Source organism: Thunnus albacares, chromosome 3 (genome assembly GCF_914725855.1).
Source record: "Thunnus albacares chromosome 3, fThuAlb1.1, whole genome shotgun sequence".
NCBI classification, from domain to species: Eukaryota; Metazoa; Chordata; class Actinopteri; order Scombriformes; family Scombridae; genus Thunnus; species Thunnus albacares.
In genome coordinates, this window is record NC_058108.1 from 1,720,787 (window position 1) to 1,823,737 (window position 102,951).

General features: G+C 39.7%; 4 protein-coding genes across 8 annotated transcripts; 3 read left to right on the forward strand and 1 right to left on the reverse strand.

Annotated features, from left to right (window-relative positions):
• Nucleotides 1–11,944: 11,944 nt before the first annotated feature.
• Nucleotides 11,945–21,264, forward strand: LOC122974062. Its single transcript, XM_044341910.1, has 5 exons — nucleotides 11,945–12,090; nucleotides 15,097–15,122; nucleotides 15,337–17,765; nucleotides 18,846–18,919; nucleotides 20,139–21,264. The coding sequence occupies exons 3-5, from the start codon at nucleotides 15,407–15,409 to the stop codon at nucleotides 20,226–20,228; spliced, it is 2,523 nt and encodes an 840-aa protein (XP_044197845.1). The 5' UTR covers nucleotides 11,945–12,090; nucleotides 15,097–15,122; nucleotides 15,337–15,406; the 3' UTR covers nucleotides 20,229–21,264.
• Nucleotides 21,265–29,167: 7,903 nt separating this feature from the next.
• LOC122972582 lies at nucleotides 29,168–35,716 on the reverse strand. Its single transcript, XM_044339796.1, has 11 exons — nucleotides 35,600–35,716; nucleotides 35,090–35,238; nucleotides 34,836–34,998; nucleotides 33,964–34,350; nucleotides 33,123–33,404; nucleotides 33,005–33,028; nucleotides 32,725–32,826; nucleotides 32,564–32,594; nucleotides 32,084–32,133; nucleotides 31,903–31,931; nucleotides 29,168–29,519 (listed from the first exon to the last, which is right to left on the reverse strand). Exons 1-11 carry the CDS (start codon nucleotides 35,712–35,714, stop codon nucleotides 29,421–29,423), a joined length of 1,431 nt encoding a protein of 476 aa, XP_044195731.1. The 5' UTR covers nucleotides 35,715–35,716; the 3' UTR covers nucleotides 29,168–29,420.
• A 5,563-nt stretch (nucleotides 35,717–41,279) lies between these two features.
• Nucleotides 41,280–92,855, forward strand: rab11fip4b (RAB11 family interacting protein 4 (class II) b). 3 transcript variants are annotated; one of them, XM_044345934.1, is made up of 16 exons: nucleotides 41,280–41,570; nucleotides 45,178–45,265; nucleotides 47,023–47,102; nucleotides 78,042–78,292; nucleotides 78,759–78,935; nucleotides 80,902–81,036; nucleotides 83,624–83,659; nucleotides 84,905–85,004; nucleotides 85,472–85,575; nucleotides 85,692–85,832; nucleotides 86,151–86,232; nucleotides 86,647–86,784; nucleotides 86,977–87,135; nucleotides 88,976–89,056; nucleotides 89,515–89,658; nucleotides 90,184–92,855. In XM_044345934.1, exons 1-16 carry the CDS (start codon nucleotides 41,418–41,420, stop codon nucleotides 90,298–90,300), a joined length of 1,986 nt encoding a protein of 661 aa, XP_044201869.1. In that variant the 5' UTR covers nucleotides 41,280–41,417; the 3' UTR covers nucleotides 90,301–92,855. The 3 variants fall into 3 exon arrangements, with proteins under 3 accessions (XP_044201869.1, XP_044201870.1, XP_044201871.1); XM_044345935.1 differs by lacking the exon at nucleotides 88,976–89,056 and having other exon boundaries at nucleotides 41,281–41,570; XM_044345936.1 differs by lacking the exons at nucleotides 41,280–41,570; nucleotides 45,178–45,265; nucleotides 47,023–47,102 and adding an exon at nucleotides 67,219–67,664.
• A 903-nt stretch (nucleotides 92,856–93,758) lies between these two features.
• On the forward strand, nucleotides 93,759–98,101 carry LOC122979752. Of its 3 annotated transcripts, none has more exons than XM_044347460.1 (4): nucleotides 93,759–93,846; nucleotides 95,449–95,932; nucleotides 96,852–96,988; nucleotides 97,220–98,101. In XM_044347460.1, exons 2-4 carry the CDS (start codon nucleotides 95,457–95,459, stop codon nucleotides 97,390–97,392), a joined length of 786 nt encoding a protein of 261 aa, XP_044203395.1. In that variant the 5' UTR covers nucleotides 93,759–93,846; nucleotides 95,449–95,456; the 3' UTR covers nucleotides 97,393–98,101. The 3 variants fall into 3 exon arrangements, with proteins under 3 accessions (XP_044203395.1, XP_044203396.1, XP_044203397.1); XM_044347461.1 differs by lacking the exon at nucleotides 93,759–93,846 and adding an exon at nucleotides 93,911–94,187; XM_044347462.1 differs by lacking the exon at nucleotides 93,759–93,846 and adding an exon at nucleotides 93,911–94,161.
• Nucleotides 98,102–102,951: the final 4,850 nt, after the last annotated feature.

Sequence of the window (102,951 nt, forward strand, 5' to 3'; positions counted from 1 at the left end):
TCCATTTCTTAATCTTTGATCTAAAATATAGCAACTTACATGAACCACATTGTTGAATTTCACATTTTCTAAGCATCTTTCTAGAAGGTAAATATCTGTAAATCAATTTCAGTTGTAATATTCTAATGGAGACATCAAAAGTTGTTTTGTAAATACATGAAAAAACTTTTCCCCCATAGGACACAATAATCTAACAAATCCTCCCATTGTGATTTAATAGTTACTGGTGCAGCTGATATTTTATTGAAGTACATATATGTATAACCAGTACATGTTTTTTGCTCATCCAAGTCTGTTGTATTGCTGCACAGAGCTGATTATATGTATCAAGATCACAAATATCACAACATACTACTTACTCCGTTACTTATACTTAGGTCGTCATAAGACGTGATTTCTCTCGTACTATTCAAAAGATCAAAGATTCCTTATCAAACATTGGTTTAATCAACAAGGGCTGTAATATTTTAAATGTATATTTTGAGTGTAGCATTCAGCCACTATGTTAATGAGTCTTAGGCTGGAGATATATTTGCTTTTTAACCGGGTGCCTCGTGAACAGAATTGTTCACACATTTGCATATGTACTGCGTGTGACTGAAGGATTCCATGAGAAGGCACAACAGGGAACTAAAGATAGAAATATAACTTCTGGATTTGCACGATGTAAACAATAAACATGACGACACTCGAGGAGGTTGTTTTTTATTCATTTATTTATTAAATGTGCATTTAATAAATAAATGATATTTAAATTGCATAATAAACATCAATCAAGCGGCGAGCTCCAGGCTCTGAAAAGTGACATTATGGTGGCTGTGTCCATTATTTTTTACAGTCTATGACATCAATAGACACATATGGTTAAAGGTTAAAGGGTAAATGAATTATATGATGAAAGGGAAAGAAAGAAAATATATATTTTTTAAAAGGTTCAGCAGTTGAGATAATTATACACTTTACACATATAAAGACTTTTTAAGGCTTTGGGGTTTGTAGAGTGCTGAATAGTTTATATGTCTTGTTGCATTTCTTTTTTTTTTTTAAATCCAAAAACTGAATAAATCCATTTTCATTAAAAGTTCATAATAATAATATAAATCCAGAACCAATCTAATATTGTTTGCAATGTGCCTGTTTGACATAAAGCATCAATTATAGAGGCTAAGGCTTTCTTAATTATATTGGCAAGAATAAGAGCCAGTACTTTCTAGTCATTATTTAGCAAAGAGGGGCACCTGTTGTCTATCAAATGCAAATATTTTTGGGGCTTTGGACTGAGGGTGATAAAGCCCTGCCTTACTCCAAGTTTAATACTTTCAAAAAGGAGCCTGAAAAGAAAGGAGGCCAGTTCATCAGAACATTTCTTATAAAAGTCTGTAGTGAGTCCGTCATTTGTTTTTAAGGTTCAGACCATCATCATGAGTTATTTTGCCGTCACAAAGTGCTTTACAATCTTCTGAAATTACTTTGCAAAAGTTTAGAGTTGAGATGTTTTCTCTTCTGAGAAAGAGGTTAAAACCTAGTATATATGGCTGGAACGTGTATGAAATGCTAGAAGGCTTTTAGTTTGTATGTCGCCTGGTTACTATCAGACATGGACATTGCAGCATTATTAAGATTTTATTTTTTTTAATTAAGACTTTTCATACAGTAGTTGTAACTCAAGGTGCTGTACACATAAGAAAAAACATTAAAAAATACCTAATACATTGCACCAGATTTTGGGTGTAATTATGAGAAGTTATCTACTAACTGCTATTCAAATTACCTCTTTTTCATCAAAATATGCAGTTTATTAAACTACTGGTATTCCATTACAAATACTATCACATACAAAATTTCAATCCAGGAGAAGTTAAGAGAACAAAAGTGCGGTTTCACTGCACTTTATCAAAAAAAGCGTGACTCACAGGGAGCTCACAACATTAACACAGACAAGTAAAACTCCACTGTAAATAATCAAGTCACAAACCTTATGTAACATATTTAATTTCCCAATCCTGGTATCTACAGGTGAAAAATGGACTCTGCTCTCCGGTATTTTCTGTATTGTGAAACTGGACACTTCTGAATCAGTTAAAACCTTCACCAGCCACATTTCCAGTTGAACACAACAGGCACTTAATACAACTATCCCAACAACTGCCTGCATACAGTACAATATGATGTTTGTTGTGTGTGCCATCACTCTCATCTGCTTGATGTCTCTGAGCCAGTCAGCTCCTCTGGTCTGTGAAGAATCGGTCCGGCCTTTGGATCAACTGGATCCTCATCATCTGGAAGGAAAATGGGCTTTAGTTGCTGGCAGTCTGAGCTATCTACCATACCTGGAGCGATTCAGACAAAGAGACAGTGCCACTGTCAACTTCTCCAACAACACAAGTGAAACCAACATTTTCTATACTCGCAGCATCCGTTTGGATAGCAAGTGCCAGTACAGTTCCTACAATATCTCCCTGGAAGGCAGCAGCTTCACCTATGATGGGACAGATAAAAGCAACCTCACCGGGAACTTCGTCCATACGTCCTGCCATGACTGCCTGCTGATGCGCATGATTGTGGAGTCTGGGAAGCGGCAGCATTTTTACTTGTTCAGCAGGAGGAGGGAGCTGGAGCAGAAGGAGATGGAGGAGTTCAGAGCTCAGGTGCAGTGTCTGAACATGCCTCCACCAGCTGTGATGGATCCCACCAAGGAGCTTTGTCCAGAAGAGACGGCTAATGATCCAACAGCTCAAACTGAAGAGAAAACAGAAGGAGGGGAAAAAAGACTGAGAGACACTGAAAAGACACTCAGTCACATAGTGTTGATAAACTGTTAGTCAGAATGAGTGGATGTTAAATTGCCTTTTTTCTTTTGTACTTTCCTAAATCTTCAAGCACAACAGTATAAAAATAACAGAAAATCACAAAAAGCATCATCATCATCATCATCATCATCATGGATATTGTAATACATAATTTAATAGAAAGATACATTTTCCTTTTTTTATGGACCTTGGTACAGAATAAATTAAATTAATTGATTACTTGATCGATGGACTGATTTAAAAGATATAAATTATGCATCAAAAATTTGCTAAATTTGACAGGTTTAGATTTATCTCTTTGTATGTTGGCAATACATGTAACGTCTGCTCTACACTTCCACAAAACTGTACATGAAAGTTGACAATCAAATGCACATTCAGTATGTTGAGAGGAGATTGAATTTTAATAGTCTTTTTTTGGTTTTAGGTGACAATAACAATAAATTCAATGAGTGTGCAACTTTATTATATATTAATGAATACTACATTTTTAGACAGGATTATACACGCGAGGGGGACATCCTTTAATCACAGGGTTGGCGCCAGTTGGAGTCCCAGCTCTTCCTGTCCAAGTGTCCCTGGTGAGACAGTGAGCTTCAGCTCCAGCACCTTGCACAGTAGCTGGCAGCCATCGGTGTGAGCGTGTTTATTAAACCTCTAACATGTCAGTACATACATTCAGTACATTCAGTACTGAATTTAAATCCAGGAAAAGTAAAAAACACCAGAATATTTTGCTTTATTGCATTCGATTACCACAGTGAAACGATAAACTTTATCACTGGTATGAGAGAGCCAACAAGTACACCTCCAGTGCAAACAATCAAAAGTCACAGAGCTGAAAACATTCCTTCATTTCACAATCACAGAATCCACAAATGTAAAAGGGACTCTGCTCTCTGGTATTTTCAGTATTGTGATATTGAAGGTTTCTGAAACAACTATAAAACCAGAAATCTAACCTACTGAGGTAGACACTTACGTGCAACTGGGACTTCATGTAATTATCTCAACAACTGCTTGCAAACAAGACAGAAGATTTTGATTTTAACATCCAGAGACATGTTTGCTGTGTGTGCCATTGTTCTTCTTTGTTTGATGTCTGTGAGCCATTTGGCTCCTCTGGACTGTGAGAACTTGGTCCGGCCCTTGGATCAAGTGGATCCTCATCATTTGGAGGGCAGATGGGCTATGGTTGCAGGCAGTCTCAGTCATCTACCGTTCATGGAGCGATTAAAACGTAGAGACAGTGCCACCGTTACCTTCTCCAGCAACACCAGTGAAACCAGCATCTTCCTCGGTCGCAGCATGCGTTTAGATAACAAGTGCCACTATATGTCTTACAACATCTCACTGGAAGGCAGCAGCTTTACCCTTGAAAATGGCAACATCACCACAACCTTCATCCACACATCCTGTCATGACTGCGTACTGTTGAGCTTTGATGTAGAGTCAGGAAAGCGGCAACATGTTTACCTGTTCAGCAGGAGGAGGGAGCTGGAGCAGAAGGAGATTGAGGAGTTCAGAGCTCAGGTGCAGTGTCTGAACATGCCTCCACCAGCTGTGATGGATCCCACCAAGGAGCTTTGTCCAGAAGAGACGGCCACTGATCCAGCAGCTCCAACTGAAGAGAAAACTGAGGGGAAAAAGGACTGAAAGTCATTGAGAAGATAATAGGTCACACGGTTTCAATAAATTGTAACTAATAACTAAGAACAGTAGGTCTGGTCATTACTGCAGCCCAGGGGCCGTTGGGACTTTGAACATCACCAACCGTCTCCAAACTTCCCGATCCCGATCTCCCGGCCTTCCTGGACCTCTTCTTCCATCAACTGCACCATGCATGATGATAATAAAAATAATAGGGGGGATAAATATATCTGTAAGATGCAATCTTTTGAGAAGAGTTTGTTTTTCAACTTATTTGAACATTTGCTAATTTTGTCTTTCATCTGATGCATTATGTTAATCACTGAGCTTTTTTAATCCTCATTCACCCCAGTAAGAGAAACTGAGACAATTTACATAGATAATAGCATATACATATATATGGTCTATATACTGTATATATATATTTCCCTGATAATCTGTGATGTCTGTGTGATGTGTTCTGACTAAAAGAAAATAAAGTGTGACTACTGTTAACAGTCCTCAGATATTTTTAATTAATACTTATTACCTAACAATCCAGACACCTGCCTGCTAGAAACAAGTGAGGTGGACAAAGCACTGAGTGTCTGTGACAGTCACAGTACTCAAAACATATCATTTCACAACCCTCAGGTGGAAAAAGGGACTCCGGTCTCTGGAATTGGTGTTATTGTGAAACTAGAGGTTTCTAAAACAACTATAAACCAGCTGGGTCTCTTTACCAGCCTCATCTTCAGTCAGACACTGCAGTGCAAATGAGAGTTGATATAAATATCCCAACACTGCCTGCATACAATACAATAGACAGTATATTTCATAATGCAAAGGCATGTTTGCTGTGTATATCTTTGCTCTGTTCTGCCTGTCATCTGTGAGCCAGTCAGCTCCTCTGGCCTGTGAAGACTTCATTCAGCCTTTGGATCAACTGGATCCTCATCATCTGGAGGGCAGATGGGTTTTAGTTGCAGGGAGTCTGAGTGATCCAGCACACCTGGAAGACTTCAAACGTAGAGACAGTGCCAGCATTAAGTTTGGCAATGCCAATAAAACCTCCAACATTTCCTTCACACGCATCTTCGGCTTTAATGGCAGCTGTCAATATCGGCAACATCTCACTAGAAGCTTCACCTTCAGTCAGTTCAACCTCACTGTGACCTTCCTCTATACGTCCTGTCCTGACTGTGTGGTGATGCGCTTTGACACAGACTCAAATAAACTGTTACATCGTTACCTGTTCAGCAGGAGGAGATGGAGGAGTTCAGGGCTCAGGTGGAGTGTCTGAACACGCCTGCACCTTTTGTGATGGATCCTACCAAGGAGCTTTGTCCAGAAGAGACCTTCATTGAACCAGCAGGTCAAACTGAAGAGAAGACAAAAGCACAGAAGGCTTAAGAGACTCAGTAGGTGCTTTGTTAAAATGCTAAATTGTGCTGTACCTTAGTGTTTTTGCAAAGACTGTGTCTTAAGTTAGTTAGATATTGTTATTCAAGCAGACATATATAGTAATATCCTTGCAAACCAGCATGTTTGTATACTTTTCATTGACTAGAAATATGTGTGTAATTTCACTGCATCTTTTTGATAACATTGTCATATTTTTCAACTCATTTGGAGCAACCTTGATCATTTTTATGAACTACTAAATGTGTCAATCTCTGAGCTTATTTATGGTTTAACATAGTGTCAGAAATGCTGTACCTCGCCTCAGAAATAATGTTAATAACATCTTTCATGTTAAATGTATACAAAGATTGATTTTGTAGGTTTAACTTTGAAATAAATGCAAATGCTTATTTTTTTTTGTCTATAAATGAAAAATAAACGAATGAATTCTTACATTTGATTTTTTAAAAGGTCCTTTATTTTACTTTTTGTGACATTATCCTGTGTATTCCTGTTATATTTCTTCTCGACTTTGTTTATACAGTTACATTAAAATGCAGCTGTTTGCAAACACAGTGAAAACATGCAGCAGGCTGTCTCAGGGGCGGGGGCGAAAAAATATAAAGGGAACCTGATACATTCAATGGACCCCCGTCAGCAGTGAACAATGATGCAGGTTTGGTTAATTAAAAAAAAAAAGTTACACCCTCATTTAAAATGAACATTTTATAGAGTGATTCAGAATAGAAGGAAAAGAACACCTCAGTTTTAAAAAGGATTTACTCTTTAAACATTTATTTTAAAAAGTCAGAATTGGCAAACATCCTTGACAGATTGGGCAGCTGTCTTGCTCGTGTCGTTCCAGTTACTTGAGGTGGTAAGGCACAAATTGTTCACTCCTCTCTGTTTGTTTGTCCATTATGTTACTCATAGGGTTCTCTCTCTTCCAGATTTCATAACAGTTTAATTTTTAAAACTTTTTAACATGCCTAGGCAGAGGTTTAAATTCTACTGGGCATCCCTCTAATTGTTAATGGCTAATGCTAATGTACCTTTATCTTCCTCATCTCCTCCCTCGCTGCCTCTAGCTGCATTTTGCAGATCCCTTTATATTGTCTTCAATTTTATGCCTTTTCTTGGCATTCTGTAATCATAGGATAACCCAGCGCTAATCTCCCTCTCTACAAGTGCAAATTAATCCAAGCTAAAGGGTTGTGAACACATTTTGAGAAAATAACACTCTAGTACTGATTTCCTTAAAGATTTTACACCACAAGGATGATTTCCAGTTTGTACCAAATATTTACGATAGAGATGAATATTCATCTGGCATACTGACGAAGTCTAGAGTTATTCTTATGACACATTCCAGCCTTGATAGAATAACATTCGATATTATTGGTTTTGTTTTACTGTGTGTATATTATCAAGAATTTATCAATACCAGTCTGCTGTTCATCAAATTATTCCAACACAAACCTCAGATTTTTGGTTGTTTACTTCATACATGTTCACAGTGTGACTGCTGTGATCGTGTAAATAAAGAGTCACAGTTCTTACTCATTTGTTATTTCACAACCACAGATACCACAGGTGGACTCTGCTCTCTGGTATTTTCAGTATTGTGAAATTGAATTTTAGTTATAAAACCAGCCTCTTCAGCAGCATCATATTCAGTTACAAAGTGCAGTGTGTGACTGATTCTAGATGTTCAATAATATGATTTCAACATACAGAGAAATGTTTGCTGTGTGTGCCATCGCTCTTCTCTGCTTGATGTCAGTGAGCCATTCAGCTCCCCTGGTGTGCGAAGACTTGGTCAAAGCTTTAGATCAGCTGGATCCTCGTCATCTGGATGGCAGATGGGCTTTAGTCTCAGGCGGTTTGACTGATCCAGAACACCTGGAGTTCTTTAAATGTAGAGACAGCTCCAGCATTAATTTCTCTTTTGCTCGTGGGACTTCCAATATTTCCTACACACCCAGCGTCCACACTGGTGGAAGGTGCCACTATCACTCCTACAATGTCACACTGGATGGCAGCATCCTCACCTTTGATGAACAGGATGAGGTCAACCTCACAGTGACCTTCCTTCATACGTCCTGTCCTGACTGTGTGGTGATGCGCTTTGACTCAAAGTCAAAGGAAGTGCTGCGTTTGTTCCTGTTCAGCAGGAGGAGAAAGGTGGAGCAGGAGGAGATGGAGGAGTTCAGGGCTCAGGTGGAGTGTCTGAAGATGCCTGCACCTGTCGTGATGGATCCTACCAAGGAGCTTTGTCCAGAACAGAGTGTTGAGACTGAGGAGAAACAAGAAGCTTGAACTACTTTACTTCATGATGGTTCATGGTCACATTGTGTAAACAAATAAAAGCACAGTATTTCAGGTGGGAAATGGCCTTTTTCCCAACTCACAATGACAACATTTTTAACATTTTTTAATCTAAATTGCAATGTTTTAATTCAAGAAATTATTGTGTGCAGTTCAAATAAAATTGATCCTTGTATACTTCTTCACTCTTGCTGTATTTGTATGTTGTTCTGTGTTATACCAGGTCATTAAAGGGACACTCCTGCAATTTATAATTGCATTTCCATAAAGTTGGGGGACAAAAAGAACAGCATCAACAGTCAAAATCGATGGTTAATACCCACATTTTTCAAACTCAACATGCCCAGTTTGTAAGCAGGCTCTCTTGTTGTCTCCATGTCCAAAGAGGAGATTACTCATGATGTCATTTGAATAATTCTCTCAAACTTGACAAAGCTTCCTCTATAAACTTGTTGAGAGATGCATCGTCCTCGTGACTTTGACATGTAAAGTGAGCGGACTGTCCCTTTAGTGTAGTGTTGTACACACACTTCTCTAATAAATGGCTACAACCGCTACCCAGACTAATAATTGTTTTTTAGTATATCAATTATTAATGATGTTTTTTTTTAAATAAGAAAATCCACAGATCTAAAATTCACCCCACAGTCTTTATCTCAGTTCATCCAAACATTTCTTCTACTTTGGGAAGAAGAGAAAGTCCAGAGTTTACTGGCTGAAAAGACACTTATAAACTATTAACACAGTTAACAGTTAGGTGATTAATTGATTACTTGATATCTCAATTACTCACACAGAAAAATAATCAACAATTAATCTCAATCAATTATTTAATAGTAAAGTCATTTTTCAAGCACAAATGTTCTTTTAAAAAAAGCTTTTAAAATGTAAACAGTTTCAGGTTTTCATGTTTTTCTATAATAATAAATTGAAAATCTTTTGGATTTTGGTCTATTGGTCAGACAATCAAACAATTTGAATATGTCAGCCTGGATAAGTTAATACTGTGTATGAAAAACTACAACCCTTATTAGTAGTACTGTTTATACAGTAAACATGTATGCCATGGTTGCAAATTGGAGGAGTATTTTCTCTTTTTCTTTACGTTTTTTCAGATGTTTCATCACTGTAGTGTCTACACATCCACATAATTTGTATTTTTTTTTATTAAAGCACTTCAAATAAGACTGTGTACATATCTATAATAAACCCTTTATCTCAGCTCATCCCATATTTTCTACAACACAGGGAAGAACAGAGAGGCGTTGAATGTTATCAGCAGAATCACTGAGTTTGTTGGCTGAAGTGATATTCCTGCGCTGTTTTTATCTTTTGATTCAACAAATTGGAAAAATGACTCTTATCTTGATTGTGAGCTTGATTAAGCGCTACATGCATTGTTTCTGTCTGTGTGTAATTTTTGTAAGCAAAGGCAAAGTTTGAGCTGGGCGCTAATACTACATATAAAGAAATATTCTTTTATGTTTTAGTCCAGAAAAAAAGGAAAATACCAAAACAGAGTAACTAAATAACCCACAACAACATCTCAGGTGGGAGACAATGACAAAATAACACAAATAGTAATCAGACTTTCTGTCATTGCGCAATAATGGAAACTAAGAGGATAAGAGATAATGAACCTGGACTGTGTTGCAAAACTGGACTTTCCTCATGCAATCTTTACTATAAAACTGAACAAGCCTCCAAATCCAGCTCCATTCACTGTGAAAAGTATCAACTGTCACCAAGAATTTCGTGGAGGTGTGGATTTCAACATAGAATCAATATCATTTCCAGATACAGAGACATGTTTGCTGTGTTTGCCATCGCTCTCCTCTGCTCATTGTCTGTGAGCCATTCAGCTCTGGTCTGTGAAAAACTGGTCCATCCTTTGGCTCAACTGGATCCGAGTCATTTAGAGGGCAGATGGGCTTTAGTTGCAGGCAGTCTCAACCACACGACATCCATGGATGCCCTGAGACTTAGAGACAGCATCACCATGTACTACTCCAACTCCACTGAAGCTTCTACTATCTCCTACACCCAAGTCAATCGCTTTGGTGATCAATGCCAGCACCTGCCCTACAACATCTCAGTAGAAGGCAGCACCTTCTCTTTTGATGTGGGGGATCGCTTCGAGCTTACCGGGTCTTTTGTCTACACATCCTGTCCGGACTGTGCAGTGATGCGGTGGATTGTAAAGTCAAGAAGGAGGGTGTCTTCAGATTTGTACCTGCTAAGCAGGAGGAGACAGGTGGAGCAGAGAGAAATGGAGGAGTTCATGGCTCAGCTGAAGTGTTTGCAGCTGCCTGCACCCGTTGTGATGGATCCTACCAAGGAGCTTTGTGCAGAACAGCCTGAGAACCAACCAACAGCAGCAGCTCAGACTGAGGAGGAAACAGTGGACCAGAGGGCATGAAAGACTTTGGCACATTTGTTCATGATGTAACTGGGTGCTTTGTGCAGATTAGATGTTTCCACACTCCTTATATTCCTCTAAACAGCTTGAGTAATGGCATAATACTGTACACAATGAAAGTTTTTCAGCATGGAGAGATGTCCCCCGTAAATCACCCCTTGGATGCTGCCAATAGAGCATGGCATGATGGGATTTATTTTGTTTGAGTTTCTTTTGCTGTTATATATTTTGTGTTGTCATTTAGCAGACACATCCCTGATGTACAGGAATGCAGCAATGTTTCTTTCTCCAGTATGTGGACACCTGCATAATTGTATTTGTTGCCCATTAACTCTCAGTGAATATGAAATTGTTATTTTTAGCAATCTTGTTAGGAGTTTCACATTCAGTTTTTGCATTTGGAAGTCAAAGGATAGCAGGTCTTGTATGTTGTACAGATTGTAAAGCCCTTTGATTCAAATTTATGAATTGTGATTTTCGGTTACACCAATAAAATTGACATGGTTTGATTTGACCACCTTAGAAATGAATACAGTACTGTGATTGTATCTGCACACTAAAAATCACTGGGTTCAAATTTTACCCAGTTTGGGTCAATATAACACCGACACAATACTGGTTTAATGCCTCCCATAAAGTCGCTGAAGACAAGGGGTTGTTTTCATACAGCTTTAGTGTTTCATTTTACTGTCGGGTTATTTACCCAAACTAAAACTAGAATCTACTTTACTCTTTTTAAACGTACTTGTCACTCTTTGTTATTGACTGTTAATAACTTGTGTGTCTTTTGAACGTCATATGCACATAATTTTGTACAAGAAACAATACAGCTAAAGCTTAAGCTTGTTGTGTGTACCACTGGGTGAAAATAAAAGATTGCTACTGGCTAAAGTTAACTCAATGTTGTATTGGTGCTATATTGACCTAAACTGGACAAATTTAAACTCAGTGACTTTTAGTGTGGTCAAAAAATCATCAAGTACCTAGCGTATGTAATTCCTACCAATATGTAATTTAAAATAAAATGTAATGTAATCTCAGTGACAAACACACAGTTTTGACCCAGATATAAGTGGACAAAAAGCGTGTGGTGATATAATCACCACCTCATCCCTCTGGTTCTTTCATTCACTCGCCTGGTGTGATAATTAACGTGTGTTGCTCACTAATTGGATTAGTACTATACGTTTTCTAATCCACAACAATGGGGTAAGCCTCTAGGACACGTGTGTGCATGTGCACATGCTCATTCTTGTGTATGTGTTTGTGAATGTTTGCTAGTGAGCTTAATATGCAAATGTGGGCGTGCACAGTCGTATGCTGAGGGTGTTAGTGGGTACGGGGGGGGGGGGGGGGAGATGCAGGCAGCGAGGCAATAGAGCTGTGAGCAAAGAGTTTCCTCTGTGTTGATTTATAATCAGTGACCTGAAACAAGAAAAGAGTGTATTCTCAGAAATGTGTATCTGTTATTTGGAGGGCATCACAGCATTTTTTTAACAGGTACGTGCAACTGTATATTCTTGTATTCTGTGACTTGCTCTGTGTTTGTTGAACTTATACAAATGTTGTGCACTCGTATAAATTAAATATCTAGTCCGGTAAATTCTTACTACAAGAGAAAACAACTGTGTTACAGAAATTATTCTAAACAGTCTTGCCTGTAGAGACTGCTTTTTCTGATACAACTTTTTTGCCACAGTGACTAAAGCATATCAAAGTAAGTGACTGTAAAATGTGCAAAGAACTATGTCAGCATCCATTATATAGCAGCAGAACTCATTCTAATTAGAGATGAAGTTGGCTGCATTTATTTAAATTCATTTGCATTTTTGTCAAATGCCCTCAGATCTCAAACTACCTTAGGACAGTGCCCACCCCAAAAAGGAGGGCAAATTTATTTGTAAGGCCCGTCGCAGATATATTTTTAATGATGATCATGATTTGGCTGTTCTTTTGATAAAGTGAGCCCCTTTGTAGATAATGAGCAAAACACGAGCGTGTTATGTAATGCAGTTTTAACCCGCAATCTCTTGCAACATTACTCACCCAACCAGAGAGTTGGAGAAACTTTGGTTAAATTCTGCCAGCTTTCTCTGAGCATGTTCGAAAATAAAAACATAATGGCCTGTCATATTAGATATATAATGCCATTAGTTTGTTGAGGCAAACTAATGGCATTAGGCCATGCCAGAGTTTACGATCAGAGTAGCCAGATTACATTACCACACTGCAATATAAATTAGGGTTTTGTTTCACTGTAGTGCTGTCGGATCATTGTACTAATTGATTTAAGCTTGTTTGTTTTCAGTAGGATTTCAACAGACTCAGCAGGTGTGGGTGAATAAAACTGTTTAAGCAGAGATTTGCAATAGATTTCTTGCCAGAGTTTAAACTGTTACAACAATCGCCTTCTCACTGTGACAAAATGCTGCTTTTCATGCCCTATTTCACACTGAAACTTCATGTTGAGAACTTGGTCAATGAGTGACATATTATTGCTATCATTATGAACTGCATGAGTTTGACTGAGTCTGTCAAGATGTGGTCAGGTTTGACCTACTGTGCAGCAGGGCTGACGGCAGTTTAACCCTCTCCAGATGGGTTTTTTTTGCGTGCCTGGAATATATAAAGGTGCAGTATTAACAAACTCAAGTCAATGAGCCGAGCTTCATTTCAGTTTCATTCTGACACAGCGATGACATTCCCTCTCTCGCTCATTCCCTGTGAGAAAATGGCCAATCTGACAGCAGCCGCAGTACATTTCATAACGGGCACTGAATGGAGTCAGTGGCAATTTCTGAGTTCACTCTGAAAAAGCTGTTTGCTGAACGGCTAAATGACAGAACATACAGTAAATACGTTCATCGTGTAGACATACAGCAGGACACAAGCTGTTTTATTTGAATATATATTTATGTTTTTAGAGAAGAAAACAACCTTGAAACACAGTAATGGGTATTTACTGCCACAGCAGCAGGTGGAGTGCACAATTTTACCAATGACAGCCCAAATACAGTGATGGTATGCAGCCGATGAGTGGTTCCCCAAACCAGCTGTTGTTGATTGTAAACAGTGTCTGACATATCTCCCATGTTCCCTCACTGTTCTCATCCTCATTTACCCGCATTACACCACGTTGTTTTGCCATGGTGCCAACATGCTCCACCATTATTATTACCACAGTGTCCCCCCATTCTTCATGCCATGTCATACTGTCACTCCTCATTATATCTACATGGCAACTATCTATTTATCTATTTATCTTTTTTGACTGTCCATAATTCCATCCATCCCAATTCATCAGAGAACGGTCATCCCCGGTGCTGTGATCTACATCCCCCCTTAATGATCAGTTACAGTGTTGGAGTCCAGCCTAGTCAGAGCGGCTTGGCAAGAATCACAGTGGATGGGAATGCGAGTTTGTCAGGGTGCAGGCTGAACACGAAGCTCAGAGAGGTTTGTGAGTATGTGTGTGTGTGTGTGTGTGTGTGTCAGAGAGATGGAGAGGGCAACAATATTGATACCAGGCAAGTTTGAAATAGAGAAGTGTGTGTGTATTAAACAAAAAGAGATATTGATGGAGCCGGACTCTCCTTTTAGTCGGTATACCCTGCAGACAATCCTATTGTTATTTCAGATTATGTGTGCATGTGTGTGTGTGTGTGTGTGTGTGTTTGTAATACTGAGCTATTCCCCAGCCTGTAAGCTGATTAAAGAAAGGTGCATTCAGCAGAAAACTTTATATGTTGCTCGGTGGAATAGAGTGGTGCCGGACAGTATGTGTGGCTACTAGCAAGCACAACCTTATAAACAGCCTGCCTGTCATACAATAAGAAGGGAACTCACTATCTGGCTTTAAAAAGAGGACACAAATGCAGTGGTAATCATCACAGGCAACAACTGCATCTTTACTACTCCAAGCCAGCTACTGTACACAGTTATTTGCATAAATACACAGGTGGGTGATAAATTAAAGTAAAACCCAACATTAAGCGTCTCCGTAAGGTGTTGGGCCACCACAAGCCAGAACAGTTTAAACACCCCTTGGCACATATTCTCCATGTCTCCACTAGAGGGATGAACAGCATGTTTCCAAAAGATATTCTATCATTTGTTGTTTTGATGATAGTAGAGGAGATCAATATCCACCACGTTGCTGCAAAATCACCCTCAGGCGCTCAGTCTCGTTTGATATCTGGTGAAGGCGAGAGCATATGAGTCACATACATATCAATCCATAAATCGAGCCCTTTTCTACACTCATTTGTTCAGATTTTTTCTTCAGTTTTTGGGGCAAATTCTAACAAGGCTTGTGTCCTTGCTGCAAAATATTTGCACATTAAAGGAAACTAAAGTTGACATTATAATTCTAAAAAGAAGTGCAATGCAGTTGAGGACTGATGCACATGGCTGATGCCAGATGTCTGGACCAGACTGAATACAAATTATTTACTTTGTCTTTTTAAAGTGTGTTTTTTAAAACATGTTTTTTCTTTCTACTTGTAGTGGAATTGCAACACCGGCTGAAGGAGGTATGAAAACACAAACCAGAACATGTCAACAAAGCACACATTTCAAAACTATCGCACAGTAAATGTCACAATAAATACAGTATGTTGATTCACTCCCTCGGTGATGCTATAACTCATAATTTAATCTGTGCTGAAATAATGATGTTTGTTGTTGTACTCTGTTAATCACTCTGTTATTCCTCACTCCCCTCTGTGTCCCTCTGATTTCACTCAGACTGACTGACTGGCTGGAGGCCGAACATCCTGACTGCTCCGAACAGTTTTACATCAGCAGACTTGTCACCATGGCAACAAAGCCTGTGGCCTGGCAGGAACAGGGTCCTGCCAGCTCTCTAAACGAGTGGGTCAGTGAGTCCAGGATGCAGGGTGAAGTGGGTGCAAGCCTTAATTCCCCTCTGCAAAATAAAAAGGCTCCCAGAGCAGAACCTGAAGAGGACATAGACATCCTGGAGCCTGGAGCTCAGGACAAAACTCAAGAAATGGTAACAGAATTAGCTCCCCAACTATCAGAAACAACACAGGCTCATGAGGAATCTGAAAAGTGCATGAATCTAATAGGTGAAGATGCTTTGCCATCTCCACCTCATCTTGGTGCCTTATCAACAGAGGAATGCTTTGAGAAAGAGAGCTTTCTCAGCCTAGAGGGGGAGGTTGCTGAGTGGATCAGTGATGTCGAGATAATATCAAACCCAGTAGAAGACTGTATGTTTCCACAGACATCTCAGCTCACTGAGCCGGTTGATAGAGAGGTAATTTCAACATCTGAGGAGATGACAGGAGATGAAATGACAACAGAGGAGAATCTTGCACAGCTAAAGTTATCACTAGATGTTTTCAGCAATAGTGAACCTGAAAATCATACATCAGGTGCTGCTGCTGCTGATGGAACAAATTCAACTGTTCACCATTTTCCCCCTGACAGGAACAAGTCAGATGATGTATATACAGCTGGTTCTCCTCCTTTTGCTGATGAAAGTGAAGAGGAAGAGGAAATGAGCATGGATGTTACATCTTGCCAGCAGCAGCAGGGTGCAATAGATATCAGAAGCAAGCCTTTCCAATCTTCAATTGTCCCAACTTCAGCCCTGACTGCAGTAACCTCAACCGAACAGCAGGAGGAACTGTTGTCCCAAGGCCAATGTGAGCCTGCCCCCAAGGGAACAAACCAGGAAGCTGCACAACAGGTGTTCAGTCAGAGCTCTGCACCTTTGTCAACCGTTGCCATGGAGTCATCCAACCAGGGCGGGGCAGCTTCTCAAGGCTCTGGTTGTGTTGTCACTGTGAGAGAAAGGCACAGCGGGGCGGGGGAAAGGACAGAGGGAGATAGCGAAACAGGTGGAGAGGAAGGGCAGAAAGAGAGTGGACTTGAAAGGAACAAGACGGTTGAGCAACAACATGTTGGAGGACTGTTAAGATCTTCAAAAACAGACCAAATACAAGAGCAGAAGACAGAAAAATACAGCTGTGGTGTGTCTTCGAAACACGTCAGTCACACCAGGATGGAGAGTGACTCGTGTGACGATAGCCAGAGTGACAGTGGAGTATCAGCGGACTTCTCCCCATGCAGCACTCTGGAGAGCAGCACCACCATCCCTACAGGCTCTCCTGCAACTGTACCCAAAGAGACCCCCATCGAGAGGGAGATCAGACGGGCCATAGCACGTGAACAAAGCCTGAGAAGGTCGAGAGGGCTTCCAAATCCACCCACTTCCCCAGAGTATGTAGATGTGCCTTTAAGGAAAACCGTTCTCAGCCAGCCGCTACCTGCCAAGTCTGAGAAGTGTCAAGGCAAAGACAGAGAGTTCGCAGGCAAAAAGATGCAGCATGAGATCCACAAGGAGGCCCGGAGGGAGCAGGATCTGGTCGAGCTTGGGAAAGTTCCAGGTTTCTATGACAAAGGCACAGTTCGCCAACTAAAAGAGAGGCAACAGCTTTTTGAGGCCTTTCAGAAACCCAGTGACTCAACCTTGACTATCTCAAGCAGGAGTAAGCCCACATCCTGGTCCTCGGCCAGTGACATTTCAACCCTGGAGAACCAGGAAGATATCTCATCACAGGCATCCACAGTAGGAGGCTCAGATGTGGAGAGAAGACGAAGTTTAGATCTTCTGAGTCCCTCACAGAGCCCCATCTCTGCCAATAGCAGAGGTTCCACTTCTTCGACTCCCCGAGGACCAGGCTTCTCTGAGGGGACGAGCTGCCAGGTCGTCATCTTAGAGAATAACCTGAGTGTCCCAGCACAGAGGCTCTACCATGCCAAACAAGAGGCAGAGGCGGTCACAGCTGTCGACTCCGGAGCTCCTTATGTCTCACCTGGTGGGATTATAGAGAGAGAACAGGAGAAGGAGGAGGAGATGGCACCCAAAGAGAACCCCTTTTTCAAGCTGCGCTCCTCCACGAATTTAGTGGAATTGGATATCCGGGAGGCTCAAGAGAGAGAGAAGGAGCTTCGGAAGCAGAGGATCAGCCTGTACGGGGGCACAGAGGGTGCAAAAGAAGGGGTGGGAGAAGCAGGAGGTAGTGGGAGGTCATCAAGCATGGAGGGAAAGAGTCCCAAGTTGTCTTCTTCTTCACTGAATGGACTGGCTGTTCCTGACTTACCTGGCTCATCATCCAGGGGGGGCGGAACTGGATCCCCAGCAGGTTAGTGTAGCGCTGGTGTTCGACCATGCTAAAAGTGTGTGCGTGTGTGGGTTGTAATTGATTCTGCTTGTGCCTATAAGCTCAAACAATGTGTTTTGTGTGTATGGACGCTTGTGGGAGTGTTTGCAATTTTTATATCAGCAGTCAGATGATGAAAACCCCCTGAAACAGCAAGAGCATTATTTCATTTTTTCTCATGGTCAGGAAAACCTCAAAACAGCTATCGAAACCAGTGTTAGCTGTTGGGGGCAATAATTTTGCACCGGAGACCACAAGCTGGCCAATAAGAAATTTCTGTAACTCCATAATAAATGTAGCATCCGGTCTGTGCTATTAATTGCAAAACCCAAGGTGAGGGAGAGTCCTATCCCGACGCTTTATTGTGTCAGCAAGAAAAGAGAACGATGGAGTCCAATTCTGAGATGAAATCCTAATCCGGCATTCAAAAACTGCATACAACTTGTTTTCAGTTTTATGATGATAAAGTGTTGGCCTGGAGACTCTTGACAACAAAAAATTAATTGTGGCATCCAGTGCTGCCTTTACAGCCTGCTGAGAGAAAGAGTTATTAAAGTGAATCTCTGTGTGATTTCAAGTATGCTTGAGTACTAGTTTGTGTTTTGTTGGCAGAGAGAGTTCTCCAGGTGTTTTTTCTGTGTGTACAAAGAAATTAAAGTGTCACCAGTCATTGTAGGCTTAACAGCTTGATAATAAACTGACCAGGGTGTGCCACTGCAGGACTCGAATGACTGTGAATGACTCATTGTCTTATAGACAATGAGTTGCATAATCTTTTTCATATGCCTTCTTTTTTGCTTCTACTTCACCATGTTCGTTTCCAATCAAACATATTTCTTGCCTTTAATTCCCTTTTCATTCCTCTCTGTCTCCTCTCATTTCACCCTGCTGCTTCACTACGTTCACTCTTAATTTGATTCAAGAGGTTTTATTGCTCGCAGTGTGGAGCACAAACAAAATCAGAGGAACAACTTCAATACGTCTTGCTCACTGCACTCATCCAATTTTATTCTCTCTCTCTCTCTCTCTCTCTCTCTCTCTCTTTCTCTCTCTCTATTCCAGCACGTCAATCCATTGGCAAGTTCAGCGTGTGGCCCCCAGCCCAGGCTGAGGAAGAAAAGATTCACCGGCCAGAGGTCAGTCACTGGTGATGTGTCAACATGACAGTTTGTTTTGCACTGTGTGCCACTTGCCACAAATTCTTGAATGTTTAACCATGAGGAGAAATACTAAACTTCACAATAACAATCTATTACGAATATTTCGCTCTATAAATGATCAAACCAACCCTACCTATTACGTACACTTGATATAGGACATGGAAATGTAAGCAAATCATCTCCATGAGTCTCCCTCAATTGCACTTAAGAAGATATCAGGTTCCACCATCATCAAGAGTTTATATAAACTCCACTGTAGCTGGGAGGGGAGGGGAGGGGGGGTTCAATCAGTCTCACAGTGGCATGAATATGAATGCATGTTTAAAATTGCTCTGGATTGTAAAAGGTCCAATGAAGAAAGGCTCTTGGGAGGATGTTAGCATCTCTTTTGCTCCAAATATGGGCCACAAACATCTGATAACATACTGAACACACAGTAAGGAGCTTATCTTTATAGATAAGAGAAGGAGGCAAACAGCCCTGAGAGAGAGTGTGTGTGTGTGTGTGTGTGTGTGTGCGTGTGTGTGCATATATGTGTGTGTGAGAGAGAGAGAGAGAGAGAGAGAGAAAGAAAGAGAGAGAGAGAGAGAAAGTCAATTGACAGTCCCACTGATTTCCGTTACCTGCGTCGCATCTCTTTGAAACTGTGGTATCTCTGATTACAGTTGAGTGCTGCACTCTGGCTTACGCTCTGTAATTCAGTTTGACATTGATATGCCGGGTTTTAGCTGAACAGCTCAGTTTGATGTTAGCATTAGCAACGTTTTAACCCCACCCCCCCCTCTCTCTCTCTCTCTCAGCTGGTTGGTTATCTGCTTTCTGCACACAACCTGGTTCCTGATTACAGTTCAGGAATAAATGAAGGATTGCAGGAGAAACTGGCCTCAGTTGTTGACTTAGTCATACTTAACATGGCCTTGGATCACAGTCGCATTAACCTCTCTCTGACTTACAGAGCTAATGATGCTCATCTAAAGAGAAGTCCTCTGGAGGAAATAAATTCATCCTTCTCTTTTTATCTTTCGGCTTCTTCTTCCTGTGTTGGCTTATTGGTCCTGTCTCCTGCTCCCACACATCTGATGTTTCCACTCTTTTATTCTCTTTCTTTCCTTCTCTCCCTTGACATGCCTCCCTCCTCGTTCACTTTGCTACAATATCACCACTCACTCCTGCTGTCCCCTTATCCTTCCTCCAGAGTCCCCGGACCCCCAGACAGAAGACTCCTCTTGTGCAACGCTGGGAGTCAGGCCTAGTCAACAGACACAATGAGGAGGATGACGACTGACAGAGCTAAACTAAGGAAACTAAGGAAGGGAGGAAGGTTTACGAAGACCATAGTTGGAGGGCTGAAAGACTGTGACATAAAAAAGAGGGAGCACTGATGAAGAGGAGGAATGTGAAGTGAGAAAGAGGTCAGGGATTGAGGCTAGAAAAGGGGCCAGGTGGATTGGGAGGAAAAGGAAAAAGGATTGGTGGTGGACTGAAAACCCTGAAGAGTCCTTCAGTGAGGAAGAAAGAAACAGGAGGAAGGGGGGCCACCTATTAGTGGATAAGCACTTGGCCTGCTTCTGGTGCTGTTGGACAACACAGGAAAACTCTGAGCCTAATGAATGTAAAAAGGCAAATATAATAATAATAATGCATTGCACTGGTGAAGAGAGAAATGCAAATTTAGTCGGATTGGGATTTTCAGACCCAAAAGAACTTCTCTACCATTGGATTTTTTTTTTTTTTTTTGAGATAATAATGAGTTATTATTTGTTGATGAGAATAGTTTCAGTTACATATATTTATAATGTATCTCATAATGAAAAAAAAATAGTCACCACCAGTTGTATGTTTTTAAGGGTGTGTTAAACGGATATACTAGTTTATTACACCTTTACAATCTAATGCCATCCAATACAATAGCTATGCAATAAATCCTATCTTATTGTGGTCATACTATTCAGTTTTTATTGTGTCAGAGAGAATTTTAGAGGCTGCAGCTGGTGGTGGAGTTGTATATGACTGCATCATAAACAACACATGACATTAACACTCACTACAGCCCTGAAAAGAGAATTTACTGCAGGCTTATTGTTTCGGATCACATTGTTGAGGTTTTCCTAATGAACTGGTAATTCAGTGTATGTAGGCCACTGAATTATAGCACCTGTCTTAATCCATGAATAGCTAGTTCCATTTGGTTTGTTCATTCATCACTACTAAAAGGTGGATTATAGTGCAATAAAGCACCTTCTTTAAATCTGGATTTCAGAACTGAATGATGGTTCATAATACACACCTAATACTTCAATAAAAGAAGACTTGTAATGTAAGACTTGTAATATTATTAATTGACGCAGCAGATGTCGTACTTTGGAATGAAACTTGATATGCATATTATCTCAATTATCCAGCTGAATCAGACATAACATTAATATATTCAGTGTTGGGCTCATGTCCATATTGTCTTTATAATCTTAACCCACAGTGTTGTGTTGACATTGGCTTTATTTCATCAGTGTTTGGGGTCCCGCAGACCAAAAAACAAATAAATAAATACAAATTATTAGAGTAATAGAAAAATCAACAAAATTCTTCCTTCTAATGTGTTTTCTTCTCTTTTTTGTAATGAAGTTGTAATCATTTCCTTTGTCACAACTTGAGCATGTGCATATTTTCATTATAATATATATACACATACATATATACATATATAAAATATTATAATTATGGGAAAGCATTGTTATTACTCAAATAAGGACATATTTCATGTTCTATACATATATTGTATATGTGCTTAGATTGATTTGACTATTTTTGGTCATGGGCTTCATATACTTTCTGTAATAAAACATCTAAAAGCAAAAATCTTATCAGATGGGAGTCTGTGGTCTAATCTGTGTCAGTTTAGGGGTCGTTGACGTGAAAAAGATCGAGAACCACTGTTATATGCAAGTCCATTTTATGTAACCTGAACAATAGTAATGCATAATTTTCTGTCATCAACGTAAAATCATGTTTATAAGCAATTCTATATAAGAGTCATGTGATGCAATGTTAAGTTTCTTTTTTTGAGTTGTTCAAGAGGGCCGAGGGGTCTCCAGGACCGTCTCCTTCACAGACTGACCTGTTAGCACTGAAACTATTTATGTTACATTATAAACTGTTGTATGTGCTGTCTCTCGCACTTTCAGTGGTCAAAGAGAAATGTGTCACCATGGATACAGCTTCGGAAGATGCTCTTTGCTAGAATTGAGCAGCATAAATGCTCTGATGGACCTTTATGTGTGTGTGTGTGTGTGTGTGTGTGTGTGTGTGTGTGTGTGTGTATGTATGTGTGTGTATGTGTGTGTGTGTGTGTGTGTGTGTGTAGGTGAGATCAGCAGACCACGCTTTAGTGACCTCCCAATCTCCTGTGAATAATTTATCACCTCATTCTGACTGGACGCAGCCCAGTGACATCGCCAGTACAATATCATGGTGGAGCCCCGGCAATTTAGGTCCTCAAAATTATTAATAAGCTTTATTCTTCACCAGGCAACTTTCCTTGTATTGCCACGTTGCCATGTGTGATGGCACATCACCAAAGGCCTCAATATAGAGCAAGTGATGCATCAGTTGTCACCATATTTGAAATTAACTACTGTACACTACATACTAACTACACTAAAGCTTGGCACTGATGAACTTTGTAGCCTTTGTTTTGTTACCCAGGAATAATGTCAAAGATTATTTTTTCATGCTCACACTATCAAACATGGCAGCACGTCCCGGCTAACCAACCAAACCAATTTATCTCTCACTCTGATATCTAATCTGGCTGCTTTTCAGATCTGGTGACCCAAACATACGCCTGTGCACCTGTCTATCACCTGCTCAGCTCCAGACTCATTTCCATGATATTTCATTATCACGGTCTTCTAAAGTCCAGCTGGCACGAAGTCATCGAAGCAGCATTGTGTGAGACAGTCAATGTGTTACCCGCTGCTCTTGTAATGCCTCTTTGTCAAGAGGACGGAAGTATAAGAGGATGTCTATGGGATGTAATTGTGTAGTTTTTAGATTTACTGTAATGTGTGTGTGTGATATGTGAGTGTGTTTGTGTGTGTATAAATGAACTCTTCCTGACTACAGCAGGTACATTCACTCTCAAGTACTGTATATAAGCACAATATAATTTGAAGGTGCTTCTGTATACTTGAGTTCTGCCATTTTATGCTACTTCAGCTTTTCATGGATAAATATCAGTTCAGCTTTATCTTACAGGCCTTTAATTTTTATATATTTAATAATACATTTTCCTGTAAAGAAATAATCAATTCTGTACTAATTAAGAGGAGGAAAATGAATTTCCTTCAAAGAAATCTCAAATTAGAATTATTATTATTATTAATTCATTCATTCATAATGCATTTATTATTGATAACTTTTCATGTATTTTGAATCGTATGCTTGTCCTGCATGCATTTACTAAAAGACTCTCTAAGTTTCACTGGGAATAATTGAAACTGATTAATTGTAAGTGTCTCAATTGAACACTGTCTCTGTTTTGCATACAATTAGTATTGAATTACACTGAAACTTTTCAGCAAATTACAGACCCTGTAAAATAAAACTGTACCAAAATATTTTACTTTTTATGTTGCAGAAACATTTACAAAAGCTTTTACAAAGAGAGATTTAAAAGAAGCTAATGAGTGTGTCAGAGTTCAGCAGGCAGAGTTTGATAGAGTGGGAGCTCTAATAGCAAATGCCTGATCACCCGTAGTAACCAACCATAACCCAGGAGTAACCAGCAGGGCTCCATCCACAGATCTTAATGGCCGAGAGGGCACATACCAGGTCAATAAGTCAGGGATGTATTTAGGTGCCAGGCTGTTTAAAAGTGTTTACACGGGGGTAATGTGATCATGCCTCTTTGTTCCAGTAATAAGTTGAGCAGCAGCGTTTTGTACCAGTTGGAGACGGTGGACGGCGTCCTGGCTGATACTCAAGTAAAGTGTGTTGCAATGATCAAGCCAAGAATAGATAAAAGCACAACTTTTTGTAAATCAGCAACTGATTACCTAATTACCTAATTTTATAGAGTGTCTTGAGCTGACATGACTTAACAACATTTTTCACCTGAACAGGTGAAACAGAGGTTAGCATCAAATATTACCCCTAGATTACCTGCAGTCTGCTTAATGTTATATGACAGAACATAAGCAGCAAAAAGGCTGATGAAATTAGAATGACCTCAGACTTATCATCATTAAATTATTAAAGTTTTGTGACATCCATCCATCCATTAATATCAAAGAGGCAAGTTCTATGATTTGCTGCAAAGATCTGTGGGTTTTAACGGCAGATATAACAGTGTCATCAGCGTAAAAATGGTGAAGCTCATCATGCCCGTGAAGAACTTGGCCGAGAGGCAGCATGTATATAGAGAACAGAAGGGGGCCGAGAACAGAAACTTGAGGGACACCACAACCCAAATGAGTCATCGAGGAAGTAGAGCTACAGAAAAAGCTCTGCTGGAGAGGTATGAATGTAACCCATGTAAGAGGATACCATGATTGACTGTATCAAACGCAGCACTTAAATCTAAAAGAACTCAAATCGAGCAGTCATCTCTGTCAACAGTCAAAAGTAGGTCAGTAACCTTAACGAGAACTGTCTCTGTACTATGACGTGTTCTAAAACCAGACTGGAAACAGTTAAAAACACTATTATTATTCTACCCCACCCAAAACTGTCTGGAGTTGAGATTGGCCCTGCCTCATAAAACTAACATAATAAAACCAGGACTTCTGCTTGTACTGTTGTATTTTCTATTCTATTGCTACACATCAGTAAAAGATTTGGATACTTATCCCACTGCACTCATGTTACTGAGGATGTTGTTGATAATAAGAATAAGGAAACAGCTGATTGTTTAAGTCCTTTTGTAGAAAGTCATGGAAAGTATACTCTTATAAGTATGTACCAGTGGGCCAATTTCACATCTTGCTACACTGTAGTATATGTTTGATGCTATTCACACAGACCTCTATATGTGTCTGTAATGTCAGCAGACAATAAAAGATTTTTTCTTTTGATTTTCTCATATATGGGCCTTTTGCATATCATAATACTTGTGTGGGTGTGTGTTCTGTGGCTTTGATGTTCAAGAGAAGGGGGGAATAAAATGATGGCAGAGCTGAGTCACAGAGAATCAACATAAACCCATGACAGCAAATTTTATGCCATCTGTTATTTATTGTATGGAAGAGGAAATATTTAACAGGTCTTGTACTGCAAGCACTCATCTCCATCTTAACATGAAATTGTGTCTATTAATGAGTCATTCTGTCAATATGAGTCCTAAAATGGTATTTTGGAAAAGATGCGATGAAGACTGTACGGGGAGAATTTCTAATCTTTTCCAAATCAGCTCACTTCAAGACTCCTGGAGATGAGTGTCAGTATATTTAAATACGACCATATTATACCTAAAATGAAAAGAAAAAATATGCTCAATTCCAAAAAAATCATTGAATAAACCTATTTGTAAAGGAAAGTAGTGAAACCACTTGGCATTTTTTTGAATTGTCAAAATAATATCGTTGGACTCACTATCTGATGACATGATTATATCTACTATCTATAAAATAGAGCTTGTAGAATCTGTTATTGCTTCTGTTTAAAACATCAAGCAGTCAAACTGTCACTGGTTACAGTAGGAGATGCTCTCCATACTGTTCTGTTTAAATTAAACGAGCCATCAGTTTATTAGACAATTTTAAAAAGTTGCTCTGAAAATACTTGATATACATGCAGCTGCTTTCCTGACGCTGACTACGAGCTGACCCCTGTAACGTCGCCCTTGTTTTGTGTTGCTGTCAGACTGTTTTTCCATATACAGTACGTTAGTGCTGCACTTAGTGCAGAGTGAAAAAAAAAACTTAGAAGTATTTTCAAAAAGTGTTCTCACATTTCATATCTTGATTATGTCACTGAAAATTATTACACTCAATAATTTACACTTGCTCTTGCCCTTGTAATATGAATTATTCTGCGAGGCTGTCTGATTTATATTACTGCGAGTTCCTGTGAAGCCACTGACAAAGAGGGCTGAACTGTCAGCAGACAAAGAGCCTTGAGCTATAATGTCTGAAGTGGTCAGGAAAATGGACACAGTGACAGGATTTTTCTTTGTCATAAGCGACTGAAGAGAATCACCTGAGATGTATTGCTACCAGCCTAAATCCTCGCTTTAGTCATGCCACAGTGACTTTAATGAACTTACTAAATTCATAATGTGCATTGCATCAGATTAAATTAAATTGTGAACCCAAACCAGCTGCCAAAACTTCCAGTAGGGTGTAGATGAAATGCCAACACCTCCCACAGTCATAGATTCTAGCACACACCTTCATGCTCGGTCTCTGCGTACACTCCTTTAGCTAATACACAGGGCACACGGCATGAGGTGGCATTAAAAGAGCAATTATCACCGATATCGAGATTGCAAATGTCATTTAATATCAACCTGACTCATAATTCAGTGTGTCACAAATGCAACGCAAAGATATACACAGGGTGAGGCTGCCACGATCCAGTGTGGCGTGGGTGCACGTCGGACTCACATTGCTCAGGCCTCTTATCATTATTCTCTTACTCAAACAGATCTGCCTAATGTCATTATCTACCGCTAAATATTATCAGTGTGTGCGTATGTTCTTGCGTGTAACTACACACAAAGAGATGACTCAGACATGAATATGAGCAAAACAAATCAAGCACTTTAGCAACACTTATCTAAGTTTCCCTTCCCTCAAATATCTGTTTTTTTTTGCTGTGTGTATGAAAGAGAAACGCATAAATACTGTTCATGTCTGCCACTGCACTGCTATGGAGGACTGTAAAATGTAATAAAAGTTCAGTAATTATATAGAGTTGGCTTTCTATTGCTTCCTGAAGTACAACGATGCCTATTATTGTCCACCATAAAAACCATATAAACACAAGAGAGGTGAATCTCCTTTTACTTTCTTACTTTCACACTTTCAGTACTGGAGTCTAAGCACACTCATCAGGGCTCACATGTAATTTCCTTATAGGTGACGCTCGTCCCATCATCACATGGTAAAAAAAATAAGCTACAGTACTTTTCAGTTGCTTTTGTATTATTGTGGACACACCAGGATCGCTTGGCTTCATGCGCGTCACAGCGGCATTGTTAAACTGAACACAAAACCTGTTTTGTCATTATAAAGGAATTCAGCATAATAATGAAACTCTTTCTGTCGTCCTGTACTGTGGGTGTTTTTGACATTCAAATAATATATAAACGGTGCCCTCTGCAGAATATTTAGCAAAACTGCAGCAGACCAATTTCAATATATGTTGTGCTTTTTCTTTTTCTGTCACTATGCGCAGTATTATACGTGTGTACCAGCATAGAATGCTAAAATTTGTGAGACACGTCATTATGTCCTTGCCTGGCCCCAGATTATATCTGTGAATTACTCTTATCAGCCTGCACATTGTCCACAGTCCTCAGGTGAGAGCCTAACATCTGGAGAGAGGACCAAGCTAATAAATTCAGATTTGTAAAATCACTACCCTCTTTTAATTCACCTCTGAAAATATATTTTTTAACAAAGGTTTTATAATTTTATTCAATCTGGGAAATTTGTGTGCATGTGCACATTCATGTACGTATGCAGGTTGCTATATTTACAGTATGTATTTAATAAATGCAGGTTTGGACACACCTACTCACTCAAGGGTTTTACTTTATTTTGACTATTTTCTATGTTGTAGAACAATATTGAAGACATAAAAACTATGAAATAACACACATGGAATTATGTGGTAAGTGTCAACAAAGGAAAAATATCTTTCATATTTTAGATTCCTTAAAGTAGCTACTGTTTTCCTTGATGCACACTATTAGCAATATCTCAGCCAGTTTCATGGAGTAGTCACCTGGAATGGTTTTCATTAACAGGTGTGCCTTATCAAAAGTTAATTGGTGGAATTTCTTGCCTTCTTTGAGACAGTCAGTTCTGTTGTGCTGAGGTAGTGTTGGTACACAGCAAACATCCCTCTTTTACTGCGGTAGAAATCCATATTATGGCAAGAACTGCTCAACCAGGCAAAGAGAAACAACAGTCCGTCATTACTTTAAGGCATGAAGGTCAGTCAATCTGGAAAATTTCAAGAAGTTAAAGTGCAGTCGAAAAAGCCATCAAACACTATAATGAAACTGGTTCTCATGAGGACCGCCCCAGGAAAGGGAGGCTGAGATTTAATGATTAACGGCGCCTCAGATTAGAGCCCACGTCTTCGCCTCTCAGAGTTCAAATAGCAGACACATCTCGACATCAACTGTTCGACAGAAACTGGGTGAATCAGGCCTTCACAGTCGAACTGCTGCAAAGAAACCACTACTGAAGGAGACCAGTAAGAAAAAAAATTCTTGGGCCAAGAAACACGAGGAATGGACGTTAGACGAGTGGAAATCTGTACTCTGGTCTGATGAGTCCAAATTTGAGGGTTTTGGTTTCGACTGCTGTGACTTTGAGAGACGCAGAGAAGGTGACTGGATGGTATCTGCGTGTGTGGTGAAGCGTGGAGGGGAAGTATGATGTTCAAGAGAAGGGAACAGAGAATCAACATAAACACAAAATGTTATGCCGTCTGTGTTTTATTGTCAATTTATTATTCCTAAAATGGTATTTTGGAAAACATGTGGTGAAGACTTTGCTTTAAGCCTTCTGGAAATGAGTGTCAGTATATTTAGCTTTGCTGGTGACACTGTTAGCAACTTAACCAGCATGGCTACCACAATATTCTGCAGAGAAACACCATCCCATCTGGTTTGTGCTGACCCAAAGCACACCTCTAGTCTATGAAAGGACTGTTTGACCAAGAAGGAGAGTGATGGAGTGCTGTATCAGATGACCTAAACCCTTTTATTTAAAAGATTTCTCTCTTTTTTTAGCATTTTTCCCTTCTCTTAACAGTGGGCAGCAAAGAAGCAGGCAGAGAGAGAGAGAGAGAGATGGTATGACATGCAACAAGTGTCCTTGGCTGGAATCAAACCGGGGACGTTGCAGTTATGTGGCTGTCGCTGATGCTCCAGAGCAGCTTCTCAAAGCATCCTGAGGTGAGATTGTTTTGTCAGCTGCTGTTTTTAAGGTCAAGAATAAACTTAAAAGCTCAAGGTAAGTTATTCAAAAAATACATCTCCCACAAGAAAACTTCATTAAAAAAAACAATCTGTATTTAGATTTAGTGGCTCAGCAACATGTAAGATCAAACAAACATCATATCCTGACATATTGTACAACCGCACTGCTACACATGAAATAGGAACTGAGGAAATAGCCTTTCCTGTCCTGCTGCGTAGCTCCGATCAATGCTACATCGCTACGCAAGAATAAAGTATGAACACACACTTACACACACTTAAACACACACGCACACAAACAGAGAGAGAGAGAGATAAACATTTCTAATGGACGGGATGGATCGGGGTTGTGAATGTGGAGAGAGAGTTCCATAAAGGGGATCTGGAGGTTGTCTCTGTAGTTGAGTCCCCACAGGCCCATTCCTACACACACACAAACACACACAAACACAAGTACAAGCTGTTAAAGCTCTCAGCATGATATAATTTCCTGCGGCATGATTCATACTGTATCACCGCTTTCAAGTATAATGCTGCCGATTTTCTAGCCTCTATTTGTCTTACTGTTAACATACCTCATATGCAGAGCCAAACCAACAATGAACTCATCCTACTTACAAGTATTGTGCGTGTATCTAAAGCCTGATATATCTTATTCCCCTGTGCACTGGAGCTCCATTGTTGTCCAAAAAAAACGATTAAAAACACATCAGTGAAGCACACAGCAGCACTGGGTGACATGTTCCTTCAGCACGAAGATTAGAAACAGCTCCAAAGACTAATAACAGCGATCACCCACTGCAACAGCAGTGGCTCATTGGCATGTTTTTAATCGTTTTTTGGACAACAATGGAAATCTACAGCACAGAGGGATTTGGATAAACATACACAATACTCACAAGCGGGATCAGTTCATTGTTGCTTTGGCTCTGCACATGAGATTAATTGAAAATAAGAAAAATAAAGAGAATCGCCAGCTTATCCTTAACCTGTTAGATAAGTTTGTCTGTGTCAGGGTACCTAAAATCACATTTTCTGACATTCCCACACACAACCTGCAGAATGCTTATTTGTAGATGAGAATATGCTTCCAGTCTCTGTAGCGATGAAGAATTATTTTGTTGGCAGATTATTTACAATCACCAAATTAAAAATGGAGAGAAAACAGCGTGTCTCTCATCGCCGCCGTGCAGCTGAAGTACGGTGTGTACTTTGCAAAAAACAAATTAAAAGTGTAAATGATTTAAATCACTGCTCTTTAAGTAGAAGATGAGGACACTCCAGATCGCTGCTGAGATGGAGACACACATCTAATATTAAATGCACATCTGTTCTGAAGGCTCTCAGTTCCTGTCACGGCTGTTTTTCACGAGAGCTGGCTGGTCTTTGCATCAGCTGGTGACGGCAGCCTCTCCCAGACTGTTGCCTGGAGAGAGCCTTCAGTCTAATGAGAGCCCTTCATGAAGGTAATTAATGAAAGTGATTACAGCTGATGAGAGGCGGGCCCTGTACGACGGCACTAATGAGGAATATGTGTGGGCTCGAGTTTGACAGCGTGTTTGTGATAGAGGCTGTTTGTTTGGTTGATTGGCAGTTTGTACGTATGCGCGTGCGTGTGCGGTATGTATGTGTGTGTGTTTGTTTACAGCGAAGGGGATCAAGGAAGTTTACAAATATTTGTCATAGAGAGCCTACCGAAGAAACCCAGAGGCCGCAGAAATACCAGAAATACCAAAAGAAAGAGGGAAACTGACGTCAGACAGTTGCTCACTATTAGTCCCGTTTCTGTCAACTCACATTGAGGTTTGCTGTTGCTAAGGTGAAGATGCTAAAGTATAAGTCTGAGGATATTCTATGTTTTTCTTGTTGTCAACAAACACCTTGAAAAGAGCAAACTGATCTTATTATTCTTAAGTATTTTCGGTGTAGTCTGATCCCTCGGTGACATGGACCTTCATTGTTGTCCAAACACTATAAATAATAAAAGTGCATCAAGGAGAAGCCACACTGTTGCACTGGCTGACATTTTCCTTCATAATGATGAAGAAGGGCGCTGCTGCTGCTGTAAATACTAACCGGAATCATAGAGTTGTAACTAGTCCCCGACATAATGAATTATTTACTCCTGTTTGAGTAATGTTTGCTTACTCGCTGTCCTCCAGCGTCCAGCTGTTTTAAAAAATTATTTAGGCTTTTTTTTTTTTTTTTTTTAAATATAACTCTGTATTTGTGAAGATTTATGTCTTCAGTAGGAACCGATTGGCTTGGGGCTGACTGACGCAGACATTCTGGGGAAGTATTGAGAAAGGGACCAATTCATTGTTGGTTTTGATGTTTTTGTGGGAGGTGTCGACAATATCAAAAAACCCAAGATAAAGGTAAAAGGAAGCTTAATCTTAGTTGATAAATCACTTGAGAATTGAAATTATACATATTTATATTAGATTCAAATACAACATGTGCAATAACATGTATACATATCATGCATTACTGTTAAATATATATTTAAGCAGGGTGTATATTCTGTATATTAGCACCTAGTGTAAAGTAATAAAGTAAGAAAGTAAAGAAATAAAGTAAGTAAGTAATAAAGTATTTCACACACCTTTGCACTACTTGTATCCTGTTTACAACTTACAAAAACAGCTCTACCTGTATATAGACATTGTATGTGGTTGTCTGTTTGTTATATGTTTTTTCACCTACGTGATTGTACATAATGTTTAATGTTTAATTATCTTTGTTCTGGCTGTATGTCCTTGTGATTCTGATATACAGAGGAATACAGATGATGTTTAATAATTACCTGAGAGGCGAAGTTTGAGAGCGGAAGGTCTGAAAAAAACAACAACAAGCAAACACATTTGTATGAGTATAAATCATTACATAGAATATTCCATTTAAAATTGCCTGGAAGAAATTTGAGAAATCTGAGTGAAAAGAGAATGAAGTCACTATAAATCCAGAGGAGAAAAAGAAAAACTCACCAACAACATGGTCCTTAGCGTGAACTTGAGTCCAGAACTGTTCATCCTGCCTGAAACAGTTCAACAAGATTTAACACCAGATACTGATGCTGCAATACATTTTATATATCAGATTATCTGGAAATTAACCTGATGATATTGTGAGACTATGGATCAATAAACTGCTCGTACTTCTCTCTACAGGCAATTATACATTTTAAAACCTCTACATATCATATTGGAGCAAATTTGCAAACCCAACCATATGTTTTAATGACATATGTTTTAAACAGTTTATTATGCTGCCAACTTAAAGAAAACTACTTTGCAGTTAAAACTGCCTCTAAACGCTGCTCATGTATATTAGTCCCAGTGCTGCCCAGTAAATCACACTTACTGTATGATCATTTTAGGAGGACAAAATTATTCTAGATTAAAAAAAAACACATTGATTATCTGCTGGTCTAAACTATGACCAATGAGCAAGAAAAAGAACAATACCTTTTCTTTTTTTCTTCGGCTGCTGCTTTTACTTCAAAGATAAGTGAAAAGAGAAGAGATAGAGAGGAAATGACCCAGGTGGTTTCACAAAGAAAGACAATCATGAAAACATAAACATTATCTGTGAAAAAGCAGAAATTCACGGTGCATTTGTGAAATACCTTTCCTGCGTGCCACCATAACCACAAGAGCTACTGAGCAGAGGAATAAGACCACAGCGGAGAAGCAGCCCAGTACAAGAGGCCAGTCCACACCTAAGAAATCTGCAGACATCACACCGGTGTTATTATCAGATAGAAAAGAGACTGTGAGTAATATTAGCTGCAGCTCAGACAGCCGTGTTACATTTTAATTCAGCAGAAAATCATCTTTTTGTGTTTTATTTCATGTGTCTCAAGATTCACAATAGATAAAATCACATATTACATAACGGCATGCTACCTGTTGATGATGTGGGGGAAACTCCTGAAAGATGAAAAAAAGAAGCAAACAATCACATTTTGGCTAAAATGACAATCTGAGTAAACCATATCCATACAGTTCAGACATATTTCTCTACCTCCGGTTATAGCCAGCGGGAGGCTGAGTTCAGAGTGGCTCCATTTCCCTCCCAGGAGGACGCTGTACTGGCATCGGTACCAAGACACTGAACTGTCCTGGACAGGCATTGGGAACGCAACCTCATGGTGGATCACTTTAGCGTGGAGAGTGGCAACAGGGACGTCATGATCCGCCAGGTAGAGAGAAAACACAGCGCCCGGGTACGAAGGAGACCCCATACAGAGCAAACGCCAAACTGCTGTCTGCTGCTGGAGGACGAGGGTGGGCACCGGCAGCACATCTGACCACAGATAAAATCAGATTGAAAACTGCTGACATCTATAACTTCTTATATAAAAACATGTTTCTAGCAAAGGATCACTGGTTCTAGTCTAATGTTTTTCTTCGTCTTCTTGGTATTCAGATAATAAACTGAGTTGGATTGCTGGATTGGACAAAACAAGCCATTTAAATATGTCAACTTGGGCTTTAGGAAATTGTGATAATTGGACATTTTTCTAAAATGTAATTAATGAAAATAATTGTTAGTTGTAGCTCTAGTTGCAACAAATGTTTAACCACTGTAACACTTGCCTTGAAAAACTGTTGAGAAATTATCTAAATATAGTAATACTAAGCTTTGATTTAAAAAAAAAAAAAAAAAAGTTAAAAGGTGCTTCACAGGAAATAAACAAACATCCTAGAGCTAAAAAATAACAGTAATTATATGAACAATACAAAGAAACAGCGGTTTTGAACACCTTATTCAAATGAGTTGATAAAAATGACTTTTTAATAAAGATTTAAAAGAAGTCAACCAGGTAATAAGATGTAACGTTGGAGCACCTGACAGGCCTCACCTGTGATGGTGACTTGAACGACGTTACTGACAGTTGAATTGACCAATCGCCTTCTTCTGGTGGTCTGGTAGAGGCAGGTATACTCTCCGTCCTCTCCTCCCCTCACCGGTCCGACACTGAAGACCCCCGACTGCGGTTCAGGGTTTGATACCTTGCTGCCTTGAGGCTGTTGGATAACGGTCGTCTCTCCTGTTCCCTCAGCGGTCCTCAGCAAAAGGAAGGACACTTGTTTCTGCTTAGAGGTGGACTGGGATTGAGACTGAGGCAAGAGAGCAGGGACGGAGCAGCTGAAGGTCAGCATGTCTCCATGTTTTACCACACCAGCAGAGGGCTCCACAGACAGGACCGGAGGAGGGGCAGAGGGTATGGAGCGAGGAGGGGCAGTAGCTGGAAAAGCACAGAGAGGGAGAGGAAATCATTATCTCTGTATGTTTGTGGCCTCATTGCTTTTACAGATATCATTCAGTCAAACCTCTCGCTGTACACCTTGGTTCGCCACAGTTGCTTACCAAACCTCCTTTTGTAACTGTCGACATCTCAGGGCAGCACACATTGTGTTTGATGTTTAGTGTGTCTGGGTGTGTGGTTTCTGTATGAAGCAGGATGTAACTACCACCACGCACACACACACACACACCCACCCACAGAGCAGAAGACAATAACAGACCACAGAGAGCAGCTGCACGCATGCAGCGGATGGACGTGTTTATTATTTTATCGTTTTTTTGGGGGCGGGGGGTTTCAGGACAGTAATAAAGTATGTGTCATAGTGTGAAACAAAAGTAGAGTCAAATCAGATCACTAATCAGATTTTAACTTTGTAACAGGCAAAATTCCCATCGAAAAATGCAATTTTAAAAAGACAGACTAACCTTCTAGTTGGTCTATCTGCAAATAGGGACTGAATGCACTGTAGAGGTTTTGCTGGTTCCTGTACAGACAGCAGAAAAGTTTGTGTTGGGCTGAGTCCCCCTCCTCTATCCTGACAGTGAAGAGAGCCTGCTCAGCACCGGACTGCAGCTCCTGGGAGTCCACCTCAACGAACGAAGAGAAACACAGAAAAACTAGAATCAAAGGAGTCCGGTAGCAGCACAAGATTCTCCAGAAAACATACACACGTTCTCACCCTCTCCCTCAATCGGTACAACATGAACACAACCCCGGTGTATCCCTTTGGGACCCCACAGATCAGGACCACTGAGTCCCTTGACCTCGAATGGATGTCAAGTTGAGGTGGCGGAAGATTGGGAGAGGAAGTGGAAGCTGAAAGTCTTCCTAGGAAGGAGAGAGAAAGGTAGGTAATCAGTCGACTTTCACAGATGACTTTTTTTGGATGGAGCAACAGTGCAGCTGTTCAACAGTCGTGTATAAAAACACTGCTGTGATTGCTACATGTGACGCTCACTTTGTACCAATCTGCTGATTGCAGCTGATGTGAAACTTGAAAAGTCTGTAACTTCTTTTTACATTTACAGCAGACAGAATTGATTGTGTTCATTATTATACAACTCATAGCAATTTCACTAATGTTTACTTTGTCTTTATCCCCCCAAAAAAAATCAGTGAATGGGCTGAAAATATTGTGTACAAACAATGTGAATATTCAGAAGAGCCTACATTAAAGTATGATGCTTACCCCAAAGTTGTAGAGAAGTAAACAGCAGAGTGTATATCCAAAGTGATCGCTCACCACTAACAACCTGCATCTTTGACTCAAGAAGAAGTCTGACTGGAGAAGCACCTCCAAGCATCGTCTGCTCCCCCCCTCCTCCTCCTCCTCCTCCTCTCTCTCTCTCTCTCTCTCTCTCCCTCTTCCTCTCTCTGTTTTCTTAATACATATGACATCCTCTTGAAGACTGAACGATAAGGGAAGTGGAACCTGTAAACACACTTCCTTTTTTGGTATGTGTAAATAGCAAGTCTCACTAATCTACATGTAAAAATATTTGTATGTAGTGCATTACTGGAGAAATAGCAAAAGTCTTTAAATTCTCTTCAAACATGCTATCATCTACTAACTATCATCTTTACTAATTAAAATCTCCCAGCGAGTCAGATGTTAATCTTTCACATCTGTGTATGAATTTCTTTGTGTGGGAAAAAAAAAATCTGAAGTGCTGTGATATAAGCAGGCCCTCAAGACACAGATGTTCAGTATATCAACATCTGTGTCTTGTGTATAATAGAAATATTGTCACGATTAACTATTTTTTCATTACCTTTTGGTGTTTCTTTCGTTTCATTGTCCATAAAATATGAGAAAATCGTTTAGAAAATGCGTATCACAACTTCCCAGAGGTTGAGGTCATGTCATCAACTATCTTGTTTTGTCAAACCAACAATCCAAAATCCAAAGATCTTTGGTTTCTGATAATATAAACCAGAGAAAAGCAGCAAATTCTCACATTGGAGAAGCTGGAAATCTCAAATGTTTGGTGTTGTGTTAAAGATTAGTCAACTATCAAAATAGTCTCTGATTAATTTTCTGTCAATCGGCTTATTTGATTCAGCTATTGATTCTTTTATAGTTACATCTGAAAATAAAGTTACAATTAATACAGCAGATTATCAAAGCAGAGTGCAACAACGCATTTTGGGAGATGGCCTGCATCTCCTCAAAACACAAAGTATGAACACTTAAAAATTTGAAAGTGGCCTGAAAACGACTTTGTTAGAGTCTAAAAGCAAAAGCTCATTTTTTTTGTTATACAGAAAGACAAAACATGTGGGAAAGGTTTATAAAAACCACATCTGCAGTCAGATGATGGAAGTCAAGAGAAATTTGATAACAGTGACTAAGAGTTAGCTCATTGTCAAATAGAAAATGTTTAGAAAGTGCATCAACAACTCGAGTGTTTGTTAAGTAGAGCTAGTTAAGTTTACGTAATAGATGGGAATAGAACTAGAAGTAGAGTGCACAGAACAAAGTGGTGTCAAAGTATCTGAGAGGTACATGATATACTGTAGGTACAAGTTCAAATCACATTATCCCTGCTAACTTCTACTGGTGCAAAATGAAGAGTCATGTTTCATCATCAATTCATCCAAAGGAAGATTAGCCGCATGAGTATTTCATTGACAGTGAGGCCAGTTAAGAAGTAGCAGTAAATATACTCACAGGCGCCTGAACAATGGTGCCAGTGGAGCCAATACATCCCTGTGAGGTATCATTGCTACCCCACTTATTGTCTTTTTAAAATCATACAGTCCCTGTAATCAGGTGATTACAGCTTTTATCAATGATAACTTTTTTTTCAGCTACTGACAAAAACAAGCTAAGTTCCAAATGTCTGAATAAACAAACAGTCAAATGTTCTGCAGTGGAGAGTCGCTTACGTAGACTTCTGCAAAATACTCTGCTTAAGTTCCAGTTTCAGTCAGACTTTGGATGGAATTATCTTTAAATGTGATGACCCATCACTCCGTGTAATGATCGTTGTGCTTTTATTAGGTTTAGGGTTATGATTATTCACTCATTTTCTCATAGATGTGTTCACTCTAAGAGGAAGTCAGGTCTAGTCCTCAACTGAAATGACTCTTTTAACTCTCGAGGAGCAAAAATCACCCTCTGAGTTGAGCATTAAAATAGTCCTTGATTTGAGATAATGCAGGTTAAAATAATCTGCTTTTGAAGTTATGATTATTCATTCCTGTATAATATTACAGCTACATCATCTAGTGGTGCTAACAGCTCCCACTAGAACCTGTGTGTGAGGCCGTTTCATTCATCCAAACTGTTTGTACTTTGTTGCAACTGTTCGACTTTAAAGACGCCTTGTGAGTATTGAGAAAAGCAACCCTCAGGTTTAACATTGTTGAATCAGGTTTAATTATACAAATATTTCATTTATATACATAGTTTGTCCTTGTTTAACCTTGACGATGGCCTAGTAGCCTGCAACCTGCTAACATTTTAGGCTACATAATATTTTTATGAATATAATTTCAAATATGAAACAGCTGTTCTTCTAATAATCATTTCCTGTCCTCATCTAATTATAATTATTGTTCTTGATGCGTTCCTGCTTTTCATATCACCCTCAATCTAACTCATCTAGACTAGTGCAGGTGGCTGAGGTTAGCTAGTATCGAAATGCAGGAAATGTGTTTTCTGAGGGAGGACCCCCAGAGCCCCCCCAAATTATGTATCTGTCAAAGTTTGCTCCCCCATTTTAATACATAACCAGGCGCCTCTGAATCTACTCGTGAAAAATATTCTCATGTATATGTATATATATATATATATATATATCCCTGAGAGTGACTTTTCTTTTGAGAGTCTGCTTTTTATAGAGTTGCCACAGTGACTCACCATGACGCTGTTACCTGATATAATCCTAAAAATGTGGCGTGTCAACACAATATCGGCATGAAAGAGTTCATACTTAAGAAGAAAATTATTTTTACGAGAGACTTTTATCTTTTTTTTCTTAATATCTCTTAAAGTGTGTCATTCCCACCCAGTATACAAACAAATATGTAAAGGGAAGCAAACACTGGCAAGCAGCTGTTGTATTTTTGAGGAAGAAGTTGAGTCGTTACCTCTGAATCATTTTCTAACTAAAACCTAAAAATTTCCCCATTTGAACCATGTGTGTGTTTGTGGGTTTGGTGTCAGAGATGAGTTTCCCTCCGTTACGAAATAAAATAACAGACTAAACTCTGCCTCATCAATCTATAATAAACACGTTTCAAATGCAACTCTGGGATCCGTGCCATGAAATCACGACAACAATCGCACAGATATCAATCACTGCTTTTCAAATCAGGACAGGAAATCAGGGTTAAAACTCGAAAAACTACAATTGTTTATCTACAAAACAGAATAACATATCCTATTTTCAGCGTATATTACAAAAGAGGGAGAATTGTGGTTTTTTTTGCCAGCAGTCGCACAACATCTCCTTATAAATCAATGGTTTTACATCTGGTCCTTGGTTTGTGCTCCGCCAGCTGATTAACAGTGTTTACTCTTCATCCTGGGAGGCTAGATGCATCCCTGATTAGATGCTGGGATGAAAGGATCTGAGTCACAAGGATCTAGATTGAAAAATAATGTTATTTATGCTCAGATAGCAAAAGTATACACAAAGAGGAGGAGGGACTTTAACCTTCAGCTCTGTAAAATGAATGCATGTGAAATGTTAACTGGTGTTCACACATGAAAACCAGTCACATGCAGCTGCTGTTTTACTTTCCTGACATCTCAACTTGATTCTCGGTTTGTTGACGTTTCAAATGTTGTGGCGCTGTGACAGCAGAGGTGTGAAGATATTTTAAAGATAAAGAGGTTTTAATCAGTCTGGAACCCGTCACATGCCTCTAGAGTTCAACATCGGACAAACTAAAGAGGCGGCAGTGAGTTCATGTAAGGACAAGGTTGACTTCCTCGTCTCCAACTAGAATCAGGTTTACTGCCAAGTAGGTTTGTCACAGCCAAAAAATATACCAAAATTAAGCAGTCCTAAATAATATATAAGAAAGGAAGAAAGAAATAATTTACAAATACAAAAAAATATGTAAAATACATTCTAAGTGAGAAGAGCTGCTACAGGTTTAAATTCTAAATTGAGGAGTATGAGATGAGATGGGTGCTTGTCAACGGGGGTCTTGATGATGACGCATGCTGCAGACGGGAAGAAACTGTTTTTGTGGCGTGAGGTTTTAGTCTTGACAGACCGCAGCCTCTTGGCAGAGGAGAGTGTTTGAAAAACTTTATGTCTAAGGTGGGAGGGGCAGCCATGATCTTTCCCGCTCGCCTCAGTGTCCTGGAGGGACAGCAGGTTGCAGCCAATCACCTTCTCAGCACAGCGGATGACACGCTGCAGTCTGCACTGGTCCTCGGCGGTTGCAGCAGTGTACCAGATGGTGATGGAGGAGGTGTAGAAGTGCACCATCAGTGACTCTGGCAGCTTGAACTTCAGCTGCCGCAGGAAGTACATCCTCCGCTGAGCTTTCTTGGTGAAGCTGCTGATGTTCTGCAATTTGAAACAGGGGTTCTTTATCAAGAGTTTTTATTGACACATCATTTTCTACAGTTATGTAAATCTGTTTCCTGACCTGTTCGATTTGTTTACTCTGTCAACGGTTGCATTTGTATATTATGGTAGCCATGTAAACAAGATAGTGTCGGTCCAATTCTTGACTTCTGTCTATCCTGAGTTCACTGAAGAAAGTTTTTGGAAACATTAGTTTTGGCTGCAATGCAGTGGTGGAAAGTAACTAAGTACATTTATTCAAGTATTGTACTTGAGTACAATTTTGAGGTACTTGTACTTACTTGAGTAAATATTGAAATATTGTACTTTCTACTCCACTACATTTATTTGACAGCTTTAGTTACTTTTCAGATGAAGATTTGACATAATGGATAATATAACAAGCTTTTAAAATACAACACATTGTTAAAGATGAAACCAGTGGTTTCCAACCTTTTTGTCTTTTGACGTCTTACAAAAAGCAGTGTGTAGTCGGGGTCACATTTCACATGTCTATGAGTTGTTAACAGCTCCACCAAATAGTGATTTTTCCCTCTAAACTTCTCACATGCTTTCATTTCAATAAATGTTCAAATGATCCAATATTTCAGCAAAAATCAAAGAATAGTGATTAATCATCATTAATCCCATTAATCATCTCACGACCCCTCAGATTAATCTGCTGACCCTTTGGAGGGGCCCGACCCCTAGGTTGGGAACCACTGGACTAAACTAGCTAACTGTATATAAAGTAGTGTAAACTAGCTCCACCTCCAGCAGCTACAACAGTAACATGCTGCTCTAACACTGATGCTTCACTATTAATAATCTAATGATGTCATATATAATAATATATCAGTCAGAGGGACCAAACCACTACTTTTACTGTAATACTTTAACTACATCAAGCTCATAATACTTATGTACTTTCACTGCAATACTTTAACTACATCAAGCTCATAATACTTATGTACTTTTACTGCAATACTTTAACTACATCAAGCTCATAATACTTATGTACTTTCACTGCAATACTTTAACTACATCAAGCTCATAATACTTATGTACTTTTACTTGAGTAGGATTTGCAGGCATTTTACTTGTAATGGAGTATTTTTACATTGCTGTATTAGTACTTTTACTTGAGTAAAATATCTGAATACTTCTTCCACTACTGCTATGAGGGCAATTAGCCATGATTGTGTTAGTTAACACTTCACTGTGAGCACAAACTGAGTGGGAGATGAAGGAAAAGTGAACTCCTATGAAAGCACTACTTTTCCGCCCCTCGCTGTCGTGTTGGGATTTCTCCTCTGTCCATCAGCATCACTCCTCCTCCTCCTCCTCCTCCTGTCGCGCGCAGCAGGAGCTGCATCCACGAGCTCTTGTGACGCACGCGCGTAAAGCCCGAGTGGTTTCCAAACAACATGTCGGGGTAAAAACATCCCGAAAGAAAATTAATAAAGCAATAAAGAGATGGACGAAGAGTCTCTGCCTGAGGCGGGAAATCTGCTGATATTTCTGAGGAAACTCAAAGAGGTGTTTGACGTGTGTGACGAGGACTCAGACGGCTTTATCCGCCCTGAACACTTGCTGCAGTTGGGTTCTCAGTTTGGACAAACAGAGCAGGTGAGAACATGTGTCCTGGACCTTTAAGTTGACTTCATTGTATGTTCCTGTTAATATGCTTCGTCTGTGTGAATGAAGTAGGCAACCGAACAACGCGCCCTCATTATTTTCTCAGGATTAGCCTAACAGGCTTCTGCATCTTGCCTAATGAAATATATAATTACGGCCTTTCTCGTTGCTATGAAGTTCCACTGTTATTTTTTGACACATGAGAGGCTAATTGGGTAGATCCCAGCTGGACCTGGGGTGCATACTGTTGCAATGGAAGTTCCTAATTAAAGTTTTCCAGACTGGAACCAAGCAGAATGAAATTTCTGTCCCTTAGCAATGTGGAGACAGAGGGAATAGCTGCTGTACGACAGTCCAGCAAAACAGCCTGAAGCTCCTTTTCTTCTCTGACCTGAAAGCTGTGTGTCGAATGAGAGAGTTAATTTCTACTGGAGCAGTGCATGAAAGTAACTTTAATGGTCACTGGGAACACTGTGTGGTTGATTAAAAGACACTTTAAGTAAATGAACCGACATAAACACCAGGGGGAAAAAGATTTTTGAGTATTGAATAAATTGAGAAATTGGCCCAACAGAGGGCCAGTATCAAGCACAAGCCTACTATAAGGAGAATTAGACCAGAGGTGATATATTTATTGCTGATATTAGCTTGTTGTAGCTATATTGCCAAAGAGTAACAAGAAATTGCAATATGTAAACGCAAAATATGTTTTTAAACTTTAAAATATTGCTATCAATATTGGCCTAAAAAATCCAGTAGTGATTGAGCTATAAAGAAAATATCCAGCATTATGCATATGTGGTGTATTTAAGCCTAGACTGGTAACCTGTCCGAGGTCAGCGTACCATGCCAATAAGACAGCTCTAGCCTTCTGCAACTCTGAACAAGTTAAGAAACTTAGAAAATGGTGAGTGGATGGATGGACGGATATACGGGACAGATTCTGGTCTTTGTCAGTAACTGCTGCTGAGAGACTCTTTAGCAAGCTGCTGAAAATCAAGCAATCCAAATTACCATAGAGGCAAAACTGTGGGTGCATCGGGCCTTTAATATTTGGAACTAATTGAGTCTGAAGCTTAGAAATGCAGAGAACAGCTACAACCTGCATGTCATTATCGGGTTATGTAAGCTTAAAACCCCTTAAATTCACTTTAGTTTTTCTGATAAGCCTTGATTAAGATGCTCTTTCATTTGAGGATATATTCAAATCATAGTTCATTTAGAAAAACATAATTTAAAAAAAAACAAGAAGAAACTATGGCATCGAACTTCAAAGAGCTTAGTTTGAGTTAAATAATCAGTGTCAGCGGCTGCATTATAGATGTTTTTCACCAGCGCATGTGTCGCAGTGGACATCCCTCATGCCTCTGTGTCTCACTGCATGTCAAGCTAATTGAAGATTGTCGTTGATTGGCTCCCCAGTGTTGTGTTCCTCATCAGCGGGAACATTGTGGAGGCACTGATTAGCTCCAAGGGGACGCTTGTCACTGACCTGGGAGCTGGGTTCATACAATAGGATGACGTGTGTGTGTAATGTAAAACTCAAAGACCTGCATGTTGGTAGATGCTAGTACTGTATAGTGTAATGCACAATTCCAGTTATATTCATTTTAATCTGTATTTAACATACTTGTGATGCACGTATAATACTGAGACTCTTGCATACAGAAAAAACAAACACATACACTTTACATCCACTCTGTTGAGTTTGAGCTGGTGTTCCTTTAATAACTGATGTTCTGTGTTGAGCTGCTTCCTTGTTCCACCGCATGTGTTGACCTCTCATGTCATTGTCCTATATGAGCAAATCCCACTTAGAGAGAAGCTGACCTACTATTGTGCACACTGGGGTAGGTGACTCTCTCTCAGTTGTACAGTCACGTGCACATGTGCTCTCACTCACATTATCCTCTAGTTTCTCCCCTGCTCCGACATCTTTTTTTACCCTTCGCTCTGACCTTTAAAAATCTGAGGATGAATCAGAAACAGCTACCTTGGCTGTCTTGAACAGGACCAGTCGACAGAATCTGATTTAAACAGATCTTCAATCTAAGTTGTCTTTAACACACTTTAAAATACTTACACTGTGCTGTACAGTGTTGACTTTGTGATCCAGTTTCCAGGGTGGTAACATAACATTTTCCTATTTCTCATGTAAACTCTTAGCTCTATGTGGCACTTTGCTCTACCTCTCTTAAGCAGAAGCATCAGAATCTGTCCTACGTTTTTTTTTTATTTTTATTTAACCCGTTTCCGTTTCGGCCACAAACCTTTGCTAAAATTAGCATTGTTAAATTTGAAATGGCTGTGGGTAGCTTGCAAAGAGAATGATGCCTTATTCAGCTGCAGTGCAGAGCGCTCAAAGGAAGCAGCCCTCTTCAGTGATGTTAATGTGGGAGGATCGTGAGTGAGAGTACGCCTGCACTTCAGGTACTTTACAGCACATAGGTGTGATAATGTAAATAAGGTTATTTTAGTAAATAATCCCACTCTGTTGGTTTGTAAGCAGGTCTAGATGTAGAATATATATCTAAAGATACCGGCCAAATGTTCATGTAAATTGTTATTTCTTATCATGGTTCTAAGAGAATATTTCCTTGTAATATTTGTGACCTCTTGAACTTTCATCTAGTGCCATTATTACAACAAAATTTCTACTCGTACTCAACAAAATATTGAAATGTAATTAGCACATTGCCTTTTACTGTGCACATTCACTCTCCCCAAAGGCTAATTCTTATCCGTTTTGGATATTTTTTGGATCTGTGCACCATCCTCAGGCCAAAATATCATCTTTGTACACTTGATATAACCCAAATCTAATAGGCAGATCACCATGAACTGTCTGGGCTTGAACGCCCAGAGTGATAAACCGTGTTGATTTTAATGACTCCATGGCCTTTCCACCACTGTAAGAATACAAAAATCATATCATTACTGGTATGTTGTGGATTTTCAAACCAACACTTTAGCATTGTGCTCACACGTACATTAATATTAACATTACAGTGGACACCGGTTAGCCTATATTTTGTTATAATAGATGCAGCGTGAAGAAATACAGTCAAACCACTGTTAAACTTCTGAAGGTATGAAAGCCCTGACATCACTTCACAAGAGCCTTGGTGTAATATTGAAAGTGAAGATGAGTAATATACTTATTCGATACCTCTCTGTCTGGGAAACTACGTGGTGCCAGAGCTGCACTGATACACAAACACGTGCAAATACATGTTGAAGAGGCTATTCAATGGTTTGAAACCAGTAAGATACCAGAGTTTGTGCACTGATAACAGACACAGTTTGAGTTCTCATAGCAAGACAAACACAGTGCCATTAAGTGCCATCATTGATGTTATTAATCACACTTGTGCTTTTCCTGCTATGAAATGTCAAAATGTGAAAAAACAAAACCTTTTTTTCTCAACAAAATAATCCAAATCTCTTAAATGCATGTATATAGCAGCTGTAACATAACCCCCCCCCCCCCCACGAACCCAACACAGAATATGTTTTTGTAACTTGACTGTGCAGTAACTTGTGAATTTGTCCTGTGTACTCTGAGAGATCTTCATGTTCTCTCTGTTCTTTCCCGCAGGTGAGGAAGTTGGCCAAATGTTTGGATCTCGACTCTCGTGGGAGGATTGACTTCAAAGACTTCTGCCGTGGCGTTCTCACCATGAAAGGTTAGAATGAGCATGAATATGGCACCTCATGGCATTCATTTTTTTTGTGTATGTGTGTGTGTGTTTATTGATGCCTTTTCTGGTTGTGTGTGTTTGGTTTGTACATGCTATGTGTGCATATTTATTTAACATGTCACCATTACTAGCAGGTTATATCAGAAACTAATCAACAGGGAGGAATCCAGCTGCAGTGTAGCAACTTAGCTACACTGTGGTTTTGTGGCCAGATACCACAAGGTGGTGAGAAAGCATCTAAATGGGTTGAACCAACCTTTAAATACGGTATCTGATAGCTGCCTGTTTGCAATTCTGGAGCACACTAACTGAACTGAAGTTTATGTATATAGGTTAGTACTTTTTTATGTTTTTAGCTACAACAATCCGATTACTGCAGCATAACTGTCGCTGTAATATGATGAGTGCACACTGTATATTTTTTGTATGTGTGGCTGCAGTGAAGCCCTAAGGCTAGCATGCTTAACCACGTGGAATAAAGTAGTGTTTATGCCGACTCATCATATTTCCTGTGGCAGTCCTGTTCTCTTTGTATTCTGCCCAGACTGTGAGTCTCTGTAAAACCAGGTCAGCTTGCCCACTACAGTGGACCCAGGCCAACCAGAACACAGGAGGGGACTGAGCCTGTTATTAACCCTGAGTGGGACAAATCAGGTTTCTGGTTCTGCATTGTAGAGTGACATGGACTTGACCTGGCAGTAATAAGATGCTTATTTCAAATTTTTAGTGGCAGTTAATGATCTGTTTCTAAATATGTGGATGATGCAGCATGTGATTTCCATTCGCTTTGAAACTTATTGGAAGGTAAGCAAGAAATAAGTGGCAACATCATGTACACTGCAGAGTTATGGTTTTCAAGGCGGTTTGGACAGAAAAACTATTTTGACATCCAAATTACACAGGAGTAGCTGTGGATTTCGAGACGTTTTCAGTACGGTAAATGGACTGCAGTTATATAGCGCTTTTATCCAAAGTACTTTACAATGTGCCTCTCATGCATGTATTCAAAACACACACTCAGAGACCGATGGCAGCAGCGAGTTACCATGCAAGTGTGCTGTTCACTGTCCTGCTCAAGGACACTTTGACATTTTTACCAATAGCATTCATTTACAGTAATGTGTGGCATGTAAGCATATAACAGACCATATTACTTTTGAAACAGTTTAATAATATATGTGACTGTATAGGACCAAGCTTAACTGGTTATTGAATAAAAGTTGCATGCAAGCACTCACCAGGCACTTCAAAAACAGACAGAATATAAAATATGAGCATATTATGGAACATTGGTTAATGTTTACTGTAATAATTATCCTGTATTAGAATATTATGCAAATTATTATATCATAAGTGTAAGTATAATTTATGATCTGCTCACCTGTAGCCAGTAAGTTTTTCTGAAGTCTCACATGTCATCATGCATTAGATTTTTTCTTTTTATTTTGTCATTTAGGCGAATTGAAGGTGAATTCAAATAATAAAATCCAGTTAAATAACCTAAAATGCATTCACATAATAAAAAATAACTTCATCATCACCATGAAAACAAGCATGCTAGTGTATTCCCCCTAACCAACACACAATATACAAGTATTTACATTTTTATCTCCAATAGCAGCTGTGCTGTATGCTGCTTTTTTGGAGCACATGCAGTTGTTTCATCATGGATAGGAAATGATTTCTCTGCAGAACCTGAAACAGACAAAGATGAGTCATGCATGCTTTTTTTTTCTCTGCAGGTTATGTAGGGATTCTTAAAAAGACAAGTGGAGCACAGTTTTTCTCAGGGCCATATGAGTCAGCAAAACGTTGCTCTCAGGTAAGTTTTTAATGTGCGTAGTGGGTGTGTGTGTGAGTGTCTGTGTGTGTGTGTGTGTGTGTGTGTCTGTGTGAGTGTCTGTCTGTGTGTGTGTGAGTGTCTGTGTGTGTGTGTGTGTGTGTGTGTATCCTTCATTAAGTGTCCCCAACTTTGCTGGCTCACTGATATGTATTGCTAACCATTTATTTTTCTCCACATCAGTCTTTGACACTCACATTATCTCCCCCTTTTCCTAAATTACAATGATAATCTGGATTAATTGTACTTATCACTGCCAATGCTGGATAAATCTATATTCATATCAGCACTGCAGCACATGAGGTGAGTTCCAGATTAATTATGGGGTTCATCCAGTAACCACTGAACATACTTGGACGCCGACTTTTTCCAGATTCATTTTACAGTCCAGTTGTGCACACTGAGCAGTGGTAAAATAAATAACGGTTCGACATCAATCTAAAGTCCTACTGTACCAGAATTACAATTATATTTATTTTTTAGACATAAGTATGCTACACATTTCAGTAAACAAAGTGGAAATTGTGCTATATGTTAAGTGTGGCACTCAATATAAGCCTAGTTACATTGTCTTCAGACAGTTTTAATATTTTACAAAAATGTTACAGCTATATTTAAAGTCCTGACTTGTTAAACTACAAGACAGCAGCAAAAAATGCTGCAGTAAGGTTGCAGCTTGCACTAACAGATACTATCCACCTGGTGGCAGTGTTTATCTGCAGAAGTTCTCTCAGGCAGACACATGCAGCAACTTAGCAATGTCAACAAGGACAACATATTTCAAGAGCACTAATGTTATCTGGAGACTTCTAGGATTAGGTACTTTAAACTGTTAGATTAGTGCTTCTAGATATATGATTTTGGCTTTGAATGCCTCCTGGTTAAATAAGAAAACAGCTCAACTTAAATGTTTTCCTAATTTTATTGTCTACTGTGAAACTTCAATAAGAGTTCAATCATTTTTTTAATGTTTATCTGTCAGTATTTTCAGATGGAAAGTTTTTCTAGATGTAATTTGTTCTTATTGACACACAGTATTGCCCAACATCTCCTGTTTGACGCAGTCTCCAACTGACGTCAAGGTACGCTGAGATAACTGGTTCATTACATCATAGTCTAAGGAGAGAGACACATGTGACACATATTTCATAAATTCCTGTAGTTATCTCTTGGGAAATTTGAAACTTTGTATAATACCACTCCCTCTAGCGTAACCTTGTCCTCTTGCATTAATAAGATGGGTACTTTGCATAGCAACAGAGTCAGAGAAATGGCAACTCAGCTTCATAGTTAGGGAATAATTGTCGCAGAGTATCCTGTGTAAGAGTTGGCATCAATATTTTTTGAGTCCTGAATGTTAAGAGGAATATAAGGGGTTTCTGTTGTTTATTTCATTTCTACCTTTGCAGTGTTGGTCTTTTAACTTGACAGGTAAAGGGAAGTCTTTTCACTACCATTGGTACAGTATAACATTTCAGTGTACCAATGGAGAAGTGCTCTTGAAATATTCACACTGGGTGAAATGTAACACTAGTCCCTCCCTACTGCGCCTTTGATGGGCAACACGAAACACTTCTCTTTTTTGGAAATGCTGTCTCATTTGCACGCTTTCCTGTGAAACATGGCTTATGAATGATTTCCTGCTAGCAGTTACTCATCTTACATTCCTGAGAGAAGAGTTTGCCTTCATCTAACATTACTTTTGACTTTTATTATTTTCTCCACATAGTGAAAGGTAAGTGTGATTTGCAGTTGCAGGTATTGGTCAGTTGTGTGTTTGAAGTAAAATGCATTTTTGTGTTTTGAACTTGAGATTGTCAAATCAACCAGTTGAATCATTGTGCAGGACAGAAATATGTCTGCTGCTACAGTGAAGGGACAAAACTAAAAGCTGTTAAATAGATGTTTGTTCTAATAGGTTACAATCACACTGATGGTGGAATGTAACTTGTAGTAACTGATGTGATGAAGATGACCAGGATGATGCTGTTGCTTGTGATTGTGCTAAATGTAATGACTTACACTGAGCATCAAGTCATTGTTTCAGGAGAAGAAACGCTCGACACTCGACACTTAACCTTGTTTCAGTGCTGTGATGGCAGCTCTGCTTACAGCTGTTGATATGAGTAGAACTTGCTCCATCTGTATACATAATTGATCTGTTAGGTGGTCTATAGAGGCTCATTTACACAGAGATGTAGTGAAAAGAGCAGTGATACAGCTATTGAAAGATTAAAAAATCTCTTCATGTTTCCATATTTGATTGAATGTTTCCCATGGGGGAAATAATCTAAATCTCTAAACTGCTGCACTGGAAAGCAGCCACTGCATTTGGACTTACTGGAAGTCGCAGCCATTCGATGTGTTTTGTTTTCCAGCACAGAAACAGATAGTGTGATCTGCAGAGAGGTACATCTTCCTTATGTAGTGGATAGAGATAACTTCTCATTGATAGCAACCACTTTATTAACATCTCCTCAGTCTACAGCGGGTCTCCTTATCTCATTTTCACTTTCTCTCTTTTGTTGGATGAAGATATGTTGCATATTTTACAAATTATGTTTATGATCCATAGAAGCCCAGTTATTCTTGGCCTGGGTGTCCAATTGTGGGAAAAGTGTTAAGTAGTAAAGTTCTGTTGCCATAGCAAGAGGAGGGAAGAATCCCAGAGCTCCCCAGGGTAGATCAGCAGAGGTATGCGTGCATGTGTGTGTGTGTGTGTGTGTGTGTGTGTGTGTGTGTGTGTGTGTGTGTGTGTGTATGTGTGTGTGTGTGAGAGAGAGAGAGAGAGAGGAAAGTGAGAAGGAGTGAAAGAAGAGAGGGAGGGAAAAGTGAGAAGTGTCTCATTATTGCAGGGGGTGTCGTAGGAGAGGATTTATTAGCTTGCTAACTCCTGCTGCTTGGGTTCATACACTCGGACATGTACACACACACACACACAAACACACACACACACACAAGCACACACACACACACACACACACACACACACTTACACACTCACACACTCACACAAATATTGAGTACCAGGGATAGACTCAGCATGGCCAAGGCAGGTGCTAAAATTAATTTTGGCATGTAGCAAAGGCAAATTAAACAGGTGCACCTGAGAGGATATGTGTGTGTGTGGGAATGTTTTGGTCTAGCTCAGCTACAAAGTAACAAAGAGAGAGGAAGCACATTTAACTCATTATTTAAAAAACCTATTGATTAGTGCAGCTTTAAGTAGCTCAGCCTGTTTAATATCATGTTGTTACTCATAATGATCTGATCTGGAACTAAACGCTTGCCAGAAAGTTGTCACCATTTAAAAAGGAATTACACACTTGATCATAGCGATAGTGTCAGTACTTAACCTGCTAATACTCATTTCTCTTCCATATTCAGGTCAATTAAACTTAATTAATTATGTTAGAAACCGTTAACAGGTAAACTCCCACAGAGAAAGAATCCTAGCATGAAATTGAAATGATATAAACAGCAACATTCGAGATTATACTAATCGCTTTCTAAAATGCTGATCGTAACAGCATGGTGCAACATTTTGGAAAATATATCTTTCCCGTTTTTGTCTAATATCCCCTCACATTTACCGAGAGGTTAATTATAAGCCACACCAGTCCTCTTAACCGACAGGAAACCTCACAGAACCTGACCCTGGAAATGTGTGGAAACTCTGTGGTGGCCCAGATTTGCTTCAACCACTGCAGAAAAATAATCAATAATTTACACCTCATTTGTCCTCGCGTGGAGAGATGTTAATTTTTCTTTTTCTCCTCAGGGTTTCTAGCAGGTCAGAGGAATCATCTGAGCTCTCAACCTCTAATCTGCTTTCCTGTCAAAGCTTGTCTGTGTGTTTTCTTCATCTCCTGCTTGTTTCGTTTGATCTCTGTGCTCTCAGTCATCACACATCCTCCCTGGATTATCATCAGAGACTATTTTGTTTGTGTGTGTGTGTGTTACGGCTGCAGAATTGGAGAGTTTGCAGGTCAGACACAAGCACAAAAATTTGTTGACACTTCATCTTGTCACCTCGTTTCTATCTCTGTTCTATGCTCCCCCTCTATTTTTAGCCCCCATCCTCCGTTTGATACATGCTGTTGTTTTGAGCCTGTCTCCTGCTTTTATTTATTATCCATCACTCCCCAACTCTCTTCTGCGAACCTCCCTTTCTGTTTTGCTCTGACATTGTTCTCATCTCATCTTCCTCTAGAATTCTCTTTCACCCGTTTCTTCGTTTCACTCGCCGCTATCCACTCATTTCCTCTCCCTCTCTCGCCCATGGCTCGTCTTCTCCTCTCCGTTCCTTTGATTTCTACCATCTCTTCCCACTTCCATCATCCCTTTTCTCCTCTCCTCCCTCCTTCCCCGCATTAGCACTTCAGATGAACAGCGAGGAGGAGATTGCTCTGCCAGTCTCTGCAGTCATTTCATGGTCTGATTAAACAACTGAGATGGGGGGGGGGGGGTGAAGCAGTGAGGCGGGAATCGAGACAAACATCAGGAGAGAGTAATACAGGAGAAAGCTGAAACAAAGAAAAACAAAAAGAGTATTTAAAAAAAAATCAGAATGAAACAGAGAGAGAGAGAGTAAAGGGGTTGTTTGCTGTTTACCATTGTTTGTGCAGGAGCACGATGCAAAAATTAGTGAGCCGAGCTGCATTGCAGACTGTGTAGCAGAACCAAGCTCCCTCTCACTGTCTGCAGCATGAACACGTCCCCACGATAGTTATCAACGGAGCTTCATCAGTGCTGCATGTTTGGTGTTTGTTTGACTGTTTGTTTAGTCAGAGTTAGCAGAAGTTTATTTAAAGGTCAACATCAGTTTGTTTGCATCATGTTTCAGTTCATGCAGCGTGCATTGTTCTTTACAATCAGCAGTGCAATGATGCAAATGGCTCATGCTTCACTTCATACAGTTATTTGATGCAAGAATAATCTATCCCATAAAACACAATGAATAAAACCAACTGCATATCTTAGGACTGATGAACTGAATACAGGATCACTTCATGCAACATCAGACCAGGTTTCTACTTTAACCAAAAAAACAACAGTGATAGTCATTATTTCAAACACCTCTGTTTGTGTTTACTTGACAGGGACTTCCTGTGTGCAAATTATGAGTGTTGTTTATCAGAAACAAAGGCGGATGTAACACGATGGTGTTATAGCACCTCAGAACCTCCCAGGAAGGAGGTCACGCTTGGTGTTTGACAACAGAGATGGCTTTTTACATCTTGCTTGCTACCATCAGTCCAACTTTGTTTTCTTTTAACCACGACCATTCCCCAACCTTAACCCTAATCAAACCTTAGTGGATGCAAAGCGGGAAACAGATGAACCATATTAGTAACTGTGGAGGACACTGACAATGTTGTCCTGGTGATACTTTATCATTAGGTTTGGAGGACTTTATATCAGTGGTAATATGTATTAGATAGATAAAAGGCATGTGGTTTGTATTTTGAAGGGTTTTCTAGCAGAAAGGGGGCAGATGTAGAACACCCTGGTGGGATTCAGTCTTCCTTCAGGTCTGGGAAATCTTGGGCTTCTGGAGGACGTTGCTGCTCTGCTCATCTGCTGAACAGGAGAAGCAGCTCAAGATGGAAGCAGATGGATTGAAAATTACATCAGGGCTTATAAATCAACTTGTCGTACTGTGTATGCTACTGTTTCAAAGTTTTCCTACTAATACTATTTAGTAAATCAATGAAATGTTTGAGACTTTACTGGACCGAGAGTCCAGTTATGACAGATCTTTATTGCAGATAATAACGACAGAGACCGCCCATATCTTTTGTGGACGTTAACATGTTTGAGTTGTGCGTGTTTTGTGTATGTTTTATGTATCTGACACACGTGTGGAGCAGCGTTCATGTGAGTGCCTTGCATCTGTGAATGCCTGCAGGCATGTGAGCCGTCGGACAATCCAAAACCAACACGGAAAAACTTTCTGACCACATTAAAAGCCTCTCAGTTGACTCATAACTCCGCTGACATCCATGGAAACCTTACGTGATGTGATGCCACATTGTGAACCATCTGGTGTGATGTGATGTGATGGCACTTTATAATAAGCTGTCTTTTAGATTTGCCATTTTTCTTGTGATCAGAGGATATTGTTGGCAGTGTGGGCCTTTTTTTATGCTTGCTAATGACCCAGACCTTTCTCAACTGCCATGGTTGAATTCATTTTGAAATTTAATTTAAGACAGCTGTCATCATCTGCCAGATAGAAGAATGGAGGGTAAAGTCAGTGTTACATCCTCTGTAGACTTTACTACATCTTAAATTACACTTCATTTGCAAAATGCACAGTGTAATAGTCCAGCTTCCAAATATTTCTGGTGATTTAGAGAAAAGTGCCCACTTACAGAATCACAAATATGTGAGAGTTTAATTTCCCATAATGTCATTAATTCCATCTCTCACCTCTGAATAATATGATGGTTGCAACAAAACACGCCGTGTCAAAAGTAAATCTGTCATGAAATGTTTGCAACCCAGATAATGAGGTTTTTGTATGTTTCAGTTAACTTAACCTTCAGCCAAACTTTGCAGTACTTTGGTGTCAAACTGTTCACATATTTGTGATTAATGTATAAAACTGAATTGGATCATACAAACTTTAAAGGAACAGTATATTATGCAATTTGATTACAATATGTATTTTATGGTACCAGTGAGTTGCTGCACTGCACTTCCTTTACTGGTGACCGGACTGATTTCAACTTCACTTATCTGCTAGGTGGTTTTTTCACATTTTCATTGTGACATGTACAGTAATATTATCCAGATGAAACTGGTTAGTATTTATCTGTAATATTATTCTGTGTGGGGACCCAGAACAGTATGGTATATATAGCGTAGTGATACATAACATATCCCAAATATCTACTCATAGTAATCTGCATAGTGTTCATAATGCTGTATACTTTATTACAGTCATATTATTACTGTAGCATGTGGATGGTGTACTGTAGGAGGAGCAAGGCATGTGGATGAACTAGCTGTAGCAGACATAGCCACAAGCAACAATCAATTGGTATTCATTGCATTTTGTTTGCTATATTGATAGAATATTGACTTTGAGCACTTCAAAAGGAGGTTATTGAAAGCGGGCGTGCATGTGAATACTAACTGTGTACGCTTGTCTGCCTCTGAGTGAGTGAGGAGAAAATGACGGAGTTACGGTGACAGCAGAAAGACAAAGAATGACACAGGAAGAAATTTAGCGAGAGAAAGACGAGGCCGTTAGAGGAGAGGAAATATATCCATGAAAAGAAAGAAAGAGAGATGGGATGTGGTTTGTCGAGTGTTGAGTGTGAATTGATGGATGGAGGGGGAACGAGAGTTTGGAAAGAGATAAGAGCAGCAGATGGAATGCAGTCAGTCTGAAACGTGGAACAAAATGAGGGGGAAAAAAGAGAGAGAACAAAGAAAAGATAAGAGGTGGACAAAGAGAAAGAACAGAAGAAGGACAGAGTCAGATAAACTAAACAGCACCTTTATCTAATTTTATTAATGGATGAGCCATTTGGCCTGTGGTTGTGAGTGACAGAGCTCATTAGTACAGATGACACTCATGAAGTCTCACTTCCAAATCAGTCAACGACCTTTCTGTGTCCAGAAAAAGGAAAGGATGACATGGTCATCAAAACAACCGACGATGACGAGGCGTCTGTACCGTGACTGCTGTACCGTCCTGAAAAAGTCTTGAATGCAGTCAAGTATTATATTTGAATTGTTTGTTTTATATTTACTTAAAAAGATTTAGTTTAAGTTGGCATAAGTTTTATTTGTCACATACACCTAATACAAGAAAATAGCAGGGAAACATTTCCTCACTGAGCAAAGTATACAAAAGAAAAAAAAACAGATTATCTATCAATGTATAACTTATGTTACCTATAAAAGATATAAACAGCACAAAAAAATGAAGCAACACAAGTGAAAAAACATAAACCAAAAGATACAAAAAATCAGAAATAAAAGAACTATCGTGCAAACAATCAACAGGAGTCAGTTACTGACTGGTAGAAACCTGACAGACATAGTTGTTGTTCGTCCCTGCAGTATTTTGCCATAAATGTTTTTTGGGTGATTCTACAACATTTTCACAGTAATTTCATAAACTGGCTGTTATTACGTTCCACCTGATACTGAAACAGTGTGAAGTTTTAAATATTACTTTATGAAACAAGCAGACAGCCTGTTCGCTAAAGAACTGAAAACTCTTAGTGAGTGATGATACAGTCCAGTTCTGGATTACTTAAATCTATCTGACGGAGATATAATCTGTGTTTCGCTACGCTGAATTGACTAGCAAAACAGATAATCCCTCTGCACTTTCAGGATTTGGAAAAACTTTAGAAAAAATGATGCAGCTGTGTGGAAAATACAGGATGCTCAATTTTTCACCCATCGATTATAGTGCTGCACAAGTTTGGAAGATATCCTTGAGAAAAATCAGCCAGTCAACCCGATATCGTGGAGTTGCAGAATCATTCTAACTCAGTTCAAGCAGAGAGCGATCAATGGATAGTATCAATAAGGAATGCAGCACAGCATCCTTGTGAAAATGGGACAAGGGGGTATGTGTCTGCATCTGTTCAAGGACCAGATGCAGCTACATACTGCACACTGCATCTGTTCAAGGATCGCTGTTATGTTTCCTCCCTTTTCTATCCTCCTATTTCTTTGTGCGTCATGATGTCAGATATTAAAAAAGGTAAAATGCCGGTAAGAAAATATTAACTGCAGAATTTGGCATTCACTGCTGTTACTATTGTCTCAGTTATACATCAAATTCTCACAGGACTGGAAATGCTTACACTGTAGGCTGACTGGAAAAGAAGGGGATTGTATTTTATTGATTTGGAAGAGCTAACACAATGCGGCCTCACAGTTTCTGGCATCAGTGTGTGTGGCTTAGTCAGTTAATTAAAGTTTTGAAAGACTCTCATATGCATACAAACACACACACACACACACACACACACACACACACACACACACACACACACACACACACAGTCTGGAATAGAGACAAGGCCCAGCAGTCCCACCAATGATAATCAAGGACACAGCCACCACCAAGCAGACATGATTATCCTGTTACTATCCGGCTATAAGGAAGGACTGCTAATGAACAGAAACATCACTCGTTCACCCCGAGACCCTCCCTCTCTCTCTCCTTCTCTGACTCTCTCCTGTACACACATGCACATACACAATTAGCTTTCTCCCATGATTTCACTGGCTAGAAAAGGCTATAAATATAACACATTATCACTCCCAACTTGTCACATGTAGAGGCTTGGTCAGGGCCCTTTGGCATCACTTTAACACACACGTTGTACCCCTTTAGAGTTTTATGGTGTGACAACACTGTGGTTAAGGTCTGGTTAGGTTTAGGCACAAAAACCACTTGGATAGGATTATGAAACATGGTGTTACTACCACCTTTTGCACACATGCCACCTCCTCCTAATATGAATACTTGTCACCTTAAACATCATTGGTCTCACGGCATCAATTTCAGACATTGTGGGAGTTCCATAGAGGTCTATCGAACTACCCTACACGTTGAAAAATTAAGCTAAAGGGGTGTCCAGTGTGTTAAAAAGTGTTAAAAAGGGTGACTAAGGCTGACCAAGCGTCAGTATGTGACGAGTTGAGGGTGAGAACGAGTGGCTCTCACTCATTCCTCTTGTGCCGACTTATTCCCCAGTTTAATGTTTATGCATAGACGGTACATACTGTACATGTGCATTTACATATTCCTCATCAACCTTGTTTTTTTTGCATGAATACTCATATATTCTCATATATATATGGCTAACCACCCCATATTTTCTCATTCCCTCCCTTCACCCTCATCATCTCTGATAAGAGCAGAGCATCAGTAAACACCAAAAGTAATTTTCCCTCCATTTTCTGATAAATGATGCTTTTTACTGGCCTCAGCCAGTTGATGACAGTGTGTGTGTCCAAATTCCACTAAAGGTGCTTAAAATCTTTTTATAGCAACATTCATAATGCTAATGTGAGAATATTACATTATGTTACATTTGGAGCTGGAGGCAGTGTTGTGAGATGAATTAGCATTTGGAAGAGAACTGCAATTGATGCGATGAGGAAGGCTGGAGTCAGAGAGGAAGCTGAAAAAGGTGGTTTCACGGTGGTTTCATATCTCTGCCGTTACCCTTTAACCAGTTATTCTGGAAGTTTACATGACCTTATTGTGACTTTGAGCAGGCTTCGAGTGTCTCTTTCTCTCCCTGTGTGTGTGTGTATGAGTGTGTGTTTGTGTTGCCACAGGTCCAGACCGTCTGTTAGAGGACAGAGGTCACCTCCTGCCAGGAGCATCTGGGTGGATAGCATGAAGCACACATACAGACACACACTTGTAGGTCGAGTGTATACCTGCATACCTTCGTTTATTTAGTCTGCTTGTATACAGGGAATATAGTGAATTCTGCATTGCAAATATAATGCAATATAATGTAATGTAAAAAAGTACTATAGATAGTAGAGATATTCAAGCTGAGTTTCACAGGCAGTCAGAGGACAATTCATTTTCACCTTTAACATGTCTTTATAAGGTCATGCTCTTTGTGTTTTTAAGGCCATGCTCTTTGTGTTTTGCCCTTGACTTCTACAGGAAGTTTACATTTCTCTTTACTCTATTGTGTTTTACCAGATTGAGACAATGGAGTTCTCTCAAAAAAAGTAGAGCGGAATTGTACTTTCTGTAATAAAGCTTACAGTAAAGTACCCTTTTTGTACCCCAAGTCGTTTGTACCCTCAAATTTACTATTATGTATACCAAGTGACCAAAATCTACTGTTTAATAAAACATTTTACATTAAGCAGCAGTGAGAATATTGTTCTTATGATAGGGATAGTGTTGCACAGATTGTAAAGCCTTTTGAGGCAATTTGTGATTTTGGGATGTACAAATAAATTGAATTGACTTGCCCTGGTAGACCAACTAGAACAGCTTTCTTTCTTTCTTCGCTACTAAGGACTGAATCTCAGTTTTGTATCCCCTGTGCAACCAATGTACCTCAGTCTGTGTGCGACCTTGACTGACTAGAGTACTGAACTGTATCTTTAGTTCGGGCTGCAGTGGTACAAACTTTTCCTTAAATGTACATAAACTACTTTGGGGCCCTGCTATGTATGTGCATTTGAAAGAGAGATGGAGAGTATACAGTATACTGTATGCAGCCATTCTGTCCTCCCCGTCCATCTCAGTATGTGTGTGGGTGAGCTTGTAGCCTTTCTTTTTATGATGACAGCCCTCTCAACACTTTGCTTTGCCAACACTTTTAGCTGTTAATGTCCAAACAAACTCTCTTTCTGTCTGGGTGCTTCTTTCATCGTTCCACATGTCAACTCACACAGCTGATAAGTGTAATTTCTCCAGTGAAAGAAGACGGAAGAGTCACAGTACTTAGTAGAAGACAGAAAAATGCTTGTGCATGCAAATGCACACAATGATGTGCACTGTTGCAGACCTAAACATAGATTTACAGGCACATCGGACATATTTCTTAATGCACATGTCTGTATAAAACACTAGCTCACATTCACACTATGTGCCAATGCATATGCAGATTAATCCCATCGCCACAAGCACTCAAAACCACACACAAAGTTCCCACCATCAAAGCTGAAATGAGAGCTTATATGTAGCAAACTAAAGGCATGTATTAAGAAGCAATTCCACCACAAAATGACCCTTAATAACCCTCTCAGTCACAACAGTTTTGACCGTGTTATGTGCACAGACTGCTCTGTGCCGTTTGTCAAACAGAATCTAAACGATGCCTTAAATGAAAGTGTCAGATAGCTGAATCAGTGTGACCAACGGGATACGTTCTCATTTTGACAGGGTCATGGTGTCTGGCTTCGGTTTCCTGCAGTCTGTTTGTTTTTTTAAACATTATTGGAATTTGTGTTTTAGTCATATTTCAAGCAACAATGTCAAACATTTGATGGTTTCTCAAATGTGACAATGTCCCGACTCTCTTTATCTTACATTGTAGTAAACTCAATATCTTTGGGTTTTGGACTGTTGATGAGACAAAAAAGAAATTGTAATGGCACTTGTCACTATTTTATTTTGTAATAGCCTCTGTTTACTATTTTGACCAAATGCATAATCAACAAAATGAATAAATAGAAAAATAATTGGCAGATTAATCACTATTGGAAACAATTGTTACTGTAAATATTATCTCTCCACCCCCCCAACTAATCCCTCAGTTACTGTGCAGGCACCCTGAATAGCTTAATGAAGCGACCCACCCGTGAACGCGACCAACTGTGTTCGCTGGAGTGGACGACCGAGCCGCTGGTACAGCTACTGGAAATTTAAAAGCTAACTACAGTGGTGTCCAAGAACTTAGCCCCGGTGCCACCCGTGCGCCCTGAGTCTCATTAAATAAAATGGCTAACTTCCTACTTTCTGTCCTTTCCTCCCCCCTCCCTCCCCCCCTCCCTCCCTCCTTTCATCTCTCTCCCCTGTTATCTCCCCGGACCAGTGCTGGAGGTCTGGACTAAGCTCTGTTGTCTGTCTTTCTGTCTTGTTATCCATAATTAGTGTCCAGACCCTGTCCTCTTCTTCTCAAAGTGGATAAACTGAATTGCTTGCAACAGCACTGTTTCCCCCGAGCTCGCTCTCTCTGCCGCCAAATCTGACTCAGTGTTTCTTACGCTGCTCAAGGCCGGTGTGTTAAAACCACTGCACCGCTCTTCACTAAACCCATCTCATCCCTCTTTCTATTTATTTTACTTTCTCCCTTTTTTTTTTACTCTGCAGCTCATTTTTTATTTGGGCCTTGCCTCATTTTATCATTGATCTTCTGCACCAGCTCTTCGGATCCCCTCGTTCTCTCTCTCTCTGTTTGCAGTTTTTTTGTTTCTTCGGTCACCATTTCTACCTTGTTTTTCCTCCCTTGCAATCAGTCCACTCATCCTTTATTTTTCTCCAGCATTACTTTCTTTTTCTTCCCCCTCGTCTCTCTCTGTCTCTCTCTCTTTCTTCCTCTCTTTCTCCCTCATTCTCTTTCTGTTTGTTTAATTAGGTCGCTGATTGTGTCGACTGAATAGAAACGCTGTCACAGGAGCTCAGTTCTGGATCACTGCTCCCTCCTTTTCTCTCTCTCTCTCTCTCCCCCTCTCTCTCTCTCTCTCTTTCATACAAACACAGATACTCACATACACACATATAGTCAGAGTTATGGCAACGTATCACACTTGGGGGCTGTTTCTTCAAACCCAGTGGAAATTACAATACGGGGGCCACAACAATATGAGTCACAGCATTGTTTTAAATTTAACATGTTCCCTGTTTCTAAACATGGAGTATTGACTGAAGAAGATAAGATAAAAGACCAGATAAAACTTCAATGGCTACAGCTGTGAAGATGGCAGCAATAGAGAAAGCTTGTGATAAACAGAGTCTGTAGGAAGGTTAAAGACCAAACTCACACAGGCGTGTTGCCTCAACCCCACAGGTAGCTATAAAGGAAGTTCATGCTTGCTCAAACTGTTTCAACAGGTGTTTTAGCAATGTAGTGTCCTAACGAGGTGACACACAGATGCATTTAAGGAGAAGTGTGTGACAGAATGTTTGAGGATTTCTCTTTGTGTGAGTGGAATAATACTGCAGTGGTTTAAGCTAATGTAACACTTGCGTTATTGCATTTTTAGCAGGGCACCTATGGATTACAAAAAATATCCCAATGTTCTGAGTTTCAGACAAATAAGCTATGTATTGGTCACAGTTCTGCACATTATATAGATATTTTGTTTGGTTTGTACAGTGCACACTAACCTTAGAGTGCATTGTGTCATTTGTGGCAAGTTACTTTACAGAAGCAGCTCTACAGCGGCTCACCACAAAGATGTGGAAGTGTTCGCTGTCTTCATGTGAGCCATCGATTTAAGTTCACTTACTTAAGAATGTGTCTGTTTAGAGTAGAAGATTAAAATGTTTGTGAGCAGTTTGTGCCTCACCCATTCTGTGTGGGTGTTTGTTTATCTCTTTGCAATGTGCATTTATATTCCATGACCTTGGTTCATAACACCTTTCATGGTTCAGTGTTTTTTCCCTCCTCTATGTCAGGCTAATTAGCATCCGTTGTCTGGTTGCACTGTTTCAGCTCAGCTCACACCAAGTGCGCTTCTACTCACTGTAACCTTTTAATAGAGAAAGTGAAAGCCTCCATTAAAGCCTGAACATCCTGCTGAAGCTTCTCTTCTTCAGCACTGAGCTGCAGTTTGGACAAACTTTGGCAAACTGACGATTGTTAGGACTCACAGACAACATATCATTATTTGTTGATGACTCATTTGAAGAAAGGGTGGCATCTTTACTTGGTAATATTTCAGACAGAATGGTGTCAGGCCTTATTAACCTCATCTACATCTTTTTATCTTTAAGTATTTGCTTTTGTTCTTCCTCAGACTTTTCGTTGTTTCTCCCATTTCTCTCTCTCTCTCTCTCTCTCATCTCTTCTTATCTCAGCTGTTAATCAGACCTGTCTTTATCTTCCTCTTCCTCATTTCCTCATTGATCCCACTGTCACTGGCTGCCCCAGTGGTCTGATAGTGATTTGATAGATGGGTGGTCAGGTTGTGTATTGATCATCAGGCTTTGATCTGTTGTCAGTCAGCTTTTTGCCACAGCTGCTCAGCACGCTGACAGAGAGGAGTCTGTACGTTGCTTCTCTGTCTCATTTCACCAAGGATCTCATTTCCACTATTCTAGGACAGAGAAGTTATGCACACATGACGTTACAATAAGAATAGCTTTTAAAAGGCATAATGCCTACCTGCAAAAGTTTAACACTGATCTCATTGTGTCTTGTCTTACCAGCCATTTGTCAGGAATGAAATAGGCCTAAATGGACAAAACTATAATTGTGAATAGCTCATAACCTGTGTCAGTATCTATAACTTCATAACAGTTTAAAATAACACTAAACATTATTATGACATGTAGCCAATGCTCTTATCTTCAAGCACTGTATCAGTTACCTAACAGTTGGTATAAACCTGAATTTGTAAGTAAAAACATATAGGATTGGGAAAAAAACAACAAAGAAAAACAACTATTTAGGTGTTTGAGGACTCGCTGTTGTAGTTTATTGACCTGCAGTGATTAGTTAATAGATAGAATCAACTATTTTGATAATCATATAATCATTTTAGTAATTTATTAAGATGAAAAATGCCAAATATTTGCTGGTTGTAGCTTCTCAAATATGAGGAATTGAAACTTGTATATGTCATACATGATAGTAAACTGAAAAGATAAAACAAGACCTTTGAAGACATCACCTTTAAGACATTTTATAGACATTTTATAGACAAAGTGACTGATCGAGAAAATAGTTGTTAGTAGCAGTCCTAGTGGTTTGCTATAGTTGCACTTTCAGTTGCAGTAAAAATGAGTTTTCAGTTGTTGAATTGCATTGTGACAGCAGGACCAATTTAGTTTTACAGTAAATGTGTGTGTGTGTGTGCATACCATCTGCTCTGAACAGAGTTGAAATCTTATTGTATACTTGATACTTGTCATTCATAACAGTGTCCTTTGACATATTTGAGTCCTTCCATAAACAATTGCATTCTGACTATGCAAACAGTAATCAATACCTCTGCAACTAGGTGTGAGTTTTCCCTGCAGGCAACAGTAACCCAGTAGCCTGGTTTCACTCATACTACAGCTGAATAGTCACCAACAGATGGATGTGTAATGCAATAGGAAGTGGTCCACTCTTTACATATTTGAACTGCAAGTTCCCTTCAATATTCAAATATTCTCTATGAAACTGGATATGATACATATTCTATGTCATTTTAATTCTATTCCTGTCAAGTTTGAAGCAGAGCAAACAATACTCAGTTATTCATGGTCTCACTTTTTCTATCAAGCCCGATAAAGGCAAGATAGCATCAGAAATTATACTGCAGATTTGAGCCTTTTCAGTGTCTCTCTCACTCTATCTGATCCCTCCTCTCGCCGCCTCCGCTGCCTACATTGTTATTATAGTGAATCTCACAAAGTTGTGCAGATGGTGTTTGCATGTTGTCAGATCTACTGCTCTGTAGCAGATGTTAGCTGCAGATATACTCCTCCAAACCCTAATCCTTTAATAATACAGGACACTTAGGCTGCTTAATAAAAAGAAAAACTTTTCAAATTACATGTAGTTATCAATTTTACCAGAAATTATACACCATAAAAAATCCAATCTGTGAATGTGGTCCAGCAGCCTGATAATACATGGCTGGTAGAACTGAGCAATTAAAGGACACCAGGCAGAAGTACTGATCTAATGATTTGAAAATGAATGTACTTAATTACAACAACGTCACAAGAAAACTTTAAGCACACATACGATGCGTGTGACAGAATGTATGTGTACTCTTCTTCTCATATGTCCACAGCTTTGTGTGTATCTAGAACAAGTAGCAGCAGAGTTATCGGCATTCACAGCACTCGGCCCGAATAAACAGCCTACCAACCCACTGCCCCCCTAAAGAGTATCCCTGCCTCATTTATTTCTTGTAAGCCTGTGCTCTCCTTTCCCTCTCTTCTGCTGTGGGGCCTCTCCCTCCCTCTCCCGCTCTATCCATCTCTACCCCCCACCCTCTTTCCTCTCTATCATTCGTCTTGCTGCAATGCGAATGCCAGCAGCCGGTGGAGAATCCCCACAGAGCTGCTTCAGCTGAACTCTGCAACACGCACAGTTGTTGGCTTTATTTTTTTTACAACTTAAAGCTTATATATATGTGTGTGTGTGTGTGTGTGTGTTTGCTTTACCCCGTATGCGTAGCCCCATGTGTCCATTCATCTATGAGGAGTATAATGCATCTCTTGCACTCTGAATAACTTTTTACAGCACCTCCCTTCAGTCCATTACACACCATCGCTGAAAGTGATGTCATAATGTTTTCCTCTGACTTCCCCTCTCTGAATAGTATTAACAAAACTGTTTTAACACTCTCTGAAAGCATGTAGTGAAATCCAGACCCTTGGTCCATAACTATGTGTTGCCATCTGAATGAGGCAGGTAGACATGAATAGAATTGTAAATGGTTTCTTTGAAAAGAGGGAAAGGGGCCAGCCCTCTAACAAATTGCACATAAACAAATAGCCACAGGCCATTGGTTGAGCCCTTGCCAACGTCTTTGAGGAGTGAAGAAGAAAGAGAGCAAAAGAGAGAGAAAGAAAGAAAGGAGACTTGTAGGAAGGCTGCATTCCTGTCCACATAATTAGGTTTTATTTGGCTCCCTCAGCTTGGATCATATCTCTTCCCTCCTTGTCATCCTTCTCACCACCTCTCCTTCTTTTTCTCATCCCTCCATCAGCTCAAGGACACTCGCACCAAGCGTCGGGACTCAAGCAGCCACAGCTCTCTGACACATATTCTATGAGATACAGAGATTTGGCCGGCATGCAGGTTATGAGTCACCGAATTAACACTGATATGCTGAAAATATGTCAACAGGTGGAAGATAGAAAGATAGCAAGAAGGTAATAAGTTCACTGACATTTCCTTGTAATTTTAGCAGGATTAGGGGTTTTGGCTCAGCTGCCGTCAGCCTTCGCCAGCGGCTGTTGAGTCCAGTAACTGGAACAAGACGTGAAGTGTTGAAACTTCAGCGAATAAAATACAAACAGAAGCATAGAAACACACATTAATATGAAATCATGAGATTTTATCATTATTAAATTAACAATATAATGAGTTTTCTTTGGGTCTGAATGAAACCCAGTGTGGAGGAGAGACAGCCAGGAGGTGATGGGATTTTAAAACAAAGGCACAGAAGTAATATAAGCCGAAGAAAAAAAATACAGAATCTATGTCTTTATTACAAACGGCACAGAAGCCGAAGGGGATGTGTTGAGACGACGATAGAGTGTGTGATTTATGTTTCCACAGCAGAGGGAACAGGTCCTTCAAATGTACGTACAGTAAGTAGGACAGCAGCAGTACGGCAGGCGGGGAAGTTCTCAGATGACAGTATTAACAGAGAGCTGATCATCGTAGTAGCTTGTTCAGTCACCTGTGAAATTATTGGCGGTGAAACATAATGTGAATAAAAAAACTGAACCCGTCAACCACTTGTAGAGCAAATATAAAGAGCCCAGTATTTGAGGTGAGGTTTTAACAATCCAATTCATTAAGAGCACAATGCATGGAGGCCCACGCGTGATGTAAAGTTATTAAATACAGTAATACATTTCATGTGATCTCAAGTTTCTGTAAATCCTGTACAGTAACGTCAGGCAGACAAATAGAAGGCTAACAAGCTAATCTGTCTTTTAAAGGAAATAGAAGTTTAGTTTAATTTTTTAATGTGAAAACGCTCCACTGTTGAGACTGATGCCACCAAACAAGAGCAACAAACATCTCGATCATCTGGAAGTTGTTTTCTGTTTCCCTGACTCCGGTAAGAGAGTCTGGTCCGCATCCAGCCAGAAGAGGAGCAATTTAAAAGATACAATTGAGGAGTGAAGCATGGAGTGACAGCTGAGAGAAAGATTGAAGTGCTCTGTGGAGCTGAGATAAGAGCTGAGAGAGAAACAACCGTATATACACACATAGAATATTTCCGTTCATTTACTTCCACCGTCCTGGTAGAGGAATAAATTTTATGCTTAACGGCAAATCTATAAGACCTAAAATTGTGTGAAGATATGTAGTAATGTAGCAGAGATGGAATAGCAGAAAAAAGTTAGTTATAAATTATGGAAGTGTTTTCACAAAAATAGTTTTGCCTTTTAGAAGCTGCAGTGGGAAGTTTGTCTATTCTGCCCATCAAATTTACTAGTATTTAAAGTAATAATCAACCCTTTTATAACCTCCAAACCTCTTTTGAAAATCTTTGGAATTAAATTGTTCATCACTATTACAGCACTTTGTATCTGGAAAATTTAAACTTTTTCGAAAACCAGGAAGAACAAGTTTATTTACAGATTGACTGCTGTGCATTTCTGAAGGGATTTCATAAGGATTTAGAGGATTTTCTTTGGATCATATGATCCCACAAATGAAATGAAAACATGTAAGTCACCTACACTGGATCAGTTTCAGCCAACAGCAACATTCTGTATGTTCACTTGTTTGGAAGTTGATAAGTTACCACAGTGAATTGAGTTTATGTGTCATACAGATTATATAATTATATCAGATTGGATTGTGGTTATTATAAGGCTGCAACAAAATATTATTTTAATTTTTGATGAATCATTTAATTATTTTCACAATTAATTAATTGTCCACAAAATGTTCAGACAATGTTAAAAAAACACCCATCACCATTTACCAAAGCTGTCATATTTCTGTCTGACCAAAACTCAAAGATATCAGTTTAATAATGTGGAAGACTTTATGTTCATCTGTTATTTCCCTCCACTCTCTCTCATTTCCCCTGTTGTCTCCACACATTTATGAAGAATTTATGAATGATTCTTATTTTCAGGTCATTATACACTAATTAAAACATACTTATGAATATTATATTCCATTTCTGCTCTTCTGATAAGTCCATTTGGCCAGATGCCACAGGGACAGATTCAGGCACAAGTGATTTTCTGAACTCATTTTCAAGTTTTTATCTGGGTGAAAAAATAAACAACATATGATCTTTATTTGCTCTGCCACCTCTCTTCTTCTGGCTAACGCTTCCTCCGCTCTTCCCCCCCCCCCCTTCCCCATTGTGACTAACCAGTGCGTCTTTTCTTTTTGGACCCATCTTGTGGAATCTGCTGCATCACTGAAGACAAACTGTTTTTTCCTCCCTCCCCCTCTTCACAGCCCACACAGCCACTGGCCTCTTCCACAGCAGAGACAGACACAGGCAGGCAGGGCTTCACATGCAAATTTCAGCCTGAGTAGGCGGCAGCCAAGAGCAGAGTGTGCAGCAATGTTAGGACTCTCACAAGCTCCGCCCACAGAAGCCAGTTGCTAAGCAACCACCTACAAGGGGGAGGGATGAGGAGGGAGGCAGGAGGGGGGGGGGGGGGGGGGGGGGAGGTGCCATGAATTCAACAACTGTTGCCTGATCTGAGCTCTCACTGTGTGAATGCGAGTCAGCCGGCGAACCAGCCAGTGAGGGAGGAAGTGTGAGGGGTGCGAGTTGCAGAGTCTGTGCTTGTGTTTTGTGTGTGAGCGTGTGTGAATGTGTGTGTGCGTGTTGCAGTTTCTGTCGGTGTAAGAAAAGGCAGGCAGCCAGTGCAGTGCTCCTCTGCCTCTCTTTGGACTATACCACTAACAGGGACTCACCCTTTGGACTATCCCGTCGCTTCCTCCCTCCTCTTGCCTTTGAAGGGAACACCTGTGTGTGTGTTGTGTGAGTGTGTGTGTGTGTGTGAGAGAGAGAGAGAGAGAGAGCGGAGACAGCGGACTTAGCCCTGGTGAACGGGGCGAGTGGATGACTTCAGTGGATGAGGGTTTGGCTGGTGGAAAGAGGGGGACTGCTGACCATGGACTCCCCTCACTAGTAAACGGGGTAAGCCATCAGACTGCACCCAGCTAGCTGGAATATGAGGTGATGAAAGGCAACTTGACAGAAAGAGAACAAAACAGAGAAAGGAGCCAATAGAGAGATGCAAGGTTTTATGAAAGAACAAGAAGAAAGCCTAGATAGTTGATATGAGGGGGGGGAAGACTGGTGAGTTAAAGAGGGGGCAGCTCAACGGCAGTGCAGAGTCCATTGTTCCCCCCCCTCCCAATCCGTTTGTGTGTGTGTGTGTGTGTGTGTGTGTGTGTTATATGGAGTTGACCCTGTCTCAAAGCTTGCCTGTCTGTCCCGCTCAGCTAGTGGTGTCTGTGTCCTGTTGGCTCTCTTGTCTTTCTTACATCCCTGTCTGCTTTCCAGCGTCGCTTTCTATCCTTCTATCAGTCTCTCGCGTTCAGTTTCTGGCGTCTCTGTTCCGGTTCAACATGTGTCTCTGATGTTAATGGGATTAATTGGAAACCGGGGGTTGTTGGAAGGACAGAGAATGACAGTGAGAGTGATTAAAATAAGTGTGCAGGGAGGTGGACTGATGGATTGACCATGTGCAGATAGAAAAGGAAAGAAGACAGAGGAGTAGGTGACAGGTTTGCTGTTGAATGTGTTTGACGTGAACAATATTTATTTAAGACAGTGCAGACTGTTCTGATTTAGATATGGAAATGTTAGTCCATCAAAATGTTCTCTATATAAATACCAGTAACGTCCCCGTCGTTTTATTCTAGTTCATTGAAAAAAGAGAAGTGTACCCTTCAACCATAACAACCACACTCACAGTGCTGCAAGGGATTGTAGGTATTCTGTTATATAATTCATAATACCCAGACAAAATATTGTAAATTTATAAAGACAACTGATTTACTGTAAATGTATAGATCTGTAAATGTATCATGTTACAGTTAACAATTAACAAATAACTTTGACACCCAGCTAAAAGTCTTTGTGACTTTTTCTATTATTCAGATCATTCAGGGACGTTTAGTCGATGTTAAAAAGGTGACTGTGCACAAATATTGTCCTTTTTAGTCATGTGCTGTTGACAGTACAACTGATGCTCGCTGAGCCTCTTGTACCTTTTTTTTTTTAATGCGCATTCATTACTCCAAAAATAGAAAGGCAAGGTGAGTTGTATTTGTACTGTTGGAATCTCAATAGCAACGTGACATCAGTCTCTGTAGTCGTTTTGAATACTCCTGGTCTGTCACTGGACATTACATAATGAGATTAACTCTTCTTCAGCCGAGCAGGACGTTCTCTGTTGTTTGTCTCTGGCTCAGTTTATTCCTGGAAGACATTTGTTTTTCCTTTTACACATTTAGCTTGTGGGCATTTTTGTTGTAGCATTTTGAATTTTGCAGTAACTTGTTGTCTTGTTTCCTTAAACAAGACCGACATTCATCCAGGCGTGTTAGACTCTGCACAAGTGTGTACACCAGGACTAGAATAACTAGATTAACATGCAGTACAGTACTGAGCTGGACTGGATGAATGGAAGCTAATCTGCAGCAGTTAAAACAGACACTCCTATTTCATGATCTCTTCCGTACTTTCTAACACAAGAGTGAGCAAACAATAATCTCAAGACAAAACAAAGAATCATTCTGAAACATTCACAAGTTCTTAGTCATTGATTTAATGTGCTGTAGTTTTAAAGCTAAATATTGACATTAAACTTGTTGGTTGTTTCCTTGTTGGCAAATGTTTTAAAAAGGGGTTTTTGCAGCACAAAATACAAAAATTTAAATGACAAAATTCACATGCAACAGCTGAAAAGATGCCGGGGCTCGACCACCTGCTGAGGGTCTGCCACTAATGACACTGAAATGCCCCCATTCAAGAGAGCAGCAGCAGCAAGAGGGCTGACGCGTAAAGAAAGACAATGCACTTTGTTAAAGGAAAAACAGCTTCTTATTGAACATGCATTTGAGGACACAGAAAGGACAATCAGCACGCCAGACACAACAAACTTCACACACACAACAGACTTGGAACAATGAAGGAGACAGAGAGTTGTCAAGTGTTTGTGCAGCTACTTATGAGTCAGGGTGTTGTGCTTCTCCTTCAAGGTAAATATAACTTCTCCTCTTGTAATCCGTAATTCAAGGGAACATGACTGAACCGCATCACAAATGCAAAATCAGAAGATTGAGGCACTGACATGATTTAATTAGTCGACTGACAAATTGAATTTACATGTAGTTGCGGGAAATCGTGAGGAGCATGTTTCACTATTATCTGATGTTTTATTAGGTTAAATTAATTGGTTCATTTATTACACAGCTGTTATAGTGTTAGAGGAATAAAAAACAAAACAGACTCATGGCTTTAGTTTGACTTTCGATGTTAATGTTGACTTCCTTGTTCCTTTCCATGAGCAGTTGTCAAACATTTAAGAGTTTAAAACAGGTGGTTGCTTCCTGGAGGCGCACGCACACACACACACACACACACACACACACACCTGCTTACTTGGCATGAGCTTCTCTTAATTACTCTTCAATATGACACTAATACTGATCAACCCACACTTGGATTTTTGTGAGACACACAGATATTAAGCTTCCTTGTGTATTTCTGCAGTAGACGCCACTCTCACGGATTGTAAACATGCACAGATGCACAGATAAGACAGTAAAACACTGCACTTGGTTTAACATTTCAACTGGATTATGCTTTTTCGTTAATGTCACACATTCACACACTGATAGTCACACTTGCTCGTGTAGAGCATTCACTGTTTGTTGTGCACCAGTAATTGTAATCTACAATTAATAAGATAAATTGTTCTGTCATGCTCTCAAGGATTGTGTCTTTGTAATTAAAGATACAGTCCACACACACACACAAACAAACAATGTAACAGAACACTTAAATAACTCTTAATCATAAGATGAATTTCAAGTTTTTCTTGGTTATAACGGGCCTGTACACACACCTACACACACTTATAACAACATCTGGATTGACACACTGTTCCCTAACAGCTAAACTTAACTGTCACCTCTGCCTGTCTGGTTTTAACCCTTTACTCAACTCATAAAACCTAATCTGAATGTTCATTTATTCTCTAAACTATCCCCAACATGATGTAGTTCTTTCCTCTCGCCTTTCTACTTTTTCAAGGACATTTGCTTCAGAAATACAAGAGTAAACACAAACACTGTCACACGTCTTGAAGTTTCCTGTGTGTTTCATTGAGAATACTCCAGTCCCTCCCTACACTGTCCTTTGTCCAGAGCAACATTCCTGGTAATCCAAGCAGCTACCTGTTCTCATCGGGACTCAGGTGGAAACAACTGTGTGTTTGTGTTTGTGTGTGTGACCTGTGCAGATAGAGTTGTAGTGTTAAGAAAAACCTTCCCTGTGTCAATGTTTTGATGAAGACGAATGAGCAGGGAGGATTTCTCAGGTCTCAGGTGTTTTTTTGTTTTTTTTATGTCACTCGGGCATGTGTGTGTGTGTTTCTCATTTGCTGAAACTCAAGGTCCTCATAGTGCGAAGTCATGAGTCATAACTTCCCCTCGGTGTAATGAGTGAGTGTGTGAGTGCGTAGGAAGAGTTTTGCTAACCGTATGAGCTGATTAATACACACACACACACACACACACACACACACACACACACACACATAGGCGGATACATACACACTAAATAATGACTGTTTATGTTCCCGTCATGGTATGTTGCGAAAGTGATACTGAAAATAATTGATGTAGATGTGAATATAATCATTATTCAGCAAGTTAATTATATTTAATAGTAATATATGTATATTAGAGCTGTGACTAATGATTTTCATCATCAATTAATCTGCTGGTTATTTTCATTTTGTATATGAAATGTCAGAAAATAGTGAAAAATAACAAAACAGAAAGCACGTCTTCAACTGTTTCGTCCAAACAGTAACTCAAAAACATTCAGTTTAATATCATGTAAGACAAATAAAAACAGCAAATCTTCACATTTGTGAAGCTGGAACCAACAAATGTTTGGTTGACTACGATCAACTAGTTATTTCAGCTTTAGTGTAACATATCTGTGAATCTTTAAAGCCGTTTATACCCTCCTGTCCCGGAGCTTCTTGTACCAGCTGTGGGGATCTGACATGACAGAAGCCGCCTTTGCTGAGTGAAATTGCCGGATATCAAAGCAAAAAAAAAAAAAAAGCATTAAACGATTCATTTAATGAAGGTGAATATTTTTGTGGTGGCAGCTCTTGAGGAGCTCATGACTGAGAGAGGAATGGAGGGAAGAGGAGAGAAGGAAAGAGATGAACAAAGAGAAAGAGAGAGATGAAGAAAAAGCCTCTGCAGAGAAATGCCTCTTATCTCCGTAGCTCAGTCTGACAAAGACGAGCAGAGAGATTCTGCTGCTCTCCGTCTGCTATTTCAGTGCCGCCCTCCTCTCTCTCTCTCTCTCTCCAGCTTTCCTTCCTCAATCCTCCTCTCCTTCTTTCTTTTTTCTCTCCATCGTCCATCCATTCCCCTTTTTCAACGTGTCTCTCGCTCCTCTGCTCATCCTCTCGTCCCTTTACTGCTGACTCACACTAAATCAAAGCTTCGTCAGTGTGGATCGATCCAGTCGATGTCAGTTCATGTGTCTGCTCATCCAATCCCACCCACACACTCTGCTGTAGCACTCTGTCTCTGTATTGTCTTCTCTAACATTTGTTTGGCTTTATTCTTTAGCAACAAGGTGATTACTGTCTAACTAGCTATATAGCAGATATGCAACACTTTTTAAAAGCTTATAAGCTACATAATGCTTTTAATTTCTAATGACACACCACAAAAATGTTCCCTAAATATTGTTGGAGGCCACTCCTCAAAAGAGATCATCTGAAAGCTTTTTAAGAGTGCTAAAGCTCTTTTAAATGGTGACGCTTAAAAATGTGATTTCTTACATTTCTACGGCAGATCATCAGTTTGTCTGAAATCTCCTGCCTTCTATGAACACCTATTACATGATGAGATACTTTTATATGATTCAGTAAATATTCCAAAAAAACAAGTTGACGATAAATGAGTGAAAGTGAATTTGAACACACACGTGGACATCTCACTGTACTGGCTGGTGTCCATTCATAGTCTGGCAAGTTCAAAGCCCTTTTCTCCCTCCTATTACATTCTGATCAATACGTCTTGAAATGCATGGTCATCCACATAATTCTCCGCTGTGCCAGGAGGGCAGATTAATGATTTGTTCAGCACTAAAATGGTATTGACCCTCAGCACTCAGCATAAACTAAGAGGCTGTGAGGAGAGGTGGATCGAGAGTCTATCTCTTTAATGGCGGCTCCAGAAATGTTGTTGTTCAACTTGATAGAGTTTGGGCCCTTGATAGCTCAGAGATTGAACACTAACCGTAAGTTAATTGGCCTTTTAGTAATTAGTTCCAATCACTCCGCTTGTCACTCTCTTGTGTATGCGTGTGTGTAAAGCTTTTATTGTGTACAAGAGTATATGGTCACGGCTCTGTGGGATAGTTACTGACTCTGTGAAAATAGTGAAAAGGGGAAACTGTCAGACACAGAAGAGAAATAAATGATTTTCTTTAACTTGTTGAACTAAAGATGATTAAGATAGACATTTTGACTTTTCATTGATTGATTGATTTATTGACCGGGACAGTGTGCAGTTTGAAACATTGAAGATGTATTGCACCAGAGTTAGCTTGAAGCTAGTTTGCATCTGTCGTCCCCAACAAAAAACATACAACATCAATGTCAGTTAGAAACATGTCAAATTTAAACCAAGACCATAGATGGAGTTTAGACTCAATGGTCACACAGCTGAAAGCAATAAAAGCACAGTTGTTACCAATAACATGTGGCCATCATTAATGTTATTGTTAGACCAGAATGATAAAGCTCTCTTAGTCCATCTACTCTCAGTTTCCTACCAATAACAAGTCAATTTGATTCGACTTCCTAAGAATACTGATTCACCTCTGTTATATTTATGCCCATGACGAATTTGCATCAAGTATTTGGATGGGTTCACGATTTGACTACAGGTCACATCAGAGGAAATAAAATAGCATTGTATTGAATCTGGGTAGGAGGACTGGAGATAAACTTTCGGTTTCTCTCCCACTCACCTGTTTTGCTCCAAGTTTCGGTTACACAAACACACACTTTATTATGCAATGTGAAAATACTGTCTGTTTGTCTCCTTAGCAACAAATATTGAAGCAGTAATATCAATACGGTAATGTTATTGACATTTTACAGTTTTTGTACTGTAACCTCAGGGCGTTGCTCAACAGCTGTAGGATGACAAATACATTACGCAACATTTTGAGTCCCAGAACTGTGTCAACACAGTGTTAACAGAAGTCATCTTTCCTTATGCACTGCTGAAAAATGAATGTTGTTGCCGAGCTTGACATAATTATTATCTAATTACTTCAAAAAGTTGTATGTGGTATTAATTACCAATTAGGTATTGGAAGCATATTCCTTGGTTAGTGGTGCTTGTTGTTTTTTAAGTTGGTTTCAGTTGCCTCTCGTCTCTTTCACCTTCCATATATTTCTCTCCAGTTGACGTGCGGTGGTCTTTCTTCTGCTAATCTGAGAGAAGTGACAAGTGTACCCACACCTTCTCTTTTTACTCCTCACTTCTTACGTTTCTGTCGCAGCTGCAATGGATGTAAATAATACATACGCCATTCATATTCACTCATCCACCTTCCCTGACAGCCCGGCTGTGTTTGTCTCATACATAACCATTCATGCTGAACAACTGTTTTTCTACCTCGCAAAATCTTGGCTGACAGTCTTCAAGTGTATGTGTCTGTGTGTATACTATAGGTGTCTGACCTGTATTTTTCCAGGGAAAGTTTGAAGAGAATACATCTTGTCAGGCTTCAAGTTTGTTTGCGCTTGTGGGTGAACGAAAAGTGGTTCGGACCAATCAGCATCCCATGAGGAATGGTGTATAGTTAAGGTTTGATGACAGCGAGAAGTTAGCCCGTAATAGACAGTGATAGACAGATGGTTTATCCAATCACCTGCCAACTCTCTTCCTGAAAGTGCGTGCCCTTGTCCAGTTTCCAAGGACGACTTCTCAGATGGTTCTGTGCAACAAACCATCTGGCGCGTCAGGTTACGTCCACACATGATGTGTGATGGATGAGATGTTGTCATGTGTTGGTAATTTAGCATCACTGATTGCTTGTCTAAGTGAGTAGGTGGACAGAGATCATTCATATACACAGTAGACTTGAATTGAGGGAGAATGATTCTTTCTCCTTGTCTTCTTCATCTTTCCATCTTTTCCCTCTCTGACATTAGTCTCACCTGGGAGAATGGGAAGAAGAGCAGGGTAGGGATGTCTGTATTTTAACTAGGTCAAACCCTGCAGCAACAGGCTCACAGAGAGATCAGAAAAAATCTTTTTGCTATTTTATTTCAACTGCAAGTAATGATATAAAGCTTTGTTGTTTTTTTTCATTTTTTACGTTTGAAAAAGGCAATCCATGAACATGAACGTGGATCAATACACAGAACTGTACAGATGCTCTTTCATCACTATGTTCTGTGATGCATTTGGGCCCTTTGGCATGATGCAGCATACGTCATAAATGTTGACGTTTGGTATAAGTTATGGCTAAAAGCATCACAAGTATTGAACGGTGTTCTGGTTTTGGTGTTTTAAAGAAAAACTGGATCAAACATGATTTAATTGTATTTTTAAAAATGCTTATTAAAGACAGGAGCGTGCAAAGCTAGTACAGTTTACTGTTGTAAATAACATGAAGAAAGGCTTCAGACTCCTGTTGATACTGTGAATCATCAAAAAAAGAACCAAAAATGTAATGGCCATAGAAAAATCCTTTGGTCAAAGGGGATGTGAAGGCATGTCAGGCTTTAGGCTGCATGTACTATATGTTAGGGTTGATACTCCTGTCAGTGCCCCTGAACACTGGCAATGGCATAAAAAAACAAAAAAAGGAACCGGATTTTGCCCCCAGGCACTGCACTGCGGCTGCCCGCTGCTCCTTTTGTGTGTATAGGATGGGTCAAATACAGAGGATCAATTTCCCCACAGGGATCAATAAAGTACTTCTTCTTCCTCTTCTTCATTTTCTTTGTCTTCTTCCTCTTCTTCTTAAAAGCACAGCAGATCTTGGCGTCGTCAGTTCGGAGCCATTGGCAGGTTGGATGCAGTTTGGCAGCTTAGCTGTGTTTCTGCTCTGGGGAATCTAGCAACTCAAAACACTCTGTAGACTCATGTTTTGGCAGTTACAGCCCCTGGGCTGTTCTGCTGGTACGGGAGGAGGCATACTGCACACACACACACACACACACACACACACACATCATCCCTTTTCTTACTATTCTCGTCAGAGCAAAATGAGAGTGGCTGTCAGAGTCCAAAGCGCTTCTGGTTGAAAACACACACACACACAGTGAAATGTTAATGTCCGTCGGTGTCTTTGCCCGAAACAAGAACTGTCAGAGAGGCTTTAATTGGCAGCCTAAATGATGGCACATGTGCTTCTGTTCTCCTGAAAATGGTACTTGACTGACTGCTCAACATGTGTTGTTTCTATTTTTCTGCAAGGACGCCTGAGTGAATGAAAGAATACTGACACACATTCACCTGAACAGAAGAAAATAAAGCAGTTTTAATGCTTTGAAATGAGCAGTCTACAGCCTTCAGTAGGCATATTGTATTAGTGTAGTAGTCATAATATAGTATAGTTATTGAAAATGAAGGTATTAATAACTCAGGAAGTTTAACCTAAATGTTATAATGAGGGTATTTTGTGATGATGGGCCTATATTTTGACAAGCTCTAACAATAATTGTCTGCATGATGTGAAGTAGCAGCACTACGTATGAAAACCTTCCTCTATCTTCCCTCCACATAACAAACTCAACAGGTGTCAAACTTTCCCGTCATGTTAGCTTGTTCAGTTGTTTTTAACTGTGGGGGTGGAGTACAGAGGGGGGGGCTGCCTATTTCCTTGCCTCACACTGTGTTTCTTTCTCTGCTGCAGGGAAATAAGGAGGCTGGTCTAAGGAATGCAAAAGAGACCTTTATCCTTTGTTTTGTTCTCTAGCCACAGACCTCATGTCGGCTCTTTGTAGCAGCACAGAGCCTCGGTGCCTGTGTCCAAAGGGTACTTTTTAATTTAATCGTGTAGATTGTGTTGATCATGCCTAGAGCTGAAACAATCAATTTAACTATTTTGATAATCGATTAATCGTTTTAAGTCATTTTTAAAGCAAAAACTCCAAACTTTCTCTGGTTCCAGCGTTTCCAGTGTGAGGATTTCTTGCTTTTCTTTGTCTCATGTGATAATAAATTGATAATCTTTGTTTTCTTTTTAGATTAATCAGACAAAATAATACAATTTATGGAAATTGTGGGCCTTCTTCACTGTTTTCTGACATGTTACAGACCAAACAATGAATCGATTCATTGTGAGAATAATCATAAGACTAATTGATAATGGAAATAATTGCTAGTTGCGGACCTATTGATGACATGTGTGCATGGTTGTTCAGGCACGGCATTGAATATTAGCTGTTGAAGCTGTCTACACCAGTGTAGCTTAGAAAGATGCTAAGTCAGAGTTGTGAGTGAGAGAGAGAGCAACAGAGGCTGACAGTCTGAATTTATATTAGTCTGTATTGTTGTGTAACATCAACCTGACTGTCCTCATGCTACCTTGTTATCTTTCTTCTTTCTGAACAGCTCTGACACTCTCCTCTAATCTCACCCTCATACACGCTATATTACTAATTCCTTTTCATTCGTTTCAGGCTTTGTTGCTGGTGCACTCTTTTCCCTTTTTTTCACCGGTTGTATTATTTTTCCTCCTCTCCATCTGTACCCTCTTCCATTACTACTGCTCTCTCTCTCTCTCCCTCTCTACTTTTTTGATTGTTTTACTCACTCATACCCAATATATCACTGCTCTCTCTCTCTCTCTCTCTCTCTCTCTCTCTCTCTCTCTCTCTCTCACCTGCCTCTCTCCTTCATGCTGATGTGTGTTTCAGCTGTTCAGTCATGTTGAGATAAGGCCTTGTTCTCGTACCACATTTGAGCCGTTGACGAGTGCAACTAGATGGAGCGGGACACGTGACCTTTGACCAGTTGCCCTTTCACCCTTATAACCCTCAGACCCCTTGTGTGTGAACTTTAGACCATTCCCACAATAATGGAATTTACTAAAGAAGTAATCCAACTTCTGGAAGATAATACGTTATATGGTATCAGAGAGTACTTTGTAGTTAGAGTGTTAACACTGAATTTGGCGAAGAAGAAAGTGTCTGTAATTTGTTTAACTCATCATATACTCTTTCTTTCTCTCCCTCCTCCTCCTCTCTTCTTTGCCTCTCATCCCATCATTGTCCAGGGTGGTGAGGAGGAGCGGGTTTGTCCGGTCATCATGTGCACGCGGGCCTATCCTGACCCCGTCCCTGAGTGCCAGCTGTTCCCCGAAGAGGTGGAGGAGCCTGAGGAGGAGGTGGCAGACGAGGGCAGGGAGAGGGAATCAGACAGAGACAGCGCTGTGGAGAGCACACAAGGGTCAGACACCTCAGAGGGACTGACCAGACCAGGGGACAAGGAAGACGCACTGGGGGATCTCTTCTTCCCCGGGGAGAAGTAAGAACTGCTGCCGTCTTTTGTTACTTCTGTTTTTTAAGTCTGTCTCACTGTCTTTAAATCTCCAGTGCACATTCTTTATTCCTGTGCTACGTACAGTAGAGACCTTCTCTCAAGGGGATATGTGTCTTGTCTGTTTCACAACCATTTATCTATATAGTTGCTATTCAGCATCATTTGTCTTCACTTCTCTTTTCTCTGTTAGACTAAAAATAAAGATACATTACTTTCAAGTCAAGTCCTACAACCACTGTCAGCTGTCTAGTATCTATAAGTGATATTTTGGGGCAGATGTGTTCTCTAAAACCTAATAAAAGTATATAATGGGAAGCTACTTTAATAATCACGTCATCATTAAGTGCCTGCGTTTTAATTCACCACTCAAAAATGAAGATGACGATCACAGAGTGACTGCTGCATAATAAGTATTATACCAACATCTCCATATTTTTCCTGGTATGGACAGGTGTGGACAGACTAGCATCTCAGTGACCTCTGACCTATCCTCGGCTTCTCTCAACGAGGAGCAGTTTGAGGACTACGGAGAAGGGGAAGAACCAGACTACACTCCAAGCAGCCCCAGTCCAGACGACGAGACTCGTACCAACGGGTACTCTGACCTCGGCTCATCTGTTCCCTCTAGGTAAGAATTTTGGTACCAAACGTCAGTATTGTGTTGGCAACACTTTTGAACTGTTTAAAATGATACTCAGCTCTTGTTGTCCCTTTGAGCCTATGATCATTTTTAAAAGAAACACTGTTATTCCAGGAGTTTCTACAGTGTATTTTAAGCCACCTCACCTGAAATAATGATGACCTCAACATCATAAAAGAATCAATAATGTGTGAAATAAAAGATAAGCCTTGACAGAAAGAAAAGAAAAATAGATATTTTTTACCCAATATAGTCTAGTCGGGCTTTTGTTTAGACTATCATCTCCTACCTATATTTATGAGGGTCTGGGTGGCTCAGACTGATCAGAGCTGTAAAATGCTGCCATGAGGGAGTACAAAGACATTACTAGGAGGAGGAGAGGACATTTCTCATCATTTGATAACGTTAAAAGTAAAGTTAGCCTTTGCTGTCGGCTTCCCGACTCATTTTAAAAAAGAGGAGAGAAAAAGAGAGAGAGCAGCTGAGAGCGCTAGCGAGAGAGAGAGAGAGAGAGCAGCTGTGGTCGAGTGAGCTGGAGAGTGAATGAAGAGAAGGAGCGCTGGTAGTGAGAAAGCTGATGAATCAGATCAATAAAACATTATTTTCTGATTGTTTCACTATGGTTATGTTCTAGAGCACAAATAAACACGCCCACACCCCGACACACCTCCACTCAACCCTGCAGAGGTGTGCTGCACCTCCTGATTTGGTCTAAATACAGCCTAATGTTTTTGCTTTTTACCTAAATTTACCTCAGCTTGTTTCAACAGTAATAGGAACACCGCACATGCTAATTGAGTAGCTGAGTGGGTGATGACGGACTGATTACCTTGTGTACTGATGACCTACTTTAAAATAAGTGTCCTGTTGTTTTGGATGTGACAGGGAGTGGAGTGGAAAAAGTATTAACAGACCACAAGGTCAATGCAATTACCTTCAATAACCTTCATTAGCCTATGAAGTTTTATATATATATATATATATAATTAAATATATGTAATTAACTGTCCTCCCAGATTAGTAGCAAATATTCCACAGTCCCAGAGTTGGGTACAATTGTGCTACTGGTGTTTGTAGGTGTCTGTGCTGTTTCTCAAAGGTAAAGTCATGATGAAGCAAAATATATGCAACACTGACCAGTTTCAGTAGCTTCAACTCTCTTTCATTTTATGCACTTAAGGCTCCACTCTGCAAGCTCCAGATTCATTACCTGACTCATATTATTCTGAGTCTTGACTGTAGAAGTGTAGCTTAGGAGCTTTTGCCCTTAAGGCCATATTAATATTCATCAAAGTCCTGTGTTTAATGGGATTAAGTCTCCCGGCTGATAGACTGGCAATACTGCTTCATGCTCCTTCCACGCATACCAAGCAGACAAAACTCAAATGGAGTTGGCATGGAGATTTAAATTCAAAATGAGGCCTGGATTTACAAGAAGTCTTAGACAAGTCAGCATGGGAGAGAAGTTTAAATAACTACAGTACAAAGTAGGTTGAAGGTACATTCACTAATTTTGGTGAAGTGCCTCCTAAACCAAGCATTTTACTGATTGTTGAGCCGAGAGGAAGGTTTTAAGGTTGAGGTTTGAAGTCTAAAACTCAACTGTGTTCAAGCTTCAACAGACATCCTGGAGAAAATAATAAGATTTGGGGGAGTTAATAGAAACTGATGCAAAATCAGGGAGGTCAAACCTTGAGAGTGATAACACAATATGGCTTTTCTTTATTTTGGAAACTGTTGTGGTATTGAGGCCATCGTTTTATTGCCGTGCATTAAATGTGGTGTCATAGATGGTCAGAAATGTTTCTCTTTCTCGCCCTCTCTCCTTCTCAATTCTCTAGAAGTCTTTTTCTTCTCTACGCACTCATGTTCACACATGCACATGTAATCAAATCATATCAGATGCCAACTTAATTTCTGTACTCAATGTGTGTGTGTGTGTGTGTGTTTACAGTGCGGGCCAGACTCCTCGTAAGGTGCGTCAGCATTATACCGGTGAACTGATGGATGTCTACTGCTCTCAGTGCAGCAAAAAGGTCAACCTGCTGAATGACCTGGAGGCTCGCCTCAAAAACCTCAAGGCTAACAGGTAGGACACACATATGCGTACAAACACAACACACACAACACAGTTACTAGTACACACAGCAACTTTACAAGCCAAGAAATACTTCAATTTGAAATAGGTTTCATTCCTTTCCTGCCCTCAAAACTTGTTCTGCTGACCACCACACACCTGTTTCTTACTGCTAGTTTTATTTAAATTGAACTTAATAGTAACTCTACTGTACATGTACAACTATTTCTGTGTTACTTATACTGGCAGGTGATTTTAGACACAACCATGGTACATTGAAAGACAATAACATAATAATTATACATGACAAGAACTATACATCATGCTGTTGTGTGTTTAAGATACACATAAAGGGAAGTGTATTGGTCTGCTCACATTGGACTAGTGAGGCTGACTCAGGGGCTGTTTTTTGATTATAATTCATCATCAAGATTGACGCAATATTGTTACAGAGGCGTGAAAAATGTTCCTCCCCCTGTTTCATGCATGAACAAGCACATCATCATTTACACGCACACACACTCACACACACACACAGAGCCACACATACACAAACACTAATTGATTCTTATATAAGGCTGGCACTCCTGCACTTACCTCATCAGGCATTGTAATAGGGAACCTATTATTGGAAACATAATCAAGGGTGACCATTAATAGCTGTTCAGTCTGCCTGCAAACACCCACACACATGCAGACACACAGTCATTTTGTTGAATAATGATCTTGAATGTTGTGTGGATTGTGGAGTCATCTCTTCTTCTTTTACCTGCTGACTCTGCAGGACTTCTCCCTATAGGGGAGTGGCTCTATAATCCAACATGGCTCTCTTAACTAGACCAATGCTTTCCCCTTATGAATAATGCAGAAAGAATGGGGCAGAAAGACATGATTATAGAGTGGAAAAGAGCAAGAATAATGAGTGAGGGTGATGAAAATAAATGAAAATAGATTGATGGGAGAAATGACTTAGAGGTGAGTGAGCACATACAGTAGGAAGTTTGAATAGGATGAGGGCGGGAATGTATTTTGATGAATAAGAAGGATCAACAGATTTAGCAGGTCATGTGGACAGAAAACGTCTAAAAAGTAAAACAAAGCACCATATAGATCCAAAAAGGATACAACAAAATGGATAAAGGATGGACAGAGGAAGGAGCTTTTGCCGCTAAGTAGCGTACAGTATTTAAAGGATTACATGTGCATGTCAGGCTATTTTACACACAATTAATTTAATTCAATTGGCCACATCGAAGCACGGGTGAAATTAGTGGGTGGAGTTTGGTTCATTTGGAAATAGGTCATATACATACATACATTCAGACAGTCAATGCGGTGTGTGGTATTCATGCTAATTGGAGGTAAACATTGTTCAAATATGATGTAAACAAAAGTCTTTTCAAGCAAAGAAAAAAACAACAAAAAAAAACATACGTCACAAATAAAAGATACCAAAAAACTCAGCTGATCTCAAAATGAAAAGATATACAAATGCTTAACATAACATAATGATGATAAATGTGTACTTTTACTTCTCTCTATTAATTCTAAAGGTTAAACTTTTCAATGAGTTTATTTAGGCACACTGGTAAATAAAACAAGAGCACATGCAATATATCCAATAATACATGTGTACGTGATCTGTTTTATTCAGACAGATGACAAGTCAAAAGTTCATAGATTAAAAGTTTATTCTGCTGGAATAAATTCTGCAGTACAGTTTGGCCCTCTGGACCTCTTCAAAGAGATAGATTCAGCTGCAGGGGAGTAGTTTTATCTCTCAGGATTAAACAGTATCTGTAAAACTTTGCTTTAACTGAGCGCTGAGAGGATCCTCCTTGAATATCAGCCCTTCAGACACCCCGTGTTTTCTTTGTGAAGTCTCCTGCTATCGTCCCACCCAGCCACTTAAAAAGTATTATTTCATTTTTTGGTTCTCTGACTGCTTCACTGTCTGCTCTGAATATAGTTAATCAATTTTGAGCTTCTTCACAGTTTGTTCAACTATGTGATTGGTTACTGTTAATGAGAAAACTAAGGAAATCATTTTCAATGTTGGACTTTTTAAGAAGTGAAAGTAGTGTTTGACATGATTGATTACAACTTCCAAATTCTTTAGGACAATTTAGAACTGTGATCATTTTTGTATTTGAACAGAATAGATTGTACTGTACGGCCCTGATTTTGTATATTCTGCCATATTAATTTAGCCTTTTTATGTCTACATGAACTCTCATCTGCCTGACTCTACAGTATGCTTGCTCATTTTTTGTTAATCCATTTGGAAGCCCGGCACAGACAGACACATGAGATTGAGAGAGTCTTTCGGCTTTTGTCCCCCTGAGACAGTTGCTGAGCTGACAGAAACCCCGCTCACTGAACCAGGACTGAAATTGTATTATCACTGACAGGTCCTTCAGCATTTCTTTCTCTTCCTCTTTCCAACATATCTGACATACTGAATAGCCCAAATCTTAATTGCCATCAGCGGTCGGTTGCATCGCGTTGTTCAGCTGCAAGTCTAGACGTATCCGTGGCAATTCACTCGTTAAATTGTCGTTTATCAAGTCATTTTGTCATTTTGTTTTTCCCTTTGCAGCCCCAACAGAAAAATCTCCAGCACCGCTTTTGGAAGGTAGGTCACTCACCTGTATATGTGTGTTCAAGTGTGCTTGTCTTTCTATCTTTGTGAGGACGTTTTGGCTGGTTCTCACTACTTCAAAGGACTGTTTAAAGGTTAAACGTTGGTTTTAAAGTTAATATTATAATTATGTTTAGGTAAGGATTAGTGTAAGGGTTGGGGTTAAGCATTTAGTTGTGGTGGTAAAGGTTAGGAGTGAGTGAGGGGATGCATTATGTTAATTACAGTCCTCACAAGTATGGAAAGACAAATGTGTTTGCATGTGTGTGTATGTGTTTGTTTCAGGGAAGGTCACTAACTTGTGCTCTGTGTGTTTATGCACTATACAGCTTTTACAGCACGTGTTTGCTCTATTTGTTGACAGAGGCACACACACAGTGAAATTAGCAGTTACTGCTTCCTTATCACTCAGCTGTCCTTTCATTGTACCCACCATAACAACCAGTTCATTACAAATAGGTCATTCAGAGAAAATACAGGATGTCCGTCACCAGGTGTGCTGTTTTTATTGTTCCAGAGTTGAGAAAATGAGTTTGAGCGTCAGCTTTTTGAGTGGCAACCATATATCCATCTACATGGCCTGTTGGTCTGTACTGGGTGAACTGTTTTGTATCTAGGCCTTTGTCCTATTTTCACCCACAGTAACTGAGTTATAGTGACAGAGTGAAAATGGCCTGTCAGGCCTGATCTATGTATGCAATATAAGGTTTGGCTCTCTCTCCTTCTTCCCAGTACTGTCCTCTCTGTCTGCTTTGATTACTTCTTCCACTTTATCGCTCTCTTTATCTGTTTCTCCTTTCTGTTTCCTCTTGTTTTCATTTGTCTCCTCTCCTTTCTAAATTACTAATCTCAGTAATGGAGCAAAAGCTTGCTGTTAAGTTATTCCATCAGTGAAAGAGGAGGCAGCTGTAGTCACATCATGGCATAAATGTCACACTTGAATGTGTGTCACATGTCACAGACATAAGCTCACCTGTGTAGGTGCCTTTGTGAGGCTGCTGTAAGAAAGTGTGTGTTCTAGTTTCAATGCAGTTGGCACCAGCTTCTCTGCTTGGCACTGTGGGGCTTATAGTCCTGTATCATCTGTCCTACCTTGCAGCAGCATCACTGCAGGACAGAGACACTTTGTTTCACATATGCAAACACTCAGAACCAGCTGGTTCCCACCTGGATCTATTCCCAGCAGATTCCTCCTCTTAAGCTTGTGTATCTCTGCTGTGTCTCTGTGTGTCTGAGCAGGCAGCTGCTCCACAACAGCAACTTGAGCAGCAGCAACGGCAGTACGGAGGACCTTTTCCGAGACAGCATCGACTCCTGTGATATTGACCTCAATGAGAAGGTAAGAATGTGTTTGTTTGTGTCAGTTTGTTTGTCCGTATGTTGATCTGTGTCAACAGACCTTTATTTAACTAAGCTCTTGTGACTACTGAAAATTTCAGATTAAATACTGCTCACCTTTAAGATTGTTTGCACTCTTAACAGTAAAATCACAGAGTGAAGGGATGTTCCTGTTGGATGCAAAATTGAAGTTTATAGTGCTAATTCTCATGATGAGCCCTGTCAGCCTTCCTCTCACTGTATATGAATGTCATGATTTTATAGCCTTTGCACTGCATAACTAGTTTTGGAAAGTGTGAAAAATGTTGTTATCTAGTGTCAATACAGACATTATGAATCTGGTCAAGTATAGTATTTTACATAATTGTCACATTCACAATCGTTTTCTAACTAATATCATTTTAAACTCTTTATCTTCACATTGAGTCAAGTTTACAGCGTTGAGTAAATTCTCTCTGTTTCAATCAGGTGAGTTTTCTGGAGAAGAAGGTGGCAGACCTCGAGAGTGAGATTTTGATGAATAGTGATCTCAAGTCCAAGCTGAAGCAGGACAACACACAACTAGTGCACAGGTACAGTCAGAAAACTGGGTTTCATTTTAGAACTAATAAATAAGCATCTCACTGGTCTAGCTCACTTATTATACTGTATCAAGAAAGAAAATTGTGTGATTTGTTGTTCATGGCAGGGTTCATGAGCTGGAGGAGCAGCTGAAAGACCAGGAGACACGTGCAGAGCAAAATATGCAGGAGGAGATAAGACGACACCGAGAGGCCTACAGCAAGATGGAGAGAGACAAAAACACGCAGATTGAGCTTCTGACCAACCGGTGAGAAATACACACAAGACAAACAATTTGATTAGTTTGACATGTTTTTAATTTCTATCAAAATGAGATAAAGTTTAGGTGAAGGCTTTTTAATGTAAGAGAACCGGACCTACTGCGTTGCTCTTAAATACCTTGGTAATGGAATTAACATGTCTGCCTGTTAAGAGAAAATGCAGAATGTAAAATGCTTCCTGCAGAGGTTAGTCAGTTGCCTCCGGACCTGTATACATATACATACGGTGGTGCCTTATCTGACTGTGGGACACGCTCAGCTTATATATATAAATATAGTGACATGCAACGATTTTATGTTTTTAGAGTGAAGCAGGTGGAGGATGACAACAGTCAGATGTCCATTAACATGAGCCGGCTGAAGTCACAAACAGAGAAACTGGATGAGGTAAACCATATTTACTTTCTGTTTTTCTGTATATATTTGCTTCCTTTTATCTTGTTTGCCTTTATTCTGTCTTTATTTTTACACTGAACTCACCCGGTGTTCTGCTCTGTTTCTCTTTTTAACATACAAGGCCTTTGTATTTTCCATATCACGGTTCATTTGTCAACACAGTCCTGCTGTCCCTTCCAAAATAGCCAAGTTACGATCAACATGTGTGCCCACGCAGATGAAAATAATGAGGAACTTTAGAGTCATGATGACGTGTTTTTTTTTTCCTTTTTTTGGAAACTTGTGTGTATGTAGATATAGTGTGTGTCTTTGTGGGATTTCCTTGTCTGATTTGACATTTGAAACAGAAATAAAACAAAACAAACTTCAATTTATAACTGTGTTTATATGTCTGATTATGCTCAGGAGAAGCAAAGGATGACAGACAAGCTGGAGGACACCAGTTTGCGCCTGAAGGATGAGATGGACCTCTACAGGAAGATGATGGACAAACTGAGACAGAACAGACACCAGTTCCAGAAAGAGAAGGAAGCCATGCAGGAGGTGGGAGGGATTCTTTTATGCAATCAGACACACACATCAGGGTTGTTTTTTGTTCTACTGCTCACTCTGTTACCTCTTTCTCTTTCACTCCTCTCTTCCTCACTTCAGTTTTGTCAGCTGACATACTTACACCTACAAAATACTGCACTTACATTATATAACATTGCTCATCTGTCCTTTTCTCTTGTCTAGCTGATAGAGGACTTGCGTAGAGAGCTGGAGCATTTACAGCTCTTCAAGCTGGAGACAGAGAGGCCTGGCCGCAGCCGCAGCTCTTCCTCTAGCCTGTCAGACTTCAACAGCAGGACCAGGGAGGTGGAGCTGGAGCATGAGGTCAAGAGGCTCAAGCAGGTACTGATAAAAGGCTCTCTTACTTAATACTTAATATTTACATGCATGGTCAGTTCAGTAAGTATTGCAGCTAGTGGTTTTCATGGATGCCTTTACACTGAGTGTGCTTTAAAATGTTATAGAAGAGATGACACAAGGTAAATTTCAGAGAATGGGATGCAATATGGCGCCTGTTGTTGTATATCTTTCTAAAGTCTACTGGTGTTTGTACAACTGCTAGTCTCCACAGAGGCAGTAATAACACCAAATCAGATCTATTTGTGTTGTTGTGGTTAGATAATGCCCATTCAAGGAATGGCTCAGGTGCAGTGAAATGTTCGAGATGCACAGAGATGCAAAATCTCAAAATGAGCTCCATAATTACAGTTACAGAGCGAATGCTGCATAAGATGTATGAACTTAATTCCTCACTATATTTATTATATTTATTACTCACCATGGATGATGCACTGAAAGCTGCTGTTTTTATTTATTTCAAACATGGAAGAAATTACTTACTTACTTTTTGATTGATCCTACAGGTTGACTTTACACATCATTATCTTTTTTAAATATATTTTTCACCATTCAAAAATCATGCTCATGTTTGACTGAGCATCATGCTTCTTCCTGTAAGACTCTAATTCCTTGTCAGTCCCCCAGGAACTTGCAATTTTGTTATCATCATAATAAATGCAAATTCAGTTAATCCCAGCATTATTAGTAAGAATTATCATTTCACACACAATGGCCAAATTACAGCCTTGTAGTTAAACAAGCAATTTAATGATTTTTCAGAACAATGGCACAGTTGCAGTACAAAAACACACTTGTTTTACACTTGTCTTTTTAATGTTATAACTAGGTCTGAAGCTCTTGCTTGCAGAATGATTCAGACGGGTTCATATGATACTAAATGTAACTTGACTTATGTTTATTCATGCAGAAGTCATTGACTTTACCTTGCTATTAAAAAAAGTTGATCCTGAGGATTTGGTTTATGTACGGGAACATTAATTATGATACTTTCATAAATCGAGGCATTTGGTGCCACCACTGTCAGAGTGCTGATACAGTGGTGGCTGCAGACACTCATTGAAACAGGGTGCATTTAGGCAGAATATATTACGATACATTATCAGTGGTAACAGTCATGGTCGATCACATTATCTCCTCTCATCCCCCATAAATTCTTTTTTAAAAGCAGTTCCTGACATGATGTACTGATAGTTTGGTAATGGAGTCCAGCGGAGCTAAACCCAGCTACATCATGATTTATGAGAGTACAAGCTGCAGCGTATATATCTTCTGTATAAACTCTGAAAATGGTGTTCTTTAGTTTAAATAACATTTGGCTCTGGCTATCTGGCCGCCAAAGTTAGAAACTAAAATGCCATGTTACTGTTTCCAATCAGACCTGGTGCAAAGTAAACATAGATAAAGGAGTGCATAGTGTGTTTCAGATGTCCTCTATGATAAGGCAAGTAAAAGTGTTAATGCTCTTCGAAATTGTATAGGAGGCTGTGTCTGACTCATACTCATGACTTGTAAGTGATTCGCATCAGAAATTATACCTCCAGTGCAGGCAAACAAGAAGAGGAATCATAATTATGGTTTTATACCAGCCTCAATCTGCAGATATTTATATCTTTCTTTATATTAACTCAGCTACTTCCTGCAGTTTTAGATTTCAAACAATTCAATTTGATTGTCTGTGGTTTGGACAAATAATGTAGATTTGTGTAGGTGAAAGCTGTGACTGAGAGAATACTTCCCTGTGGCGTCCTTGACAAGGATGAACTCACTATCTCATGCCTGCCTGTGCACCTCTGTAAATGTCTGTATGTGTATGTGTGTCCAGCGATTTGTGTCCCAGGACTTTCTTCCCCCTGAAATCCAGCACCTGGTGTTGTCTGGGGCGCTGCTCCGTCCTGGTCTGATGGTAAAATTGCTTCTGTGACTTTGACCTCCTGATTAACCACTAATCTCAATGGAGTAGAGTGAACTTGCCCAAGCTGGGGTCAGGGCTGCAATTCCCTTACTAATGGTAAAGTATAGAACAAGGGAAGAGCAAACTCACCTCTTGTTGGCACGCAAGGGCAACTTCATCCTGGAGCTTTCATAACCCACCAGACAATGCAGGGGAGCAGTTTGTTCTGTAACACTCATAACCCATGTTACGTCCTGTAGGTGTTGCCAAGAATAGATGTTGCATTGCTGTGTTTGATTCTGGATGAGGCATCAAGTGCAGTGTTTTGTTGTATGGGTTGAGTGAGGCTTGAGTAGTGGCCATTTTTTTCAAAAGCATTATCATTACTGATACACTTGTGTGGTCCAGATACTTATCTCTCTCTCCTCCCACTACTCTCCTCTACATCCCACCCTGATTCTGTATTTTAGGAGAACCAGCGGCTCAGGGAGCAGAACGATGAGCTGAACGGTCAGATCCTCAGCCTCAGCCTATATGAAGCCAAGAACCTGTTCGCCACACAGACCAAGGCCCAGTCTCTGGCTGCTGAGATAGATAATGCCTCTAGAGACCAGGTAAAGTCATGACAATGTGCACTGTATGTACACACAGAGAATGAAATGCTGTTCAGTTACTTATTGCTCTTCATCACAAAGAACATGGCCAGTATATTTTATTCTTGAGCCACTCTGTGACATTTTCATTGTTGATTTTCATCTGCAATCTAACAAGCTTTTTAAATGGATTTCATCTGGACAAGCTACATTGAATAGTTAGAGCATGACTGTATTTCTAGGGCGTATCACAGCATGACAGTGTTCTAGATATTACATTATTCTAGATTTGAATCTATTATGCATAATATTACATTAGCATGGAAACAAATTGTCCAAACTGAATAACTATGAAACACCTATAGCAGCAGGCGTACCTATAGAAAGAGAACTATATGTAACACATAGTTTGTACAGAGTATTGTAGCTCTAATTAAAGCTGTAAAGAAACTATTTCATTATAATCTTTTACAACTGGTAAGATGATAGCGTACCTCCTTGATAAGCTGAAATAAAAATATGTTTGACATACTACTATCCCCGCAGCTAATGGAAGCCCTGAAGGAGCAGGAGGAGATCAACTTACGCCTGCGACAATATATGGACAAAATCATCCTGTCCATCCTGGATCACAACCCCTCCATCCTGGAGATCAAGAACTAGCAGTGACTCAACTGGAATGAGAGTCGCTCTTGACCTCGGGAGACTGAGGATCATTCCAGTTGTTTTATTAGAACCTGCAACCCGAGTCAGGAACCTGTACAGGAAACCAGTGGCAGTCTTGAAAACTGGAACATTTTTAACTAGACACATGTCTCCCCCTGCTGTTTGTGGGGTGAAAAGAACTTCTTTTGCAGAGACGGTAGAAAGGGGGTACGATGTACTAAAGGGAGTTTTCTCAGCCAGTGTTTGCTCACTGACTGATGGTCATACTACTGTGGCTCTTCAACTGGTTCTACCTTGTTCTGTTTTTTAATCTCTGTCTATGCTGTGAACTGAAATACTGTCACAACTTTGATCTCACGAGACAAAACTGGTGATTTCTTCCTGGGATGCTTTGAGGAGTACACTGGACATTAGCATAAAAACTGGAACAATGTAACAAACTGGACATGGGTTTTTCTGTATCCTAGTGTAATATTAGCTGTATTATCCACAGACACACAGTTTGGTATGGTGTACATTTTTAGAAAAATACAGTGAGACAGATTTACAAGCTGGCAAGCAGACTGTAAACCTGAATCTCGGAGGCGTAAAGGCAGACCGGTCAAATGTTGCCTGATCTGTAAACTGCCAGTCTTATCTGTCATGTAGGTGTTCTCTGAAGAACGCATGTTGATGACGCATTCGGACAGGCACATTTTAAGAGAAGATTGAGACAAGTGGCAAAAGTGGTCAGAGAAGGAAAACAAGAAGAAACCCTTTAAGATTGTAAGGTAGAAAGAGTAAAACACCTCTTCCCTAAAAAGGTTGAGGAGTCAGATAATGGACTGTGTATGCTGGTAAAGGAGGGTTTTAGTGAAGTCGGTGAGTGTTCATTGAAAGTGATGATTTTTGTTTTATCTTGAGAACATGTCTTCCAGGAACCTTGCAACAGCACATACAGTCTCAATCAGTTCAACGGTGAATATTTCTCACCGAGAAAATGGCCCTTAGTTTGTTCAGATGAACAGTAGAGTGTCACTTTATGGAGCAGAAGCTGCAACCGAGGAGTGTCTTTAAACTGTAACTTCCTATTTGCTAGTATAGCATAAGCTTGGAAAGGTACACTGTCGCTAGCAATAGACCCAGTGATGTTGCACAGAAATGTAATGATATGATATGAATGTACAGGATGTGTTGTGGATTTACGTTGGTGTGACTGCACCGAGGTACTTCAGTAGCCAGTGTAACATGGGTTACTGAATCATCTCTTTATGTCTCTATGATATCGCCTCAGATACTGGATGTGAGCATGCACAGGAGACTCACTTTTTGGTACAAAAGTCTACATACATTAGCAATCTCATTGAAGCCTACAGGTTGCAGATTGTAATTAAAGCCCCAATGGCTCTCGGAAACTCTCTAATACTGTAAATATCATGAATGTACATCTTGATATTTTGCTCTGTGTGGCCAAAAAAAAAGGCTTTTTTTGAAGTTTAATCTGTAATTGGTTAAGATATGTTGTAACACATGTGTACGGTATTCAGTACTGTAATGAAGAGGGCATTGCTTTGAGATGGGTAAACAATTACAATCTGCTGTATTACGTGATAATTCTAAACTTGAGTTTTGCTTCCTTGCACACAAAAAAACAACAACAACTTTTTGTTTCCTTTTGCATGGTTCACATTTTCTTCTGTCTGTGCCTTTTGAGGACATTTTTCAAGATGATGTTGCTATAGATTTACAGTTTTTCAAGGTACATTCTATGTCTATGTCTGACATATTTTCTTGACTTGTAAATGTTGTAATTATATAGTGATAATTTGTATTCATGTGCCACTCACCAGTCTTTTTCAGATTGATACTAAGATATCTATTTTATACAGTTTTATCAGGAAAGAACTTGTGATTGTGTCCTATTAGTAAAACAGCATAGCACAAAGCATTATATGGTACGCAGGCAAGGTTAGCATTTTGGGAGCATTTTGTCAATCTAATAATTGTATGATGCTTTGGGGAATGCTTTGTTGCATTTCTTAATTTTTCAACAGAAAGTCCATTGCTTTTCAAGTTGCTTTAAACTGGCTTTTTTTATATGGTTGTAAGCTGTCTTCCTAACTTAAACTAAATGGTGAGCATTATGAGCAATATTAACTTATTTACCAATACCTGCTGATTTGTGTCTTGTTTTGCTTCACAAAACGTCTCACTCTACGGCTGCTCGTCCCATTCTAGATTTGAAAAAAATAAAAAGAGTACATTGAGCTATAAAATTTGTCACAAACTCATTTCTTGTAGCTCTTAAGTTATGAATTATTAGGGCTATCAAATATGTTGTAGTTACTATAAGCAGAACATGGCAATAAAAATGGCTTTGGCAGTGATGCTGTCTCGTGAAATTTCTATCATTTTGATCGACATTTATTTCTTCTCATTTCCATTTATACAGTATACAACATTAAACCACTTATTCTATGCTTACAGTGTACGCTGCTGATGTCTTAGCTGTCATTGTAATGTGCATACTGTGCTGTGAATAAAAACATTTGTCCTGGCATAAAAATAACCCATTCCCATCTGGTTGCATGACTGATTTCAGATAGTGTATTCCACTGGCTTTCAGTGATTATGGCAAATGTAAAAGCTCTCAGTGGTGGTATTCATGCTCATGCTCCAAGATTTAGACAGTATTCTTTTGAATTTTCCTTGTTGTTATGTCTCGGAGATAAAAATCTAGACCCTTGGAAAAATATGATTCAAGCTAGGTCATTTTTTTTGGAGATACAATGTCACAAGAGAAAATACCAAGCACTGTTTTCCTTTGCTATATTTTGCCAGTTGCTGTGATGATGAAGGATAGCAGTATGGAGGCACATCGCTACAGTACCGAGATAATGTAAAACATCTGAAAATGTTGTAGGGTTGTATATAACTGGGGAGGGAGGCATAGATCTATCTAGTTATCCACAGCTACTAAAATATGTGGACACTAGAAAAATACACATTTCATATTAAAAACATAGACATTAACATGCTGCATTGACAGCAGGATTTTGTTCCCATGCAATTCATCAATAGGTGTTGGATGGGGTTGAGGTCAGGGCCCTGTGCAGGCCAGGCAAGTTCCTTCAAGCCAGAAATCCATTGCTTTATGGACCTCACTTTGTGCACTGGGGTTTTGTTATGTAGGAAAGGGCCTTTCCCAAACCGTTGGCACAAAACTACAGGAAGTAGTAGTAGTAGCATACTATTTTTTAAAAAAAATATCATTGTATGCTGCTGTAGCATTAAGATTTCCCCTAATTAGAAGTTAGAGGCCTAACCCAAACAGCCCCAGTCCAACAATAAATAAAAGTGTATGCGCAGGACATGTGTGTGTATATCTATCATTATATCATCTATCTATCTATCTATCTATCTATCTATCTATCTATCTATCTTAAAAACATTAAATCCACATACATCAGTTAGGTGTGTTGTGGCGCCACCTGTCGTCTCCTCCTTCACCGTGAATAAACGCCAGTGCTCCGCGGAGGAGGTGTGCTTCAGACCACAGCACAGGTGAGATGTAGTGAAATTAAACCGAAGGCCATTTGGAATTAAGTAATGAATTAAAATCAACTGGATCTGTTGTCTTCCCTCGGCTGTATCCGGCGTTTTGTTAGTTCGTCGTTGCTTTGTCCCCAAACCATCAACAACACAACCATGGCTGTCAATCACAACTAGCCAAGGATGCTAACTACAACAAGTAGCCTGACGTTAGCTAACCTAGCAGCTAACCTGGTACAGAGTCTCTTCATCAGGGCACTGATGGGCACTGTCCCACTGAAAGTCACTTACAACTGTGATTTTTGATTAATGTCAAGTCTTGAAGAGGTAAAAATACTGTTGCGAGAATTCAGGTAACTCATTAAAGTAGGTAAATGTTAAAGGTCAACTACCTGTGTTACATTACTCCAACAAAATATTAGCGAGTGTATTCTTTAGGGAACATGGCCTACTGTTTCTGTTGGACCGCACAATGGAGGAGAATATAAAATATAAAATACAGGAGAACAACAGTGTCAATAAGAGCTAGTGGTGGAATAAAACCAAACTTTCAACAGTTGCCCAAGATGACTTTCATTCAAAATCAATGTTGGATACTGTAAATTTATATTTCGAAGTATTTTTACCACCGTAAAAGTCCCATTATAAAGTTGTTTTCAATCGATTTCCTCCACATAAAACATGGGAGTCTAAAAGGTATCATATGATATCATTTAATGATATCATAAGTTTGTCTTATGGCCATTCATTTTAATTAAATCAGTCTAGTTTGGTTTAGCAAATGTTTTAAGTACAACAATACCCATGAACTTCAGCCACTGTTGCTATGGAGAAGCCTAACAGACACATGGATCAGACTGCACCATTGTCCATCACAGATTGATTTAAACTGCTGCATGTATGAACATGTTTCACAAAGCCTACTCTTTACCTTCAGCTCATCATTTATGACACCAAAATGGTCTTCCCTCCACATATTGACAGGTGGAGTTGCTCATCTTATATTTTCATGCCCATCCAAACCTTGTAAGTGCTTTAGCTGCAAGTCATATAATATTCATTTATGTCTAAGTTCCTCTACTTCCCTACCTCTATCAACAACAGCTTTCCAAGTGCATCCAAAACATATTTTGGTAAATTGGACTGTATGTTATAATACATGGAAAGAAACAGAAATTGAGGTTTTGCTTTTATTAAAATTTGCAACATATTTTTATAGGTATTCCAATGTGTATGTTAGATTTACTGGTTTTGATATGACTTGATATGTTTTATTAATGTCATCAATACAATCGGATTTTGTGAAGTACAAAGGGGGTCAAAGGTCAGGCCATTTTATACTTTCTATTAGGATTCATCTCCAGGAGACCATATCCAAATTTCATGATGATCCATCCAGTAGTTACCAAGATATTTCACCATTGATTTTCACATTGTTTTAAACTAATTAATCATAAAATACAATGCGAATGATAATTTATATTTTCACTGTTATGTACAGATATTAATACATCCCTAATATAAATATATATGTTAATCATGCAAGATAAATGGAACAGGATAAAGTTATTCTAAATTTGAAGTTGTTTTGTTTAATTTAACTATACATTATAGGTAACGCAATGCCCCAGAATGGTATGAACTTCGAGGGCAGAAGAAGACAAACGCGTCGCAACACCTGTGGAGCCAATGGTCTGATGAACAGTCAGGTCCCAGGCTCAGATTTGGTTAATGGAGCTGCTGTTCACAATGACTTCCCAGCTGCTGCCACTAGAACCAGTGAGAGCACGCCAGCTGGCACACCGAATGGTACCAAACCGCAATGCATGGTTAATGGTTACATTAATCATGGGTACAAGGGCAAGAGAACAAAAGCACCGCCCCAAAGGACTTTCTGGAAACAAAGAAGCACAATTTCGGCCGTTACGGATGCCTCAACAGCTGGCAGGGTCAGCAGTGGAGGCACTTCAGGTGCTATCTTGGTAAATGAGGCCACCAGTCTAGACACTTTGCCCAGATCTGACCAAATGGCACCAGAGCCCAGCCTGTCTGCAGCAGCGAAGAACCAGAGAAGGAGGAAATTCAGACATAAGAAGAGGTGTGCCGCCTACCTGACATCGCTTTGAGTGCAGAAAATGCAAATTAATTCACAAGTACTCACTCCTGTCAGTTGAATCTCCCTTATGTGACAGAAGTGTGAGCTGTTAGAAGGTAGACAGATGTAGTGGTTAAATTGACAGTCAGACAGATGGATGAAAGAATGTGTTGTGGAGTGAAGACAGGATATGAGTTATAGAAGATGAAATACTGTCTCCTATGTTTTTGCTGGGCCTGTTTCAACTGACAAGATAATATTGAATGCCTCAATCATTTGGTCTAACTACCGTCTCGAGATGTGCAATTCAATTAGTGCTGAAGAAATAGTTTGACATTCGGAGAAATATTCTTATTGGCTTTCTTGCTGAGAGTTGGATGAAAAGTTTGAAACCACTTTCACATCTGTCTGTTAAATATAAGGCTACAGCCAGCAGCCGGTTAGTTTAGCATAAAGATTAGAAACAGCTAGGCCAGAACATAGTCCCATAAACCAATTCTTGTTTTTTTACTGTTTGATTATTGTACAGATTAAATTAGTGAGCTTTAGAGGTGCTTGTAGGTGGATTTTGATATGTTTTTTGATACTTTCTGATTGGACAGAGCCAGGCCAGCCAGTTTTCAGTCTTTATGCTAATCTAAGCAAACTTGTTGCTGGCTGTGTGCACATTTGAATATGGTATCAATCTTGTTATCTAACACATGGCACGAAATGTCTAACTATCCCTGTAATAGCTCCCACTGCTCCCTGACTAAATATTGAATAAGTATGTATTGCCAAAAAAAACAAGAACAGTGTCAGATAAACAGAAATAATGAACATTTGGTTAACTTCTCTTATCAAAAAGCAGTCCCTATGTAAAGGAAACATTTGCCTCATTATGTATTACTGAATATTTGTAATAATCTGACTACTTTCATAGAGACACTGATTTGGCCTGTCCTGAGAATCCTACACCCCCTCTGGTGCCACCACAAGAGGAGGAGGACTGGGAAAAAGAGATCCAAGAGGTCACTGTTACCAACTGGGAAAAGATGTGTTTTGGGGTCCAATCCTATGGTAAATAAAATGCATTTATACAATTTTAAAATCACAATTTCTCCATCCCCAGCACTGTACTGATACTTATATGCTGATGCTTGAAATGTACATACATTTATTAATATTTAGGTTGTATAAATGAACTTGAAGGATACAGTATTTTCATGTACGCTGGGGTTTCTGTGCTATTTTTGGAATTCAGGTCAGGCCGAGTACAGATGTTTTACTGGTTTTCTGTGCCTCTTCCAGGTCCAGAAGACGTGCTCCATTTTGCTTTGCGGGATTTGACCCTTCAGCAAAGGGACTCTGTCGACCCACCGGTGACAGCCAATTACAGCCCTTCCGCTCGCCACCCGCGCCCCGTCAAGTGGTTCTGCTACAGCGTTCCCACTGAGCCAGACCAGTTCGCAGACGCTGACTAGTAAGCCAGACAAATGCTGCTGTAGTTCTGCTATGGATCTAGTTAGTCGTTAATGGCGATCCTGGATCAATACATGTGTTTAGAATAATTGTTTAGTAAGAGATTTTCTTTTTTTCCTCATCTAAGCATTAGTGGAAGAAATGAAATTCAAAACTTACTCTAGTTTAGCTTCAAATCCAAATCTGTTCATGCTATCATAGGTCAAAGATTGGAGGTTGTTTTTTTATCCTAGGTTTTATTTTATATTTTAAATTCAGATTTTATATTTGTTTTATATTGCGCTACATAAATTTGTTAGTCTTTTCTGATCTTGAGGAATGATTTTAGTTAACCATGCTTTGCTGTTCTACCGCTTCACTTATCGTTGCTATTGGAAACGGTCATTTCTTGTCAACATCATTTTGCTCGTCTTTCAAGAACTGAAGTAATCGTTTTTATCTAAAAGTTTGTTTTAAAATGCCTGAAATGGGAATTCTGTTGTCATAATAAGTTACTCTTTTGTGCTGTATGATCAATTTTATTGTTTGCAAATTGCACATGTTCACAGCAAGTATATGAAGTAACTATTTTAATTTGACTCTCATGAGACAGCAAGCCTAACCTAAGAAATTATGGTTTGATTATGTAACAACAACAAATCGTTATCTGCCTGTTCAGAGCCTCATTTTCATTTTTTTTTTACAATCGCAATAAATTTTCTTCTAACTTGAGGTCAGACCCTGCATGTTTATCTCCACCAGTCACTGTTCCAGTCAAAATTAGGTTCACATGTGAAGCAGGACGCTCTCACTGCCGGTTTAGCACATTAACCAACTGATTTTCTCATCTGTTGTTATTGGAGAGAGTTTTGAAGCAATGGCAACTTTTGGCCACTAGATGGTAGCGTCGGTGTAACATTTTGTTTTCATGGCGTTATTTCCACACCTTTGGGAGTTCATTGGGTTCATTCCCAAGGACTTGGGAGACACAAGCATTTACTTGCGCACTGTTTAACCCCATTTCTCCCAGTACTTTTATTCAGAATGCAACTAAAGACGTATTTGCAGGCAACTGTTACTGCACTGATTAATGTCATCTAGTAATATTAAATCATTCATGTCCACAGACACCATGTCAATAATACATTGAGGTTGTAATCTGTGGTGAAATCTACAGCTGTGCACTCTGATAGGCTTTGCAGTTGAATTTTAAGTCTGTTTTGTTTTTGTTTGTTTGTTTTTTTTTCAAGCAAAAGTATGCATCATCAAATCCATGACTAGCAAGGAGATGAAGTTGCTTTTTTGAGGTTCCTCTGCGTTTTGTGAGAGTTCCATTGTTAATGTTTTGGGCAAATGTGACTGGAGGAGTGGTGATGACACACACACAGACGATATTGTTGTGCTTTTATGGTGCTGGCAGATACTTAAGATGGAGATGGACTCCTGCACTCCTTTTGGGTGTAAATTGTTTATAAGAGTTTCAGACAGTTAAGGATACAGTGCCAAAAATGACAAAAACATGACATGAAGGTTTCTAACATATCATAGGGATGATTCTGTCAGGGTGGAGCATTGTCTCATTAGTTAACACCCTTACATCACAGCAGGAAGATTTGCGTGTCAGTGTGGGTTTCCTCGAGGTGCTGCTGCGGGTGCCCCTCGCAGTCTGAAGACATGCTCTAAAATACTGTGAGTGTGAATGTGGAACATTTCTCTGTGTAAACATGTGATGGCATTTTGACTGATCAAGGGTTTACCCAGCCTCTCAGTCAATGCATGCTGGGATAGCCTCTAGACTAAGTGGCTTATAAAACACATTTATGGATGGATGATTGTCTGAATGTTCATTTTACATTGTGTTGAAGCATTAGTTTCCAGGAAGCTGACCCATACCAAATGTCAGTGTTAATTTACTCTACTGATGATCATTCTTTGCAAACTTGGCTTTCCCTAAAGTGGAAATCCACTCCACTGCAGAATTCACATATGTTATTTGTTTGATCCTCGACAGTTTAATAAATATTTGTGAGCATGAAGAACTCTCCCAAAATCCAGACACCAGAAATTTGTCATGTCATCATGAAATCAAATCCTTTAGCTGCCTCTATGACAGGAAAGGGTTGTATTGTCACAGTTTTCAAATCCCTGTGACCCATGTCATTTAGAAATGACTGTAATTCACAAAAAAAATCTGCCCGTTTCCTCATTTCATGTCCCCCTCAACACCATCAATCTGCTCACAAAGCCCATCTGTTACTCATTGTCATTGGAGCAGCTCACATACTAGAGTTCTCTAAGTTTTAGCTTTGTGAGAGACCGCTTCACATTCAAAAATCTTAACCAATCCAGCATCATTTAAAAAAAAAAAAAAAAAAAAGTATGTTTGGTTTAGGGTGGATTTCCCCTTGAATTGCTGCAGTAGCTGTAATAGTCTTGCAGTGCCATTTTGTGGAGGTGGTATTAGAGTTACGTTGTTAAGAAATAGCATAAGTAACAGCGTGTCTCAGATATGTTGTAATACTGATGAGTGATTAATGCCCCATATACGCATGTCCCAAAGGATCCTTTCACCACATCCTGTGTTTGGACATATGAAGAGATATTCTGGGGGTCTCTACTGACCAGCCTTGCTCTTTTCTGTGTTTGTTGTTCCTTTTTTAAGTAAGGTTGTGCAAATTGGAGTGACATTTGCACCTTTTGGACTGGTTGTACACTAATCCGCCCACGTAATAAAGGCCCATCAAGGGACGAGCGTTGCAAATGAGCTTAGGCTGTAAATGCTTGAGAAACTCTTAAAGCCATAAAGTCTTGAGATGACTTTGGGGAATCAGCTCCAGGCCTTTAGGGCCACATGTCTGAGATGTGAATCACCACCTTTTGGTTCATCTGGTTCCAGTGTGACCAGTAATTTACCATTCAGCATCTTTATTGATCTGCCAACATAATGGTTTGTTAGCCTGGCACAGGAAGAGACCCTGGAGGAGATGGGAAGGAGGATTGTGGTCAGCTCAACCTCCTGCAGCTAACCAAAGCAAACACATTGCAGTAGAGGATAGACATTTGTCACGAAAATGACGGTTATTCTCACTGTGCGGTCCTAAATCGTTAATCCCTCCTGTTGAGGCAGCAGCCAATTGCACAGCCCAGTTGTAAGTACAAGTCGTAACTTCAGGTCCACTTAAATGGTAACTCTGGTGATATTCTACTATTTTTCTTAATATAAACAAATCCCATGTAGAGACCAAAATCAACATTGGATTGATCCTTCTAACCTGTCCAAAAGTACTTTAAAAAAAAACTGCAGCTGTAAATACTTTCTAGAGTGACAAATGTGTATTTATCTGCCATATAAAATAATCCCCAACAAATGCACGATTTACAACTATTACAGTAATGTTTCCTAAAAAAAAAAACTGTGCCCAGCTGTTTTTAGGAAATTACTGGGTCAATAGGAAGCAGTGGGCATCGGGGCAACATGTTACAGACAGGTTGGTTTTAGTCTTTTATGGAATTTGTTGACGATAGAAAAATATAAAGGATATAGAGGATGAGTTGTAATTCCCTCACTTTCCATTAAGTGCCATCATCAGATCACATATTCAGTTTGTCCAATACTAGAGCTAATCCTCAAATGTTAGTGTGCCAACACACTAAACTATCATGGTAAACGCAATACCATGTTAACTGCTTGTTAGCATTGCCATTGTTAGCATGCTGATGTTAGCATTTTACTCAAAGCATCGTCCAAAGCCACTAGCATAACTGTAGACTGGTAGTCTTCTTGTATTATATTACACAAATCATAATAGAAACCTTGTCCTGATCTGAATGAAAAGTTTAACTCTAGCCTTACCAAACTGATTCAGCCTAAACTAAGAAACTCAACCAAAATGCAACCAAATACTGAAGATAATTTATAACAGAACATGAAAATAATGTTCCTTCTAATCCAAAAAGCTTTTTTTAATGCAGTCTGGTTACCGTTTGGCAGAATGACCGCCAGAGAAATTCCCCTCTTCTTTCTCATGTTTCCATACAAACGGCATATAATACGTGCTGCATCAATAGGATCCTGTCCCCCTTCCTCCTCCTTTAAATGACCTCCCGCAGTGCTTGATAAATTGTACACCCAGTTCAGACAGGCAGCTAGCTATCCTTTTCTCCTCTGTGACTCACCTCCAGTCACTGCTTTTTCATCTCTCGTCAGTGTGTCCGGTCATTTTCTGAGCCTTGTCTTGATTGATCTTGTAATGGTATGCTGGCAAGTAGAGGAAGACGCCTGTGGTTAGCTAACCACAGCCAGAACTAACCAGTACAAAAACATAAATAAATTGGCTGTTTTGGAGAGAAGGGATTCCGGTAAATTAGAACCATTATCTGCAGTCCACTAGTGAAAATTGGTAAAAGATGGGAACTACAAGGCCCTTGGAAAAATTGCCTCACTCAGCCTAGATCCATGCCAGTGTTATTTAATTTGGGATTTTTTTTTTCACAGAATTTGGCAGCATTAAATTTAATGACTCCTTGGCACCTAAAATTCTCTAAACTTTATGGAAATGGTGGTTAGTATTTAATGGCTTGTTTTAGGCTGTGAGGATGTGAACCCTTCAGTTCCTCTTAGGTTCTATAATGCCATTTGTATCACTCCCAAGAAAAAGTGTACATGGTTTCCTGTCATTGTGACATGACCCAGTCGGAAGACAGCCAGGGTATAGAGATCTGGGTGACAGACCATCCTGTGGACATAGCTGGCCGGAGGCTACAGTAAAGGTTACAAGCCCTGATGACAATGCACACTGTTTCTTCACTCAGTAATAAATCAAAAACGTCTTGGTTCTGTAATACTCTGACAGTCCTTCCAACTAGGTTAGCTTGGTACACATCTAAATCCATACTTTAAACTTGGATATATGTTATATTAGTGCTTTGGGGTGGATTGTTCTGTAAGGAATGATTGCCACATCTGGTGAACAGGAAGGGCAACAGATTTTGCTGAGTCAGAGTGATTGGAATCAGGAGGCGTTTGCCTGGAGTGAAATCTTCACCATATGGTGAAACTGGAGCACTGTATCACTGCTACAAGTCTGGTGAATTCACTTCCTGAGAGTCACTGTAATGCTATTCTAGGACATTCTTGTTTGAACCTGATTAGCAACTCTCATTTTATTAGAGGGAATTAATACGTTTTAACAGACATTCCTCCTGCAACGTATCACAGCTTTGCTCATTGTCAGCCCAGTTTGTGTTGGAAAACACAACTGTCTCTTAATATTACAAAATGCAACATAAGATATGAGATATAATGAGACTGGGCCATCCTCGAATCTTTAACATCACACACATTTCCACAGATTGTTAATAGAAAAAAAGGAAAGTGACTGACGGTGGCTGGATCATTTTCCCAGGGTTATGGGTTATTAACGTAATATTTAAGAATTTGTGTGGAAAGTTCTTCTCCTTTTACAAACACACTAGGCTTGGTTTATACAGCTTGAGTTAGTTTTGCTCTGGTTTAGACTTGTTTATGTTCTTGTCATGGCCTCCCCTGCAACATATGAGTAATAATTTCTTTTGAATTTAGT

What these genes read in the sequence shown, in the direction of transcription:
- LOC122974062 (XM_044341910.1), top strand. Translation starts at nt 15,407, where the DNA reads ATGGCAACAAAGCCTGTGGCCTGGCAGGAACAGGGTCCTGCCAGCTCT. An exon ending in CGGAACTGGATCCCCAGCAG is followed by an intron (nt 17,766 to 18,845) that starts GTTAGTGTAGCG and finishes TCTCTATTCCAG; the next exon opens with CACGTCAATCCATTGGCAAG. An exon ending in AAAAGATTCACCGGCCAGAG is followed by an intron (nt 18,920 to 20,138) that starts GTCAGTCACTGG and finishes TCCTTCCTCCAG; the next exon opens with AGTCCCCGGACCCCCAGACA.
- LOC122972582 (XM_044339796.1), bottom strand. Translation starts at nt 35,714, where the DNA reads ATGCTTGGAGGTGCTTCTCCAGTCAGACTTCTTCTTGAGTCAAAGATG. An exon ending in GCCGAAGAAAAAAAGAAAAG is followed by an intron (nt 32,134 to 32,563) that starts GTATTGTTCTTT and finishes GAACTGTTTCAG; the next exon opens with GCAGGATGAACAGTTCTGGA. An exon ending in TCTCAAACTTCGCCTCTCAG is followed by an intron (nt 29,520 to 31,902) that starts GTAATTATTAAA and finishes GTGTGTGTGTAG; the next exon opens with GAATGGGCCTGTGGGGACTC.
- rab11fip4b (XM_044345934.1), top strand. Translation starts at nt 41,418, where the DNA reads ATGGACGAAGAGTCTCTGCCTGAGGCGGGAAATCTGCTGATATTTCTG. An exon ending in AGTTTGGACAAACAGAGCAG is followed by an intron (nt 41,571 to 45,177) that starts GTGAGAACATGT and finishes TCTTTCCCGCAG; the next exon opens with GTGAGGAAGTTGGCCAAATG. An exon ending in ATTGAGCTTCTGACCAACCG is followed by an intron (nt 85,833 to 86,150) that starts GTGAGAAATACA and finishes TTATGTTTTTAG; the next exon opens with AGTGAAGCAGGTGGAGGATG.
- LOC122979752 (XM_044347460.1), top strand. Translation starts at nt 95,457, where the DNA reads ATGCCCCAGAATGGTATGAACTTCGAGGGCAGAAGAAGACAAACGCGT. An exon ending in AAATTCAGACATAAGAAGAG is followed by an intron (nt 95,933 to 96,851) that starts GTGTGCCGCCTA and finishes CTACTTTCATAG; the next exon opens with AGACACTGATTTGGCCTGTC. An exon ending in TTTTGGGGTCCAATCCTATG is followed by an intron (nt 96,989 to 97,219) that starts GTAAATAAAATG and finishes TGCCTCTTCCAG; the next exon opens with GTCCAGAAGACGTGCTCCAT.